At 38.5% G+C, this 106353-nt stretch overlaps 1 protein-coding gene across 1 annotated transcript; it reads right to left on the reverse strand.

The window, feature by feature from the left end:
* Positions 1-47370: 47370 nt before the first annotated feature.
* Positions 47371-101686, reverse strand: GDPD1 (glycerophosphodiester phosphodiesterase domain containing 1). The gene is made up of 10 exons (XM_041723843.1): positions 101390-101686; positions 84965-85007; positions 70790-70925; positions 68157-68202; positions 61479-61597; positions 60870-60959; positions 55536-55669; positions 50743-50802; positions 49271-49322; positions 47371-48678 (listed from the first exon to the last, which is right to left on the reverse strand). Exons 1-10 carry the CDS (start codon positions 101529-101531, stop codon positions 48556-48558), a joined length of 945 nt encoding a protein of 314 aa, XP_041579777.1. The 5' UTR covers positions 101532-101686; the 3' UTR covers positions 47371-48555.
* Positions 101687-106353: the final 4667 nt, after the last annotated feature.

Consider the following 106353-nt stretch of genomic DNA (forward strand, 5'->3'; position numbering starts at 1 on the left):
TGAAGGGTAATGTGGATGGTTAGCCTACAAAAGTAGGATGGTCAGTGGCCAGAAGGGAGAAGCCCACGTTCTGGATCAGTGCTTTTCAAGAAAGAGAAGGTTAAAAAATAAGCCCAGGTAGTCAGGAAATCCAGGAAGGCACCAGGTGGGTGGAGTGGGCAGTGTCCCTGTAGTAAAACAGGTCAGTTTGAGATGAGAAAGAATCCCCGCAGGGGTGAGGGGAAGAGAGGGGCCCAGCCTTTTCACATCACCACCAAGGTTCTGCAGTTCCTCAGAGAGCTGTAGGAAACCCCATGTTTTATTGAGCAGCTCTCGGGATGTGAGATGCACCTGGAGGTGCAGCTGACTCCACCTCCTTCCATATACTGGTTTGCACAGAAGCTGAGAATTGTTACTGGGGTAGTAGATCCCCAGGTGACTCTAACTTCACCTGCAAGTCTATCCAGCTGTCTTTAAAATAGATCTGATTCAGTTACTATACATCGCATTCATGTTGTGTTCAGTTGATAGACGTTGCATGGTTGGATGTGAATCCAGTCCTAATGTCAGTAAATTTTCGTAAAAACAACAAAAATTCATGAGTATCATACATACATATCCGTCTCAAATTTGCAGTTTGGGTGTAAGCAGGAGCACCATGTCACTGTCACTGTTCACATTTGACAAACTTGGAAAGTCTAAAGCTGGGGGGGGGGGAAAGCTCTTCAGATAACAAAGAATCATGAACATGAAAGGTTTAACAATCCTTTATCTAAAATGTGATGGGCTCTTTAGATTACCATGAGGCTGATTTCTAACCCTGATGTGCCTTCTGGGCAAATTTCACAGTGGAAAACAAAGAAGATTGAGATAGCATGATTTCTAAAGTCCCTTCCCCTCCAAAATTCTATGTAAGGCCAGGAAATCAAACTTGTTACAACGTTTCAGCAATATTCTCCTGGTGAATATTTGTGTTGCCAGATCAACATTCCCTGACAGTAGTTTAACACCTAGGATACTTGGATGTTATGTAACAAGATTGGTGGCTACTGTTTCTGTTTAAATAAGAGATAATGTTAGCTAAGGAGGACAAGCCTGGTTCAGTGGCTCAGAGGGAGATCTGAGGACCCCTGCAGGCCTGCAGTGTGTATGCCGGGGACAGGAGAAGGCAACAGGTCGGTAGGACCAGGAGACAATAGAACCAACCAGCCAGCCAAAGGACAACAAAAAAAATTTATTAAGACTGATTATGCCTCCTCCAGTCAAAAGCGCCAAGTATGGTGAGTTGCTAAGCGTGAAGGTAAAAGTGGAACAAAGTAGTAGAAGCAACTTCTGTCCCTCTCTGAAAGCAAGCACCTCTAATTGCTCCTAGGTACATATAAACTCAGTGCCTATTACGAACAGAGCTTCTTGCTTGACTTGGATGATACTATTCTGAAGAATCTACAGAGGAGAGAAACTGGGACCAATAGAGAGTGTATAAGAATAGATATTTATCCTGTAGGGCAAAAAAATGAGATGGAGAGAATGTAGGGAAAGACACAAATTTGTTCAAGTTTAGCCAAAGAGTTCTAAAAAACAACAACACTTACTGCCAGTAAAAGTAAGAGGCTTGGCAGTAAAAGTTTGAGAGGTTCCTGGCCTCATAGACAGGTCATCAGCTTGGCTTTGTTAATGGCCTGGTACCATTGTCTATCTGTGAGGTCAAACATTCATTTCCAAAGCCTTAACAGCCATTCTCTCCCGGCATCTTCTCTCTGATCCCATGTTCCCACTGTTGCTACATCCACATTTGATATGTTTACACCTTCCTTTCCCTCACCCCCACACTAATCCATCAGCAGGTCATGTCAGGTCTACTTCAAAAATGTATATTTGTATATTTGTTCCGGACACGTCTGTCTGCTAATTGGAGCCACCAACATCTCTTGCCTAGAGTAAGCATGGCCTCCCAACTGATCTTCTGGCTTCCAATCTGTTCTCTACACGACACCAAATGATACTCTTTCTTTTTCTTTTCTTATTTAAATTGAATTTGCCAATATATAGTATAATACCCAATGCTCATCACACCAAATGGTACTTTTTCAAAACAAACTCCTTACAATGGCCCATAAGGCACTGCTAACCAAGTTTGCCAACCTCTCTGGTCTTCGCCTATCGCTGCTTTGCTCATGCTGCTCCAGTCAAGCTGGCTGCCTTTCTTTTCCTCAAATGCACCAGGCCTACCTAGACTGTTATAGTATTTTTATTTGCTGTTCCCTCCACCTGAATCACTTTGCCCCAGAAGGCTGCTTCCTTGCCACTTGGTCCCCAAGTCAAATGCCTCTTCGCAAGAAGCCTCCCTGACCACCCAATCTTCATGTACCCTCTGTCATATCTTCTCTCCACCTCATATTCTTCATACCACATATCACTCTCTGAAATTACCTTGTTCACGTATTTACTTGTTTTCTGTGTCTGTCCCATCCAACTCTCTAAAGTGTCAACTCCATAAAAGAACCAAGGACCTTGTGTGTCTTTCTTCCTATTGTTTTCCCCATGCTAAGAAGAGTATCTGCCCCTCAACCAATGTTTGTTTGTTCAATAAATGACTGAACAAATGAATGAATATGCCCACTGCTTCATATCCTTGACCCACAGTTTCCTTCAGTTGGAATGTTATTCTCTCCTTCACCCCTCTCCTCCTCCCTCTACTTTTTTCCTCTCATCTCAAAGCCTTTTGCTTAATGACTCAGGCCAAAGATGAGATCAAATGTTACTTCTCCAGAAGAGTTCCCCTTAATCTCCCTAGAAAAATTAATTTTTCTCTTCAGTACCCTCATAGCCCTTTATTCATCGCACTGTTATTTCACTCCACACTCTGGACTCCCCGTCAGGAGTTATCAGTTATCCATCCTTCTGCCAGTCCCTCCTAGGCTAGAATCTTATCAGATGTCTTTGTGTTTTCAGCACCTGACACATGGTAGGCCCTCTCTCAAGGTTTATATCTGAATTGAATCCAGTAGGGATCCAAGTAAGAATGGATAGGGCCTGTCCTCAGAGTATACTGATCAAGATAGCAATCTTTGTAGTATGACAACATTAAACCTGAAACTTCAAGGACATTCTATAATAAAACCTCCATTTTAAAATCACAGTACAATAGAAAGTTCCTGGAGGCCACAGACTCTCCCATTATCATATCACCTGGGAAAATATTCCCCTCTGCCTGTGTGGGGAGGGGAAATTGCTCCTCCCAGGCTTAATTTTCCCCCTCCTCCCCCAACAAGTGAAGTCCCATGACATTACATCACGGAAGAGGGCCTGGTGCCATCATCCCCTGGACAGATCATGGTAACAGTGCTTTGTTTCTTTATGTACAATAAATGCTTTCTCTGATCCTTGTCCAAGTCCCTCATTTTCAGTCATGAAAGTGGCTGATTATATGCTTTTCAGACTGTAAATGGGTAAGTGTTGCACCTAAGCCTTTCTAAACATACTCTCAACAAAACAGCCACCATCATTTATTGTGTACATATTGTGCACAGAGCAGTTTCTATTATATCTAGTTATATTTAATCCTCAAAGCAACCTGGAAGATAGGTAATTTTCTCTTTTTTTTTTCTTAAAAAGCTGATCTTATGGAATTTGAAATTTGAACTCTGATCTATATGGCTTCAAAGTCCATTCACTTTCTTTCTTCTATGCTACCAAAGAATAAAAATGCTTCTCTCCTGTTCTCTTCAAATATTTCAGTCACCTTTACAAGGAAAGGCATCTGAACATCAAATTACCACACGAAGCCAAACTCTATGTCAAGCTAAAGGGTCTGGAAACAAGAGTTGTAAGGGCTTAACACTTCCAACCTTGAAAACAACAGTAACAATAATATTTATCTTGCTCCTCCTATGTTCTAGGAGTTGGTATAGACACTTTGCATGCATTGTTTCATTTAATCCAATCTTCACAACAACCTTATGGAGAAAGATGCTACAGGTCTTTTTTTTTTTTTTTTTTTTTAAGATTTTATTTATTTATTCATGAGAAACACAGAGAGGAGAGGCAGAGACACAGGCAGGCTCCATGCAGGGAGCCTGATGTGGGACTCGATCCTACGTCTCCAAGATCACAGCCTGGGCTGAAGGCAGCGCTAAACCGCTAAGCCTCCCCCACCCCCCCGGGGGCTGCCCTGTGGGGGGGGGGGGTTATTGATTTGAGAGAGAGCAGGCACTGAAGGAGAGAGAGAAGCAGACTCCTGGCTGAGCAGAGAGTCTGATGTGGGGCGCCATCCCAGGACCCCAAAATCATGACCTGAGCTAAAGGCAGATGCTTAACTAACAGCCACCCACGTGCCCAAAAGATACCATAGTTCTACGCCCCCTAAGCACAGTTCAAAATCCAAAAAGCTCTGAAAATCAAAAGTGAGTTTGACACAGCTCATATGGAACAATAAAAGAGCGGTAGTATTCAATATGTAAAATCTGTAGCGTAAAAAACATGTTACAGGATACAAGCAATTGTATTTTTCTTCCTTTATTTTCACAAGCTACTAATCGCACTCTCACGGAGCTCTTTTTCTTTCCCAGTACTTCCCACGTGAGCTAGTCTCAATATTTGTCTAATCAATAGGTTATATCTCCCAATCTGTTGCAATGTTATTGAGGATGTCTCTCTTCTGCACAATTTTTAACTTTCAACGAACTAATATAATAAACCATGGAAGACTTTCCCATGCTCCACCTTCCAAGAAAAAATTGATGCAGCTCATTTGATGGCAAACTTCAACTGACATGAGGTCATTCGTTGGCTTTATTAATCCCATCTAGTATATTCATATGTTTCTCATGAGAATACTAATGCTTAAAGAGCTCACGCTCCCTAGCGTTTTATGTGATATACAGTATATGCACTGAAAGTCCTAGAATTTAAAACATCTCTATCTCAGGGTTTCAAATATGGGATTGAGGTCTATGTTATTATCCCTATTTAACAGATGAATAAACTTAAGCTCAGAGATGTTAATTAATTTGCCCAAGGTCATGCAGCTAGTAATCAGAACTAGGATTAAAAATCTTTCTAAAACTATGAAAACAAAATTTGGAACACATATGATAGGTAAAGGCTCATTTTCTGAAGTCAAAGATATGAAGTGACAATTCATGATAGAGGAAAAAGAAATAACTTGTAAATATATAAAGAATATATTCAATCAATCATAAAATAACAAGAATACATTTAAATCTAAATTATGATGAGGTTGGGATCCCTGGGTGGCGCAGCGGTTTGGCGCCTGCCTTTGGCCCAGGGCGCGATCCTGGAGACCCGGGATCGAATCCCACATCAGGCTCCCGGTGCATGGAGCCTGCTTCTCCCTCCGCCTGTGTCTCTGCCTCTCTCTCTCTCTCTCTGTGACTATCATAAATAAATAAAAAAAAAAAAATTAAAAAAAAAATAAATTATGATGAGGTGTTATTTTTATCCTATCAGATTGCCAGTTAGTAAAATGTTTGATAACATTGTGTTGAAGAAGATATGAAAAAACAGCCATTCCTATGTTGTTCACAGTGAGGTAAATTGGTATGATTTCAATGAAGGGCAATTGGTAAACTCTCAAAAGTAGAAATTAATATACTCAGAAATTTCACTTCGAGGAACTTATTCTTAAGATACACTCACACATGTGCACAAAAAAATGAATATAAAAGGTTTTTGTAGCATGGTTAGTGTTAGCAAAAACTCTCTTTGAGGAATGTAACTTTGCAGTTGATGAAAGCCCAGATATTTTACAACTCTCTAAAACTGATAATGGGGGATGATTATTTCTTTTGTACCATAGAAGGAAAGCTCAAAAATTATTTTTACCCTGTAGCCCATTATCCAGTTTTGTATCAAAATTAACAATTTTAGGGGCATCTGAGTGGTTCTGTTGGTTAGGCATCTGACTCTTGATTTCAGCTCAGGTCATGATCTCAGTGGGATGAAGCCCCACTTTGGGCTTCCTACTCAATGAAGAGTCTGTTCAAGGATTCTCTCCCTATGCCCTCCCTCTGCTTGCTCTCTCTCTCTTTCTCTCTAAAATAAAATAAATCTTTTTTAAAAAACTAACAATTTTAGAGGCACCTGGGTAGATTAGTTGGTTAAGTGTCTGCCTTCAGCTCAGGTCATGATCTCAGAGTCCTGGGATGGAGGCCTGTATTGGGCCTCCTGTTGAGCAGGGAGCCTGCTTCTCTCTCCACCTTTGCCTGCCATTCCCCCTGCTCGTGCTCTCTCTCTCTCTGTGTCAGATAAAATCTTTTTTAAAAATTAACAATTGTTTTCAGAATTTATTTTTATCCTCTGACTATAATTTTCAATTTTCAGCTTCTCTTTTCTTTTTCTTTTTTCTTTCTTTCTTCTTTCTTTTCTTTTCTTTCTTTTTTTTTTTTTGAAAGAGAGAGTACATGTGAGGGATCGGGCAGAGGCTAGTGGGAGAGAATCTTCAGCAGGTTCCATGCCCAGCATGAGCCCGACTAAGGGCTCAATCTCTCAACCCTGAGATCATGACCTGAGCCAAAATCAAGAGTCCGACGCTGAACTGACTGAACCATCCAGGAACCCCACATATTCTCCTTTAAACCAACTTTGTCATCCTGGTGGGTTCTTCATTGTAAGTTAAATAAAACTTGAATATGTGCTTTATATGCATTGATATTAGAAATATGCTTTTCATCTTTTGAGATTGATGCTTTGAGATAATCTAAATCCATTAATAAAAGATTAAATACATCACAATGCCTCTATACAAAGGAATACTATGTAGCCATTAAAAAAGAGGCAGGTCTATATGTAGATCCTCTATGAGGGTGAGGATCTTTGTTTGGTTCCCTAATGAACTTAAATACCTAGAAAAGTGTCTGAGCACATAGTAGCATTAATTTGCTTCTGGCTGTGGTAACAAGTGACCCCAAAACATTTTTTTCCCTAATTGACATGTAGAGCACTGCTCTAGGCTGAGGGTCACAGGTTAGGTTTAGACTGGCTTCTAGTATCTTCTCATTTAGGGACCACTGATGTACAAAAAGTACATGAAAACATAGGATGCCCCTTAGAGCTTCTACTTAGAATTTCACACTGTCACTTCTACCCACAATCCATTGGCCAAAGAAAATATTACCAAACCCAAAGACAAGAGAGAAAAGTATATTATACCTTCCTTATCTAGAAGAGTCTCCAAAGTCAAAGTGAGTAAGATGTATAACCCTATCATGAGAAGTAGAGAACAATATTACAATCTATCACAGTGCTCAATAAATATATAGTGAAAAAAGAATGAACAAATTCCAAGAATTCAGTTTTTTAAAAAAGCATGGTGCAAAATAATGGTATAAATTTTGCCACTATTTGTTTTAAAATATGTATTTACGTTTTATATATATATATATATTTAAAAGTGTTTATATATATAACGTAAATACATATTTTAAAACAAACAGTGTATATATGTGTATATATATATATATGTATATATATATATATATACAGGTATGCTTTGATATGCCTTTACTACCTTTAGAAAAATACACAGGAAGTTTGTAACTCTGGTTGCTTCTAGGGAGAAAAACTAAGGGAGGGGAGCTGAGGAAGGAGAGGGAATCTTACCATTTTGTATCATATGTATGCATTACCTACTAAAAAATAAAATAAAATTCTCTGTGGAGGGGGTGCCTGGGTGGCTCAGTTGGTTAAGCATCCAACTCTTGATCTCAGGGCCATGAGACCTGTGTTAAAAAAAAAAAAAAAAGTAAATAAATAAATAAATAAATTCTCCGTGGAGGAAATTAAAAGAACAACCCAATGCTGTCTGACTATAGAGTCCAAATTCTAAAACTCTGTGCTATGATAACTTTAGGATAAAACATGGATCAGAATTCTGTTGTTGTTCTTAATTCAATGCAAATTGTACATGGGATCTCCTTTGTCTCTAGTTCCTGCAGACTTAATTATAACACAGCACTAGTTATAGCAAAATTCCATCTCAACTAATTTTTTAATGTTCTAGAGCTATAATTTTCAAACTCTGTAGAGGGCTTCCCGTTCCTGGGAAGCCCTAGGTGAAGTCTCTGAAGAGAGAGGTGCAAAACTAGTTCATCCTGATCCTTTCAACCAAATTAACTCTCTGTTCACCTGTTTTGCTTCCTAGTTTAAATAAAACTGTGTACAGGGCACCTGGGTGGCTCAGTGGTTTAGCATCTGCCTTTGGCTCAGGTCGTGATCTTGGGGTTTCTAGGATTGAGTCCCTCAACAGGCTCCCTACAGGGAGCCTGCTTCTACCTCTGCCTGTGTCTCTGCCTCTCTCTCTCTCATGAATAAATAAATAAAATATTTAAAAAAATAAGAGTGGCCATATCCAATTCAGGATTAGGGCATAATTTCTAGAACTATTGTTAAAAGTATTGTTCTAAGAACTACAGTATATTGCTATTGTATCTAAACCTATAAAATATTCTAGGCTCTGAGTGAATGCAGTGTATTATAATCATCTGAAGAATAGCCTTCTTCATTACTGATGTATCCCAGAATGGGAATTCCACAACGGGAGGGTTGACAATGGTGACCTTACTCAGTGCTTGCCTGTCAGCACAGCTTGTGGCACCTTGCAGTTTACCAAGCCTTGTTCAACAGATTTGCAGATTATATAATGTTATAGTATTCAGTTTTCACTTAATTGGCTCTCACAAAATGGACAAAGGCTTAACAAAATTTCTGCAAAGAAACCACAAATTAAATATAATACTAATAATTACAGCACAAGCAAACAATAAAATGGTAGGGCTGACATTTCTCTTACCTTTAATATTAGCTGTCAGCTAGTATTCTTCTTGTCAGCTCTGACAAGAAGATGATACCAAAAAATTAAAATTATCTACAGATCATTTGAAAAATGGCTTACATTTTTTTCCTGTTAGGAACACACAATCAGAAAAGAAGTTTGGAGATCTCTGGTTCAAAAAAGTGACCCCTGGGGCATCTGGGTGGCTCAGTCAGTTAAGCGTCTGCCTTCGGCTCAGGTCATGATCCAGTCCTGGGATCAAGCCCCTCATTGGGCTTCCTGATCAGTGGGGAGTCTGCTTCTCTCTCTGCCCCTCACCTTGTTCGTGCTCTCTTTCTCTCTTACTCTCTCTCAAATCAATAAATAATATTTTTTTAAAAAGAAAGAAAAAATGACCACTATAGAGCAAGAATTCATCAGTGACTCTTCAACGTGATCCAGACAGAAGGTGCTTCAGCCAGAGTCTGGGGTATTTCATTCTACTTAACTGGTCACTCTTACAGAGAGAGACTGAATGAATCCCGCTACTATAACTTGATGGTACCATCTTTTGTGATCACCCAACTAATTTCTCAATCATATCCTTGATTTTCAATTATAATTTATGGCTCAAATGTGGCTCCCAATGTTGTCTTTCTTACAAGTAGAGAATGTACCATCTGGTATTACTGTCTGGTCATTGTGTAATTCAGTTTTGGACTTCTTGTGAGCTTGGTTAATGTGGGTTTATCCCCAAAAGACTGCTCACCTCTAAGTGTTATGACATAGTAAGTTCCTGGGTTTGTCAAGGTGATACTGAGACCCTCACAATGGCGACCCTCAGTTCCTCCAGATGACCTCTCCATCTCATTACTCTTTCTTGGCAGTGGTTGCCAGTAACCTAAATTCTTTCACCAAAAAATCCTGAAGAACAATACAGTTAGGAAACTGGGCCTGTTTCTAAAAGAAGGGGGTTTCTAGCTCTGAATTACATGAATTCTGTAGCACACCTAAAGTTATTCTTGCTCAACAGCTTTTTCTTCTATGGCCCCAGGCTTTGAACAGTATTAATTCACTAATTTATAAGCTGATTGCTGCTTTGGTCTGTCAGGCACCAAGGCCAAGGATCCCAACAAAGACTCTTCAGAAAGCATGATAGACAAGAAAAACTTACCTGCAGAACCAAGTTTACAAAGACCTGGGGCAACCTCTCTACTAGCCTGGTGATTGTGGCAGAGTGCTAAGTAATTGTATAGCTGGCCTCTGTAGCATTCTCCCTTCCATGACTGGACTCTTCCTTCTTTGAATGAAACTGAAATGATCCATTTCCTTTAGTCAAATGACAGTATCATCAGCTGTCCTAGCAGCTTGGCTGACCAGACTTTTATTTTAGCCTCATTGCCTCATGCTAATATTCCGATTCCAGCAATTTCCAGGAGTGAGGAGCAGCCTATGCAAGAAGGGTCTTGTGGGTCCCATGGAATTGGGCTGACGTTAGATCAATTAAGATGGAAGTTCTCAGCCTTCGTTGCATATTAGAATCACCGGGAGAGCCTTTTTAACAGAGTGCTGACCATGCCCTACTCCTAGCAATTGTAATTTAATTGGCCTGGGGTTGAACAACCTGGGCATGGATGCCTTTGAAAGCTCCCCAGGTGATAAGTGCAGTCAGTGATGAAGACCACAGACTTGAGATCTTACATTCAAAGGAAGGATTTGAAGCTGACACAATTCTCTTGTAAGCCTTCTGCTCTGAAGCTCCCCTCAATCATCCGCTCACATTCCATTTTGCAATTAGCTCACAGACATGTTTGCAAAAAGCTGCTAAAGTAAAAATGTGTTAATGATACAATGCCACACTTAACAGGTTGCAAGACATTTTCTCACATATTCTTTCATTTGACTCCTAAAATAACCCAATGAGGTAAGCAGGACAGGTATTATTATCCACAATTTTCTGGTAAGGAAATTAACATCCTGAGCTGACTGAGGTTTCAGACTTCTGTTTTTTGCTCAGCACTCTTTTAATTATGCAATACTTACCCCTACAGTGGAGGTTAATAACCTTGGCTGCCAAATATAGCCAGAAAATAATACACAGGAGTCAAAAGCAAAGACTTTAAAGTCAGATGTAAAAATTTGAATTTTAGTTTTGCTACATATTAGCTTCATGATCTTAAACAAATATATAATCTCTGAGACAATCTTTCTCATCTGAATATAGTACTGGAATATAGTACCAACTTAAGGGGGTATCAGTGAGATATAATAGTTGATATTCTGATTAGATGATTGTGCCACATTTACTTGTTTGTTAGTATAGAAATAATCTCCAAAGATTTTTTTAAAGTACATGGGCTCCTTTATTCTATTAAATTGTCTTCAGGATCAATTTTTGCTTTTCTTACCTAACGCTGCATAAAGTGAGGGGTTTGACTGGTTCATGATGGTGACATTTCTAATTATAGTCACCAAATGATTCCTTTTAGGTCAGAAATCATAATCCTAGCAAATCCACCATTTTCAAAGCTTTTTCATTTATTTTTCCAAGACAATGCTTGATCAGATGCTTTTTAAAAAATAAAAAGACTTGGGATACCTGGGTAGTTCAGGGGTTGGGCATCTGCCTTCGGCTCTGGACGTGATGCTGGAGTTCCGGGATCGAGTTCCACATCAGGCTTCTGCATGGAGCCTGCTTCTCCTCCCTCTGCTTATGTCTGTGCCTCTCTCTGTGTCTCTTATGAATAAATAAATTTTTTTAATCTTAAAAAATTTTTAATTAAAAGACTTAATTGTAACACAGGTAGCAACCTTTTTGACCTTTGCTGCAGCAACACATGTCTCTAAAGGCAAAGGAAACAAAAGCAAAAATGAACTATTGATAAGAAGCTTCTGCACAGCAAATAAAACAGTCCACAAAACTAAAAGGCAATCTACAGGATGGGAAAAGATATTTGCAAATGATATATCAGATAAATGGCTAGTATCCGAGGTCTATAAAGAACTTATCAGGGCAGCCCGGGTGGCTCAGTGGTTTAGCGCCGCCTCCAGCCCAAGGCGTGATCCTGGAGACCCGGGGTCGAGTCCCACTTCGGGCTCCCTGCACGGAGCCTGCTTCTCCCTCTGCCTGTGTCTCTGCTTCTCTCTCTCTCTGTCTCTCATGAATAGATAAATAAAATCTTAAAAAAAAAAAAAAAAAGAACCTATCAAACTCAACACCCAAAAAACAACAACCCAGTCAAAAAATGGGCAGTAGACTTGAACAGACAGAGACCAGACATGGCCAATAGGCACATGAAAAAAATATTCCGCATCACTTGTCATCAAGGAAATAGAAATCAAACCCACCATGAGATACTATTTTACACCATCAAGAACAACTAACATTAACAAGACAGGAAACAAAAAATGTTGACAAGGATGCAGAGAAAGGAAAACCCTCTTATACTGTTGGTGGGAATGCAAGCTGGTACAGCCACTATGAAAAACAATATGGAGGTTCCTTAAGAAGTAAAAATAGAGGGACGCCTGGGTGGCTGAGTGGTTGAGCGCCTGCCTTCAGCCCAGGGCATGATCCTGGAGACCCGGGATTGAGTCCCACATCGGGCTCCCTGCATGGAGCCTGCTTCTCCCTCTGCCTGTGTCTCTGCCTCTCTCTGTCTCTCATGAATAAATAAATAAAATCTTAAAAAAAAAAGTTCCTTCTTTCTAATATGATGCAGATTAACAACAGAAACAGGAATTTGGGTCTCAAGAGAGCGATCCTGTGACCCAGCAATTAACTACTGGATATTTATCCCAAAGTTACAGATGTAGTGAAACGATGGAACACCTGCACTCCAATACTCCAATGTTTATAACAGCAATATCCACAATGGCCAAACTGTGGAAGGAACCACGATGTCTTTCAACAGATGAATGGATAAAGATGTGATATATATATATATATATATATATATATATATATATATACACAATGGAATATTACTCAGCCATCTGAAAAGATGAATACCTACCATTTACATCAACACAGATGGAACTGGAGGGTATTATGCTGAGTGAAAGAAGTCAATCGGAGGAAGAAAATTATCATATGGGGTCACTCATATGTGGAATACAAGAAATATTGAAAGGGACCATAAGGGAAAGAGGGGAAACTGAATGAGGAAAAATTAGAGAGGAAGACAAACCATGGGAGACTCTTAACTCTGGGAAACAGGGATGTCTGGGTGGCTCAGTGGTTGAGCATCTGCCTTTGGCTCAGAGTGTGATCCTGGAGTCCCGGGATCAAGTCCCACATCGGGCTTCCTGCATGGAGCTTGCTTCTCCCTCTGTCTCTGTCTCTGCCTCTCTCTATATATACCTCTCATGAATATCTTTTAAAGAAAGAAAGAAAGAAAGAAAGAAAGAAAGAAAGAAAGAAAGAAAGAAAGAAAAGAAAACCTCTGGGAAACAAACTGGGGATTATTGAAGGAGAGGTGGAGGGGGTGTAACAGGGTGACAGGCATTAAGCAGGGCATGTGATGTGATGAGCACTGGATGCTATACTGTATGTTGGCAAATTGAATTAAAATTAAAGAAAAAATTAATAATGTAAACTTTAGAAAAGAAAAAATGAAAGACTTAATTTTGAGCAGTGTTAGATTTATGGAAGAATTAAGCTGAGTACAGAGTTCTCATATAACCCTGCCCCTGTACAGTTTCCCTTTATTAATATTTCATATTAGTGTGGTATATTGTTATAATTTAATGAGCCAGTATTGATGTTTTTGATTAATTTAAGTTCATAGTTATTCAGATTTCCTTAATATTTACCTGATGTCCTTTTTCTTTTCTTTTATTTTAAGATTTTATTTATTTATTCATGAGAGACACAGAGAGAGGCAGAGACACAAGCAGATGGAGAAGCAGGCTCCATACAGGGAGCCTAATGTGGAGCATATTTTCCTTATTTTAATGACCTTGACAGCTTTGAGTTCTGGTCAGGTATTTGTAGGATGCCCCTGAATTGGAATTTGTCTGATATTTTTCTCATAATCAGACTGAGAGCATGGACTTTGGGGAGGATCATGGAGGTAAAGTGTCATTTTTATCACATCATATCAAGGGCATATCTATTAATATGATTTATCAATGTTGATGTTGACCTTGAACACCTGGCTGAGGTCCTGTTTGTCAGGTTTCTCCACTATTGTTACTCCCACTCCCCTTTCAATACTGCATTCTTTGGCGGGAAGTCACTGCATACAGCACAATTTTGGAATTTACACACCTGCTCTATAGAATGGAATATCTACATAATTTATGTAGAATTATTCTGCATGGGACATTGATCTACTGCTCTTCTTTGTAAATCTTTTGCTGTTACCACCTAATCAAGACAATTAATTATTTGGTGGTGGCCAAAGCCCCATATTTATCAGATTAAAACAATAATGAGGTCTAGGGAGACCTCTCGTGGTGAATCAAGGACATAGCTGGCCAACTACACATTTCTCACCTTAGACCACTGACATTCTCTCAATTCAGTGTTTCTCAACCGGAATTTTGCCCACTCCCTCACCACCTGCCCCACCTCAGCCCTTGGGAGCATTTGACAATATCTGGAAATGTCTTTAGTTGTCACACTTTTTGGAGGAGATGCTACTGGCAATTACTAATAAGAAGCCAAGGATACTGAGGTCGAGAAGCCCTGTGGTTAGGGGAGTGTAGAGGTGTACAAGGTTGCAGCTGTGTTCAAAGGAATATGTTATAATGGGGTAGGGGGAGACCCTGTTTTCTGAAAACAAATGAAAACAGATTCTCCAATAAAATGTGCAGCTTAACACTGTCACAAGTGACTTCTGGGAACGTGCAATTTCTATTTGGGTCAACCTTGTTCACATGAATACGAGTGGCAAGAGCTCATGCTGTGGAACTGAACAGAAACAAACGATAAATGCTGTTCTGAGCAGAAGAAGTATAGTGGAGAAAGAAACTGGCCTGGGGCCAGATTTGAGATTATTATGTGATAAAACTCTTCATTTCATATAATTTTTTAAAAACTAAATTTTGGGGGCACCTGGGTGGCATATCCGACTCTTGGTTTCTGCTCAGGTCTTGATCTCAGGATTGTGAGACTAAGCCCTGCTTTGGGCTCCATACTTAGTATGGAGTCTGCTAAAGTTTCTCTCTCAGCCCCTCCCCTCTGCCTGCACACACATGCGATTTCTCTCTCTCTCTCTCAAAATAAATAAATAAATAAATAGATAAATAGATAAATAGATAAATAAATAAATAAATAACAAATAAACTAGATTTTGAGGGAAAAAATTACATCCAGTCTATTACAACCACAATCTACTACTTTCAATTGCACTCCTGTACATATATATTTTTTCATGTTTGCACAATAAATATAACTTATCATATTCCACTTTTTTATTGAATATTGTATCTGAAATATTTTTTCATATCCTTAGAGTCTCCATTAGCTTTTCTAGAGTCTGATAATCCATTTTGAAGGAAAAATATTCTATAGTCATTCTTCTATTGTTAGACAATTATATTGTTTCAAATCATTCTCTTTTCTAACATTGCAATAGTGTTTTTCTTTAAAGTATTTCTTAAAGATATCTTTCTAGGAGTCCAATTCTCAGGGTAAAAAACTGTAAACAGTATATGGCAACACAGAATGGGTAAGAACACAGAATTTGGAATTAAGCAGCCTGGGTTCCAAACTCAGTTCTGTCCATTACCACCTATGTGACTTGAATGATTTACTTAAGCTCTCTGATCCTCTGGGGACTGTGGTAATAATGATCAAGCGAAATTGTGTATGCCAAATACATTGTATAGATCATGGTAAATAGAGAAATTACTGTTGTTACTCTGTTTCTTTTTTCTGTTTTCATTAAGGCTCTTAATATTTATTGTGATAAAAAATTTATTGTCATGTTGTTTTTCTAAAAGACTACCCGTTTCCAATGCCACAAGCAATACAAAACATGACCATTAAAAAAAGTGACCATTTACTACAACTCCCCAAGTCATTTTAAAGTTAGCCTAATTACTAGAAATAACTTTTTATTTTTATTTTTTGTAAAGATTTATGTATTTATTCTAGGGAGAGAGAGAAAGCATGTGTGAGTCAGGGGAGGGGCAGACAGAAAGACTTTCCATTGAATGTGGAGTCCAAGCAGGGCTTCATCTCTCCACCCTGAGATCATGACCTCAGCTGCAATCGATAGTCAAATGCTTAACCCACTGAGCCACCCAAGTGCCCCAAGAATAAGTTTCTATTAGGTTATGTTGCTTTCATGGTAAATTATCTTCCTAAAAATGTAAATCTATAGGTAAAAAATGTTTTGGGATCACTTTAACCAGGAAAAAGTGTGTATAGGGAAGAAAGAGAGAAAGGCCTTGGATTTCATCACTCCTCAGAGGAGTCGCAGTGAAGGAATGTACCTTTTTTTTTTTAAAGAATTTATGTATTTATCTAACTCAAAATGGATGAAAGAACTAAATGTGAGACAAGATTCCATCAAAATCCTGGAGAACACAGGCAACACCCTTTTTGAACTTGGCCACAGCAACTTCTTGCAAGATACATCCATGAAGACAAGAGAAACAAAAGCAAAAATGAATTATTGGGACTTCATCAAGATAAGAAGCTTCTGCACAGCAAAAGAAACAGTCAACAAAACTAAAAGACAACCTACAGAATGGGAGAAGATATTTGCAAATGACCTATCAGATAAAGGGCTAGTATCCAAGATCTATAAAGAACTTATTAAACTCAACAGCAAAGAAACAAAGAATCATGAAATGGGCAAAAGACATGAAATTTCACAGAGGAAGACATAGACATGGGCAACAAGCACATGAGAAAATGCTCTGCATCACTGGCCATCAGGGAAATACAAATCAAAACCACAATGAGATACCACCTCACCCCAGTGAGAATGGGGAAAATTAACAAGACGGGAAACAACAACTGTTGGAGAGGATGTGGAGAAAGGGGAACCCTCTTGCACTGTTGGTGGGAATGTGAACTGGTACAGCCATTCTGGAAAACTGTGAGGAGGTTCCTCAAATAGTTAAAAATAGATCTGCCCTATGACCCAGCAATTGCCCTGCTGGGGATTTACCCCAAAGATACAGATGCAGTGAAACACCGAGACACCTGCACCCCAATGTTTATAGCAGCAATGTCCACAATAGCCAAACTGTGGAAGGAGCCTCAGTGTCCATTGAAAGATGAATGGATAAAGATGTGGTATATGTATACAATGGAATATTACTCAGCCATTAGAAACAACATATACCCACTATTTGCTTTGACATGGAGGGACCTGGAGGGTATTATGCTGAGTGAAATAAGTCAATCGGAAAAGGACAAACATTATATGGTCTCATTCATTTGGGGAATGTAAAAATTAGTGAAAGGGAATAAAGGGAAAGGAGAGAAAATGAGTGAAAATATCAGTGAGGGTGACAACATGAGAGACACCTAACTAACTCTGGGAAATAAACAAGGGGTAGTAGAAGGGGAAGTGGGCGGGGGTTGGGGTGACTGGGTGATGGGCAATGAGGGGGGCACTTGGTGGGATGAGTACTGGGTGTTATGCTATATGTTAGCAAATTGAACTCCAATATAAAAACATTTTTAAAGAATTTATTTATGTATCTATCATCTATCTATCTATCTATCTATCTATCTATCTATCTATCTATCCATCTATCCATCTATCTATCTATTTATTTGACAGAGAGAGACAAAGAACACAAGCGGGGGGTGGGGGGGGACTGCAGGCAGAGGAACAAGAGGAAGCAGGGCTCAATCCCAGGACACTAAGATCATGACCCAAGCCAAAGGCAGAAGCTTAACTGACTGAGTCAGCCAGGTGCCCCTCATTAGAATCTTCTAAGTGCTTTCTCTTCAGTTGCGTAAACTAGAATACAAAGAAAATAAAACATAAGAGTCAAATTGATAGCCTCTACTTTTGGTTCTGCATTAAGAAACAAAGGCTTGGGCCTGAAAGTCTTTGCCACCTTCTGTGCTAGTAGTCTGTATTTCCAGAGTAAAACAAGTCCCAGCTGTGTGGAGAAATGACTAGTATAAATTGGATACACGTAATAATGAAATAGTATAAATTGGATACATGTAACTTCTTTCTTTTCTTTTTGTCTTTGTTGTCTGTCCTTGAGACCATCAAATTTATATATGCTATCTCTTTTTTCTGACATTTCTAACATCTATACTTTGCTATAACTGTAGAAAATTATAGGAAAATAATCTAACCGCTATTAGCCTTTTAGAGTGTTTACCACCAGTTTTTTCTACAGATATGTAATTTATTATTTTTAAAATGAAATTTGAATCATGGAATATACAGTGTTATTTCCTGCCTTTTCTATTATATTATGTAATATTTACCTAGATTTTCAAAAATATTATTTTTATTGGCACCTTATAAATATATTTCATTTAATGATTCCACTATTGTTTATACATTGTGGTCACTTCTAAATTTTCATAATTAAAATCAAGAGGAGGTGAGTGACAGGATGGAATAACTGGATGGCAGCCATTATTAAGAAGGGCACTTGGATGTAAGGAGCACTGTGTGTTATTTGCAGCTGATGAATCACCGAACTCTACTGAAACTAATAATACACTATATGTTAATTAATTTAATTTAAATTAAATTAAATTTAAAAAATAAATCAATAAGTATCCTTGAACATTTATTTTTCTCATATTAATTATTCCCCCCAAAATAGCGTATTACTTTCCTAGGGCTGCCATAACAAACTACTGCAAAGTAGTGGCTCAGTGGTTGAGCATGCCTTTGGCTCAGGGCCTGATTCCAGAGTCCTGGGATCAAGTCCCCATCATGCTCCTTGCATGGAGCCTGCTTCTCCCTCTGCCTGTGTCTCTGCCACTCTCTCTTGTGTCACTCATGAATAAATAAATAAAATCTTTAAAAAAAAAATAGATCACAAGATCAACATATATAAACAGTTTCAAACTCAGTACATTTTTCTAAAATGCTCTTCAAGGGGCATCTGGGTGGCTCAGTCAGTTAAACATCTACTCTGGATTTTGACTCAGGTCATGATCTCAGGGTCATGAGATCCAGCCCCACATGGAGCCCACATCAGGCTCTCTGCTAAGCAGGATGTCTGCTTGAGATTCTCCCCTCACCACCCCCAGCCATTCTCTCTCTCTCTCTCATATAAACGAATAATCTTAAAAATAAATAAATAAATAAATAAATAAATAAATAAATAAATAAATAAGGTTGCCCAGCTGGCTTAGTTGGTTAGGCATCTGCCTTTGGTTAAGGTCATGATCCCGGGGTCCTGGAGTTGAGTCCCGCTCGGGGCTCTCTGCCTGCCGCTCCCCTTGCTTGTGCTCTGTCTCTTTCTCTCTCTCTCTCTCTCTCTCTCTCTCTGTCAAATAAATAAAATTTTAAAATAATAAATAAACAAAAATGCTCTTCAAAAGATCATACCAAATTTATTATTTATAGGAGAGCCTATCTTATGATACATTTATCAGCATTAAGCATTCTGTTTTAAAATCCTAACCAATTCATTTGTTTAAAATGATACTTCATTGGTTTAAACGACCTGCATTTGTGAGATTGAACATTTTTTCCACATGCTTATAACCATTAGGCTATTTGTATTTTTCTTCTGTAAATTGCTTATGTAATTTTCCTTTTTTCTATAATACTTTACTGATTCATAAAAGTTGATACAAAAGTGTATTCACCTGTCATCTATCCCGATTATCTATTTCTAAATATTTTTCTTTTGTTAACTTATTTTTTTTAACTTTTAATTTTTATTGATATATTAAAGTTTATTGTTTCTTTTCCCCTTTATATTTAGAAAGTCATCAATTTTCATTTTTTAAGATATACTTCTTTAAATTCTGGAATTTATTTTCAATATATGGTCTGAGGCAAAACTCCAACTAGAAATTTATATTCAGTTTCTTCAGATTATTGATGATATTATTTCTTTTTTTTAAGATTTTTATTTATTCATGAAAGACACAGAGAGAAGCAGAGACACAGGCAGAGGGAGAAGCCGGCTCCATGCAGAAGCCTGATGTGGGACTTGATCCTGGGACTCCAGGATCACTCCCTGGGCCAAAGGAAGGTGCTAAACCGCTAAGCCACCCAGGGATCCCCAATGATATTATTTCTTATCTGTTGTGATGCACCCTTTATAAAATATTAACTCATTTAATCTCTTAAAAACTTTATAAATAACTTATTATCCACATTTTATAACTAAGGAAACAGACACAGAGAACTTTAGTAATTTTTCTAAGGTCACACAGCTAGTGAATGGCAGAGATAGACTCTGAACATAGGTAGTATGGCTCTAGAGATTCATTCTTAGTTAAAGTATAAATAAGTCAATATTTGTAAAGAATCTAGAACAGTGCTTGGCACATAGTAAGCTTTGTATAAATGTTTGTTTAATAAATACAATGAAAGTGTCATAGAGTTATCTATCCTAAGATCTGTTTCAAGGATATCTGTTTGTATTCCACTGATTTGTCTTTGTTTCCATTCTAATTTTGATTATTGGCAAAGCATTTTATTTTATTTATTTATTTTTAAGTAATCTCTATGCCCAACGTGGGGCTTGAACTCAGTACCTTGAGACCAAGAGCTGTATGCTCTAGCAACTGAGCCAGCCAGACACCTCGTTTACCCACATCCACAATTCTTCTGTAACACTTCCTTGCTGGTAGGCCTGCTCATCCTCCCAAATAAACTATTTTTTCCCTACAATTATGAAAATTCATGAATATAAAGAAAAGTTTAAATAATTGTACAATAAACACTCCACATAAACTTTTCTTTTTAAGAAGTAAGTTCTACACCCAATATGGGGCTCAAACTCCTGATCCCCAAGAGCGAGAGTTGTATGCTCCACCAACTGAGCCAGACAGGAACCCCTCCAGATGAACTTTTCAAAAATTGGTCTCAAAACTCAAATAAAAACAAAAACAAATTAAAAAAAAAAAACTGCTGAGGATTTGATGGAAACTAATCCACACTAAGAATTTATTTGATGATATAATATCTTTATACTAATTAGTATTCTCCTTTGGAAATATATGGCTTATTTCTCCACTTATTCAGATATTTCTTTGTGCTTCTTAGTAAGCACAAAGCATGTAATCTAGTAGAGGGATGTATTAGTCTTGTGGAAGAATTGTTAATTTCACCCATCACAACATCTTTTGAGCATATGCTTACGCCAGGCTCTGAAGACATGGATGAATTATGTGTTTCCTTGGGAAGCTGAAAGTCTCTTGGGAAAATAAATAGATGGTCAAAAAATATAAAGCAAAGCAGTATAACACCTCAGGGAAAGCTCCATCAAGGAGGTAATATTTGTCATGCTGTGTAAACAAAAATTGATGCTGTGTAAACAAAGTTCACCAGGCAAAGAAAGGAGAAAGTGGATTCTAAGGAGCAGAAAGAACTTGTGTAAAGGTATGGGAAATGGGATTGCTGGGGAAGGGTTGAGGGATGGCAAATGGGTATTGCTGGGGAGGTGCTGAATACCGTTGCCTGCACGGAGAACAGTGCATTTGTTTGGTGTAGCTGAAGTTTTGGCTATTTGGAATGGGGGTGGATTCTGGAATGGTAGGTAGAAACATACTATTTGGGGCACCTGGGTAGCTCAGTGGTTGATGTCTGCCTTGGGCTCAGGTTCTGAGATCAAGTCTCACTGCTTCCTCTGCCGATGTCTCTGCATCTCTCATGAATAAATAAGTAAAATCTTAATAATAAAAACAAAAGCAGGCAAGCAAGAAAATATGTTAAGGAGTTTGAACTTTATCAGAAAAGTAACAGTAGGAAAGGTTTTGAAGGAGTTGTTTTTTTTTTTTTTTAAGATTTTAGTTATTTATTCATGAAAGACACAGAAGGAGAGAGAGAAAGAGAGAGAGAGAGAGAGAGAGAGGCAGAGACAGAAGCAGGCTCCATGCAGGGAGCCCGATATGGGACTCAATCCCGGCACTCTGGGATCATGCCCTAGGCTGAAGGCAGATGCTCAACCACTGAGCCACCCAGGTGTCCCTTGAAGGAGTTTTTATCAGAAATAGCTTTCACCAAAAATTATTCTGTCACCAAGGATGGCTTGGAATGGGAAGAAAGAAGACAGGAAAGAAAGTGGGGAGTCAGATTGTGAAGGGTGTTACAAGCCATAGGTAGCTGAACCTGTAAGCAATGGAATTATGAGATCAAATAAATAATAAAGTGGTAAAATATGCTATGATGATGAATGGCACAGAAAGTAATAATTGTGGGCAGAGGAGGGAATTATCACCACATAAGAAAATGATCTTGTGGCAGAAGTCAGAGTTCCTTCACTCATCATCTGTGAACAAATTTTGTAGCCCTTTGAACCTCAATTTCCTGACCTCTAATAAAATAACAAAGCTAATAAGATCTACCTAAATACCTGTTGTGAGGACTAAGTGAGAAAAACCTATTAAATGTTAGACACATTATAAATATTCAATAAATGTATTTCCAACCATGCCACTTTCTACCTTTATGATTAAGCTTATAGTTGAAAAGTTTGCACATTTATTACTATTTCCATGCTCCTGTACTTCTCAAAATCCTCTACTCATTTCATTTCTCATATCTACATTCTTGCACTTCTACCCTAAAACAAATATCTTTTTGTTATATGTTCCTCATCCTCTCCCTGAATTTTACATTTCAAATCAACAAGAGCATTCCAGATCTGGAGGGACTACCTCCTCCACCCTGACCATTTTCACTGTATTACATTTCTTAAGATTTGCTTGGCTAATTTTTCCTACCTGATTCCAGGGTCAAAAATCTTGACTATGCCCACAAGCAATTTTCTTAGGGAGACAATGGCTTATTTATTTTCCTTTTCTGGCTTCTGAGAAAATAATACTGAGCAAGTCAATAATCTTGGGAGAGTGAGAAATATGAACCGATATCCCCCACTCTTTTGCCTTCTTAGCTTTGGGCCCAGAAGTCAATCGACTTACATCTTTGTCAAAAAAAACCTGCAACTCAGCCCAAAGATTGACATCATCGTCCCCAAGTCCATTTCACAATCTGTAAGCAGTTTGTAAATGAGTCATTGTGCTGATTATAGGGAAAGAAGAGTATCTTATGCTCCAGGGAAAAATTGATTTGTAAGTACATCTAGAGCTAAAGCTAAAATATAGCAATTCATTTTTTTTTTATTTATTTATGGTAGTCACACACACACAGAGAGAGAGAGAGAGAGAGAGGCAGAGACATAGGCAGAGGGAGAAGCAGGCTCCATGCACCGGGAGCCAGACGTGGGATTCGATCTCGGGTCTCCAGGATCGCGCCCTGGGCGAAAGGCAGGCGCTAAACTGCTGCGCCACCCAGGGATCCCAGCAATTCATTTATTTAACAGATATTTACTGAGATCTCCTATGTTCCAAGTATTGTTCTAAGCTCTAAGAGACAGCAGTAAATGGAACCCTCTTCTCCCTCTCGTGGAGCTTACATCCTGCTGGGAGAGAAGGATAATAAATAAGCCAATATATTAATTATACAAAATATATCAGCTGGTGATATGCGCTGTATATAAAAATAGAATAAGAGTGAGAAGTGATGAGAAGGTAGAAAAGGCTGTTTGAGATAGGTGAATTTGCTTTATTTTTCTTTTTTTAACTATCTAATAAACATACTCTAAAGTATGTAAACCACACACCTGTGCACAACTTGATGAATTTTTACACACATTCCTATAACCACTGCCCAGGTCGAGAAACACAGCATTTACAGTATCCCAGAAGGTTCCCTTGTGCCCCTTCCCAGTCAATGTCCACCAAGAGCAAACTACTGTTCTAACTTCTGTCACCATTGATGAGTTTTACCTGTTCTTGAACTTCAAATAAATGGGATCCTGAGGTATGTATCCATTTGTATCTGGCTTCTTCCACTCAACATAATGTCTGTAAGATTAATCCATATTGCTGCATATAAAAGTAGCTATCCTCTTTATTGCTATGTAGTATTCCATTTCATAGATTATATCATAATTTAACCATTGTCCTTCTTTTAAAAAAGACTTGTTTATTTGAGAGAGAGGGAGAGAGCACACAAACAGGGGGAGGGGCAGAGAGGGAGAAGCAGACTCCCCGCTGTGCATGAGCCCAACAAGAGGACCCTCATTTGATATCCTGTTGGCAGGGGAGGACCAGCCATGATCCTGACCGCTCCCACTGCTCTCAAGGTCGGCGGGATTACCCCCTGGGTCCACTGCACCCACGTCCGACCAGCTGATCCACACGCTGTTCTCAAGGACGAGAACAGAGCTCAATGCCCTTAAGCCTCGTATCAGATTGTAAACAGAACTTGAGAAATTCCTCCACCCCTTCTGAAAATCCCCTAGACCAGCCTATAAAAAACCCAGCTGTAACCCACTTCGGGGTCCAAGTCCCTGCTCTGCTGTGTCGGGCACACTTGGACCCAAGCTTGAGCTTGCTAATAAACCCTTGTGCGCTTGCATTGGTGTCGGCTCCTTGGTGGTTTCTCGGATTCGCAATCTTGGGCACAACAGAATATTCTTGTATATGTCTTCTGATACGTATGCACTCGTTTCTCTTGAATATCTGCCTAGGAGTAGAATTGCTGAGTCATGTAGTAGGTATATGTTTAGCTTTAGTAATTAATGATGAACAGTGATGGAACCAATTTACACTCCTGCCAGCAAAGTATGGGCGTTCAAACTCCTCTACAGCCCTGCTAACACTTAATTGCGTCAGTCTTTTTCATCTTATCCATTTTTTGTGCTTGTTTAGTGATTTTAAGCCCAGACCTGAACAAGTATGCTCTGCTTGGAATATTTTGCCTCTGGAAGAGCAGTACAAAGGATTCAAGGCAGAAGTGTGTTGTCTGGGAAGCAAAGAGGGGAGTGCTGGTACTGAGTAAGCAATGGATAGAGTAATAGGAGATAATAGATAAGAGATAACACAATAGGTAAGAGATATGGGGACTGGGGGGGGGGGGTTAAAGTAAGCCATCTTAAGGCCTTTGGCTTTATGATGCGATAGAGAAGAAATCATTGGAGGGTTTTTTGTTATTTTTTTTTTATTATTTATTCATGATAGTCATAGAGAGAGGAGAGAGAGGCAGAGACACAGGCAGAGGGAGAAGCAGGCTCCATGCCGGGAGCCCGACGTGGGACTCGATCCCGGGACTCCGGGATCGCGCCCTGGGCCAAAGGCAGGCGCTAAACCGCTGAGCCAACCAGGGATCCCCATTGGAGGGTTTTAAGAAGAGGACAGATGTCATCTAACAAGTTTTTAACTGGACCACTTTGGCTGCTTTGTTAAGAATAGACTGAGGAAGAACAAGGGAAGAAGCAAACAGGGAGAAGCAGGGAGAGCTTTTGCAGTAATCCAGGAGCTAGATGGTTTGGGCTTGGGTCAGGGTTATAGCATCCTAGGAAGAAATAAGAAGGAATTCAATCCTGGATATGTTTTGAATTAGACATGATAGGGTTCTTGGATGGGATTGGAATACAAGAAAGAGAGTATCAAGCATGATTCCAGGTTTTCAGACTTAAGGAAGATGGGCTTAAACCCAGTTCTTTTTTTTTTTTTTTTAAGACTTTATCTGATAGAGAATGAGAAAGAGAGACAGAGTACAATTAGGCAGAGTGGCAGATAGAGGGAGAGGGAGAACCAGGATCCCCGCTGAATAGAGAGCCTGACGTGGGACTCCATCCTAGGACCCCACAATCATGACCTGAACCAAAGGAAAGCTTAACCGACTGAGCCACCTAGGCATCCAGAACCCAGGTCTTTTGTACAAAGTTTTTGGTATGATTGATCACACAGAGAATCCAGCAGGAATCACTCCATCAAACCTCAATGTAATAACAGGTTTAAAAAGTAGTCCACGTGACAAAGCTTTGCTGGAATAGCCTTGAACCTAGTTATATTGTAATCAAGAAATCATTCTTACTGGAAGAATTTAAGCCAGTTTATAATTTTAACTGACAAAGATTGGCTTTGTTTATAAATTTCCTCCAAGGGCTCTACACACTTTACAAATGCCCCATGGCCAGTTGCTTCACCTCAAAAACAAAGCCATTTTAAAAGCAGAGAATTAAGAGATGTGAAAGAGGCAAGAGAATCTAGGTTAGGAAAACTGTCTTCTCATAAGAAAATAGCACAAAGCTATCTGGAATGCTTAGTTAAGGTCAATAGAGCTCTGGGTCTTACAAAAGTGTTAGAAATGACCTAAGCAGGAAGCAAGAATACTTTTTAAAAAAAGATTTTATTTATTTATTTGAGAGAGAGAACAGGAGAGTACAAGCAAGGGGAACGGCAAAGGGAGAGGGAAAAGCAGACTCCCTGCTGAGCAGGGAGCCCGACTGAGGCTCAATTCCAGGACCCTGGGATCATGACCTGAGCCAAACGCAGACGCTTAACTGACTGAGTCTCCCAGGTGCCCCAAAATACTCTTATTTCCCAATACAAAAGCAGAATGGCTTAGGGAATTCCTAAGGGTGTTGCTTCATTCACAGAATGAAATGATCCTGGTCAATAAAAAGTTCAAGATTAATGTTTTTTTAAAGATTTATTTATTTATCATAGAGAGAGAGAGAGAGAGAGGCAGAGACACAGGAGGAGGGAGATGCAGGCTCCATGTCGGGAGCCTGACGTGGGACTCGATCCCGGGACTCCAGGATTGCGCCCTGGGCCAAAGGCAGGTGCTAAACTGCTGAGCCACCCAGGGATCCCCAAGATTAATATTAAATATACTCAACACAACTGTTTTTTGCTTTCTCAGAGAATTAGCCAACAAATCAGTTTTTCTACATGAAAACAAGATAGATTTCTGCCTTTTCTGCCTTAGAGAGGAAGAACACACAATTTGTGTCACCTTACTTTGAAAAAGTGGAATTCAGAAACTTTCAAGTGACAGAAAAAGCGTGAATAATCTATGCTAGAAACGAAAGCATAAGGAAGTAATGTTTTTCAACTGGCTTCTCCTAATGGCCCACATCTTCAGCTACTGGCCAGGACTGAAGGTGGATGTTAAAATTGAAACAGGTTCATTAATGCAAAACTGATGTAATTATTCATGTGAAAATCAAATCTACAACCTGGCCGCATCACCAGGTCCTAATTAACTGCACTAACCAGTCCTTCATATGAAGGATTGGCCAACTATGATTCATGGGCCAAATCTCACTTCTTTATGGCCCACAAGCTAAGAATGTTTTTACATTTTTAGATGGTTGGGGGAAAAAAGGAGATGAAGAAGAACATATTGTGATATGTGAAAATTATGTGAAATGCAAATTTCAGTGTCCATAAATAAATTTTTATTGGAACATAGTTCCACTTAAACAATTTAGGTAGAATCTATGATTGCTTTTGCATTCTAACAGCTGACGTGAGTAGTTGTGACAGAGACCCCATAGTCTGAAAAGCCTAAAATATTTACTGTCTATTCCTTCCCAGTGTTTTCAACTCCCTGCTTGATATTACATAGAAGTGTAAAAGATGGAAATAACAGTTGAAGGAACTTATATTTCCAAAATGCAATTGAGGACACATCTTGGAGATGGCAAAGCACAGAAACAAAACTGGTTAATGTTGATTATATATCACTTTTACCCGCGGTATTTGGTGTTCCTTTTTTCCAGGCAGTAGGAAGAATAACGATTTTCCATGAAAGGAAAGGGATACTAATCCCTTTAATCAGCTAGAATCAGATGCTATTCATGTTTCCTGCATATAGATTGTTCTATTCCATGGAGAGTTAGGAAGAGAGAAAAGTCTGCTTAAAATCAGATAGTACACAATGGTGATTCAGTCAACCCACAAGCATTTGCATTTGGATTAAACCTTTCAGAATGGATTTTCAGAACAGAGACCTGCATGCGTTTTTCTCTACTATGTCCTTGGAGTCTCCACAGTCTGCTCAAATATTTGTTGAATGAATACATCATAATAAACTCTCTACACACACTTAAGAACAAAATTGGCTACTGTATCTCATATTTTCTTCAAGCTGTGGTATTGAACAGAATTTTGTGGTATTGTAGCTAGGGCATGGGGATGCAAGAGTATCTGGCTCCTGGGATCCCAAACAGACTAGGTGTGACCACTTACCACTGACAAAATCCAAAGGCAAAGAGACAGGTTATAGGGAAACAAGAAAGGGATTTATTTCAATGCGGCCCATACCGGGAAGACAGAGAACTAGCATCTCAAAGACTGTCTCTAAAGCGCCAAAAATACTCCCAGGTTTATATAAGGAAGATGTGAGACAAAGGTCAGTGGGTACATCCAGGTGGGCAGTAAAGGTCAGGTCATCATTATCATGAGCTCAATCACGGGGGAGATCTTGCTGGCTCAGGGCAGCTTGAGAGGGGTAAAGGATGCTTGGCCTGCAGGGTCTTTTGCCTAAAATAAGAGATATATAGGAAGGAAAATTTTAATCAGTTGGAGAGTTTGAGGTCAAAATGGAGGTGGTTGAAGTCCTCTTTCAGGTTGGCCAACATCAGACAGTAAAAGCAGAGCCAATGTTTACAACCTTGCTCAATGTCCAGATCACCTCTTCCTGCAGTCAAAACTTTTCTCCTTCAAGTGTTTTTCAGGCTGCTGATTACATGAGAAGAGAATGCTGACCCAAACAAAACAAAAGTTAAACCAGAATGCTTTTACACAAAGAAAGCTATGTTATCTTCGTTCGCTAAATACTGAAAAAAGTACATAGGTCCCTTAGCTGGTTTTTCTAATTGCAAATATGAATTGCAATATTGCAATATCTAAAATATGAACCCTGAAGAATGTTGCAATCCACACGAAAAGAATTTTCATAATTCAGTTTGTCTTTTCTTGCTCTTTTCAACTTGAAGTTTTAATGAAGATCTATCATGTACCTCATATGCATTTTGCCAAGATGGGAAAGGGGGTAAGAGCAGAGGTGAATAAAATGAGCTTCCTACACAACAGAATCTAAATGTAATAAAAGCTTTTTATACATGACTGTAACACCCAAAGGGAAAGTGAAATTTAACTACAGTACACATTGCAGACAAAAAGAAAAATATAAGAAATCTCTGCTCTACTGGAAATTTAATTTTATGACAAAAACAAAAATTCCTACAAGAGCACTTTGGAGTTGTTCTCTATTGTTGTGCCACCAAGGAGCCGACACCAATGCAAGCGAGGGTTTATTTGCAAACTCGAGCTTGGGTCCAAGTATACCCGACACAGTGGAGCAGGAACTTGGACCCCGAAGTGGGTTACAGCTGGGTTTTTTATAGGCTGGTCTAGGGGATTTTCAGAAGGGGTGGAGGGAATTTCGCAAGTTCTGTTTACATTCTGATATGGGGCTTTCAAGGGTATTGAGCTCAGTTCTCATTCTAATATGGGAATTTCTACCAGGGGCATGGGCTCTGTTGTCCTTCTGATATGGGATTCCCTGCCAAGGACATTGAGGACATTCTGCAGTTTTCCCCGGTAAAGTTCAGCTCTTATTCACAGGGGCCTAAGATGGCTGTACTTGTGCTAATGCTAAACTTTAGGTGGGATGGCCTTGATTTTTCTCAGCCTCCACACTATCATTTAAGATCTTTTAACGATTATTGCTTAAGTAGTCTCAAGAGATAAATAGCCAGAACATGAATGGTTCTCTGAAATATTAAGTACAAATGCACTATTGGCTAAGAATGAAAATTTCCTTTTGCCTACCAGAAAAAAGAAAGAAAATACAGAGAATTAAGTCAGATCTCTAGGTTCTCTCCAAATTCAGATACTAAATATTAATCCTTGTATATATCATGAGCTCTGCCATGAGAAAACCTGTTTGGATACTCTGATTTACTTGATCGTCAACCTTGGGCAATTCTTAGAACTTACTGAGCTTCTGTCTCTTCATGACTACTTCACAGAACTTTTATAAAAATCAAGGAAGGAAATATATATAAAAATGCCTTATAAGTTAGAAGTTCCTAAAAGAGGACTTCAACTACCTCCATTTTGACCTCAATCTATACTTTCTAATTAAGTTCTCCTTTCCAGTTTATCTCTTATCTCTTTGCCCTTGGGGGCAAAGCATCCCATGATTGGAACTGAATCTACCCCTCAAGCAATAAAGACTGTCCCAAAACACCAAGATCTCATGTGACTGATCCCAAGACAGCGATGACCTGACCTTTAATGCTCACCTGCTCGTACTCACTGGCCTTTAGTCCCACATTTTCCTCATATAAGCAAGGCACTTTGGAGACAGTCCTTGAGACCCTTGTCTGCTGTCTTCCCAGTGTTGCCCTCACAGAAATAAATTCCTTTCTTGTTTCACTACCACTTGTTTCTTTGCTTTTGGATTTTATCTGTAGCAAGTGGCCACACCTGATCTGTTTGGGATCCCAGGAGCCAGGTGCTCTTTCTTACACCCTTGCGCCTCAGTTATATTCCCATCCGATCTCTTGAGAGTAGGGACTGTATCTTTTTTTTTTGGGGGGGGGGGGGACTGTATCTTATTCCTTATTAAACCTGCAACATCTAGGACAGTGCCTGGTACATAGAAGATGCTTAATTTTGATTGAAGGAACATTTTACTATAGAAACAGCAGCTGTTCTATAGCAACTTTTTCAAAATTTATGGATTAATATTAGGGTAGTAACTGAATATAACATGCCAAGTTAGAAACTGTCCTTGGACCACTAAGCTCTTACTGTAAGTCTTTCTCTAATACATGATTTTCCTGATGGTAGGGCCCAACCACAGATTTTTATATACGTTAGACACTCCACATGTGTGTTTTAGCTAATGAAAATTGAATTAAAGAAAGAAAATTGAAAATCACTCCAGGATTGATAGTGTTGATGCCTTCTATTTTGAAGACAATTTTATTAACAATATCAGTTGGATATGGTGCTTCAAGTTTTTTTAACAGTTTGCAATGAACCAGCCACACCATTTCTCTCAGCTTTCTTGTGAATAGTGGCGTACATTTGTGAGGCAGATTGCCAGGGTTCAGGGATATGAATAGTTCTCAGCAAGAAGTGACATATTCTAATGGAGATCAGAAGTCATTCTGGTATCTCATTAACTCAAATTCCAATTAATTAAACTAACCAGACTATAAATGCAAAGACATCAGGCAATTAAAAGACCAAGTAAGGATCACAGGCTCTGGAAAAGAGAAGCAATATGGATAAATACTAAAGATCAGATGCCCTCAAAACTTCTGGTTTAAAGTATCAACAAAAAATTATTTACAAAGTTTTTTGTTTTTCTCTAACTTGCCTATTTATATATTTTTTTGCACCTAATTCTTTTGGATTCTTCATCTTTTCTTTCCTCATTTGTGTGAACTCTCATAAAATAAAGAACTTAATCCTTCAACTATCCTATGTGCTGCAAATATTTTCCCCAGTCTTTGACTTTAGAGTATTTTGGGATATATAGAAGATTTAAATTTTCAATAGCTGTTTGGGATATAATTTATATATCATACAATCAGAAGATTTCATTTCTTATATAGTCAAATGTAAATATATTTTTCTTCTTTGCTCCCCCTGGGTGGCTCAGCGGTTGAGTGCCTGCCTTTGGCTCAGGGTGTGACCCCGGGGTCCTGGGATTGAGTTCCACATCTGGCTCCCCATAGGGAGCCTGCTTTTCCCTCTGCCTGTGTCTCTGCCTCTCTCTCTGTGTCTGTCAGAAATAAATAAATCCTGAAGGAGAAGGAGAAGAAGAAGAAAAGAAGAAAGAAGAAAGAAGAAGAAGAAGAAGAAGAAGAAGAAGAAGAAAGAAGAAGAAGAAAGGCTTTTACAATGTAACATTAATTTAGCCTTTTTTTTTTCCCCAAAATTTTACTTATTTGAGAGAGAGAGCACAAGCGGTGGGGTAGAGGAAAGGGGCAAAGGGAGAGGGAGAAGCAGGCTTCTCACTAATCATGAGCTGTGTTGAAGGCAAATGTTTTCTGTTATTGTTGTTTTTTAAAGATATTATTTATTCATGAGAGAGACAGAGAGAGAGGCAGAGACACAAGCAGAAGAAGATGCAGGCTCCCCATGAGGAGCCTGTTGTGGGACTCTGGGATCGCACCCTGAGCCTAAAGCAGATGCTCAACTGCTTCATCAAGGCAGATGTTTAACTGAGCCACCTAGGTGCCCCAATTTAACCTATTTTTACCAAAAAAAAAAAAAAAAAAATTATGGTTTCATTTTTTTTTTAATTTTTTCTTTATTTATTTATGATAGTCACAGAGAGAGAGAGAGAGAGAGAGAGGCAGAGACACAGGCAGAGGGAGAAGCAGGCTCCATGCACCGGGAGCCCGACGTGGGATTCGATCCCGGGTCTCCAGGATCGCGCCCTGGGGCAAAGGCAGGCGCCAAACCGCTGCGCCACCCAGGGATCCCTATGGTTTCATTTTTTGACATTTAAATCTTTACTTCACTTTGAATTTATTCTGTAAAAAGGTATGTAGGATTCTTTCTTATTTTTTATTTCGTAGATAATTAGCAGATATCACAATACCATATGCATAATCCCATTTTCCTTTTTTTAAAAGATTTTTATTTATTTATTCATAAACGACACAGAGAGAAGCAGAGACACAGGCAGAGGGAGAAGCAGGCTCCCTGCGGGGAACCTGATGCAGGACTCTATCCCAGGACCCTGGGGTCACGACCTGAACCAAAGGCAGACACTCAACCACTGAGCCACCTAGTCGTCTCATGATCCCATTTTCTTTTTTTTTTTTTTAAATAAATCTCTGTTGATTATTTATTTTTTTAAATTTTTATTTATTTATGATAGTCAGAGAGAGAGAGAGAGAGAGAGGCAGAGACATAGGCAGAGGGAGAAGCAGGCTCCATGCACGGGGAGCCCGACGTGGGATTCCATCCCGGGTCTCCAGGATCGCGCCCTGGGCCAAAGGCAGGCGCCAAACCGCTGCGCCACCCAGGGATCCCATGATCCCATTTTCTAATTGGTTTGAAATACCATCTTTTTTTTTTTAAGATTTTATTTATTTATTCATGAGAGACACAGAGAGAGAGAGAGGCAGAGACACAGGCAGAGGGAGAAGCAGGCTCCACGCAGGGAGCCCGACATGGGACTCGATCCCCGGTCTCCAGGATCATGCCCTGGGCTGAGGGCGGTGTTAAACCGCTGAGCCACCTGGGATGCCCGAAATACCATTTTTTAATGAGCTTAATTCAAATTTGTATTTTTCTAGAAATTAGTTTTTATTTCTAAACAAAAAAATAGCTTTGGTATTACAAAACCAGTTTGTGAACATTGTAGAAAATTAGAAAATATAGAAACATACCAATATAACCAAAGATTATCTTACTGTATATTCCTTTGAGATATTTTTCTTTGGTGAGATATATAGATATATGCATTTTTACCAAAATGAGATTGTGTACATGTTGCTTTATAACCTGCTTCAATTTTTAAAAATATTGTATTTACTTATTCATGAGAGACACACAGAGAAAGGCAGAGACATAGGCAGAGGGGGAAGCAGGCTCCCTGCAGGGAACCAGATGCGGGACTTGATCCCAGGACCCTGGGATCATGACCTGAGCCAAAGGCAGACGCTTAACTGACTGAGCCACCCCAGTGCCCCTGTTCTTATAACTTTTAAAAACAAATTATTTGGGAGAAGTTATTCCAAAAACCAATGACTTTGGAAAAAGACCTCTTTTTTCCTAAGAAAAAATGTTGCTGTGTTTCTTCTCAGCTTTCTTTCCCACTTGAGCCAAGAGGTATTTTTCTTCCAAGATGATATCATTTATCTAAGTTTTGGATAAGTTAAATTCGGATTGCACTAAGTGATTAATAGGGCCAGGTGTATCCTGTTTCATTTTGCAAAGCCGCCTACATGTTTCTTATTTCATAATCACATGACCTAAAAATGATGACTTTAGGAATATACCCAAGAAAAAAGGAAATGAATCAGTCACAGAGAAGGGATTGGCTAGAAAAGAACTTGTGAAGTGTTATATAGTTCATCTGAATTTTACTTAAATACACAAAATTATAGCTTTATCATTTTAATATTTGAGCTCAGAGACCACAGAGGACAGGAAAGGTGAAGCTCCTGGATTTCTTAAAACAAATTCCTGGAGCACCTGGGTAGTGCCATTGGTTAAGCATCTGACTTTTGATTTCTGCTCAGGTCATAATCTCAGGGTCGTGAGATTGACCCCTGGGTGGAGCCCAGTGCACAAGATTCTCTCTCACCGGGCAGCCCTGGTGGCGCAGTGGTTTAGCGCTGCCTGCAGCCCAGGGCGTGATCCTGAAGACCCTGGATCGAGTCCCACATCGGGCTCTCTGCATGGAGCCTGCTTCTCCCTCTGCCTGTGTCTCTGCCTCTCTCTCTCTCTCTGAATAAATAAATAAATAAATCTTAAAAAAAAAAAATTCTCTCTTACCCTCTGTCCTTCCCCACCCTTCCCACAAGCATGTGTCCTCTCTAGGAAAAATAAAAGAATGAGTTATTGAAAAAATATCCTCTGTGTAACACTATGCAACAGTTGGGAGAGGCCCAGCACTGACGTATATTAATTTGTTTAATCAAACCTCTGCTTGGAAGATAAAGGAAAGCAGTTACATGAGAGCCAATTTGATTTTTTTGGTTTTGTTTTTGTTTTTAAGTAGGCTCCACATGCAACATAGGGCTCAGACTTACAACTCAGATCAAGAATTGCATGCTCTACTGAATGAGCCAGCCAAGTGCCCCTAACTAGGTTCATTTTACCACACTCTTCCTATGGTCATATTTAAGAAATTCAGTGACTTATGGTTAGGGAGAAAGAGCCAGCCTCTGAACAGGTTTGAACCTCGTTTCTTAAGAATTAGGTTTGCATTATCAGATTTGTTCTTTCACTTCACTAGCTGTGCAATCTTATGTGAGACACTCAACCCATCAGAGGTTCAATTTCCTCATTTATAAATCAAAAATGGTATTACTTACTTCACAGGACTGTGGTAAAGAATAAATAAGATGATAGGTGTGAAATATACTGGATAAATGTTCACTTCATTCCTTTTTCCAAAGGGGGGTCAGAGTTGTCTAGCTATGTCGTATAACTTAAAGGGTGCCATACCTGGGCTTTGGATAGTTTTTCAAAGTCACTTACTTTTTACTTCAAAAAGTCACAGAACTTTTCATATTCCCTCCAGAAATATGTTTCTTTCCCATTTTAGTAAACAGCTCTGCCATCCAACTATTCCAGTTATATAAGCAAAGCTTACCAATCAACCTAGAGTTTTTCCCTTTTCTCCACTATTGGTTCTACCTCCAAAATAGATCTGAAATCCAGCCACATCTCACCATCTCCACTCCCACTGCTGTATTTCTGTTTTTTTTTCCAGTATATTTCTACTCAGAAGTAAGAATAATCTTTACAAATGTACTACATCACCCCTCTGCTTAAAACCCTTCAGTGGCTCCTGATTGCATTTAGAATAAAATGCAAATTTTTTTACCAGGACCTATGGGAAAAGCCCTACACATCTCATTCCTACCTAGGTCTCTAGCCTTACACTGCATCCCCCAGCTCACTTTGCTCTGGTTTCCCTTCCGCTCCTTGAAAACATCAAGCACTTTCCCACTGATTGCACTTCTTCTGCCTTAATCACTCTTCTCTCATGTTTTATCTCATACTTTAGGCTGAAATATCACCTCAGAGAGGCCTTCCCTGGTCACTTAATCTAAAATTGCTGCTGCCCCCTTAACCCTCTATTATATCATAACTAGCCAAATGTAAGTTGCTTTTTTATTGTAAGTCTTCTTCCAAACACAGGAACTGTGTCTTTATTTATTTATTTATTTATTTATTTATTTATTTATTTGAGAGAGAGAGAGAGCATGAGTGTGCAGAGGGAGAGAGAGAGAATCTCAAGCAGGCTCCCTGCTGAGCACAGATCCCAACGCAGGGCTTGATCCCAGGACCCTGAGATCATGACCTCAGCAGAAATCAAGAGTCAGTCACTCAACTGACTTAGCCACCATAGCACCTTGCCCAGTGCCTGGCACATGGGGCATTCAAATACGTATGGGTTTTTTTTTTTTAAATATTTGTTAAATGAATGAATGAATAATTAAGTGAATTAATTGGGGGAAAAAAGGTTTAAAAATGTGTATTTTGGCTAGCTTCCTATGTGAATCGGTCAAGGAACAAGCAGGAAACAGATGCACACTCAAATTAGAATAATTTGAATATTGCTTAATAAGAGATTATTTATAAAGGTATGAGGAAGCAAGGATAGTAAAATGGCCAAGACTCTTCAACTCTTCAACTCACAAAATGTAGACAGAGGCCCCTGGACGCCGCCGAGGAAGCATCGTTAAAGTCTCCCCTCCCACCGCCGTCATGTCTAAGTCAGAGTCTCCCAAAGAGCCCGAGCAGCTGCGGAAGCTCTTCATCGGAGGTTTGAGCTTCAAAACGACGGATGAGAGTCTGAGGAGCCATTTCGAGCAATGGGGGACGCTTACCGACTGTGTGGTAATGAGAGACCCCAACACCAAGTGCTCCAGAGGCTTTGGGTTGGTCACATAGGCCACGTGGAGGAGGTGGACGTGGCCATGAACGCTGGGCCGCACAAGGTGGACGGGAGAGTCGTGGAACCAAAGAGGGCTGCTCCCGAGAGGATTCTCAAAGACCCGGTGCCCACTTAACTGTGAAAAAGATTTTTGTCGGTGGCATTAAAGAAGACACTGAAGAACATCATCTAAGAGATTATTTTGAACAGTATGGGAAAATCGAAGTGATTGAGATCATGACTGACCGAGGCAGTGGCAAAAAGAGAGTTTTCGCTTTTGTGACCTTTGACGACCACGACTCTAGACAAGATTGTCATTCAAAAATACCATCCTGTGAATGGCCACAACTGTGAAGTAAGGAAAGCCCTATCGAAGCAAGAGATGGCTAGTGCTTCGTCCAGCCAAAGAGGCCGAAGTGGTTCTGGAAACTTTGGTGGTGGTCCTGGAGGTGGTTTTGGTGGAAATGACAACTTTGGTCATGGAGGGAACTTTAGTGGTCGAGGTGGCTTCGGTGGCAGTCGAGGTGGTGATGGATACGGTGGCAGTGGGGATGGCTATAACGGATTTGGTAATGACGGAAGCAACTTTGGAGGTGGCGGAAGCTATAACGATTTTGGCAATTACAACAATCAATCCTCAAATTTTGGACCCATGAAAGGAGGCAATTTTGGAGGCAGAAGCTCTGGCCCCTATGGTGGTGGAGGCCAATACTTTGCCAAACCACAAAACCAAGGTGGCTATGGCGGTTCCAGCAGCAGCAGCAGCTATGGCAGTGGCAGAAGGTTTTAATTACTGCCAGGAAACAAAGCTTAGCAGGAGAGGAGAGCCAGAGAAGTGACAGGGAAGGCTACAACAACAGATTTGTGAACTCAGCCAAGCACAGTGGTGGCAGGGCCTAGCTGCTACAAAGAAGACATGTTTTAGACAATACTCATGTGTATGGGCAAAAAACTCGAGGACTGTATTTGTTACTAATTGTATAACAGGTTATTTTAGTTTCTGTTCTGTGGAAAGTGTAAAGCATTCCAACAAAGGGTTTTGATGTAGATTTTTTTTTTTTTTTGCACCCATGCTGTTGATTGCTAAATGTAATAGTCTGATCATGACACTGAATAAATGTGTCTTTAAAAAAAAAATGTAGAAAGACTGGGAGCTGTTACTGGAACCTAAAAGAGAGTCCTGGAAATACAGCCAACTTGAAATAAGCTTGCCTTTCAATCAAGGAACTTAGTTGGCCCAAAGCAATTTTATAGAGAGAATCAATACCAATCTCACTCTTCTCCCTCTCTCTGATCTTATACTAGGGTCCCCATTAGCCAAACTGGAAGGAGAATGGGACTGGTGATAGGACTTAGATAACATTTGTCTGTAGGATTTTAGTTTTTTCCATTAGAGAAAACAAAGGCTCAGGGTGCCTGGCTGGTTTCATTGGTGGAACATGTGACTCTTGATCTTAGGGTTATAAGTTGGAGCCCCAGGCTGGGTGTAGAGATTACTTAAATAAAATCTTGGGGCACCTGGGTGGCTCAGTCCGTTGAGTGTCTGCCTTGGGTTCAGGTCATGATCCCAGGGTCCTGGAATCAAGCCCCATATCAGGCTCCCTGCTCAGCAGGGAGTCTACCTCTTTCTCTCCCATTACCCCAGTTCATGCTCTCTCTTTCACTCTCTCTAATAATAAATAAAAGCTTTTTTTTTTTAATTTAAAAAGTAAAAATAAAATCTTAAAGAGAAAAAAACCAAGGATCATATAATAATATATTAATAGTTGTCAGTTCTGGATGGTAGACTTACAAATGTTTAATTTACTTTTCGTTTTTATCTGAGATTCCTTCATTCCCAACAAAGCAGTATTATGTTTTCCACCTGTTCTCACTGTCGATAGTTTTAGTTACTGATGGGAATATCAACCATTAATTTCCATCTCCATGGTGCTACCGATATTGTTGAAGCCATGTCAGAGAATACTAATGCATTTGACATATGGAGATTTTCTCCTTTGTAGCTTTTATTTAGAAAGTTCATTTTTCATAGTATTGAATGGTGAGTTGAAGACAAATTAGAAATAACAGAGTGAGTGGGAAGGTAAGAAGACCCAGCCATACCAGTTCTAGCCAGGTGACCATGTCAATTCCCTAATCTCAGTTTCATCTAAAAAATGAGAATGTTGTTATCAACCTACTCTACAGGTCATTGTAAAAAATACATGAGAACATATGTAAAAATGAACAAAATCTAAATTCTTATATAAATGTAATTTATTGCTATTATTCAGCAATACCCAAACTTTCAAACTTAGGGGAAAGAAAAAAGGAGAGAGAAAGAAAGAAAAAAAGAGAAATAAAGAAAGAGAGAAAGAAAGAAAGAAAGAAAGAAAGAAAGAAAGAAAGAAAGAAAGAAAGCTGATGTTTATTTCTTAGTTTTCTAGGATAACTAGTTGGAGATTTACAAACAGCTGATACCAAACAAGCCCATAGACTGCTAGAGAAAACAATAATACCTTTTTTTTAAAATGTCAGCTTCTTTTTTAAAAATTTTATTTATTTATTCATGAGAGACACAGAGAGAGGCAGAGATGTAGGCAGAGGGAGAAGCAGGCCCCATGAAGAGAGCTCAATGTGGGACTCCCATCTCAGGACCACGGGATCACACCCTGAGCCAAAGCAGACACTCAACTGCTGAGCCACCCAGGTGTCCTAACGTCAGCTTCTTTCTGATAATTCCAGGCCATACTAGATTTTCTGTCTAACCTAGCTCCACCATGGGTGGCCATAGTGTTTCCTTCTCTAAACCTCTCAGATTTCCTCCATTTACCCTTCTCATCTCTACTTTGTCCCACATGTAATCAATCTCCAGCTCTTTTACTTTTCCCCATCCCCACTTATGGACTCCTCTGAATTTTAGGGGGACTGAAATGTACCTCCAATATTCATATGTTGAAGCCCTAATCCTCAGTGTGACTATACTTGGAAGTAGAGCCTGTAAGGAAATAATTAAGATTAAATGGGGCCCTAAAGGTAGGGCCCTACTCTGATAGGACTGATGTCCTTTTAATAAGAGACCTTTCTTAGGGCACCTGGGGGGCTCACTCAGTTAAGCATCTGACTCTCGATCCTCTTGATCTCAGGGTCGAGAGTTCAAACCCTGTGTTAGGTGTGGAGCCTACTTATAAAAACAAAACAAAACAAAACCCTCTCTGTGCATGCCTACAGAGAAAAGGCCATGTGAGGATACAGTAAGTGTGAGGATACAGCAAGAAGGTGCCATCTGCAAGCCAGGAAGAGAGATCTCATCCTGCTGACATCTTGATCTCAGACTTCCAGCATCCAGAACTTAGAAAATAAATCCCTGCTATTAAACCACGCAGTCTCTGGTATTTTTGTCATGGAAGCCTGAGAAGACTAATATACCACTATACCACCTTTAGCTCTTCTGTCCTTTTTTTTTTTTTTTTTACTTCCTCCTTTCATGGCTATTTGTGGAGGCAGCTATACTATGTTACTGCTCTTCCTTATTTATAGAACTATCCTTCTACTGAAATCATTATAAAGTTTTTAAAGACAGAAATGAGGGGAGCAGTGGGTAGAGCATGTGACTCTTGATCTCAGGGTCATGAGGTCAAGCCCCATGTTGAGTGCAGTTTACTTTTTAAAAAAAGACAGAAATGAAAACTTTCCATCTCTTGTGCTCATCCCATGACTGACACAAAATAGGTGCACTCTAAATATCATTCAAATGAATTTTTAAAAACAATTTTATATATTTATTTGACACACAGAGAGAGCACAGCAGGAGGAGTGGCAGGCAGAGGGATAGGGAGAAGCAGGCTCCTCATTGAACAGGAAGTCTGATGCAGGGCTCGATCCCAGGAACCTAGGGTCATGACCCGAGCTAAAGGCAGATGAAGGCAGACCCATAAGCCCTGCTTTTATTTGTACCTTGATTCTTTTCATTTACAGTAGAGGAAAAGTCCTTCTTCTCATGGAAAGCAAATATCTTCACTTGTGTTCTCTCTCTCCTCTTTTAGTCTTAGTATCTTCCAAGCTCTTTCCTGCCTTAGGGCCTTTGCACAAGCTCTTCCAGCGGCTTAAAGCACTCTTCCTCATTTTCTTTGCATGTTTCTTTCCTCTTGCTTTAGATCTGTGTAAATGCCACCTTCTCAAACAGGCCTACCTTGACTATTTACCTGAAATAAGCTTAACTTTATTATTTCTTCTCTATCCCCTATTTATGTCCTTCAAAATATTTGCTTCAACTTGAAGTTATCATATTTGTCAACTCTTTTTGTTTGTATTCTCAAATGGAATGTAAGATCCAAGGGCTTATATACCATGTCTCTCTTGCTTACCATTATACCATACCTCCAGATCTAATAAGTGACTAATTTACAGGAGGTGCTCAATAAATATTGACTGAATAAATGAATGATAACATCGATTTCCTATTTCCTCCAGAGAGGGAATTCAGTGATTGGAGGATAGAAAGAAAGAAAGATGTCACTCTCTACCCTTTTTTGTACTCTATGAACCAGTAACTATATTACTTTTTCAAAAATAAATTACATTAAAATTAGAAAGAAGAAAGCAGTTGTACTGTTTCAGTCTAGAGATGATGGTGACTTGTACTAGGATGGTAGGAGTGGGGTTGGAAAGAAGTAAATATATTCAATATCTAGGATTTTATGATTTGGTGTGAGGGAAAGAGGTGTACCTAAGAATGTCCATCACAGCATTATTTATACTAATAAACAATTAGAAACAACTTAAATTTTTAATGACAGGGTAATAAGTAAATCATGGCACATCTACTTGATTAAATAGTATTCCATATTTTTTAAAAGATTTATTCATTTTACAGAGAGAGCATGCACTCTTGTGCCTGAGGCACAGTGGGTGGGGAAGGGCAGAGGAAGAGAATCTTCAAACAGACTCCCCACTGAGCTCAGAGCCCAACTAGACTGAAGGCTCCATCCCATGAGATCACGACCTGAGCCTAAATCAATAGTCAGCTGTCAGGGACACCTGGGTGGCTCAGTGGCTGAGCGTCTACCTTTGACTCAGGTCGTGATCCTGGATTCCTGGGACCTAGTCCTGCATCTGGTTCCCTGCAGGAGGCTTGCTTCTCTCTCTGCCTATGTCTCTGCCTTTCTCTCTCGGTCTCTCATGAATAATAAGTAAAATCTTTTAAAAAAAAAGTCAGATGCCCAACCAGCTGAGCCACCCAGACACCTCCAGCATTCCATATTTTTAAAAGAATTTATAAGATGGGAGACGCCTGGGTGGCTCAGTGGTTGAGCGTCTGCCTTTGGCCCAGGGTGTGATCCCAGGATCCGGGATTGAGTCCCGCGTCGGGATCCCCAGAAGGAGCCTGCTTCCCGCTCTGCCTATGTCTCTGCCTCTCTCTGTATGTCTCTCAAAAATAAATAAATAAAATCTTTTTTAAAAATGGGAAACTGTTCATGTTAAACGGGAAAAAACATGATGTGAAAGTATTTATATAATGTCATAACCATGTTAAAACCTCAAAAACCATACACTATGAAAAATAGTGGAATAGAGCAAAAAATCAATAACAAGTAAATCTCTTTGAGTTGTGGAATTATGAATTTCCAATCTCTGGATCACATCCAAAGAAAAGCCATAATTCCTCTTTCCTGCTTTGCTGACTAAACAGGAAACCTGGATTCTTCGATTAACTCCAAGTTGGCAGTTAAAGGTTAATTTCTTTTTTTTTTTCCAAAGGAGATAGAAGTTTATTGAATTTATCACGAGGGAGTGGTGGGCAGGGCAGTAGACAGGCTCTCTGCTCAAAGGTTTCTTTCCTTTTTTTTTAAAGGTTTCTTTCCTTAAGAAAGAACCCCAGATTTGGAGAAGAGTCACCTGCTAAGACCCTGGACACACACAATTCTATAGTAGCTGGACAGGTGTTTATTTATTTATTTATTTATTTATTTATTTATTTATTTATTTTAAAGATTTATTTATTTATCCATGAGAGACACACAGAGAGAGAGGCAGAGACACAGGCAGAAGGAGAAGTAGGTTCTCCACAGGGAGCCCGATGTGGGACAGGATACTGGATCCTGAGATCACACCTTAAGCTGAAGGCAGACACCCAACCATTGAGCCACCCAGGTGTCCCCAGGTGTTTATTTTTAAGTGATTTTTCATTAATTTTGATTAATTAAAATTGATGTCTATTCATTGTAGACAAGTAAAAATAAGTCACTCATAATCCCATCATCATAAAAACCACAAATGAAACCTTGATATCATTTGTTTTAAAATGAATGTATATATTTTTGTTCACACAGTATATAGCTTTATGACTTAGTCTTTTCACTTAATATCTTTTATTAATATCTCATATTACTGTAATGAAAGTAATATGAGATCATTGTATGCATCTATAATTTAACTAGTTCCTTAATGTTGCATATTTAGATTGTTTCCAGTTTTTTACTCTGCATAGTTACCGTTGGAGCATTTATCTTATTATTATTTTTTTAAATATTTTATTTATTTATTCATGAGAGACACAGAGAGAGAGAGAGGCAGAGACACAGGCAGAGTGAGAAGCAGGCTCCACGCAGGAAGCCCGATTAGGGACTCGATCCTGGACTCCAGGATCACGCCCTGGGCCAAAGGCAAGCGCTTCACCGCTGAGCCACCCAGGCATCCCTATCCTATTATTTTCTTAGGATGTTATTCCTAGCACTGGAATTTCTGAATGAAAGGATGTATTTAAGGATAGTGTCAAGTCAATCAAAGTGTTCTGTCAATTTATATTCCCACCAACAACTCATGAGCGCCTGTTTCTCCATGCCTTTCACTCTTGCCCATCTAAGAGTTGGGAATTGGTATTTCACTCAATGTTGTTTTAATTGATAGTTCTTGACGACTAGGGAGGTTAGACATTTTTTGTTTGTTTACTGTTTACATTTGTGGGTTACCTGTTCATGCCCTGTGCTTCTCCCCCACCCATTGATTTTCCTTGAGAAGTTTTTAACCAGGAAGAAGGACCATTGCAGCACCTGGGTGGCTCAGTCCATTAAGCGTCTGCCTTCGGCTCAGGTCATGATCTCAGGTCCTGAAATTGAGCCCCAAGTAGGGCTCCCTGCTCAGTCGGGAGTCTGCTTCTCCCTTTCCCTCTGCCCTTCCCCTCCCACCTTCACCCCTAACCCGTTGCTCCTGTGCCCACATTCACATTCTAATAAATAAAAACAAACAAACAAACAAACAGATTTCGGCTTAGTGTGGAGCCTGCTTGAAGATTCTCTCCCTCTGCCCTGCTTCCCCTGCCCCCCACCCTGTCCTTACACATATTCTCTCTTTCTCAAATAAAATCTTTTTTTTTTTGAGATTTTATTTATTTATTCATGAGAGAGAGAGAGAGAGAGAGAGAGAGAGAGAGAGGCAGAGACATAGGCAGAGGGAGAAGCAGGCTCCGTGCAGGGAGCCCAATGTGGGACTTGACCCCGGGTCTCCAGGATCATGCCCTGGGCTGAAGGCGGCGCTAAACCGCTGAGCCACCCGGACTGCCCTAAAATCCTTTTTTAAAAAAGAGTTTTAAAAAATTTACTTATTCATGAGAGACAGAGAAAGAGAGGCAGAGATATAGGCAAAGGGAGAAGCAGGTTCCTCACAGGGAGCCTAATGTGGGACTCAATCCCTAGACCCGGAATCACACACTGAGCCCAAGGCAGACATCTGCTCAACTGCTGAGCCAACCAGGTGACCCTCAAATAAATATTATATATATATATATATTTTTTTTAAATGAAAAAGGCTTAGAGTGATTTAGGAAGTAAGGGAGGGAGGGAAGAAGGAAAGAGGTTCTCAAGCCTGAAAGGGAAAAAGATCTTAGATCAAAGATTACAAAGGCCAATTTTGTTTTCGCAGAAAACTCCTATTTTAAATCAAATCTTATGTGGAATTCCCATGTGAAATAAAAAAGTAAAGCAGTTCTGGTCAAATTGGGAATGGGTAACACAAAGCTATACCTGCTCAGCGTCCTCTTAGCATAATCATCCCCATTCACCCAGCGGAAGCTGTCCAGGCCCCATCCTGTTATCTTATAATAAAATCTAAATTTTTTAAAACTACTGGACAAGCAAGACCAATGTATGGCTACTCATAGGCACTTGGTGGCAGAGTAACCTATTCAAATTGCAAGTAGAATACTGAAAAGGAACTAACACCGCCTCTAAAGTACTAGCTTTGCAAAATCATACCTATTAAGCATACAAAACTCCTAAATCTATTTCTCCAACTATCCTTTCCTCCAAGGGCTAGTAACATACTTAAAGCACAGCCACTCAAATATCTGTTATTTCAAATCTTCTGTCATTTTAAAGAGCACAACACAGTCATCATTTTTATCACCAAACTGGTTTCCCCTCTTCAAGTTCCCCATCTCTTGCAGCTTTGAGATGAGTGCTGACTTTCCCTTCTCCTTTTAAGCTCTAGTCGCTGGCTCTTACTAATTCCACCTTTCAGAGAAGCAGAGATTCATTGTTTGCCTACTTTCATTGCCATTTCCTTCATTTGAACCCCTATTACCTCAGGCCTGGATTGCTGCAAGTCTCCCATTCTGTAGACTATTGCCAAATTCATTTTGGGACAATCTAATAGCAACTGGATCTGGTTAGCCTCTTGACCTGATTTATGGACTGTTCTCTGGCCTAGGCTTGTGTCTTTCCTTCATATTATAGGATGTTGCAACTTCCAGTGTGTCTGCTAAGAGTCAGAAAAGCTAGACATCACAAAGTGGCTTTAGAAGTTATCTCGATATGCTTTCAGCATTCTGATCTCTTTGATTCCTGGATCTGACTGCTTTGATTCTGATCTTGTTTTGTGCTTGGTGTGACGGCTAATTACATTTTCCTTTTGGTACCGAAGTGATTATGTCATATTACTGCCTAGCGGTTTCAGTTCTTGTTTTTAAAAGTCTTGAGTTTAGCCACCTACTTAAAAGAGATGACTTTCTATTCAGAACAAACTCTTCAACTTGGCATTTATGACTTTCCTTCAGTTGGAATTTTTTTAAGGTTTTGTTTTGTTTTGTTTGAGAGAGAGAGCAGGAGCAGGGAGGGGTGGAGGGAGAGGGAAAAGCAGGCTTCCTGCCAAGCAGGGAGCCTGATATGGGGCTCAATCCCAGGACCCTGGGATCATGACCTGAGCCAAAGGCAGATGCTTTAACTGACTAAGCCACCCAGGTGCCCTCAATTGGAACTTTTATCTACAGCAAATTCACTATATATATTTTTAAACGCACCTTTTTAGCACAACTCTAAGCAGAATCATTTGTTATGAATCATTCTATGTTAATGGTTTCCCATACTACAACCTACCACAATTTAAGTTTTATGTTTTCCCCCAACCCATTGTAGCCATTCTTTCTTCACAGCTGTGGCTTCTAGATGCTCACCTGTTGTCAGGATCCCACTTCCATTTCTAGAACCAGTTCTGGCCAGAAATGAGAGGGTTAATAGTTCTGAAACTCAGTGCCAACTTACTCCTATAATTAATTAGTCCAGTGTTATCACTCCGCTCTTCAGTTCTATTACATGTCCAGGACTTTAGTCCAACAGGGAAGCTCTCACTTCCCTTTCAGTATTAAAAGTCCTTCAGGAATGCCTGGGTGGCCCTACGGTTGAGTGCCTGCCTTCGGCCCAGGGCATGATCCTGGAGTCCTGGGATTGAGTCCCACATCCCACGTCAGGTTCCCCATGAGGAGCCTGCTTCTCTCTCTGCCTGTGTCTCTGCTCCTCTCTGTGTCTCTCACGAATAATAATAAAACAAAAAACCTCCCTCATGCCAATTGTTTACTAAAATGCCTGGCAACTGTTGCCTATTGCCATACACTTGGGCCACTATTGGCATGCTGAATTAGACCTATAGCTGGGCCTGTCACATTTAGCGGCAGCCTCACCCAGTAGAAGGGTCTAATCACATCTGTGACCACTTCTCTATCTTTCCCACCATGCTGTTCACTATGCCTAGCAATAGCTATCTCAAAATGAAAAAGTATTTAAGCTCTTTTAAATGTGATGCTCCAGTGGTGCCTGGATGGCTCAGTCAGTTAAACATCTGCCTTTGTCCCAGGTCATGATCCCAGGGTCCTGGGATTAAGTCTCACATTGGGCTCCCTGCTCAGCAGGGAGTCAGCTTCTCCCTCCTGCTCTGCCCTGTCCCGTTCCTGTGTGCACGTGCACACTCTTTCTTTCATAAATAAAATCTTAAAAAAAAAAAAATGATGTTCTGGCGGCACCTGGCTGACTCGGTAGAGTATGTGACTCTTGATCTTGGGATCTTGGAGTTGGAGCCCCACATTGGGCATAGAGATTACTTTAAATAAATAGAAAAAATGTGATGCTCCAATCAGAAAACCAGTATTGAGATGTTATCTGATCATGAATATCAACTCTATTGAAAATACTATATATTTATGTTAAGTGAATTAAAGTTACTTTGACTATATAAAATTGACAAATCTTTTTTTTTTTTTTTTTAAGTAAACTATTCCCCGCATGGGGCTCAAATTAATGACCCTGACATCAGGAATTCTATGCTTTTCCAACTAAGCCAGATAGCACCCCAAAATTAGCAAACTTTTAAAACATGACTTTCTAAACATCTTTACCATATTGGTCACTTTATCTTCTACTGGCTGACAGAAAAAATATGCTGACCCTGTAATATGAGCTGCTCTGAATAATAACAAAATAAAAGTCAGAAAGAAAAAATAAAAGTCATATCAAAGTGATCAAAATAATCCATAGCAACGGTATAATAAATTTTAGTAAGTGAAATTAAAAATGACTGATTTAATGGGTTACCTGCCCAAGTTATTTGTTCAAATGCCAAGAAGCAACTTCTGTTACCATAAGAGTGTTTCCACATTTTTTTGTTTTCCTTACTCGAGAGAAAAATCTCAGGTGTGCTTACTCCTGTTATCAATTTATCACCTGACTAAATTCTTCACCCCCCAAAATCTATAAAGCATTTCTGGAATTACAATTGCAAAAAAGCAATGAAGAACACTTATTTTGTTCTTGTAAAACTTTATTTCAATTGAAACAAAAAAGCAAATGTTATTTATGTCATCAAGGGACAGGTGGGAGTATGATCATCCTTCATGGTTGCTAGCTGGCAAATTCCAAGTGAGAGATGTAATCTAGGTAAGAAAGCCTTGTTCCAGAGTAGATTGACTTCCCAAATAGATAATGAAAATTAGTGAAAAAGATTAGAAACAGATTTACAGGGAGTCACATCAGAAAAGCTGAGAAAGTGATGCCTAATGCTTTGAGCAATTCTGTTTCCACTTAATATTCAGAAGAATTAATCCTTACAGGTCAGGAACAGGTGGTTTATAGTGTGAGTATTAGAAACAATGATATGTACTTTTGTCAGTTTCATATGATTACTAGGATTCAAGACGTTATTTAAAATCTAGTTATAGGCCCAGTTATTCATTGCCAAAAGTGGAAAATTTACATGTCTTTAGAGGAAACAAATATATGACTATTTGGATCTTGTCTTAATTCGCATTTAATAAGTCCAATTTTAATGTTTATGAAAAAGAAAGGACATGGTAACACTGTTACACCTGAAGAAGATTCCAAATAGAATGTCCCCATTAACAACAGCAACCAAGAAATCTAAATGTCTACAGTTTTAATTTCTGATCAAGTAATAAAGTTTCAGTTTTTTTGAGTCTTCCCTTCTGTTAACAAGGTACAGCTTGTCAGATAACTGTATCACTGATTTCTAAGATCTCCTCTCACTGTATTTTATTTCCTTCTAAACTAACATGTACTGAAATAACAAGGCAACTCAGAATAGCTGTAGTGGCCTTCAACAATTTTGCTTTACTAATTAGTTGATCTTATTCTAGTGAAGGCAAATGTCAAATTTATCCAAGAGTCTTTGATTTTACAATTACTTAGAATACTGTATCATATACAGAACTCTTGATCAATAATCTACTTCTCATAACCAGTTATCTTTCTAAACAATTTACAAATGTAAAATATGCAATATCGTTTAAAATAAATATACAATATATAGTCTCTACATTCTCAGACAAGCTTAAAAATGAGGTAATAAAAACTTAAATGATTAAACCTTTACCATTCTGGAAATGGCTTAGGAAAATGATGGCAAACTTGTTGTGGGTTTTTTTTTCCTTAGGTCTTTTCATGTTTTCTTTGCTTCTGAGTATCTCCTTTTCTATGATGAAAAATTATGTAAAAAATCCTTAAGCTTTGTTGGATAGTCTGTCATCACCCCAGTTGCTCCCAAATCAAAAGCTCGTTTGTATTCTTGTTCTTCATTCAATACCCAAATATACACCTGAAAATTAGAAGCATTAGAAGTATAAGAAGAAATGTTAAAATAGAAAATAATTTTTTAAAATACTTTATTTATTTATTCATAGAGACACACACAGAGAGAGAGAGGGAGGCAGAGACACAGGCAGAGGGAGAAACAGGCACCATGCAGAGAGCCTGACGTGGGACTTGATCCAGGGTCTCCAGGATCACGCCCTGGGCTGCAGGTGGCGCTAAACCGCTGTGCCACCAGGACTGGCGAAAATAATTTTTATAATAGCGTTTATATACTACAATCTCAGCATACCTAGAAACAGCCTTTTAAACCTGTAATGTTAAGAAATCACTGAACCCTTTAAAGAAATTTTAGTTTATTCATTAAATATACACTGTCCCACCCTCTGGCTTTAGGTACTCTCACCTACACAAGTGGACTCCAGTTACTAAAATGCCAATGCTTTCTTGTTAAATGTAAGGCAGAACTTAATGTCTTCATTTGTGAACCAGTAAAGCAGCAGCATCAGAACTGGGACGAAATTAAGTTCCTGCCCTTTACACTAGTGTTAAACTGGTGAGCTATACTGTTCCCAAAATGCATCATTCCAGAAACTTACCTGAATGCCTCTGGCAGTGAGGTGGTCAAACAAGGCTTTTCTCATTAGTAAGCTAGAAAAAGAGAAGAACAAATTTAGATACTTCTTGGCTCTAACGAGGGACTAAAATTAGTCCTTAGTCCTAATTTAGCCCATTTAGAGTTTATTATTCCTAGTTGAATTTAATCCTAATGGCTTAGCAATAAAACAATGACTTCAAGGAATGACTGCTATGGATGCATTGATGTTCTGAGTGCTGCGTTCTCCTTTTCACTGCTGGCTGCTTGCTGGAAGACCAGCACCTCTTTTCTATTCCTTCTGTAAGGAGGTCCTCAAGAGACCCATTCTTACTGAAGCCACTTGATGGATGACAAGAGGCTTCCTCACTTTCCCTGTTGACACTCTAACAAGTGAGAGAGAGCTGAGAAGCCTGTCTCTAACTTTCCAAGTTAAAATAAGGTAGTGGACTTGGGTCAAGTTCTATAATATCATAGTTCATTTACCTAATGGGTTAGTCTTTCATGTGCTGTCTTAGAAACTTAATGTCCTTTAACTACACTATAAATAGGAAAACTGCATTTTTTAAAGTTCTAAATAATTGACCTAAAAGTGAACTCTTAGAATACAAATCATTTGAGCACGATGGGAATGAACTATACTGGAAAGTTATACATATTATTTCTATTCTGTTTATGTCTATTAAAATGATTAATAGAAACTAAAAATCATATGCATGTAACACCAAAAAAAAGTATCCCTGGAAACTAGAAATTAAATCAGGAATAAAACAAAAAAGAATAAACCCTGTGGCACAGAGAAAAGATAAAACTAGTTTTCCAACTCTTTGAAAGAGGAGCTAAGTAACTTAAAAGGTTGTGATTAGGACTATCATGTAAGCATTCCGGGTTCCATTTTAAAGCAAAATATAGCACAGTAACATTGTAGTATTTACCTAAAATTAAACTCAAATTAAAGTATTTTCTTTAAAGTAGATGCCCATCCTAAAGGTTGGGCTTCCTGTCTGCTATTAAGTCTTGGTGCAGATTTTGTGTGTGTGTGTGTGTGTGTGTGTGCAGATTTTTCAGAGAAATGTGCTGCTAGTCAATACACACTTTTACATATACTATATGCCGTACACACTTCTTTCTATCATGAAAACAGCAAATAGGTAGAAGGGAATGGTTTTATATACCACCTCAGCTATTAACTAGCTAGATAACCCTAAGTCAATCATTTACCTTTGGGTAGGAGGGCACTCAGTTTTATCCTGAAGCTGGATGAGATTATCTCTCAAGATTCCTCTTTAGGTTTGTGACTAGTAATTAAAGTAGTTCTAAATGATTCATATACAACTACCAACATAGTAGGTGCTCAACATGTCCTTGTTACAAATCACATATAGGAAGCTTGCTCTAAATTATTAACATAGTACTTAATAGATAGAGGTAAAACAATAACTCATATATCAAAAAAAAAGAAACTAAAATTCTTACGTATCAGAAAGCCAGATGAGAAACTTTTGGCTTCTCGACATAGTGTGTGGTTCTTTTAGCCTGAGGCAAAATAAAATTTTAATCATAAATTAGAAACACAGGAAATTATCAGTGTGATAAAATAAAATGAACCTCAAACCAAAAACAGTTTCTTTGCACTTAGTATGTGCTCAAAATATTTGTAAAAAAACACAAAAGCAAATTAAAATAAAGCCCATTTGGGTTCTCTGTTTCTATTGATTTTGAGCTAACCTTTTGCTACCACTACTGAAAGGTAAAAAAAAAATAATGAAAGTTATCTTTCCAGACCCTGGGTGACTGGGGCTCATGTCTCTTTTTCTGGGGGGAAGCCTCTTTCTCTTGCTTTATCTGCTATAACTTAGTATATAGTAGACTTAGTATATGTACTGCTGAAGTGAACACTGGTATACAGTAAATTTAAACACAACCAAATTTTACTACAAATTAAAAGATATATGGGGTAAAAATGTGACTTAAAAAAACCTAAAAAAAAAAAAAACTAAAAGCATGTGTTTTTTCTTCCCCTTTCAATATTTCAAGATGTGGGCCCTATTCTTTCTTCTTCTTTTTTTTTTTTTTTAGGTTTTATTTAAATTCCAGTTAGTTAATATACAGTGTAATATTAGTTTCAGGTGTACAATATAGTGATTCAACACTTCCATACATCACCCAGTGCTCATCAAGCAAGTGTACTCCTTAATCCCCATCTCCTCTCTCTCCCATCCTCCCCACCTTCTTCCTCCCTGGTAATCAACAGTTTGCTCTCTATAGTTGAGTGTGTTTCTTGGTTTGCCTCTCCCTTTTTGTCCTTTGCTCATTTGTTTTCTTTCTTGAATTCCACATATGAGTGAAATCATGCAGTATGTCTTTCTTTGGCTTATTTTGCTTAGCATAGTACTCTCTAGCTCCATCCATGTCATTGCAAATGGCAAAATATCACGTTTTTATGTGAAAAAAAGATTATTCATGTTGGGGGTATTGAGTTTTATAGGTTCTTTATATTTTTTGGATACTAACCCTTTAACAGATATGTATGTCATTTGCAACTATCATTTCCCATTTTACAGGTTGCCTTTTAGTTTTGCTGATTGTTTCCTTTACTGTGAGGAAGTTTTGTTGTTGTTGTTGTGTTGTTTTTTTTTTTTTTTAAGATTTTATTTATTTATTCCTGAGAGATACAGAGAGAGACAGTGGCAGACTCCATGAAGGGAGCTCGACATGGGACTGGATCCCGGGTCTCCAGGATCAGGCCCTGGGGTGAAGGCAGCGCTAAACCGCTGAGCCACCCAGGCTGCCCTGTGAGGAAGTTTTTATTTTTATGCAGTCCCAATAGTTTATTTTGTATTGTGTTCCCCTTGTCTCAGGAGACATATCTAGAAAGAAGTTGCTAAGGCTGATGTCAAAGAAGTTACTGCTTGTGTTCTCTTTGAGCATTTTTATGGTTTCAGGTCTCACATTTAGGTCCTTAATCCATTTTTTAAAAAATATTTTATTTATTTATTCATGAGACACACACACACAGAGAGAGAGAGAGAGAGAGAGAGAGAGTGGCAGAGACACAGGCAGAGGGAGAAGCAGGCTCCATGCAGGAAGCCCGACGTGGGACTGGAGCCCTGGTCCCCAGGATCACGCCCTGGACTGAAGGTGGCGCTAAACCACTGAGCCACCGGGGCTGCCCCCTTAATCCATTTTGAATCTATTTCTGTGAATGGTGTAAGAAAGTGATCCAATTTCATTCTTTTGCATGTTGCTGTCCAATTCTTCCAACACCATTTGTTGAAGAGATATTCTTTTTCCCATTGGATATTCTTTCCTGTTTTGTCAAAGATTAGTTGACTATATAGCTGTTGGTTCACTTCTGGATTTTCTATTCTGTGCCATTAATCTCTGTGTCTATTTTTGTGCCAGTACCACACTGTTTGATGACTACAGATTTATAATATAACTTGAACTTGAAGTCCAGAATTGTGATGCCTCCAGCTGTGGGGTTTTTTTTTTTTTTTTTCAAGATTGCTTTGGCTATTTGGGGTCTTTGTGGTTCCACACAAATTTTAAGTTTGTTCTAGCTCTGTGAAAAATGCTATTAGTGGGCAGCCTGGGTGGCTCAGAGGTTTAGCGCCGCCTTCAGCCCAGGGCGTGATCCTGGAGTCCCGGGATCAAGCCCCATGTCGGGCTCCCTGCATGGAGCCTGCTTCTCCCTCTGCCTGTGTCTCTGCCCCTTCCCCCCTCCCCGCTCTCTGGCTCTCATGAATAAATAAATAAAATCTTTAAAAAAAATAGTTTCTTTGTAGGCAAGAAGTAATTTCTGTTTTTTCTAAGAAATAGCTACAAAGACTATCCATAAATATAATTGGGAATAGTTAAAATAAACATGTTCATCACAAAGAAACTAAAATTGGAAAACAAGCATGAAACATAAATGCTGAATACAAGGGTACCAACCAAATTGTTTTTCTTACCAATACTTCCTAATTACTGCTAATGTTCAGCTTGATCTTTTAAAGTTCTGTTTTGGGGGATCCCTGGGTGGCGCAGCGGTTTAGCAGCTGCCTTTGGCCCAGGGTGCGATCCTGGAGACCCTGGATCGAATCCGACGTCGGGCTCCCTGCATGGAGCATGCTTCTCCCTCTGCCTGCGTCTCTGCCTCTCTCTCTCTCTCTGTGTGACTATCATGAATAAATAAAATCTTTAAAAAAAAATAAAGTTCTGTTTTGGGATGAAAAAAGTTTCTATGCAGGTGAGATCACATTTAATTTTTTTAACATAATCTCTACAATCTCTACACCCAATGTAGGGCTCGAAATCGCAACCCTGAGATCAAGAGTTGCATGCTCTACCAACTGAGCTAGCCAGGTGCCCCTACGTGAAATCACATTTAAATGATCTCCCTTGGGCAGCCCAAGTGGCTCAGCCGTTTATCGCCGCCTTCAGCCCAGGGTGTGATCCTGGAGACCTGGGATAGAGTGCCACGTGGGGATCCCTGCATGGAGCCTGCTTCTCCCTCTGCCTGTGTCTCTTCCTCTCTCTGTCTCTCTTTCTCATTCTCTCTCTCTCTATTAATAAATAAATAAAAATCTTTTATTTTATGATAGTCACACAAAGAGAGAGAGAGAGAGAGAGAGAGAGAGAGGCAGAGACACAGGCAGAGGGAGAAGCAGGCTCCATGCACCGGGTGCCCGACATGGGATTCGATCCCGGGTCTCCAGGATCACGCCCTGGGCCAAAGGCAGGCGCTAAACCGCTGCGCCACCCAGGGATCCCAATAAAATCTTTTAAATAAAGGAAAATAATAAATGATCTCCCTTGGGGTTCCAAATTCCTTTGTCATGACCGATTATTAGAAGTTCACAGCTAGGGGATCCCTGGGTGGCGCAGTGGTTTGGCGCCTGCCTTTGGCCCAGGGCGCGATCCTGGAAACCCGGGATCGAATCCCACGTCGGGCTCCCAGTGCATGGAGCCTGCTTCTCCCTCTGCCTGTGTCTCTGCCTCTCTCTCTCTCTCTCTCTCTCTCTCTCTCTGTGACTATTATAAATAATAAAATAAAAAAAAAAAAAGAAGTTCACAGCTAGAAATCACATTCTAAGAGTGCAGGATTGTGAGATGAAACTTTTTCTAATAATGATGATAAAGATAATTGAACAATAAAAGCTCTCATTTATTAACTGCCTATTATCTGCCAGGCAGTGGTAAGTGTTTTATATTTTTATGTTTGTAGTAAAGTAGTGTGTGAAAAGCAAGGCTTTGTACCCAGGAGAGAAGTTACATCAATATAGAAGTATCTTATTTAAATAAACTAACAGGGATCCCTGGGTGGCGCAGGGGTTTGGCGCCTGCCTTTGGCCCAGGGCGCGATCCTGGAGACCCGGGATCGAATCCCACGTCGGGCTCCCGGTACATGGAGCCTGCTTCTCCCTCTGCCTCTCTCTCTCTTTCTCTCTCTTTGACTATCATAAATAAATAAAAATTAAAAAAATAAAGATGCAGCGTTAATCCCCTTGTTTAAAAAAATAATAATAAATAAATAAACTAACGATACCCCTTTCTTTCTCCTATCCTCCAAAAGCTTTTTTTCTGGTTGTTGTTATGGTGGTAGTAGTTGTTTTTCTTCCTCAATGTATTACTACTTCTGGTGAATTTGGAGGTGGTTTTTTTTTGTTTTGTTTTGTTTTTTAAGTAATCTCTATGCCCAACATGGGGCTCAAACTCAAAATAGCCCCCCTACCCAGATCAAGTCATATGCTTTACTGACTGAGCCAGCCAGGTGCCCCACGAATTTGGAGTTTAATGGAATTTCAGCTGCATATTGTGATTGAAGTATAAATAAGTTAAGGAAGTTGGAAGGCAATTGCTATTACATGTTAGAATAAAAGAATTATTAAGCTTCAACAGTAAGCTCATTTCTTTGTACCTGACTTCTGAGTACACGGGCACAGAAAGTCACTGTTACCTGAAATGGGTCAAGATGAAATATTTATAATCCTATATTATTCATTTTAGAAAAATATGTCTTAATTATATCAAAAAGCATTATTAATATAGGTAGTTAATCCAACATGTAAATAACTACAACAGTCTATTTTTTTTTAAGTAATCTCTATACCCAATGTGGGGCTCAAGCTTACAACCCTGAGATCAAGAGTCACATGCTCTACCAATGAAGCCAGCCAGCTACCTCTATAGCAATCTATTCTTTATTATTGGTATTGATATTAAGGAGCCTTGATCTTGGTCCCCCTATAATGATAACTGATGAAAACAGAGCAACCACTTACTTCAGTATGATAGAAGGCATTGGGATTTCAAAAAACTGTTCTCGAATGGGCACAAAGGGCAAGAGGCCAGTGAAGAAAAGGCCAAGAATGAGCAGAACACGTTGCAGACTGAAGAGTATAGGAATATCTGAATTCTAAAAGACACAAGCAATATTATGTTACTTTACAACTGGTCAAATAAGGAGGATTATTTCACATCCTCAAAATTTCCAAGACTGTATGTGGACATTTGTTAAAAGTACTGAATTATCAATATCTATCCCCAAACACACCACACTTAAAAATGGCTAGTCCTTGCCAAATGGGTCAGTTTCCATCATGGAGCCCTATGCTGTTAATTGATGATACTTAACTTTCTCTATTTCTTATTCTCTGCTTTTACAATATCATTTCTGTCTGTTGGTAATAGTGTTTATCACTAGAGATTAAAAATACTAAACCTGATAAAATAAGATAAAAAAATAAAGATACGAAATATTCAGTAACCTTATACCCACTTAAAATATATAACTAAAGATCAATATATATTCATATATATCCATATATAGATATATGTGTTCCTATCTATATAGTTATATAGTTACACAGAATGTAATATTGATACAACTATAGATGAAATATAAACACTGTTGCAAATATGTCACCTGTCAGATATGTTATGCATCAAATATAAATAGGATTTCATAAGCTAGTTGAAGGATCTAGCCACCATTTTGGATGTCTATTGGATAATGTGTTCAAGATCCCAAAACCCTTAAAATGCAAGCTTCATATATATATGTATATGAACTCTTTTCATTTTGTAAAAGTGAAATTCTATGCTCAGTAAACAGCCCCTTATATCCCTATCTCCCTAGTTCCTCCTATATTTGTCTTTAAAATAAACAGAAATTATAGTAAAGTTGATTTTTTCCATACAAAAGTAATATATTAAAAAATTCATGGGATCCCTGGGTGCTCAGCAATTCAGCACCTGTCTTTGGCCCAGGGTGTGATCCTGGAGTCCCAGGATCGAGTACTACATCGGGTTCCCTGCATGGAGCCTGCTTCTCCCTCTGCCTATGTCTCTGCCTCTCTTTCTCTCTGTGTGTCTCATGAATAAATAAATAAAATCTTTAAAAAATAATAATAAAATAAAAATAAAAAATTCATGCCAAAAAGTAATTTATTTTAAATAGCATGTCTAAATTACCCACTTCTTTATCTAAAAAAAAAATTGAGTAAATAAGTTTGAGGATTTCTCTTGCCCCTATGTTCACATGCCACTTTGTAATATTTTAGGCTTATTCATATACAAGTGTTTCAGCTATAACACAGTGTACAAGCCCCTGAAAAATTTAATTTCTACAAATTCATGCATTAAGAATAATAGAGCTTATGGGAAAAATAGGCTTGGGACTGAACCTCAAAACTCACACAACTTTGGACCCAGAGAACTAAAAACAATAACTGGTTCTTCTGGAAAACCATGCAAGGCTGCCCTTGGTGGGAGGGCAAAGTTTGGTATATTGGCACACCACTGACCTACAGACTGGCTGGTGCCACTCTGTATCTTCTAAATTAGAACATCTGGAAATCTTGCCATCTGCAACATGGTTGGACTGAGAGGGTGTTATGCTAAGGAAATAAGTCAGACAGAGAAAGACAAAGACCATATGATTTCTCTTATATGTGGAATTTAAAAACAAAATGAATAAAGAAATAAAAAGCAGAAACAGACCCATAAATACAAAGAATGATGGTTACCAGAGAGGAGGGGAGGGAGAGACACAGGCTTCCAGTTACGGAATGAATAGTCATGGGGATAAAAGGCACAGCATAGGGAATATAGTCAATAGTACTGTAATGCTGTTGTATGGTTGACAGACGGTAGCTACACTTGTGCTGAGCATAGCACAATGTACAGATTTGTGGAGTCACTAATATAACATTGTGTTCAATTATACTTGAGTAAAATAAATAGAATTTATGGAATGGGATCCAGGCATTAGTGTTTTTTTGAGACTTTTCAGGTAATTTCAACATACAGCCAAGTTTAAGAACCACTGCAGTAAGAATGAATTAAAAGTCATTCAGTGGGAATAAGTGCCATGTTTGCCCCTCTACACTGTGTGCCCCATTTTTCTTTTATATTCTTAGTTTCTAGCATTTGAGAATTAAAGGGCTAATGTAGAATTCTCATAAATCATATTTGAAGAATAAAAGATACTTGACTTAATTATATGACATGTTCATTATATGACCAACAATTATTTTTTTTTAAGATTTGATTTATTTATTCATAGACACAGAGAGAGAGAGAGGCAGAGACACAGGCAGAGGGAGAGGGAGAAGCAGGCTCCGGGTCTCCAGGATCACACCCCAGGCTGCAGGCAGTGCCAAACCGCTGCGCCACTGGGGCTGCCCTATGACCAACAATTATTATTGAGACATTTTTACTATGATGTTTGAAAATTACTGCTGGAAGTTTTGGGCCTTTTAAGTTCTAAAATAACAGAAAGCCAGAGGCTTCTAGAAAAATATGTGAATCAAGGGAAAAGTTCTGCAATTCTGGGTCAAAAGTGGACCTTTTATTCTGAAACAATTAGATTCACAAAAAGTTGTAAAAACAGAGTCCCATGTACCCTTAGTTTAGCTTCCCCAAATAGTAATATTTGATGTAACTCTAGAACAATAAAAAAACCAAGACTTGATACTGGTATATCACTGGTATATTCCTTCCTTCCTTCCTTCCTTCCTTCCTTCCTTCCTTCCTTCCTTCCTTCCTTCCTTTCTTCCCTCCTTCCCTCCCTCCTGGGCCGGTATATCACTGTTATCACCTTATTCAGTTTTCATCACTTTTAAAATCTGCATTCATTTGTGCATGTGTTTGGTTTAGTGCAGTTTTAACAATGTATCAGTTCATGTAACCTCCACCACCATCAAGCTACAGGACAGTTCCATCACACATAACTCTTTCCTGTTACATCTTTGTATTTTCCTGCACTCTACCCCACCCCCCTCTCTGTCCCCTGGCAGCCACTTATCTGCTCTTCATGTCTATAGAAGAATAGAATTTGAGAACATTACATAAATGGAATCATACAATATGTAATCTTTTTGTTTTGTTTTATTTTTGGTTCCTTTAAGTTTCTTTTAAATTCAGTTAATTAACATACAGTATTATATTAGTTTCAGGGATACAATATAGTGATTCCAGGATGTAACCTTTTGAGGTTAATTTTTTTCACTAAGCAAAATGTCTTTGAGGATGAGGACAGTATCAGTAGTTCATTACCTTTCATGGCTGAATAGTATTATATCATGTGGATGTATCAGTTTATTCAGCCATCTACTCACTGAAGGGCATTTTGGTTGGTTTCCAGTATTTTGCTATTATAAATAAACCTGCTGTAAGTATTAATACACAGGTTTTTATGAGCATAAGTTCATTTCATTTTATGAACATAATTCGTTTTTCTAAGATAAATGCCCAAGAGCGAGATTGCTGGTTAATATGGTAAGTGTATGTTTAGCTTGATAAGAAACTAACCAACTAATGAAGAGAGTGGTTGTACTACTTTACATTCCCACCTGCTATATAGGAGAGATCTAGCTTCTCCTTATCTTCTCCAGCATTTACTGTTATCACTATTTTTTATTTTTTATTTTAGTTTAAAAAATATTTTATTTATTCATGAGAGACACACAGAGAGAGACAGAGACATAGGCAGAGGGAGAAGCAGGTTCTCTGCAGGGAGCCTGATGAGGGACTCAATCCTAGGACCCTGGAGCCAAAGGCAGATGCTCAACCACTGAGCCACCCAGGCGCCAGCTATTTCTTTTTACCTTTTAAAAGCATTTGAATGATGTAAAAAAACAAAAACAAAAACAAAAACCCAAAACTGCTAGCAGGTTGTGAGGCATCCTAGTACAGTCACTTTTAATGACATGTGAAAATACCATTAGACAACTATGATTAGTTTTAGAAAAGTCAGCCCTAAATTCTTAGCAATCTGAAGCCATTCATCCCAATGATTACTGTTTTCTCCTTCGGTACACAAGCTACCTTGGAATCTCAAAGAGCCTGTGGCATATAAATAAAACTTACTTGCTTTTTTTTTTTTTTAAGATTTTATTTATTTATTCATGACAGAGAGAGAGAGAGGCAGAGACACAGGCAGAGGGAAAAGCAGGCTCCATGCAGGGAGCCTGATGCGAGACCTGATCCCAGGACTCCAGGATCACGCCCTGGGCCAAAGGCAGGCGCCAAACCGCTGAGCCACCCAGGGATCCCCAAAACTTACTTTCTTTAATGTACTTTGATGTACTAGTTAATGTACAACTGTACTTTTAATTATAATGGTGCCAATTCTAGATCTATGTTTTTGCCTTCTTTGATAGGAAAGGAAGACCTTCCCAAAAGAAATCTTTGTATTTTGAATTGCTACTTGTGTTGCAGTATTTATTTTGCACTATTACTTGTATTCTGAAAGAGTCTTCAATGCTTAAGGTTTTTTAACATTTTAAATTTCATATTCTCGGGATCCCTGGGTGGCACAGCGGTTTGGCGCCTGCCTTTGGCCCAGGGCGCGATCCTGGAGACCCGGGATCGAATCCCACGTCAGGCTCCCGGTGCATGGAGCCTGCTTCTCCCTCTGCCTGTATCTCTGCCTCTCTCTCTCTCTGTGACTATCCTAAATAAATAAAAATTAAAAAAAAAAAAAACATTTTAAATTTCATATTCTCCTAGCTATACCTGCTATAGTATATAAGTATAGATGCTATATTTAGAATACCTATGGTATATAGCAAAACTTGCTTATAGAGGTATAGCATAGCATGTCAAAATATATCAAATTAACTTTTTACAGATATATTTTCTTCAAACAGAAAAATTTCAGATTGCCATACTTTTATATACCACCTGATAATTAGAATCCCAGATTAATTTGATTAATTCTTCCTGGGAGGTAGGGAACCAAGAAGCTTCAACTAAAGAAGTGAAGGACTGAATACTTTCCTCAATTCAAAATTACACAAATAATTCCAATAACCTAACAAAAAGAACAGATATTAAAAGACAAGAATCATACTTTGTTTCATAATGTACATAATAAAATGTTGGCAAACAACTAACATTAGCATGTGAAAATAAGAATTCTATGAGCCAGCCCAAGTATATTATTTCTATTAAATCCATTACCTCTATCAGTAAACCTCTGGTTAGGTGCTTCTACCATCTGTCTTTGTATCAAGGCTTTGAAATAAGAATTTTTAAAAATTATTACTGTGATAACATTTATAGATACACAACAGCAAGAAAGATCATTCTGTGTCATTTCTGAAGCTTACCTCTCTGTAGCACTTTTCTACAATTTCATAACTGGCATTACCCCAAACCGTTATGTGTTCTCGTCTGTACTGCTTCACCAACTCTGAAACCTACGTGTGAAAATGCAAAAGTTTATGTATGTGCACATTTGTAAATCCACTTACATTACTTCAGTTTAAAAATGGATTACAACTGACTTTCTGCCAGTAAATAGTATAAACTTTGGGAAGAACCAATATGTGAATTCAGATTAGTTATAAAACATAAGCAATTACTTATATTTTGCCATTCTATGATTTATCTAATAGAATATGACTGCCCAGTCACTTGATGTAAGCTAACTACAAATGAAACAAGTGAATTTGAAGAGGCTAATTGTATTGATGCCATAACAATTGGTTCACAGGAGCTCACCTTCTATCCACAATTGAGACAAGACAACTTACTCTGAAAATAGGCTTTTCTGTAAGTAGAGTGATCTCTTCTACCAGGGCATTATTTAAGACAATACTGATCCCTAGAGTATCACATTTCCTTGAACATTATCAATCTATGAAGTCACCTACTCTGGCCTTATTTAGTTTGTGAAATCTGACACAGCACACCCAGAAGAGGCACTGCCTGCCTACCTTCTTTATCAGCACGTTGTTGTTGACCTTGATATCGATGTTAATGGGAGTGTTAGGAAAGGCCTCGAAAACTTCCTTCAGTAATGGAATTCGGTTATCTTTTCCTTCACACTGGCATGCTGAGGAAGCAAGATTTTTGAATGTATTTTTAAAAGATAACTTTTACTTTTTTGATGATTAGGGAGAAAAAAATTGATAAAGTTATTGTTTTCACAATAGTATGTATTCATATAGGACATTAACAAAATTAAGAAAAGTATAAAGAAAAGGAAATTCATCTAAAATCCAACAACTTAGATTTAACCATTGTGACCATTTAGTATACTTTCTCTACTCTTTTCCTAGGCATAATTTAGTAGTTATAATATAGTGTACCTACAGACCTTAACCTGATCTTTTTACATAAGTAAAAAATAAATGTTGCATGTTAATACACTTAGGATTTAGAATTATGGGGATGCCCGGGTGGCTCAGTGGTTGAGCGTCTGCCTTTGGTACAGGGCATGATCCCAGAGTCCTGGGATTGAGTCCCACTTCGAGCTTCCTGCATGGAGCCTGCTTCTCCCTCTGCCTATGTCTCTGCCTCCCTCTCTCTCTCTCTCTGTGTGTGTGTGTGTGTCTCATGAATAAACAAATAAAATCTTAAAAAAAACCTTATTCTATAATTATTATTTTAAATGGTTTTAAAATGCTCCATTGAGTAGTTATGCAACAACTTCATTATTTTAATTTAACCATTCCCCCGAAAGGTAACAGAGTTTGCCATTCCACAGTATGCCACTTTGGCATAAGGATTATTTTGAACTGAAGGCAACTGAGATGAGGCAGATATAAGAAAAGTGTTCTGTCCTTTTCCATCTGCCTAGAAACAAGACTTAAATTCATACGAAACGTATCACTGACAAATTTAGATCCACAGATAGTACCACAGAACTCTGCACAACAAAGTACTGACTAGCCTTTATTTTCCATTATTCACCCATCTACTTAAGTTCCCACAATTTGCCACCCTAGAAACTCAAAATCCTTTTTTTTGCCCCACCCCCTCAAAATCCTTTTTATTTGTCTTGTTACTTCCCTGAAAATGTATTGGATTTTCTTTGTTAAGTTGCTAGATAAACTCAGGTTCTCACCAGCCTTTGAGTTACTCATCCTTGAGTTTCTCCAATGACACATATAAATTAATAAGCTTCTGTTTGTTTTTCTCTTGGTAGTCTCTCTTTTGTTACAGATCCTTCCTGAGAACCAGGAGGTAGAAGGAAAAAAACAATAACCCAATACTCTACTAGTTGATACTGGTTGTTTGGAAAGTTTTGCTATGATATCACCATTGAAATTTTCGGAGATAGAGAATATATATGTTCAGGCAAGGGAAATACATGCTAATTCAGGAGTGTGTTAAAGAATTGTATCAATACAGCTACTCAAAGAAAACTTTTTCTATTCTTTTCCTAGGCAAAACTTAGTAGAAATTAGAGTCACAAAAAAATTAGATGAGGACTTTTCATCATTTTTTACCTTTCCTGAGGGTTAATTTTTTATTTTTCCTAATCTCTTTTGCCTTGAATCATTTACATAGTATGCTGTACACACTGCATAAGTATCATAAAATTCTCTTTCCCATCTGAAACTTCAATCCCACTACTATGTGAATAAAAGATCCCTTATTTCATCTTTATTATACAAAGTGTATCAACAAAGTAAATTAAAGCCATGTCAAAAAATATTTATAATACAGACTTATATGTAAAGACAGCATGTAAATGAGAAAAGAAAAAAAAAGGAAAAAAGTGTTACTGTTTTGTCTGTTCTGTGTTCCATTCCTATTGCCTTTTTACTGCTTCTTGTAACTCAGATGGAGCTCTGGATCATTTTGACTGACTCTCAATCATTTGGCTCTGTCTCCTTGGCCACAGCACATGGACCATAACACTGTGAACATGAGGAGAGGTCTCCTGAAATCTCCAGCTGAATGGATGGTGTACTTTGATGTCAGAGTCCATCTTTATGTGTAGAAGGTGTGTCTGAGAACAGAGCTAACATAAATGAAACTGGACCAAGAAAAAGAGATAGAGACTAATTACGGTGTAAGCAACTGAAATTAGTCATGTCTGACGACCTAGAATCTCTAGACCTTTTTGTTAGGAGAACCAAATTCTTTTTTTTTTTTTTTAAGAACCAAAGTATTTAAAAAAATTTTTTTAAAACTATCTTGAGATGGATTTCTAGCACTTATAACTGAGTTTAGACTTATTGTAGACTACCAAATTGAACAGTAAAAATTATGTAAATATCTAAAAATTTAACTTGTTTTTACCCATCCAGCACTCTTTCTTCCCTTGGAAAACTGCATCTCCCTTATTTTACATTGTTCTGACTGGGTTCTCAAAAACAGGACCCATTTCCCCCTTTATTCTCATGGGGAGGTATATGCCCTAGGTCTGGCCCATTATAATAGCCCATCTCTTTGTCCACAGGGAATAGCTCAAGGATGGACACATGACCCATGCTGGGCCAATCAGTGTCTTTATCTAGAACTTTCCCTTGAAGCTTAAAGGGAAGATTGCTTTTTTTTTTTTTTTTTTTTTTTTTTACCTTTGGGTCAATGTGCAGGCAGGATATGAATGAGTTGTCAGTGATCATGTTCCCTGCCATAAGGACAAAATCCATCTACACTGGAAGAGGGTAAGACCCAAAAGAAGCAGAACTATGGAATGAATAAAAAAGAGTCCCTTTTGTGCCCCTGGATCTAATAATGTTTAACCACAGATCCACCACTATTATAGACAGTTCATGATAAAATAAATCTGTTGTGTTTTCTTTTCCTCTTAAGCTAGTATAAACTAGTTTCTGTTACAATCTAAAAAGTCTGAACATGATATTCTAGTTCTGCACAGTTTAATATGGTAGCCACTAGCCACATAGAGCTATTAAAATTCAAATTAAATAAGACTAAAAATTCAGTCCCTGAGTTGGACGAGGCACATTTTCTAAGTGTTCAACAGTCACATGTGGTTATTGGCTATTGTAACTGACAGTGCAAATACAGAACATTTCTAGCACTACACTTCATTTAAACAGTGCTATTTTTAGTTAAGTAAAAAAATTGTTAGCTTGTTAAGTGTGGAAAAAATAATCTGGCAGTCAAAAGAATTGCTACAGACAAAGAATTACTCACACTCAGGTAAAATGTTTGCAAAAATCAACTTAGAAAAAAGTCAAACAGATAAAACTAACTTTGGAGCATTATACAATAAGGATAATACTGCATCTAATAGTGGGACAAACAAGGAAATTAAAGTTACACTAATAACTAAGAAAAAAAGCATGCTAAAGTAATGTGAAGATATTTACATTAGATGCCTCAGCCAGCATAGAATGTAGAAAATGAGTTGAGGAAAGAAGTTTGTCCCCAGTATTGTTCTGGGCAGAAGTTAACCACCTGTGAAATACTACAAAAAGGGAAATAGTAAAACAAGAGTGATAGGCAAGGAGTATGCCAGAGGATGTGTTGGGTAATAGAATGAGTGAAGTTGCCTCTATAAATGTGCTAGAACTTGAAAACTGATCATTCTGATCAACTTTAGATTATCAGATTATGTATTTTCCATTTAAAGGCTACATTTAAGTAAGCAGGATAGATAATAACTAACCCTTTGGTTAATAAATTTTTATATTATTTCTTTATATTTATTTTTTAATGTAGCTTGTGGCACATCAAAGCACCTTTTAAAAAAAACAATTATTTCAGTAAAATTATGAACCATAAAGAAAGCAAGAAGGGGCAACCCCGGTGGCTCAGCGGTTTAGCGCCGCCTTCAGCCCAGGGTATGATCCTGGAGTCCTGGGATTGAGTCCCACATTGGGTTCCCAGCATGGAGCCTGCTTCTCCCTCTGCCTGTGTCTCTGCCTCTGTGTGTGTGTGTGTGTCTCTCATGAATAAATAAAAAGCAACAGGGCTAAAACCTGTATTCCCCTGAAAGTTGGTAGTCTGTCTTTCTCTAGTATTTAAAGAAAAGTAAGCATGAGTTCTGAGCAGGGGAATTGGACACCCCCCCCCCCCCAAAGAAAAGAAAGGTACAACTATCGGCCTAATCTGAGTCAAGTTTTTATAGTACTATATATTAGCCTATAAACTTCACATTTAAGGTAAACTTCACATTTGAGGCAGTCTTAAGTTAATTGTGATATAAACTGAACACAGTGGCACCTAGGTGGCTCAGTGGTTGACCGTCTGCCTTTGGCTCCGGTTGTAATCTCGCTGTCCTGGTATGGAGTCCTGCATCAGGCTCCCTATAGGGAGTCTGCTTCTCCGTCTGCCTATGTCTCTGCCTTTCTCTCTGTGTCTCTCCTGAATAAATAAATAAAATCTTAAAAAACAAACAAACAAACAAAAAACACCTATGGGCAGCCCCTGTGGTGCAGGGGTTTAGCGCCACCTGCAGCCCAGGGTGTGATCCTGGAGACCCCAGATCAAGTCCCACATCAGGTTCCCTGCATGGAGCCTGCTTCTTCCTCTGCCTGTGCCTCTGCCTCTCTCTCTCTGTCTCTCATGAATAAATAAATATTTAAAAAAACCTGAATGCAATATGAACAAAAATTAATTATTTTTCTAGGTGTCTGAAACTTGAGAGTACATGGCATTGCTGTTAATAAGGAGAGACTTGTTAGGGGTGCCTGGATAGCTCAGTCGGGAGAGCATGAGACTCTTGATCCCAGGGTCATGACTTCTAGTCCCATGTTGGGCATGGATCCTACTTAATTAAAAAAAAGAGAGAGAGACTCTTTAGATGGAGAGGCAGTAAGGTACAGCTGAACATTGGCCTGGTTAGAAGGAGACCTAGTTTCAAGTCCTAGCTCTGTCATTTATTTGTTGTATGACCTTAATCAAGTTAATTTACATCTGGGTGTAAAATGGGTGGTTTAGTGGGTTAGTGTCTGCCTTCAGCTTAGGTCACAATCTGAGGGTCTTGGGATCAAGCCCTGTGTTGGGCTCCCTGCACAGCAGGAATCTGCTTCTTCCTTCCCTCTGCCCTTCCCCACTGCTTGTGCTCTGTCTTGTGTATACACTCTATTTCTCTCTCTCAAATAAATAAATAAAATCTTTTTAAAAGAAAGTTAATTTACATCCCTAGGCCTCAGTTTCCTTATCTAAAACACAAGGAGATATGGAATTACATGGCCTCAAAGGTCACTGCCTATTCAAAAGTTTTATGACTTTATGACAAAGGTATATAAATAGAAACTTAAAAAAAAAAAAAAGGGTGACCCCTGGGTGGCTCAGTGGTTGGGTGTCTGCCTTCGGCTCAGGTCTTGATCCCAGAATCTGGGATCAAGTCCCGCAAAGAGCTCCCTATGAGGAGCCTGCTTCTCCCTCTGCCTATGTCTCTGCCTCTCTCTCAGTCTGTGTCTCATGAATAAACAAATAAAAATAAAAGAAATGAAATAAATTTTTAAAGAAGAAAGGAAGGTATAAACCTTAGAAAAAAATTAAAACATTTTATTCCTCCAAGGATCTTTTAATTTTTGTGAGGCTTTGGCTTTGCTCTATAAGAGGAAAAATTAAACAAGAACAACAACAAAAAAATAAAACCCCCAAAGAACAACAACAAAAAAAACCCCTTCATTTATGAAATGAAATATTTTTAATCTTCACAAATCTGCAATTGACACAAATATTATAATAGCTTGGTAAATATAATCCTGTTAATCATAAAAAATGAAAAAAATGTTTCTGCAAACCAATACAGCTTAATGATACTTACCTGGAAAGTAAAATCAAGAAAACTTCAGATCTAAACATCCTTTAGAAATAGCTAATTTAAACAATTTTCTGATTTTTATTTGGCTTTCTTAAGTCTTCCAGTCAAGGAGAAATTATATTGGCCGATTTTAAGTCTAGTTCACAGAGCAGTTACAGTTCTTTAGATCCTTGACATTTAACTAAGGTTTTAACTATATGCAAACCATACCACATCAAAGACCACACCATGTAGCATCTTGTAGTTCTACTGGGCTACGTTTGGATCATTCAAAACATGAAGCTGAATTGTGATAGTGTGGGACCCTATACTGGCTCAGCAACCTTTATCACCATGTTCCATTGTAACAAAGCTAACAAATGGGGGCCAAGGAACACGTTCCTTTGTGAGAAATATTCCCTCAAAAGGGAGAAAACTGGTATGCTAGTGATTAAAAAGTGACAATGACCAGGAAATGGGTGGTTCATCTAACAGAATTCTCTCTAATAATTTAAGATAGGGAACAGTGAAATGACATAAACTCACGTGTTATAGAATCAGTAAGGATCTGAAAGGTGTCCTTCTAATGTCTTTTCATTTATTTTACTTATGATGGATTTTACTACAAGTTATAGTAATCTTCTAGAATTTGAAGCTTTAGAAATGCAAAGTAGCCCTAATAATGTCTAGGCTTCTTGTAATTAGTATTTAGGCTTAAATTAACTATACATAAATTTAAATAGAATGAGCCAGTTAAATCTCTAGCCTTCATCTCAGGGTCAAGATTTCAGATTTGTAGGTCTGAGAGAGTAAGTACTGAGGGCAGTACTTTTAGCTGGAACTTCCTATCACAAAAAAACACACATGTATATCTAATTCTCAGTGTAAATGAATACACTTTAATGTAAATGTATAAGTTGCAAATGGGAAATATTACCTCTTTGAAATGTGACATCCAGTTTGCCAAGGTAAGGTGGAAGTTCCTTTAAAAGATATGATTGAAAAAAGTTAACTCCCCAAAATTTAAAAGTATTTTAGTGTCTTACAGTAAGACAAAGATATGCTTCTTCAAAAAATAAAAGAATAAAAACATTAACTATGATTACCTATGTTTACCTAGGGCACTCTTTGGCAGAACATCCCAAACAGCAAATTAATTATATAACTACTTTCACATCTTACAAGAAAAAAAATTTGCACTATCTAATATGGACCTTTCTAATAATAATATATAAATACTTCCATAGACAAGCATCAAGATTAGACAATTTCTAAAAATGACTAACAATCATCCAGAAAAAAATCTTTAAACTCACAAATAATCAAATAAATGCTAATTAAAATTTAAATTTAGGGAATTTTTGTTTTAATGCCTAATAATGGTAAGGGTATGGCAAAATGGGAATTCCTCTAATATCACATTTTAGAATTAAAAAAAATTTTACTATATTTTATTTTTTAATAATCTCTGTGAGCAACATGGGGCTTGAACTCATAACCCTGAGATCAAAAGTCACATGCTAAAAAAAAATTAAAAAATAAAATAAAAAAATAAAGAGTCACATGCTCTACCTACTGAGCCAGCCAGATGCCCCAGAGTTTTAGAACTCTTAAACACTTTTAGAAAGCAAGCTGGCAATTACAAATTTCAATATATATTAAGATGCTATCATACTCCTAATCTTTTACCAAATAATTTCCCTGATGGGGGTTTACTTAGGGAAATAATTTTAAAAACAGAGATGACTTGCTTGCTTTGGTCACATATATATATATACTATACTATGAGATAACTTTATTAGATACTTTCAATAAATATATTCATATACGTGTCTTCATAAATATATGCTTATATTTTTAAAAAACTCTATATAAGGGATGCCTGGGGGTGGGGATGTCAGGGGGCAATGCCTGGGGGGGATCCCTGGGTGGCTCCTTGGTTTAGTGCCGGCCTTCCGCCCAGGGCGTGATCCTGGAGTCCCGGGATCGAGTACCCCATCTGGCTTCCTGCATGGAGCCTGCTTCTCCCTCTGCCTGTGTCTCTGCCTCTGTCTCTCTCTCTCTCTCTCTCTCTCTCTCTGTGTCTCTCATGAATAAATTTCTTTTAAAACTATAAAAAAAAAAAAGAAAGAATTTTGGGCAGCCCCGGTGGCCCAGCGGTTTAGCACAGCCTTCAGCCCAGGACGTGATCCTGGAGACACAGGATAGAGTCCCACATTGGCCTCCCTGCATGGAGCCTGCTTCTCCCTCTGCCTGTGTCTCTGCCTCTCTCTCTGTGTGTTTCTTGTGAATAAATAAATAAAATCTTTAAAAAAGAAAAGAAAAATAAGCATGGAATCTGAAAAGGCTAAATCCCATACAATTCCAACTATAGACATTCTGGAAAAAGTAAAAGCGTGGAGAAAATAAAAAGATCAGTGGTTGCCAGGGGCTGGAGGGCAGCAAGGATGAAAAGGCAGAACACGGAGGGTTTTTAGGCAGTGAACCTATTATGCACAACACTATGACAGCTGATACCTCATTATACATTATTTTTTTCATCATTATACATTAAAAACAACATGCCATTATATGTTCAAGCCCACAGAATGTACAACATTAAGAATAAATTCTAATATCAGTTATGGATTTTGAGGTGATAATGATGTGTCAATGTAGGTTCACAGATTTTATCAAATGTACCCCTCTGGTGCAGGATGTTGGTGGGGGAGGGGGTGGCTGTACCTCTGGAGAGTCAGAAGCTATGTGGAACTCGATACTTTCTGCTCAACTTTGCTGTGAACCAGTAACCACTCTAAAAATTGAAGTCTATTAAAAAAATTAAAAGCAGGGGCACGTGGGTGGCTCAGTTGGTCAAGGGTCTGATGCATGGTTTCAGCACAGGTCATGATCTCAGGGTCCTGGGATCAAGCCCCACATTTGGCTCTACAGGGAGTCTCCTTGAGGATTCTCTCTCCCTCTACTGCTCTCTCACTGTCTCTTGCATGCTCTCTCTCTTGCATGCTCTCTCTCACTGTCTCTCTCAAAAATAAATAAATCTTAAAAAAAAAAAAAAGCATGGAAAAATGTGTATCATGCCATAATGTTAAAGTGTTCAAAAACACTATATAATATCGAGTAGGATCACAACTATGCAAAAAACATACAGGGTACACATAAAGATAGAATTCTGTTAACATAGCTTTTCTTTAGGTGGTAAAATAAAGCATTATTTTCCATCCATTTACCAGTCTTTACTATAGTGGCATGTAAACTACTAAAATCAGGTTTCCTATACTTAAAGACTAAAATTAATTCATATACTTAATCTGAATCAAATAAATTGTAGCATACATCAAACAGGAAGCAAGTTGAACTCCAGTCATTTTATATTTGAAGACTTTGGTAATTTTGTTAAAATATTTATAAAAGTAAGTCTCCAAAGATGTACCCACAGATTTCTGTAGTGAGTATAAATCCTCACTGAAAGTTAGAATAGTTTTTAAAATTCTCTTTGGCATTCATTATTTTTAAAAATCTTATAGGCCCAAATATGTACTAGATATTAGTTTATCATGCATTTTTACTTACACAGTACTTTAGATCAGAGATGTTTACATTGACCCCAGTTGATCTCTTTAGATTCTCATCATGTGACACTACAACTTGTTCATCTTTTGTGATATGGCAGTCCAGTTCCAGCATATCAGTTCCAATTGTAACTGCACTGAAGAAATGCAAGAAGAATAATGACATTCTGAAAGTTAAGTAAAGTTAATTTACATTATATGCATTAAATGTAAAAATCAGGAGTTACAAATCAAATGGCAAAAAATCTCATAACACTGATACTTCTCTACACTGTCATCTATTATAATATATTGATGTGAAAATATTCTAAACAGAATAAGAAAATCATTCTAAAGTAAACAGAATAAGAGAATCATGTTGCCCCTTTCCATAACCAGCTATCCATATTTCTGTCAACCCAATATAATGGAAAAAATACTGGATCAGAATTTTAAAAAGGTCTGGATACCAATTCCCACTTTGCTATGAACTTACTGTGTAACTATGGGCAAGTAAATGTCTTTCTCTAGGCCCACATTTTCACATCTAAAAAATGGTAGGATTAAAGAACAAGAAAATGGTGCTAATCTTTGTCACTTTAATTCAACATAGGATTAGAAATTCCAGCCAGAGGGATCCCTGGGTGGCGCAACGGTCTGGCGCCTGCCTTTGGCCCAGGGCGCGATCCTGGAGACCCGGGATCGAATCCCACGTCGGGCTCCCGGTGCATGGAGCCTGCTTCTCCCTCTGCCTATGTCTCTGCCTCCCTCTCTCTCTGTGTGACTATCATAAAAAATAAAAAAATAAAATAAAATTTAAAAAGAAATTCCAGCCAGAGCAGTTAAGCAAGAAAAAAAGGGAGTTGGGAATCCAAATTGGAAAAGAAGAAGTAAAATTATCTCTGTTCACAGATGACCTGATCTTGTATGTAGAAATCTTAAAGACTCTACCCACAAATAAAACTGCGAGAACTAATAAACTCACTAAAGCAGCAGAATATAAAAAATTAACACAGAGGGGCACCTGGATGGCTCAGTTGGCTGGGCTGGGTTCATGGTTTCGGGGTCCTGGGTTCAAGCCCTGCATTGGACTACCTGTTCAGTGGGGAGTCTGCTTCTCCCTGTCTCTACCCCTCATCCACCCAACCCCTGCTTGTGCTCTTTCTTTCTCAAATAAAATCTTAAAAAAGTCAACACACATAAATCAGTTACAATTCTATATATTACCAATGAATGATGTAAAAAGGGAAATAATAAAATCATAAAACAATCCACTTATAATAGCATCAAAAAGAATAAAAAATTGGGTGCCTGTATGGTTCAGTCAGTCAAGTGTCTGACTTATGATTTTGGTTCAGGTCATGATCCCAGGGTGGTGAGATCAAGCTTCCTCTGCCCCTCCCCTCCCTAAAACAAAAACAAAAACAAAATAACTTAGGAATTAACTTAGCCAAGGAAGTAACAAACTTGTACAATGAAAACTACAGAACATTGCTGAAAGAAATTAAAGGAGACATACATAAATGGTCCCATGTTCATGGCTTACAACACTTAATATTATTAAGCTACACTGATCTATACATTCAATGCAATTCTTATCAAAATCCCAATGATTAGGCAAAATGTTTTTTACAAAAATAGAAAATTCCATCCTAGGAATGTCTGGGTGGCTCAGCGGTTGAGCATCTGCCTTTGGTTCAGGGTGTGATCCCAGGGTCCTGGGATCGAGTTCCACATTGGGCTCCCTGTGAGGAGCCTGCTTCTCCCTCTGCCTGTGTCTCTGTCTCTCTCTCTCTCTCCCTCTCTGTGTCTCTCATGAATAAATAAATAAAATCTTTAAAAATAAATAAATAAATAAGAAAAGAAAAAGAAAATTCCATCCTAAAATGCCTGAAGGGCAATTGGCTGGCTCATTCAGAAGACCATGTGACTTGAATTTGGGTTTGTGAGTTTGAGCCCCATATTGGGTATAGAGATTACTAAAAAAAAATAAACTATAAAATGTATGTAAAATCTTAAGGAAACCCGAAGAGTCAAAACAATCTTGAAAAAGAACAACAAAGTAGGAAGATTCATATTTCCTAATTTCAATACTTACTATAAAGCTACCACAATCAAAGAAATATGGTGTTGGCATAAAGACAGACATATAAATCAATGAAATAGAATAGAGAATCCAGAAATAAACCCTCTCATATACTATGTCAAATGATTTTCAACCATTCAATGGGGAAAGGACAATCTTTTCAACAAATGGTGCTGAGGAAACCAGATATCCAGATGTAGAAGAATTAAGTTGGATTCTTACCTAACACCATATCAAAAAATAAACTAAAAATTTATCAAAGACCTAACCATAACATCTAAACTGAAAAAAAACTCTTAGAAGGCAACATATGAGAGAAGCTTCATCACACTGGATTTGGCAATTATTTCTTCGCTATGACACCAAAAACACAGGCAACAAAAGAAAAAAAAAAAAGACAAATTGTACTTCCTCAAAATTAAAAACTTTTGTGCATCAAGGGACATTAACAAAGTAAAAAGGCAATCCACAGAACGGGAGAAAATACATGCAAATCATCATGTGATAAAGGATTAATATCCACAGTATATAAAGAACCCCTAAAACTTAACAACAAAATAACCGGACAACAAAATAAGGAAACAAACAACAAAATAAGGAAAGGACTTGAAGAGATGTTTCTCCGAAGAAGATATGACAAGAAGCACATGGAAAGATGATCAATATCACTAATCATTAGGGAAATCCAGTCAAACACAGTAAGAGGGGCACCTGACTGCTCAGCTGGAAGAGACGTGTGTGACTCTCGATTTTGGGGTTGTGAGTCTGAGCCCTGCACTGGATATAGAGACTACTTTAAATAAATAAATAAAGGACAGCCTGGGTGGCTCAGTGGTTTGGCGCTGCCAAAACCCAGGGCCTGATCCTGGAGACCTGGGATCGAGTCTCACATCAGGCTCCCTGCATGGAGTCTACTTCTCTCTCTGCCTCTCTCTCTATGTCTCTCATGAATAAATAAATAAAAATCTGGGCAGCCCTGGTGCCTCAGCGGTTTAGTGCCACCTTCGGTCCAGGGCATGATCCTGGAGACCCAGGATCAGGTCCCACGTTGGGCTCCCTGCAGGGAGCCTGCTCCTCCCTCTGCCTGTGTCTCTGCCTCTCTCTCCCTCTGTGTGTCTTTCATGAATGAATAAATAAAATCTTTATAAATAAATAAATAACTTAAAAAATAAAAATAAATAAGTAAACAAACAAAGAAAACCAGAAAAGACACTATTTCATACCCATTGGGGTGATTATTCTAAAAAAAAAAGAAGAAGAAGAAGAAGAAGAAGAGAAGAGAAGAGGAAGAGGAGGAGGAGGAGGAGGAAGGAGGAGGAAGGAGGAGGGGGAGGAGGAGGAGGAGGAGGGGGAGGAGGAGGAGGAGGAGAAGAGGAGGAGGAGGAGGAAAAAGAAAAGAAAAGAAAAGAAAAGAAAAGAGAAAAGGAAAAAGTATTGGCCAGAATGTGGAGATACTGGAATCCTTGTATATTGTTGGCAGGAATATAAAATGGCAGTTCCTCAAGAAAATTAAATATATGGGGCACTTGGGTGGCTCAGTGGTTGAGCATCTGCCTTTGGCTCAGGGTGTGATCCCAGGGGCCTGGGATGGAGTCCTATATCAGGCTCCCTGAGGAGCCTGTCTATGTCTCTGCCTATGTCTCTGCCTCTGTGTGTGTCTCTCATGAATAAATAAATAAAATCTTAAATTAAAAAAAAAAAAAAAGAAGAGGGCAGCCCGGGTGGCTCAGCGGTTTAGCGCCGCCTTCAGCTCAGGGTGTGTGATCCTGGAGACCCTGGATCAAGTCCCATGTCGGGCTCCCCGCGTGGAGCCTGTTTCTCCCTCTGCCTGTGTCTCTGCCTCTGTGTGTGTGTGTCTCTCTCTCATGAATAAATAAATAAAACCTTAAAAAAAAAAGAAAAGAAAATTAAACATAGATTTACCATATGACCCAGCAATTCCATTTCTGGGTACAAACAGAAAAGATCCGAATGCAGAGACTTAAAGAAACATGTACACAAGAATGTTCATAGAAGCATTATTTATAACAGTCAAAAGTAGAAGCAACTTAATTGCCTATCAATTAATGAATGGATAAACAAAATGTGGTATATACCTACAAATATTATTCAGTCTTAAAAAGGAAGGGAATTCTGGGGAGCCTACATGGCTCAGTTGGTAAGAGTATGTGACTCTTGATCTCAGGGCTGTAAGTTCGAGGTCTACGTTCGGTGGAGAGATTACTTAAAAATAAAAAAATCTTGAGGCACCCCGGGGGGCTCAGTCAGTTAAGTGTCTGCCTTCAGCTCAGGTCATGATCCCAAGATCCTGGCATCGGGCCCTGCATCGGGCTCCCTTGCTTTTTCCCTTTCCCGTTTGTGCTCTGGCTCTCTGACTCTCTCTCTCAAATAAATAAATAAAATCTTTAAAAAAAATCTTTAAAAAAAAGGAAGGGAATTTTGATATATGCCATAACATAAATGAATGAATCTTTAAGATATTATGCAAGATGAAAAGAGGCGAAAACAAAAATACAAACATTTAATGATTCTACTTATATAAAGATACCTAAAATAGTCAAATTAATAGAAATAGAAAGTAGAATGGTGGTCTGGGGAGAAGTGGCTAGGGAATAGATCCAGAGTTTTGGTACAGAAAGATGAAAAAGTTCTGGCGATGAATAGTGGTGATAGTTGCATAGCAATATGAATATATTTAATGACACTGAACTGCGCACTCAAAAATAGTTAAAATGTTAACTTTAATGTTATGTGTATTTTACCATGATAAAATAAATGTTTTTAAATTAAAAAAAGGAAAAATTGAAAGGATTAGATCAATGAGACAATCTCTAAGGTTTCTTTCACATTCAAGTACCTATGACTTTTATAAAGGGAATATCACAGAGGTTAGGAGCACAAACACTGCTAAAAAAAAAAAGGGTAAACATGAGGTGATGGATGTGTTAATTAACTTGATGGTAAGAATCCTTTCACAATGTATACATATATCAAATCATCACAGTGTATAGTTGAAATATAATTTGCCAACTACACCTCAATAAAGTTGAGGGAAAAAGCATAGACCACTTACTTGGGCAAATTATTTAGCTTCTTTATGCTTCAGTTTCCTTCTTTGCAAAGCAGTGATGATAATATTAGCTCTCTATACCTCCTCTCCACCTTGCACCTTACACTCCAAACAGCCCCACAGTCTTTCAATACTCTCTTAGCCTTAAATGTCTTTCGCATAAAAACAATGTACAATAAAATAATAAACACAAATTTTTTTTAATTTTTTTTTAATTTTTATTTATTTATGATAGTCACAGAGAGATAGAGAGAGAGGCAGAGACACAGGCAGAGGGAGAAGCAGGCTCCATGCACCGGGAGCCCGACGTGGGATTCGATCCCCGGTCTCCAGGATCGCGCCCTGGGCCAAAGGCAGGCGCCAAACCGCTGCGCCACCCAGGGATCCCAATAAACACAAATTTGAACAGGCATATCACAGATGAAGAGTCCCTTTTTTTTTTTTTTTTTACATGAAGAGTTCCAAAAGACAAGGGACGCCTGGGTAGCTGGTGGTTGAGCATCTGCCTTTGGCTCAGGGCGTGATCCTGTGGTCCCAGGATCGAGTCCCACATCGGGCTCTCTGAAATGGAGCCTGCTTCTCCTCCCTCTTCCTATGTCTCTGCCTCTCTCTGTTGTGTCTCTCATGAATAAATAAATAAAATATTAAAAAAAAAAAAAAAAGATTTCCAGAAGACCAATAAGTGTATGGATAGAGGGATCCCTGGGTGGCGCAGCGGTTTAACGCCTGCCTTTGGTCTGGGGCGTGATTCTGGAGTCCTGGGATCCAGTCCCACGTCAGTCTCCCTGCATGGAGCCTGCTTCTCCCTCTGCCTGTGTCTCTGCCTCTCTCTCTGTGTGTGTCTCTCATGAATAAATAAATAAAATCTTAAAAAAAAAAGTGTATGGATAGATGTTCAACATAAAAATTCAACAGGGACATGTAAGTTAAAACCATAATGAGATAGCACTACATATCCATTATACTGGCTAAATTAAAAGGACTGACAACAAATTAGCAAGACAGTGGAGCATTGGAACTCTACATTGCTGGTTTGAGTGTCAATTGGTATAATCACTTTGGAAGGTATAAATGTAGACCTACTCTATGATTCTGCAATTCCACTTCTGCTAAGTATCTATCAGAGAGGGATGAATGCATTTGGCTATTAAAAAACAGATAACGTTATTTCACACATCATGGATGAATCTTACAGATATAAACCGAAGAAAGAAAAGCCAAAAACAAAAGTGTAAATACTGTACGATTACATTTATGTTATTGGGAATAAGCAAAATCAATTTATAATAGAAATTAGAATAATGGCTATCTAGGGACAAGTAGTGTGGACAGGGAAAGGTCTGGGCTGGGAAAGGTGGCAAGGACAGCTTCAAGGACAGCTGGTGCTAGAAATGTTCTATATCTTTAACTGGATGGTGGTTACAAAGGTATATATGTATATATATATATATATATATATACACACATATATATATGTTAAAATTCATTGGGCTATACACTTTGTGCATTTTATGGAATGTATATTATATACATATTTTATTAAGTTTTTATTCTTCTCCTTATCTGCTAACTCTTAGTCATCCTTCAGGTCTGAGCTTAGAAACCACAATTTCGGGTGGTTTCTGAAGAAACCCAATCCCCCCAGATTAGATTAGGTCACCAGTTTATATACTGTTAAATTGCCAGGACTTCCTGAAGCACCTCAGGTTTACTCTGTCATGGTATTTATTAACACTGTTTTGAATTTATCCATTTATCTTCTCCCTGCCCAATGAGACAGTAGCTCTTTGAGTAAAAGTTTTGTGGACCATGTCTTGTTTATTGTTGTATTTCTAGTGCCTAGGCATAGGACCTTGAACAGTTGGTACTCCATTAAGTATTTGTTTTAAAAAAAACTCTGTATATGTAAAATGCCCACATAGCACTTTATGCACTAATCACCATGGCTACATTTCAAGATGAAGAAAAAGTAAACATGGATGAAGCAGGGAGAAAGTTTTACAAAGAAATATTTTTCTTTTTAAAATTCAAGAATGGAAAGAGTAAGAGCTGTGTTGAGCCAAGTAGGATGAGAAGATACAAAAGTAGATAAATTATGTTTGTGCAATATATTCCCATGCACTTAAATTGTTTACCAGTGGTTTTTTATCAAGTCAGGTCTCTATAACTAGATATTAAATTCCTAGAGAAGAAAGGCCTATGTCTGCTCCATGCTTTCTAATGTTCATAATGTTGGGCATATTGTAGGTATCAAACATTTCTAAATGAGTGGAATGAAGCCATGTTTTACTTATCTATTAGATATCTATTCACATTTTATTTTTTTCTATTCACATTTTAAATTTTAATTATTATCCAGCTAGCACCTAAATGATCATAAATGATGATCTACATGCATAGTAAGTACTATACTTACAATAATAAAATAGTCACATGGAATGACATTTTTGAAGTATATCTAAATGAAAAAAGTAGGTGTGGTATGATCCCACTGATGTAAAATAAAGTTTAAATATAATTTTAATTTGGTGGGTGCCTGGGTGGCTCAGTTGGTTAAGTCGCCAGCTCTTAGTTTCAGCTTAGGTCATGATCTCAGGGTCCTGGGATCTGGCTATGTCTAGCTCCAATCTCAGTGGGGAGTCTGTTCTAGCATCCTCTCTCTCCCTCTCTCTTTCTCTCTCTTACATAAATAAAATCTTAAAAAACAAGAAGCAAATAAAAAGTTTTTAGGTTAGTAGAATTTTCCATATTTCCATATTTTTAAATTTCTGTAAATATTGTTGTTGAACACAGTATTGTGCTCAATTTTTAAAAAAGGAAGAAATGTAGAAACTGTAAGCAATATATGTAGCCAGTAAACAGTCAGTTTTGAAATAAAATCCTAAAATCCTTCATATAGCTAAAAAAAATTTGGTACTACTGATTTCTTTTCTTTTTTTTTTTAATGATTTTATTTATTTACTTGACAGAGTGAGAGAGGACAAGCAAGAAGAGCAGCAGAGGGAAAGGAAGAAGCAGACTTCTGGCTAGGCAGGGAACCTGATACAGGGCTCAGCCACCTAGGCACCCCAGTAATACTGATTTTTGGTCATGTGCATATTTTACTTTCTTTTTCCTGTATTAAAAAAAAAAAAAAAACACAACTCTGGGACACCTGGGTGGCTCAGCGGTTGAGTGTCTACTTTTGGCTCAGGGCGTGATCCCAGAGTCTCAAGATCAAGTCCCGCATTGGGCTCCCTACATGGAGCCTGCTTCTCCTCCCTCTTCCTATGTCTCTGCCTCTCTCTATGTATCTCTCATGAATAAATAAATAAAATCTTTAAAAAAAAATTCTGCTTTGGGTTCCACATTGGGCATGGAGCCTATGCAAAATAATAAACAAATAGGTCAGCCCAGGTGGCTCAGTGGTTTAGCGCTGCCTTCGGCCCAGGGTGTGATCCTGGAAACCTGGAATTGAGTCCCGCGTCCGGCTCCCTGCATGGAGCCTGCTTCTCCCTCTGCCTTGTGTCTCTGCCTCTCTCTGTGTGTGTGTGTCTCTCATGAATAAATAAAATCTTTAAAAAAATTTTGTAATCAATTTAAAAAAATAAAAAATTATACATTTTACCTAAGAAATCTTTCTAAGTTTGAAGTTTGCTTCAGCTGAAATGTTGGCTATTTTTAGAAATGTTTAGTAATTATATAAAAAATACTTTCTATTTATTGTGTATCTCTTACCAAGCTAATAAAAAATTAAAGCAAGGGTAAGTACATCCAGGACAATTTGTAAATTATCCCAGTAAAATTATCCCAAATTTGATACACAAATAGCTAGAAAAAAGGAATTTTTAAAATCACTTTGGCTTTCAAAATTTTCCATAAATAACAATATGCATCTAATTCAATTGAAGCACCAGATATTTTATAGCTGAATTTTTTTAATATAGCTGAATTTTTAAAGATTTTTTAAAAAGATTTTATTTATTTATTCATGAGAGACAGAGACACAGGCAGAGGGAGAAGCAGGCTTCCCGCAGGGAGCCCCATGTGTGACTCAATCCCAGGACCCTGTGATCACGCCCTGAGCCGAAGGCAGATGCTTAACTGCTGAGCCACCCAGGTATCCCTATTTATTTATTTTAGAGAGAAGGAGCAAGCACAGGCACATGTGGGGGGAGGGTAGAGGAGGGAAAGAGAGAGAGAGAGAGAGAATCTCAAGCAGATTGCTGAGTACGAGCCTGCTGGGCTCCATCTCATAACCCTGAGATCATGACCTGAGTAGAAATCAAGAGTCTCATCCTTAACCAACTGAGCCACTCACATGCCCCAATATAGCTGACTTTCTGACAAGTTGATTACAAACAGAAAAAAGCAACCAAGGCTTTGATATTACCAGAAGAAGAAATAAAAACTCTAGCTCTAAAAGTTGTGAAATTACTTGAATTCCACAGAAACAATATATAATAATTTTAAACAGACTCTATACACTATATGTTAACTAACTAGAATTTAAATAAAAATTTGGAAAAAAATAAAATAAAAATAGTAAGTCCAAAAATAAATAAATAACAGACCCTATATTAAGGAATTTATTTGAATCTCACTTATTCCTTGCATTACTTGGGTTTATTATTAGTCCCATTTCATAGATGAGAAATTAGTATTCTATTAATTAGATATTCTGAAAAATGTATCATGAGAACCAGGTCACTGATTAATTACTTTGACTGTCTGCCAACTTATACTTCCAGCTATTGCTAAAACAATTTGTTTCTTTTACCATTCATATTAATACCACGGGGATCAAATTGTCCTGTGGGTATTTACAAAGGCGGCCTGGTTTAATAACCTAGTTTTATTAGCTCTTAAGAGCCAGATTTTACATACTCAAGGGCTTAGTGACTCTGTGTGTGTGTGTGTGTGTGTGTGTGTGTGTGTGTGTGTAGTTCAATTCCTTAGTCTTTGGTTCTATGCTTTTTATGGATGGAGTTCGGTCTCCCCCATTTGTTTTCTGTTGATATTCTGATTTGTTCTTTTTTTTTTTTTAAGATTTTATTTATTTACTCATAGAGACACAGAGAAAGAGGCAGAGACACGGGCAGAGGGAGAAGCAGGCTCCCCACAAGGAGCTGGATATGGGACTCGATACCAGGACCCCAGGATCATGCCCTGAGCCGAAGGCAGACGCTCAACTGCTGAGCCACCCAGGTGCCCCTGCTTTGTTCTTGAGTGCCCATTCCATTTCTCCTTCCATAAGTAACTAGTGAGAGTCTATTAGCATCAGAGCTAGGTATTAGGGATTGAGAGACCAATATGGAAGGATTCTTACTCTCAGAGGAATCACAGAAAGAAAGAAAGAAGAGAGAGAATAAAAGGAAGAAATTGTGATATACAATTATTTTTTGTCACTCCTAATTAGTTCTTTAGCCCTGCCATAATGAATTAATTTTCCACACATTCCTAAAGTCCTTTCAGTTTCCTAGACATATCTCATCTACATACCCTTACATTTTAATCTCAGACATTTCATGTTCTTTTCCTTCTTCTTCTTCTTCTTTTTTTTTTTTTAGTAATCTCTACACCCAACATGGTGATTGAACTCACAACCCCAAGATCAAGAATTGCATGCTATGCAGACTGAACCAGCCAGGCACCTCAAACATTTCACATTTTAAAAATAGTTTCTTGGGATCCCTGGGTGGCGCAGCGGTTTGGCGCCTGCCTTTGGCCCAGGGCGCGATCCTGGAGACCCGGGATCGAATCCCACATCGGGCTCCCGGTGCATGGAGCCTGCTTCTCCCTCTGCCTGTGTCTCTGCCTCTCTCTCTCTCTCTCTCTCTCTGTGACTATCATAAATAATAAATAAAAATTTAAATAAATAAATAAATAAAAATAGTTTCTTGGTGTGCCTAGATGGCCCAGTAGGTTATGCATCAGTCTTTGGCTTGGGTCAAGATCTGGAGGCTCTGGGATATAGCCCTACTGCAGGCTCCCTGCTCAGTGGGAAGTCTGTTTCTCTCTTTCCCTCTACCTCTTCCCCCAACTTATGTTCACTCTCTCTTTTTCTCTCTCAAATAAATAAATGAAATCTTAAAATAATTTTTAAAATAAAAATAAAAATAGCTTCTTCCTCCATACCAAATGATAATTCTTCTAGTCCTGGTAGCTTTTCAATTTTCTGGTTAATCTTAACCAGGCTTCTGCCACCACCTATTTATACATTTTCTAATATCCTCTTGTCTTCACCCCCATTTCATAATATGTATGCTTTGTGAAGTATGTCTCTACACATGCACATAAATAAGATCTAGGTTTTAGCTGCTCATTATATTTTTACTATCTCTCCCTCACCTACTCTTCCTATCAAAGATACATCATACTTAAACACAGTATCTGTCAGTTAAGCATCTGCCTTTGGCTCAGGTCATGAGCCCAGAGTCCTGGGATAGAGCCCCACATTGAGCTCCCTGCTCAGTGGGGAGTCTGCTTCTCCATCTGTTCCTCCCCCTGCTCCTTCTCTCTCTTCCTCTCAAATAAGTAAATGAAAACTTTATAAAGATAAAAATATTGGGATGCCTGGGTGGCTAAGCAGTTGAGTGTCTGCGTTCGGCTCAGGATGTGATCCTGGAGCTCCAGAATCGAGTCCTGCATGAGGCTCGTGCAGGGATCCTATTTCTCCCTCTGCCTGCGTCTCTCTGCCTCTCTCTGTCTCTCATGAATAAATAAATAAATCTTTAAAGAAAAACAAGAGCTTTACAGGGTGACATATATGCCATCTCTTAAAAAAATAAAGATAAAAATATTTACATACCATCCTTAGAAATAATTTATTATACAAATGTACCATCCTTAGAAACAGTTTATTATATAATCGTGTATTTTAATTTCATAAATAAAGGTGGTTGATAAAAAGTTAACAAAAAATATGGGGATTACAAAATAATATATCTTAAGTATAAAGAATGCTAAAATCAAAGTTATAAGCATTTTTTCCCAGGTAATATATATCACTATATCCCAGGCAACAAATATTTGATAAATCTAGTATATGGCAGTGGTAGTAGGTGACATATGTGTATGTGTGTGTCTCAGTGTAAACTGTACAAATAAATTTTATATATATGCATTATGTATGTTATATATATCTAGTTATATTATCTAGGTTTATACTTTATGTAATATATAATATATATATATAGAGAAAGAGATGTTATATATATGATCTCTGAGAAGATTATTTATTTATTTTTATTTTTTTTTAAAGATTTTATTTATTTATTCATGAGAGACACACACAGAGGCAGAGACACAGGCAGAGGGAGAAGCAGGCTCCATGCAGGGAGCCTGACGTGGGACTCGATCCTGGGTCTCCAGGATCAAGCCCTGGGCTGAAGGTGGCGCCAAACCACTGAGCCACCAGGGCTACCCAGAGAAGATAATTTAAAGTAACGTACTTTATCTTATTTTGACTTAAAGTAATTTAAAATATTTTGTTTCAGAATCTGTAAAGTTCTTTCCACAGACAGGAGGAAAGTTTTGCATTTTTAGGGCTGTAAGAGAATTTGGAGATTATAGTCAAAGGCATTTTTTTTTTTTTAAGATTTTATTTATTTATTTGAGAAAGAGCACTAGCAGGGAGAGCTGGAGAGGAAGAAGCAGGCTCCCTGCTCAGCGGGGAGCCCCATGCAGGGCTTGATGCCAGGACCCTGGGATCATAACCTGATCCAAAGGCAGGCGCTTAACCGACTGAGCCATCCAGGCGCCTCAAAGGCATTGAATTATAGAACAGGAAGAGTGAGCAATGATGAGCACAGTAGAATAGGATTTAGATGAAACTAGAATATGGAGAAACAGTACATTTGGACCCGATAACAGGAAAAATAAACTCTCAGGTGTCTTTGTTATTTTTATTTATTTTTAAGTACTCTCCATGCCCAACGTGGGGCTCGATTTTATAACCCCAAGATCAGGGATCCCTGGGTGGCACAGCGGTTTGGCGCCTGCCTTTGGCCCAGGGCGCGATCCTGGAGACCCAGGATCAAATCCCACGTCGGGCTCCCGGTGCATGGAGCCTGCTTCTCCCTCTACCTGTGTCTCTGCCTCTCTCTCTCTCTCTCTCTCTCTCTCCCTCTCTCTCTCTCTCTGTGTGTGTGACTATCATAAATAAATAAAAATTAAAAAAAAAATAACCCCAAGATCAAGGGTCGCATGCTCTACCAACTGAACCAGCCAGGTGCCCCCTACATTTTAAGGTGTCTTTGAATGATGAGAAACAGAACAAAAACTCAAGCCAACTTCTGATTTCTCAGCCCCAATTGTATGCATAAAAATGGCTCAACAAATATATAAGAAAATACCTTTCTTACTAAATATGGAAAGGTAAGGTCTTCATGGGGTTTAACTTTTCATATTCTCTGCTTTATTTTTCAGGGAAAAGAAAACAGTGTTCTCACCATTACCACAGACTAGTGATGATCATTTACTCTAAGACAGAGAACAAAGTATCAGTCAGCTTTCATTCCTGTCTCTCCTGCTGCTTTACTGTGAGGTATTCTAATAGAGATCTATATGAAATGTGAATAATTGAAACATTAGAGAAAATCTAATTTACCTTATTCAAAAAAAATAAGATTAATACTCATAAGGCTTCAAACAAGAAAGACTAGATCACAGTTTCAGGTCTGTAGAAGAATTACAGGGCAGACACATAATCCTATTCATAAACAGCAACCAATGTTAACAGTTGTTTCATTTTCTCCTTTTCTCTTTCTCTCCAAGACTAATTAGCATTACACACAGTGTGTTCCTTGTTACAAATGCCTTCTTTCAGCTTTAGAACTACAGTATCTTTTGATTACCCACAACTCTGATCTAGTTTTTCAGTTATGCAGAAGCCAGTCTTTGTAACACTTCAGACTAGCTAAAAAATAAAAAATAAAAAAGCGATTTAAAAAAAATAGAAACAATTGTCACAAGTGGATGTGACACGTATGCTATCCTCACTTTATGAATCATCATCACATCAAAGATAAACTATAAAGAATACCTTTTTGTATACTTACTGTTTAAAGGCTGCCATTGTATTCTCCAAATTTTCTCCAGCACCTGTGAAAACATTAAATTTAAACTTCATTTACTTGGCTAATTTGAACTTCTTAAATTTTTAATTTTGTTTAAAGATTTTATTTATTTTAAGGACACTTGGGTGGCTTGGCGGTTTGGCACCTGCCTAGGGCCCAGGGCACGATCCTGGAGACCTAGGTTCCAGTCCCGAGTCAGGCTCCCTGCAGGGAGCCTGTTTCTCCCTCTACCTGTGTCTCTGCCTCTCTCTGTGTCTCTCATGAATAAATAAATAAAATCTTAAAAAAAATTTTTTTTAAATTTATTTTAAAGAGTGTGTAAGCACAAGCAGGGGGACGGAGGCAGAGGGAGAGGGAGAAGCAGGCTTCCTGCTGAGCAGGGCTTGATCTCAGGATCCCAGGGATCATGATCTGAGACAAAGGCAGAAGCTTACCTGACTTAGCCACACAGACGCCCCTAATTTGAACTTTTTAATTTTTCCAGAAATTCACTTTAATAAGATACATCTAGTGGGAATCCCTGGGTGGCTCAGTGGTTTAGCACCTGCCTTCAGCCCAGGGCATGATCCTGGAGTCCCAGGATCGAGTCCCACATCAGGCTACCTGTATGGAGCTTGCTTCTCTGTCTGCCTGTGTCTCTGCCTCTCTCTCTCTCTCTGTCTCTGTGTCTCTCATGAATAAATAAATAAATCTTAAAAAAAAAAAGATATATCTAGTGAATCTTGATGTTTATATAGTGTGTAGACATTACAAGTGTTTTAAAGAATGTAATGGTATTTTTTTAATGTTTTTTTTTTTAATTTTTATTTATTTATGATAGTCACAGAGAGAGAGAGAGAGAGAGAGAGAGAGGCAGAGACATAGGCAGAGGAAGAAGCAGGCTCCATGCACTGGGAGCCGGATGTGGGATTCGACCCCGGGTCTCCAGGATCGCACCCTGGGCCAAAGGCAGGCGCCAAACCGCTGAGCCACCCAGGGATCCCTGTAATGGTATTTTGAATTGCTTTTTGGCTGCACCAGTAAGAAATAAAGATGACAACAAAGCCACAGCAACACAGAAAGGTTAGAACCTAAACATTTCGGGATCCCTGGGTGGCCTGTCATAGGAAAGACAGAAGAGGACTTGGTACATATACACCTTCTCAGAAACTGTTAAACATCTCCTCTACATCCCCATACTCTCTTATACATCTCTCTAATAAGGCATTTATCATATTATATCATAAATTATTAAACTGAATCCTCCTTTTCCTATAAATTACTAAAAAAAAGTGAATCCTTTAATCACCTTGGCCGAAGGCAGTATAGTGTAGTAGTTGAAGGTGGAGTTAGGATCTTTGCTCTCAAATCTATCTGATACTTGCATGACCTTAAGGAAAGTTACATAACCTCTTTGGGACTGAGCTTCCTTATCTATAAGAATGAGGGATACCTGGCTGGCTCAGTCAGTGGAATGTGAGACTCTATATCTCCGGGTTGTGTGTTCTAGGCCCACACTGGTAGGGGGGGGGGGGTGGGGGCGGGTAGAGATTATTTTTTTTTAATGGGGGGGGGCACTGGGTGGTTCAGTGGTTGAGCATCTGCCTTTGGCCCTGGGCGTGATCTCAGAGTCACAGGACTGAGTCACACATCGGGCTTCCTGAATCGATCCTGCTTCTCCCTCTGCCTTATGTCTCTGCCTCTCTCTCTCTCTCTTTCTCTTTCATGAATAAATAAATAAAATCTTTAAAAATTTTTTATTGTTGTTAAGTAAACTTTACTCCCAACGTGGGGCTCAAACTCATGACCCTGAGATCAAGAGCGACATGTTCTACTGACCGAGTCAGCCAGGTACTCCCCCACCCCCCAAATAAAATCTTTAAAAAGAAAAAAAAGAATGAGGATGACGATAACACCTATCTCACAGGATTGATGTAATTAAATGAATTCACATGTCAGGTGCCTTATGTCATCAATTCAAAAAATGATAGTTTTTCCCTTTTTAACATCTTATAAGTTAGTGTGCATTTTACAACAGATAGTGTGTAATAGTTTATTTGGGCAAGATGTGCTCTCTCTTATCAGCATATTAAATATGTGCATTTTAGTGGCGCCTGGGTGGCTTAGTTAAACATCTAACTCTTTGCTTTTGGCCCTGATCATGATCTCAAGGTCATGAGATTGAGGCCCAAGATCGAGCCTTGCATTGGGTTCTACACTGAGCATGGAGTCTGCTTAAAATTCTCTCTCCTTCTATCCCTTCCCCACAGCAAAAAAGAAAAAAATGTGCATTTTATAACTAATGGCATTAAATTCAATGAAATAATGAATATTCAGTAAAAGTAAAGGATTGCTATTCTTATCATATTGCCACTATTATGGTAACTGGTGCTTGGTGACAGTCCACTGACTGATGAATGAGTAATAGAATAATACTGCAATGACAAAAATGACACAGATAAGAAGTATCTAATATTATATAGGGATGCCTATGTGGCTCAGCAGTGTAGCACCTGCCTTCAGCCAGCCCAGGGCGTGATCCTGGAGTCCCAGATTGAGTCCCAAGTCAGGCTCCTTGCATGGAGCCTGCTTCTCCCTCTGCTTGTGTCTCTGCCTCTCTCTCTCTCTCTGTGTCTGTCATGAATAAATAAATAAAATCTTTTTAAAAATGTTATATACACTGGTTGAATCAATTAATATAACATGCTAGCTATAAGTTTTAAAATATTTTAAAACTGAAAGATTTCAGTATTACAAAAATTAATGGAAGGCACAGGAAAAACACTTCGGAAATATTATTCCAAATACTTCAGAAAAATAGCCAATTTCTCTTAAGAAAAAGAAACACTTCAAGTTTGTGGTACTGTTCAAGTATTAGCATTAAAATGTTTCACATACAATACCATCTCGACATATTTGTGAAGGTATTAAAATTTTCTTCTTCTTTTATATTGTTAGATTGTGCTTTTATGGCAACTTAATAATCAATAGAAACACAAAACATGGGGATCCCTGGGTGGCTCAGTGGTTTAGCACCTGCCTTCGGTCCACGGCATGATCCTGGAGTCCTGGGATCAAGCCCCACAACAGGCTCCCTGCATGGAGCCTGCTTCTCCCTCTGCCTGTGTCTCTGCCTTTCTCTCTGTGTGTCTCTCATGAATAAATAAATAAAATCTTAAAAAAAAAACACATACACAAAGCATAAAGAAATGAATATATTAACTGAATGTTCTAGAGTTCCATAGTTTAGCAGAGAGAGTGGAATACCCATGTGAAAAAGGCTACTTTGATTTTAGGTTTACTTTAGTTACTAGAGTTGATGCCCAATAGAAATCAGATGAAGTAAATATGAAGACTATAGTTTAAAAAAAAAAAAAAGACTATAGTTTTTGTCAAAAGTAAGTGCTCCTTTGAGGTTAAATAATTTTTTTATATGTTAAATGACTTTTAAAAAGCTAGTTGGTGTTGGGGCCCCTGGGAGGCTCAGTTGGTTAAACCTTTGACTTTGGCTCAGGTCATGATCTCAGGGTGGTGAGATCAAGTCCCATGTTGGTGAGACTCCACCCTGGGCATGGAGCCTGCTTAAGAGTCTCTCTCCCTTTCCTTCTGCCCCTCCTCTCTCTTTCCTGCTCTCTCTCTTTCTCCCTCTCTAAAAAAATAATAATAATAATAATAATAATAATAATAATAATAATAAATCTAGTTGGTATTTGTTTTAGTAAAAAACTATAGAAATATGTTATACTCAAATAATCAATATTCAAGAACAAAACACTCTGGAATATGACCAAAACAGACAAGAGTGCTACAAAAATAGTTATTAGCAGGTTAAATAAGTTAAGCTACTGACTGTTGTGCCAAAAAGCAAGGAAATCAAAAGGATACAGAAGCCATTTTAAATAAGCTCTCACTGGCCAAACCTGGGAAAATGTTAGCATCAAAATAATGACAGTAACGGATTGTTTTTTAGTTTGGCTTATCCACCTTTTTTAAAAAAAGATTTTATTTATTCATGAGAGACACACAGAGAGAAAGAGACAGAGACAGGCAGAGAGAGAAGCAGGCTCCCTGCAGGGAAGCCTGATGTAGGACTCATCCTGGGTCTCTAGGATCACGCCCTGGGCTAAAGGTGGCGCTAAACCGCTGAGCCATCTGCGCTGCCTGGCTTATCCACTTAAAAAAAAAAAGATTTTATTTATTTATTTGAGAGAGAGAGAGAGCATGCACAAGTTCAGGGGGGAGGGGCAGAGGGAGAGGAATAAGCAGACTCCCCACTGAGCAGGGAGCCCAAAGTGGGGCTAGATCCCAGGACCCCAAGATCATGACCTGAGCCGAAGGCAGACACTTAACTGAGCTACCCAGGCGCCCCAACAGTAATAGATTTTAAACCTTTTTTTTTTTTTTTACCATTTTCAAATAAAACAGAAAATGTTGACTCCCCTGCTCCCAAAAAGAAAGAAAATATTGAATCCATTTTAATAAATGGACTGAAAGATTGATGAGGAATGGCATATTTACGTAGTTTCAAAAAACCTCCCTACAGAGCACCTGGGTGGCTCAGGGGTTGAGCGTTTGCCTTTGGCCCAGGTCCTGATCTCGGGGTCCTGGGATTGAGTCCTGTATCAGGCTCTGCATAGGGAGCCTGCTTCTCCCTCTGCCTATGTCTCTGCCTCTCTGTGTCTCTCATGAATAAATAAATAAATAAATCTTAAAAAAAAAAAAAAACCCAAACACCTCCTTACAAAAGTAATTATTCAAAAAAAAAAAAAGGTAATTATTCATTACAAAGTAAAGAGTAGCTTCAGGGATGCCTGGGTGGTTCAGCGGTTGAGCATCTGCCTTTGGCTCAGGGCGTGATCCTGGAATTCGGGATCAAGTCCTGCATCAGGCTCCCTGTGAGGAGGCTGCTTCTCCCTCTGACTGTGTCTCTGACTCTCCCTCTGTGTGTCTCTCATAAATAAATAAATCTTAAAAAAAAAAAAAAAGTAGCTTCAAAATAAAAAAGCCCGGCAGACACTACCTTCCACCTTCACCAAGAGACCAAAGTCAATAAATATCATAGTCCTTCAAGCTGACTTTTGTGTCTTTCCATTTTCTTTGCTTTTTGACATAATAAAGCAGTCAGTAGTTTAACTTAATAAGTCAAATAAATAGCAGTTATCTCCAGGTGGCTGAAATACAAATTATTTCTAATATGCATTCTTCTATATCTTACAAACCCTCTACAATAAATATGCACTATTTTTAAGATAGAGAGGAGAATCAAAATCAAAACATGGCATATGCCTGCAACGTTCTCTTCACCACAGCCTCCCAATATTTTTTAATCTTAACACCAGAATGAATTCAATTCTCATCTCCTCCATGAAATACTTTCTTATCACTTTAGATTACAATTCTTTTCACAGTCAATGATTTAAACTTTAGTTCCCAACCATTTTATTTAAAAATTTTGTTTATTTGTTTGACAGAGTACAAGGAGGGGGAATGGCAGGCAGAGGGATGGGGAAAAGCAGGCTCCCGTTGAGCAAGGAAACTGATGCAGGGCTTGATCTCAGGACCTTGGGATCATGACCCAAGAGGAAGGCAGACACTTAACTGACTGAGCTACCCAGGTGCTCCAGTTCCCAACCATTTTGGTCTCAGGATTCTTTTTCTGAGTACTCAGAGAGCTTTTGATTATGTGGGTTAAAGATTTATTTATTTATTTATTTATTTATTTATTTATTTATTTATTTATTTAAGAGAGCACATGTGCATGAGCAGGGGGAGGAGCAGAGGGAGAAAGACAAGTGGACTCCACGATGAGCATGGAGCAGAAAGTGGGGCACACCCTGAGATTATGACCTGAGCTGAAATCAAGATGCTTAACTGACTGAGTCACCCAGGATCCCCTTGATTATGTGGGTTATATCATTAATAATTACATATTGAATATTGGGGAACCTGGGTGGCTCAGTAGTTCAGCATCTGCCTTTGGCTCAGATCATGATCCTGGGGACCTGGGACTGAGTCCCTCATCGGGCTCCCCACAGGGAGCCTACTTCTCCCTCTGCCTATGTCTGTCTCTCTATGTCTCTCATGAATAAATAAAATCTTTAAAAAAATTCAATATTTAAAAAAAATTTTTTTTTTTTAATTTTTAAGTAATCTCTAGGCCCAACATGGAACTCAAATTCACAACCCTGAGAACAAGAGTTGTATGTTCCACTGACTGAGCCAGCCAGGGACCCCCAGTATTAAAAATGTTTGTTTGTTTGTTTATTTATTTATTTATTTATTTATTTATAAAAGATTTTATATTTTATTCATGAGAGACAGAAACAGAGAAAGGCAGAGACATAGGCAGAGGGAAAAGCAGGTTCCCCTGCAAGGATCCCATGTGGGACTTGATCCCGGATTCTGGATTCAGGACCTGAGCCAAAGGCAGATACTCAACCACTGAGCCATCCAGGCATCCCCAAAATTTTTAATTTATTTATTTGAAATAGCAGTAATAAACCCATTACATGTTAACATAACTTTTTTTTGTTAACATAACATTTTATGAAAATAATTAACTATCTTCCCAAACTATTTAATAAAAAGTGGCATTATTTTACATTTTTGTAAATCACTTTACTGCTTTATAGAAGGTAACCAGATTCTTATATCTGCTTCATACATGTATATCAACCCTCACACAGGTAGTTGGAAAAGAAAGATTCTTTTTTGATACTGCACCAAATTTTAACAAGTAGTAGTTTCTTAAAAGTTAGTTTCGCTGTAGAATCTGAATCATACGAATGACTTTTTCATACTCTATTACATGAAAATCATCTTGAATGTAGTTTGTTTGTTTAAACAGGCTCCATGCCCAGCAGGACTTGAACTCACAACCCTGAAATCAGGAGTCCAGTTCTCAACCGACTGAGCCACCAAGGTACCCCTAAGTCCATCTTAAACTTTGAATGGATCTTTCAGTCATACATGGTTTTATACCACGCATTGTTCTTTTAGAAAATACTAATTCACTGAATCATGTGGATCTTCTAAATGTTGACACATTTCATTATAAAAGATTTTTTATTTAATTTTTTAAAAATATTTTATTTATTTATTCATGAGAGGCACAAAGAGAGAGGCAGAGACACAGGCAAAGGGAGAAGCAGGCTCCCTCCTCACAGGAAGCCTGATGCGGGATTTGATCCTATGACCCCGGGACCACACCCTGAGCCAAAGGTGGACATTCAACCACTGAGCCACTCAGGTGTCCCTCATTATACAATATTTTTTAAAGTCATATATGGGAATGTCTGGGTGGCTCAGTGGTTGAACGTCTGTCTTTGGCTCAGGGCGTGATCCTGGAGTCCGGGGATTGAGTCCCACATCGGGCTTCTTGCATGGAGCCTGCTTCTCCCTCTGCCTGTGTCTCTGCCTCTCTTTCTCTGTATCTCTCATGAATAAATAAATAAAATCTTTACAAACAACAACAACAACAAAATAAAGTCACATTTGTTAATACCTTACCTCATCAGGAAAATCTTTAGAAAGCTATCAAGCTCACAGTGGAGGATACAAGTTTTCCAAATTTCTAATTTTTGCTTGAAAATTCAAATGTAACCATTGGTACTGCCTTAATAGAAGGCAGCTACCTTATTTTTCTTCTAATGACAGACATAATTTTCAAGAATATATTTGCTGAATACTCAAGTCTAAACTAGTTTTTTTTTTTTTTAAGTAAAAATGGTGTTCAGTGAGAAAAAAATAAAGGCTAATTCAGCTCACCATTCAAATGATTGCACAAGTGCTTTTCCTCAAGACAACCACCATTGTACTTTGATATGCGACAAAAATATCTTGTATGCACTTCCAATTTTGTCACACAAAATATTAAAAGGTATGGGTACTCAGGGTGCCTGGCTGGCTCAGTTTGTAGAGTATGCAACTCTTGATCTCAGGACCATGAGTTCAAGCCCCATGATGGGCATAAAGCTTATTTAAAATAAAAATTTTAAAAAGACATCTACTTAAAAAAAAAGTTATGTGTACTCAAGGGTTGAAATTAAATAAAATAATTTTTATTAATACATCAAATATATTCTTATTTTATTCTTAAAAGGCATGAGTGACCCATGCCTTTAAAAAAAAACTGAGTGCATGATGGTCAATGTTTGTATCCAGGTGATGGGTTCATGGAGTCTTAATACTTTTGCATATATTTGAATTGAAATGATTTTTTGGTTTGGGGAAATTGAGTTAGGCAAAAATAGGACAGAGATTCAGTACTCTGAAATAAACTTTCCCATAGTTAATACAATTTTTACTAATATTTACATTCCAAGTGTGCATATCTGTTTTTTATGTCTGCTTTCCATATTGATTTTAATTATTATTCATTTAAACCTAACAGCTTGGGGCACCTGAGTGGCGCAGTGAGTTAAGCATCTGACTTGGTTTTTGGTCAAATCATGATCTCAGGGTCCTGGGATCCAGCACCACATCAAGCTCCATGCTCAGCATGGAGTCTGCTTGACATTCTCTCCTTCTCCCTTTGCCCCTCCCATTTGTGCTATCTCTCTCTCTCTCAAATAAATAAATAAATAATCTTTAAGCCTAACAACTTAAGCATGAAAACATTATTACTTAAGATCTTTGATTTTATAAGTTTATGAAATTAATAGTATTAAATAAAACAATGAAAAGATAATTGAAATATTAAAAAATTAATAGAAGCTATACACTGTACTTAGTAATTTACATATCATTTTATTAAAACTCCCATAACCAGGGGCACCTGGGTGGCTCAGTGGTTGAACATCTGCCTTTCACTCAGCTTGTGATCCTGGGGTCTTGAGATTGAGTCCCACATCAGGCTCCTCATGGGGAGCCTGCTTCTCCCTCCGCCTATGTCTCTGCCTCTTTCTCTGTGTCTCTCATGAACAAGAAAGAAAAAGAAAGAAAGAAAGAAAGAAAGAAAGAAAGAAAGAAAGAAAGAAAGAAAGAAAGAAAGAAAGAAAGAAAGAAAAAGAAAGAAAGAAAGAAAGAAAGAAAGAACAGATAGATAGACAATCAGAAAAAAAAATGGGTACAGCCACATAGCTAACAAGGGGAACTATGATTCACGAATAAGCTATATGATTTCAGATCCCATCTTTTCCATCACTATGTAGCAGCTTTTATGCTGTCACTCATGGAATGCCTTTATTTCAGTTTTATATCTATTTATATTGGTCACTATTCCCATATTCTTCTATTTGTTTCTAAAGCTTGAAGATAAAGTCCATAATGATAATACAAATTACTTGTTAGATACATATGGTGAAAGCCTGGAGAGTAACTAAGGGACTAATTAAAAAGTATGCCATTCCTCTCCAAGGAATTATTTATTGGTACGTAGCTCTTGTCTCACGAAATTATTTGAATACCTTTTCTTTTTTTGTTTTTAAGATTACTTATTTATTTATTCATGAGAGACACAGAGAGGCAGAGACATAGGCCAAAGGAGAAGCAGGCTCCCCAAGGGGACTCAATTCCAGGACCCTAGGATCATGACCTATTGAATTCCTTTTCTTTCCAGTTACCATATCACTTATAGAAGCACACTTGCCACCAATTTTTCTTTTCCTTCAGTAATCAGTTTAAAGAATGCCTGGCTTTGCAAATCACCATCTGACATATAAACAAATGTTTAATTTTTTAATTAGTTATTAAATTATGAAATGGGGAAGAGAATGAATGTCACAGATTTTACATGGTGCCCTAATATGTTTATAATTCTTCTGCTTACATCATACTGCCTCCCTCTTCCAGTTCACATTTTTCACTTCATTGAGAAAACCTTCTCTGAAAAGTTCCAATTCACTTTATTCATAGCTTCACTATATACTTCCCAAGTTTTCTTTTTCTTTTTTTTTTTTTATGATAGTCACACACAGAGAGAGAGAGAGGCAGAGACACAGGCAGAGGGAGAAGCAGGCTCCATGCAAGGAGCCCAACATGGGACTCGATCCCAGGACTCTAGGATCATGCCCTGAGCCAAAAGCAGATGCTCACCATTGAGCCTCTTATATATAGTGCTTCATAATTACTTTGTGATCAGTTAATTATTTCTTTTTTTTTAATATTTATTTATTTATTTATTTTAGAGAGAGAGCAGGGGGAGGGGCAAAGGGAGAGTTTCAAGCAGACACTGTGCTGAGCACAGAGCCTGACAGGGTGCTCAATCACTTGACTCTGAGATCACAACCTGAGCTGAAACCAAGAATCAGATACTTAACCAACTGTGTCACCCAGGTACCCCGTGATCAGTTCATTTCTGATAGGACAGATAAAGTAAAGGAAACATTCTCTTCTGTATCTTTAATTAGATTTAGATGCTGTGAAGTAAAGAGATAACTGTTCAGTTTTCTTTTTACCTCTAAATGTTTATAAACCAATAAACATTGTAGAGTTGTTTTAGTTATTTCCAACCACTATTATTAACATCTTTGTATACATTATATGTGTGTGTGATGTTTGCAAAAGCAATGACAAATATAACCATGTGCATCAGACACACATAAAAAACAACAAAAAGCCCTCCAAAATGAAATATTTTCTGATATTGGAAAAGATAGCTTAGTATAAATGAAACATATCCTAATGTTTGAGACATGATCCTATCTCAACTCAAAATGAAATTATTCAATAAGTCAAGCAAAAAAGTTAAGTTCCTTCTTCATTTTTTTCCTTTCCTTTCTTTCTTTTGTGTGAGAGTGGGAGCATGCAAGCGGGGGTTGGGGGGGCACAGTGGGAGAGGGAGAGAGAATCTTAAGCAGGCTCCAAGCCAGCATGAGGCCCTACACGGGGCTTGATCTCATGACCCTGAGATAATGACTGAGCTGAAATCAAGAGTCAGGCATTTAACCAACTGAGACACTCAAGTGCATCTCTTCTTCATTTCTAAATTCATTTGTTCGTTCAATATTTATAGCATGCCTTGGAAATAGTATATATGATTTACTTAAGAGTATAAAGAGCTTGTAAGGAGTAAAGATGGTGTATACTAAGAGCATTTCTCTTTTTTTAGTTTTTTAAATTTTTTATTTATTATTATTTTTTAAAGATTTTACTTATTTATTCATGAGAGACACACAGAGAGAGGCAGAGACACAGGCAGAGGGAGAAGCAGGCTCCATGCAGGGAACCTGACTTGGGACTCGACCCCGGGTCTCCAGGATCACATCCTGGGCTGAAGGCAGCACTAAACCGCTGAGCCACCCGGGCTGCTCTAAGAGCATTTCTCAATATGGGTTCCCTAGAACACTGCAGACTTGTTTCTGTATGTCAAGGGAAAAAAAAAACAAAACTGGTGAAATCTGTATTTATAGGTATAAAAAAACTAAACACATCAATAGTACAGAAGAATATGCAAACTGTATACTGATACTCAAACTTTATATTGATACACAGGCAGCATTTACCGACTACCACATGTATGCTCTCTTCAGTGATAAGTGGTTTTTGTTATGTATCCTGTCATAATTTCAATAATTTCTCTATAAAAATTGTCATTTCAGTATTTTCTATAATGATATTTTTATATTTAATTTTTCTAAATTTATATACAATTTAAGACATATAATATATATTTCAGCCATTCCTGAAAATAAGTACATTTTAGTTTGCTTTTTTATTTTTATTTTTATTTATTTATTTATGATAGTCGCACAGAGAGAGAGAGGCAGAAACACAGGCAGAGGGAGAAGCAGACTCCATGCACCGGGAGCCCGACGTGGGATTCGATCCCAGGTCTCTAGGATCGCGCCGTGAGCCAAAGGCAGGCGCTAAACCGCTGCGCCACCCAGGGATCCCCTGCTTTCTTAAGCAGGAAATGATATTAACTTATCATTAAATAAATGATAAACAACTTCATTGCTAATAAGGCATCAGTAGGAGTGAGCCAGTTGAGGAAATGAATGAGGAAAAGTCCTTGTTGAAAGGGCACTTGGCTGGCTCAGCTGGAAGAGCATGTGACTCTTGATCTCGGGGTTGTGAGTTTGAGCCTCATGTTGGATGCAGGGATTACTAAAAAATAAAAGGAAAAGAAAAAAGTCCTCATTGAAAAGTGAGTAAGAGTTCCCTGAAAATAGAAATGAGGGAACAAGAAGAAAAAGAATTGATACCCTACATGGGATGTGTTTCAGGATGCAACTACAGAATACCACTTCCAGTGATACTTTTGAGACTCAAATTGATTTTTCAATTTCTTCCTTGGAAGTCCAATTAAAGTTTGGAACCCAGAAGCAGCCAGCGTCCAATAGTAAACTTACCCTCAAACTTATCACTGGCCAAATCATTCTGTGGCAGGATGCCCAGATTGTGACAATACTCTTTCTCAAGATCAAGGGTAAAAGATTAAGAGGGAAGGTGATTTTTTTTTTTTTTTAATTCTTTGGCCACTGAACCCTTAATACGTAGACTTAAAAAAAAAAAAAAAAAAAAAAAAGCCTGTTGCTGGACACCTGGCAGACGCCTGGTGGCTCAGTGGTTGAGCCTCTGCCTTTGGCTCAGGGTGTGATCCCTGGATCAAGTCCCACATCGGGCTCCCTGCATGGAGCCTGCTTCTCCCTCTGCCTATGTCTCTGCCTCTCTCTGTGTGTCTCTCATGAATAACTAAATAAAGTCTTAAAAAAAAAAGTCTGTTGCTTAATTCAACTGGCTCATAGAGATAGATTGAGGAATCTTAGACTAAGTTATTTCCCTATCTCCCTGCAATCATACCTCTAACCAGCTCAATTGGAATCTGAAAAAAAAAATGTATATACAGTATGATTACAAGTATCAGAAAATATATATTTAAAGGATATACTTCAAAATGTTAATAGGGATTATATACTTTCATAGAGAAATTAAGAAAATAGGCTTTGAGAGTATTGCTTGCTCTCCAGTTGATCTAAAAGGTGCATCTTTGATCTTATTGGTGTTTCATCAATACATTGTAGTTATAAAAGGTGTTCTTTGGTCAAATAAATTTAGGAGACACATAGGAGGGATCTAGCATGCAGTAGATAATTAGAAGACAATAATTTATTATTTTAAGGGCACCTGGGTGGCCAGGTTTAAGCATCTGCCTTTGGCTCAGGTCACGATAGGGTCCTGGGATCAAGCCCCACATCAGACTCCATGCTCAATGGGGAACCTGCTTCTCCCTTTCCTATTCCCCCTGCTTGTGTGCTCCCTCTCTCTGTGTCAAATAAATAAAATCTAAAATAGTAGTAATAATAATTTATTATTTTAATTATATTAGGATCTGCACTAGAAGCTAGAGACAGAAGCATTAATAAAAGCTGAAACCCGCCCTTGAGGAACTCACAGTCTAGTAAGGGAGGCAGATATATTAACATAGCCCATTACAATATAATGTAATACAATATATATGCTCTAAAGAGGCAAGAACAAAATAAACCTACAGAATTTAATTTTTGAAACATTAGGATGCCTGGGTAGCTCAGAGGTTGAGCATCTGCCTTCAGCACAGGGCGTGATCCTGGAGTTCTGGAATCAAGTTTCACTCTCTGCATGGAGCCTGCTTCTACCTCTGCCTATGTCTCTGCCTTCTCTCTGTGTCTCTCATGAATAAATAAATAGATAAAATCTTTAAAAATTAATAATAATTTTTGAAACATTAATTTCCTCTTTCAAGGATAATTTCAGTAAAAGGCAATAATATGTTCATTAAAATTTTGAAAACAAAAGTATAGGTTGATCTTATTCTTTCTCATTCAATTCAAAGTTCTAATACATAATACATATATGGATCCCTATATCCGTGCTTATATTTCAAAAACAATTTTACAGTCTTCAAAGTCCATTTTATATACCTAATCCTCTCAACCCAAAGAGAAGCAAGGCAAAGAGTCCCCATTTACAAATAAGGAAACTAAGTCTTCTTCCCAAGGCTAACTAGTGGTCTAGAATCTGACCCGGGTGATAATACAGACACAGTACAGTACACATTAAGGGTTTCGAGTTATAGCGATTCTGGTATATACTTTATAAGATATATTGATCAATGTTTCAGTCTCGGAATGGTCATAGATCTGATTTACATAAAATAGCAGGTATTTGAAGTTTGGGCAATAGAGAATCAGCCCAAATGTTAGTAATAAGCACAGAGAGACTAGTGATGGTTGTTGGCAGTGTCCAAGACAAAAATAAAAAGTAGCAAGGAAGTGACTCCTTCTTTGACTATTATTTTCCAGAAACTTGGTATCTTGAGTTACAAAGTATTTTTTTAGTAAATAGCTCCTCTATCACTCTGGATTCAATTGTATTATTTGGAGCACATACTCAACAAAAGCATATTAAGCACTAACAACATAGGGACTTACTACAGTGCATTAGGACCATCATATAAGTAAATAGATTCAAATCTGCAGATATTTAACAAGATTATCATGACAGTTTCAGTTATATATCTTTGAATATACAAATACTGATCCCATATTTGCAAATAATGAATGGAAATTTTTATGTAAGGGGTGAAACTGAAATAACTGAAAATGACTTTATATCTAGGGAAAAATATTTTTAAAGTATTTCCAATAGTAAATAAGAATTGTAGATCTAGCTTATCCTGGTTTTAATACTGACTACATTGATCTAGCACATATTTTTCTAACCTCTATGGAGTTGTTTTTTCACCTGTAGTGCATCGCAAAAATTCAAAAAATTAACATGCATTTTTCTAAAATAAAATTTAGATTATCTACAATGACAGTTTAGATAGCTTTTTAGAGAATCTAGTTTTGTTTTGGTTTGGATTTTTAGTAAGAACATTTTTCTTTTCTTTTTTTTTTTTTAATCATTAAACACAGAGCACCTGGCTGCTCAGTCAGAAGAATGTGCAACTCTTGATATCAGGGTTGTGAGTTCAGACCCCACTGGGTGTAGAGGTTACTTACATAAATAAACAACAACAACAACAACAACAACAAGTAAGTCTTTAAAAAAATAAAGTAGGTAAACACAACTGTAGTATGTGTACTGCCTATCTCCAGAATAACAGGACTACTACCATTGAAAATTGCTTCTACAGCAACAATTTAAACACTAAAAGTTGGATTGGGGCTTTAATAGTTGAAAGCATATTAGCAGTCATGTCATCCTACGCTTTAACTATGTATCTAATTAAACCAAATAAGCAATAACAGGGCATTTAGCTGGTGACCCCTTGATGCTTTTCACGAGTAGAGGGACTAGCATAACTATTGCAGTCACTCTTCAGAACTATGCTTAACATAAAATTGTACAGGTTATACAGAAGAATGCCAATGTATTTCTGTCATATTTAAAACTGTATTCCTGGCCAGTTCTTGTTAGAAAATACAGTACTAAATCAAGTTTTAGACTGTAAACTCCTCTAAAATTTACCATTTCAAGGATTGGCCTGTAAATTCCAAGCAGTTTTAACCTAATTTAACATTCACCTCTAAAGGACAGTTAAAATTGATCGACTAAATCAGATTTCACAACATTTTATACATCATACTTGAAATAAAGACTCATTATTTTGCGATAATGAAGAGGCAAAGATTTGGTCTGCTGTTTGGGAAATTACAGGATGGACTATCTAGGCTCCTTTTAGTAAGATACTTTCCCAAGAAACACCTTCTTTGTTTTCTTTAAACAATATAGTCCTGTCATAAACTACATCATCTTTTTGTCTTTAGGAAATCCAGGTGTCATTGCTCAGGTGCTGGGTGGGGCTTAAAAAAAAAAAAAAAAAAACCAAAGCAGGTGTAAGGTTTGCTCCCTTGGGAACGAGAACGCTCCAATTTCTGTCCCAGTCCAACCTAAGCTCTAATTGTGACCTTGGGAAGTGTCCCCAAGTCAGGGACTAGGTTTCCATCTCCTCTTAATCATCAGTGCTCAGAAGGGGAGGCTGGGGGTGGGGCGCCAGCCCCCAGGGACTGCAGACAACCAGGCTGCATCACGCTCCAGGTTCACGCAGTTCCTCAACCCTCGAAGCTCGTCGCCCCAGATCTTCCTACAAGCTCAGCCACCGGCTCCACTCCGGACAGTCGGTTCCGGTTCCCCGGCGGGGTACCCTGGCTCTGCTCGGCGCTCCCCACCCCCCTTGCAATCATCCTTCCATCTGCCGAGAAACGCTCCATCTACCCTTAATTCTCACAGCCTCCTTCAGAGAACCTCTGACACCGCTGCACTTGAGAGATTCCCCCACCATGGCTCGGTCTCAAGATCCCTTACCTCCCTTCAAGAGACCTCCCCTTCACATCGCCTTCACCTCCAGGGAGCCCTCTTTCGCACACCCCATTCTTCCTCAAACTCTCAAGCATTTCCACCCGCCAGCCTTTTGCGGAGCTCTAAAGGACGCTCAGCTCTAGTTGGGGGGGGGAAGCCTCCCCCACCTCCGCCAACGAGATCTGGGGACCCCCCTCTCACCTCCGCGGTGAGAGATGTGTTTACTGAGGAATCGCTGCTTCTTTCTCGGGTGCAACAAGGTTGGGTATTTGAGCAACAAGAATGAAGTCACCAAGTACCCTCCCAGGGTGGAGAGAAGGTAAAAAGCCGCGGTGGACGACATCTCAGCCACCGTGTGGGAAGTCTCCCACCTCCGGGCCCTCTGAACTCCGCTGCGGCGGTCGCAACGGCTGCGGCGGCTGCGGCGGCGGCGGCGGCGGCGGCGGCGGCGGCAGCTGCAGCTGCTCGAGGTCTGCTCGCCCCCAGCCGGTGCCAGCGGTGCAGCGCACTTGTCGGCGCCAGCCCTCCACGCAGGCGCAGCAGACCCCAGGCGTCTGAGTAACAAAGGAGCTGCGGTACGCAGGCGCGCTCTGGCTGCTGGGTAGGAACCTGCAGAGGTCCGGTAGTGAGCATTTGTCATCTAGCTCCAGGGTAGAACCCGCAGCTTCTCTGAAAATCTCCAAACTGAGGCGAAAGCTTGGAAACCTGCCAGTGTCTTCGCCATCACTCAGGCAGAAAAGGCTGCTCCAAGATAGCCTTCAGGGACGGCCTGACAATTAGAAAATCCTCATCAAAAAAGGAGATTCCAGGGTCCCTGAGTGGCTCAGTGGTTGATGGTCTGCCTTTGGCTCAGGTCGGGATCCCAGGGCTCCTAGGATCCAGTCCACATGAGGCTCCCTGCAGGGAGCCTGCCTCTCCCTCTGCCTTGGTCTCTGCCTCTCTTTCATGAATAAATAAAATCTTGAAAAAAAAAAAAAAAAGATTCCAGGGCACATCTTAGCCCTGACTCTAGCAAATTGCAAAGAACTGTTACTAATGGAGGAGTTAAAGCTTGCTAAAACAAATGGTAAACTCGTCCATTTGATGAAAATGGAGTTTTCAAAAAAAAAAAAAAAATGGAGTTTTCCCTATCGTTACACATACCATAAGAGGTCCTAATTTATCAGCCAAAATTTGAGGCATCCTTCTCTCATTCCACTGTGACAATGCAATCCTCACGCTTTATACAGGATAGACCGTCAAGATATATTTGTTGACTTGCAAGTCTACTTAAAATAAGAAAACATTCGCAAGGTTATAGGTTATTACTGAAAAGTCTTAGATAGGAAACTGAATCCCAGAAGACCCAACTAGTTTTCCTTTCATCCATACTTCCAGGTTTATATAAGGAAAATATGGGACAAAGGTGGCTACATTTAGGAGGAGGGTAGTGAAAGTCAAGCTGATCACTGTCTTAGAGTAAATCATGGGTGGGGCCTTGCTGGCTCAGGGCAGTTCTTATTGCTTGAGGGAGTAGTTTCAGTTCCCATAGGGTTATGCTTTGCCTGCAGGATCTTTTGCCTGAGTTAAGAGATAAGCTGGAAGAAGAACTTAATTAGAAAGTTTGAGGTCAAAAATAGAGATAGTTGAAGTCCTTGCAAATTTAGAAGATTCTAGAAAACAGTGGCCTACATTAAAATTTAAAAAGTAGCTCTAAAAGGGGCTCCTGGGTCCACTGAATGTCAGACCTGAGTTTTAGCTCAGGTCATGATCTCAGGGGAGTGGAACAGAGCCCAGCACTGAGTGGGCTTGGGATTCTTCCCCCTGCTTGTGTGCTCTCTCTCTAAAATAAAAACAAATAAAATCTTTAAAATAAAAAGTAGCTGAAAAAGACTTTTGCATCAATTTACCACCATAGTAAGTCTATTTCTTGATCTGGTCTAAATACCTAGAGAAATGGTAAATCCTTTATAGAAAAAAGCTCTAAGTATAAAAATTTCCAAATATGATATTTATTAAACTATTTTTAAATTTTTATTTATTCATTAGAGACACAGAGAAAGAGGCAGAGGGAGAAGCAGGCTCCCTGTTTGGACCCTGATGGGGGACTCGATCCCAGGACCCTGGGTTCACGATGTGAGCCAAAGGCAGATGCTCAACCACTGTGCCATTCAGGCATCCCTTAACCAAAACATTTTTTTAAAGATTTTATTTATTTATTTATGAGAGACAGAGAGAGAGAGAGCGAGGCAGAGACACAAGCAGAGGGAGAAGCTCCATGCAAGGAGCCTGATGTAGAACTCGATCCTGGATCTCCAGGATCACACCCTGGGATGAAGGTGGCACTAAACCGCTGAGCCACCCAGGCTGCCCTAATCAAAACATTTTAAAGCAACTCATAATTTGAAGAATATTGCCTTATTAGGAATTAAGGAAAGTATCTGTTTAGGGCTGTCAGATCATATCCTATAGATCAGCTGATATGCATGATTCTGCTTCCCTTTACCAAAATCTAACCTGATAGCAACTTTTCTCTAAATTCAATGACTACTATTTATGATTGGAATACACACATGCGTATGCTAAATATCACCTGGGGGGGATCTATGTAACTAAGAATATTTAACCCTCCTATATAGAGGTATGTGGTTTAGTAGATAGAGTTCTGAACTTCGAACCCACAGACATAGTTAGGCCATTTACAACCTAAGTGACTGGGCATATTATTTAGTTTAAGCCTCAGTTTCTACATTCTATAAAATGAAGATAATAGTAACTAATTTCATGGGGCATTTTAAGGATCTAATGAAGTAAAATGAAAGCATTAAAAATATCCTATATAAGTAAAGCATTTTGTCAGAAGTTAAAATATTTTTCTTGGGCCACCTGGGTGGCTCAGTGGTTGAGCATTTGCCTTTGGCTCAGGGTGTGATCCCAGAACTCTGGGATCCAGATCAAGTTCCACATTGGGCTCCCTACTCAGCAGGGAGCCTGTTTCTCCCTTGGCTTATGTCTCTGCCTCTCTCTCTTTGTGTCTCTCAATAAATAAATCTTAAAAAAATTTTTTTCTCTAAAATATCAGCAACAAATTTGGGAAAAGTATACATAATTATGAATACAAATAACCAAGCAGGACCACATATACCTTATTGGAGGCCCAAGAAAATTAAAACTAATGAAAGAATAGGCAAGCAATGATAATAGAAAAGCATTTTTTTTTTTTTAAATTATACCAATATGACCAGAGATGTCTTCCAGGATGGAGTCAAATTTACAAGAGTCACCAAAGTTAATAAGACATTATTTAGGGATCCCTGGGTGGCGCAGCGGTTTGGCGCCTGCCTTTGGCCCAGGGCGCGATCCTGGAGACCCGGGATCGAAGCCCACGTCGGGCTCCCGGTGCATGGAGCCTGCTTCTCCCTCTGCCTATGTCTCTGCCTCTCTCTCTCTCTCTCTGTGACTATCATAAATAAATAAAAATTAAAAAAAAAAAAAAGACATTATTTAAACCAAGAATGGAACTTAGTACAATCAAGTATCATAGGGGAAAAATGTTAAAAAGAAAGTGTATCAGAAATCACTGGCTTGTTTCACTGTAAAGAAAAAAACTGATGTCTGTAGAAGTTAAGTAGTTTACCCAAGACCACTAAGCTAGTAGCTGATGTTATAACCAAGTCACCAATCTCAATTCAGTTCAAGGTGTTGGTTGGAGAAGATAGTATTGATCTTCTAAAAAATAAAAGATTAATGATTCCTTAGGCTGTCATTTAAATCCCATCCACAATTGCATTGCCCAAATCATAGGTGCTCTAATAGCAGATGCAATTGCCTAGGAACATATATCATTGGGATCAGAAAATATTTACCCAAGAGTTCTGAAGGAACTAACAAATTAAATTGAGATACTATTCAAAATAAGAAAACTAGTGCTGATTGGATTGGACTGCCATCAGGATTCCCAACTATGATAATGGGAATCTGATACTAGGCTAGAGCATGGTTCAACTTTCTGTAGGGCAATTTAGCAATATGTATCAAAACGCAAAATGCATATATCCCTTGTCCTGTCAATCCAAAGTCTAACAGTTTATCCTGCAAAGAAAACTTCACAAGTATTAATAAAAGACATATATGTATGTGCGGAACCTAGGTGTCTCAGTTGGCTAAACGTCTGACTTGGGCTCAGGTCATGATCTCAGGGTCATGGGATCAAGCCTCATATAGGGCTTCGCACTCAGTAGGGAGTCTATCTGTCCCTTTCCCTTGGCCCCTACCCCTGCTTGTGTTCGCTGTCTCAGATAAATTTTTTAAATCTTTTTAAAAATTCTTTAAAAAAAAAAAGACATATGTATATATCATGGCGTTTCATCATTGTAGGAGCCCTAAATTGGAAAGAACCTAAATATCAAACAAAGACTGTGTAAATCATATGGGAAAATGATGCAGCCATTAATAACAGACTTCTATTTACTGACAGGAAAAATGTCTACTACATGTTGAGTAAAAAAAAAAGTACAGTATAAAACAAGTGTATTTTCATATTCTTGTATTCTATGATTGCAATTATGTAAAATTGAGAACATATCTTCATGTGTATATATGCATAGAGATGTCTAGAAGGATATTCACTAAAATGTTGCAAGTGGTTAGCAGAGTATTGGGAAAGCAGTGGATTATCAGGTAATTTATCTTAAAAAAGTTTTTTTTTAAGATTAATTTATTTGAGAAAGTGCTTGCATGCAAGTGAGCAAGGGTAGGGTCCGAGGGAGGGGGAAAGAGAGAAACCTAAGCACTCTGCCTGAGTGCAGAACACTACTCAGGGCTAGATCCCAGGACCCTGAAATCACAACCTGAACTGAAACCAAGTCAGCCGCTTGACAGACTGTACTACCAAGGCACCCCTCCACCAAAACAAATTCTTAATAACAGATATAGTGACTACAACACTGGTTTTACAAAAACAACACAGGTATGTTCAAAAACAAAAACAATGGGATTTTAAATGGGATTCTAATCTGGGTACTCATATTTCTATTGAGAAAACACCTAAGATAAAATCAAAAATAAAAATCACTGGAAATTCAAGTACATATAACTCAGTAGGAGAAAGGAAGTAATAATCAACTGTTATAAGACAGTCCTCTAAAAAGAGTGTAATAAAAGGGAACCACAATATATAATTTATA

The sequence above is a fragment of the Vulpes lagopus genome, chromosome 12, assembly GCF_018345385.1.
Source record: "Vulpes lagopus strain Blue_001 chromosome 12, ASM1834538v1, whole genome shotgun sequence".
Lineage (NCBI taxonomy): Eukaryota > Metazoa > Chordata > Mammalia > Carnivora > Canidae > Vulpes > Vulpes lagopus.

Coding starts and splice junctions, on each gene's coding strand:
- GDPD1 (XM_041723843.1), bottom strand. CDS start 101,531: ATGTCGTCCACCGCGGCTTTTTACCTTCTCTCCACCCTGGGAGGGTAC. Junction 61,598..68,156: donor GGATGTCACATTTCAAAGAG/GTAATATTTCCC, acceptor TTGCTTCCTCAG/CATGCCAGTGTGAAGGAAAA. Junction 60,960..61,478: donor ACAACGTGCTGATAAAGAAG/GTAGGCAGGCAG, acceptor TTTCACACGTAG/GTTTCAGAGTTGGTGAAGCA.